Source organism: Schistosoma haematobium, chromosome ZW, assembly GCF_000699445.3.
Source record: "Schistosoma haematobium chromosome ZW, whole genome shotgun sequence".
Classification (NCBI taxonomy): Eukaryota; Metazoa; Platyhelminthes; class Trematoda; order Strigeidida; family Schistosomatidae; genus Schistosoma; species Schistosoma haematobium.
Genome location: NC_067195.1, coordinates 59,445,100 through 59,589,278, shown reverse-complemented (window position 1 = coordinate 59,589,278; position 144,179 = coordinate 59,445,100). Strand labels below are relative to the sequence as shown.

Here is a 144,179-nt window from a genome sequence, read left to right as displayed (position 1 = left end):
TCATAAGATTCTGGAAAAATAGTGACGAAAATCCCAAATGTTCTGGGAAAATTTCGGTCTTTCTCTAATATTTTCCCAGAATCTTATAAAATATTTAGGTTTTTCCCCAAGATAGTGATATTGGGGTGTGCTTCTTGAGTCGAAATGATCCTATTTGTTATTATGAAATTTTTGATCTCACAGCAGTAAAGACTACTTACTATGCATACTGTGGAGTTTTTTCATTTAGTTAAATAAAATAGTGCCTTGATATAATAATTCTGCGTCTCTGAGATATTGTTTCATGTCTGTAGTCACCCTGAATGGTCAAAGGATCCAAATCATATCTTTCTTAACATTTCAATGTGCAGATCTACATGAATTTTCGCCTTTACTCCTTTTTTTAACCTTGATGTGATATCATATCGAAATTGGAAAAGTTCTTTTGCTTGCCACTCTATAAGCCAGGCATTTCAACGATTGTCATCATTATATTAATAATCCCTCTAAAAGCCTTTTTATGATGGGTATTATACAGTCAACCTCGTCCCAGCTCTAAACACCTACTCAGTAGTTTAGGTTTTCCTTAGTTTAGTTTGCATTTAAGAAATGAAGTGAAAGATACTTGATATCAAGTTTTCTTCAAATTAACATCCCATGTTTAAGTAAAACATTTCTTGGCACAATTTCTAGTAACGAGTTACACTAGTTATATATATTCGTAAATCATTTCCATATTTCGGAATTTTTCGCCAAATATTATTTTTCACTTTGGTTTCTTTATATGTCGTCCGATTTTTTGTTTAATCTTTTACGTCTAACATTAATTTCTAGTGAGGTTTTGGCGAAAGGAAACAAAAACATTGAGTTGTTTAGTTTGAGTGGTGCGCTCTCTACTGTTGCCTGAATGGTCCGGGATTATTGGAGTTAGGCTAATTTTAAAAAAGTCCTTAGTGTGCAATCACAGATTTTCTCAAAGCTGTGTACACAAGTCTTGTCTAGCGTACATAGTCAGTTAAGAAAAATAAGCCAAGTAGTGTTTTGTACTAATTCGCCCTCTTTAAAATTTCATCTCATTTTTGTAATCTAGGCTAGACTCACTTATAGGTCTATAATTATTAGAACTACGTTACGAATAACATTTATTCTATGAATCCTCTTCATATCATCAAAAATCACTTTTTTACAAATAATAAAAATAAAGGCTGTGCAATATCAGTTTTATTTGTCTCTTGTCTTCCATATGGTCCATCTAGTCTTTTTCCATTCAATTTCATTTATTACAGGTGTCTCGTCTGCTATCTTTGTTGGTTAAAAATTAAACAGTGAACAATGGCTTTTTGTCACCTCCAAAAATCAAAAATTAGCTCCTTCCTTCGGGTCAGAAAAACTCGAGTAAGTCTCAAGTAAGATGGTGAAGGTAAAAGAAGATAGTGGTTACGTCTCCATAGGATCCTAATGATGTAGATAAGTAGGTCTTTGATGTTTCAGCACTTGAAAATAGTTTGATTTCAAAATAAACAACCACCGCTTAACGCTTCAGCGGTGAAAGACACCAAGCGAATGAAGAAAGTTATCGCTGTGTCTTACCACGACGCGCAACTCTGACTAGTGTTGGGGATAGTTGGAAAAACGTTAGGGGCGGCCGAACCAAAACGTGACATCAGTCTTTGGAGTCACTAACTTCTGGTCTGTGCCATGTTGGTAGATGCAGACTACTTGGTTGGCGTCCGAGCTACTATCGTAACCAATGGTTGGAGACCCTGGGTTACATGGCTCAGGATCGATCACAATGGCGTCGGTGTATACACTATTTGTCTGTCCTTAAGCGGTGAAATTAGAATTGCTTCATATATTTCTTTCTATGAACGGTTTTTTTTGTACTATATCCTTATATGAAATCTTTTATATATTACCATCATCGAATTAACTTATGTGAATTTATTTTTCATCTTGTTGTGCTGATGAGGTGTGGCAACTTGGACCGATTCATATATATGCCCGGTGCTACGTTGTAGCTGACTGACTGACTGTGTATTAAAACTATCGGTCGAATGTGACACTGTACTGTTAAAGTGTAGTGTATAGTGTGAAGGAATGGGATTATTTGTAAAGATATACATTCAGCGAAAAGAGAATATGGTCGTAAAATGTCACGGTTTTACGAAAACATACCTTTTACCACGTACAGTCCGTCGAAAGAACGGTCGAATCAAAGCTATATTGAAAATTATAGCTAGGAATATTGATTTAGAACTCATTGTGGTTGATTTATTATTTGTGTGGTCTGTTGGCCCTAGTTTTCGACACTGTTTCACTAGAAACATATTGGATGTTGAAGAAAATGCTCGTCTACAAATATCCATGCGATGTTTTATATTTTGACTTCCCAGTGGTCAAAACGCTGCTTTCAAGCACTCGGTCACCGGCTTGAACTCCCCTTCACCTAATTTAATTTAGGCGAATGGATAATATTACTGGTCCTTACAGAAGAAGTGTGATTAAAGCTAAGCACATATTTACTTTAACATCAGACTAGAGTCCGTGAAGAGCGAACTCGAAAAAACCAAGCTTATTTCAGACCTGAATGTGTATGTATGGACTACATATTCACTGTTTGACTGGTTCTGGAACATAGACATAATTTTCGACTTTTGAAAGTACGTGTACTCACTTGTTGACTGATAATACGCAGATGATTTAATTCTATTTGGTGGACGCTGAAAAATTCGGAGTCTTCTGACCTCCATAATCAACAATTCAAGCATGTTTGGGATACGGTTCTTTCCCTCCAAGTGCAAAGTGTCACTTCAAGATTTGCCTGTGTAATCGCCCGAATTAATGATAGGAAGTGAAGTAGTTGAGCGTGTTGACTGCTTCACTTAGCGTAGGAGTCTCATTGGTGCTGATAGTCCGGTATCTGACGAAATCTCGACACGAATTCCGAAGGCTCGATTGGCTTTTACCAAGTTGCTTCACTTGTAGCGTGGGCGATACATCTGTCTGCCAACTGAAGGACGAGTTTACTGTACAGCAGTTCACTCCGTCCTACTTTATCGATGTAAAGCATGGCCGATAAGAATAAAGGATATTCGCAAATTACTAGTCTTCGAAGCATAACTTGTGTATTTTGGTATTATTGAGTAAGTGAAGTCTGTATTAAGAATAGTGTACTAGGTAGTGGTGGTAAATCGATTGATGAGATTATAAATCTTCATAAACTGAGGTGGTTGGGACATGTGTTACGTATGTATAACCACGATGTGCTTGGACGGGCGATGTTGGATGGTGTGAGAGTAGGCTGAAGAAAAGCTGAGGACGACCAAACCGAAACATGCATTTAGTCGATGAAGGCACTGATGATTGTACTGAGTCATGTTAATAGGTATATTTCAGTGGTCCAACGTTTAGCTGTTGATTCACATTCGAACCATACTCCAGCTACCTTGGTTTAGATGTTCGTTTGTTATCACTAGCCCCCGTACTTAGAGTGCAGCCCAAATTCAAGCCCTTGAACCTGTTTTATAAGTTTATAATAATAGTTATAAAATATGTACAGCAGTCAGTCAGTGACAACGTAGAACTTCGTACGTACGTACATCAGTTCGAGTTGCCATACCACATCAGCACAGAGATGCAGTTGTCGATTCAAACACCGTAGTGGTAGTAAGAGTATAAGCAGTAATCGGGAAGATTAGGGTTTGGAGATGTTATTCAAAGAGTATAATCCAGTGAAATAAATTTGGGAAGAGAAAAAAGAGACAAGGAGGAATCAGGAGATTAAAATTTGGGAGAACACAAAGAGTGTATGCACCTGCGCCATTTCAAACGATATGTATAGCGTATTTGGGTTAATCAGGTTCGGTAGAAATTTAAAGTAAACAGTAACTATCATTATGTAATCTACTAATTTATTTTAGTATTTGATGTGTGGGAGTCAAAGTAAAAATGAATGGTCGTTTAGTATGGACAGACAGTCATAGCCTAATGACTATTAAATATGTGATTTCCTTTCCTCTCATTGATTTTTAATCCTGACTCATTGGAAGTGACTGCTTGTAATTGTGTTGAACAAAGTATTATGTAGTCGATCCTCTGGTTCTCTATTCTTGGTCGTGAATCCTGGATCTGATATAACGTGACTGGTCTCACCTTATTAACCTATTGTCGTAATATACTAGTGGAAAAAAAGTATTTTAACCATCCATTGTATTAATATTTCATCCTTACCACTATTAAGACCTGCGATTTACACGAAACTGGTTTGTACTCACCTGTTTTTTTATTTTTCCCAAGCTATTTATATCCAGTGATAATTCGTTGCTTGGAAACCTGCGTTTTTTATACGGATGATCCACCAAATGAGACGGAAGTCCGCAAGGAACTCCAACTCTTGAAGCGTTACAAATCACCTGGCCCAGATGACTTACCTCCGGCTCTTTTTAAAGATGGTGGTCACTTTCTGACTAAGGAATTGACGACGTTGTTTACAAATGTTTGGGAACTAGAGAGTGTACCAACGTCATGGAATGAGTCGATAGTTGTCTCTATCTTTAAAAAGGGTTCACGTCGTTCCTGTAACAACTATCGGGGGATAAGTCTACTTCCGATTGCGTCCAAGCTATTGGCTTCCGTCATTCTTCGTAGGTTGTTCAAAACCCGAGAAAGATTGACTCGCGAGGAGCAGGCTGGGTTTCGTTCTGGTCGAGGATGTATTGATCATATCTTCACCCTCCGTCAAATGTTAGAACACCGTCATACTTATCAAAGGCCAACAATCGTAGTGTTTCTTGACATCAGGGCTGCCTTCGATTCGTTAGACAGGACTGTTCTCTGTGATTGTCTATTGAAGAAGGGTGTGCTTGAGAAGTTTATTAACATCCTAAAAGCCCTATATACAAACACCTCAGGCAGAGTGAGGGCATACAACTACCTCTCTCCATTGTTCCATTCGAGCAGTGGGGTTAGGCAGGGTTGCCCAATCTCACCATTCCTCTTCAACTTTGCCATCGATGACATTCTGGAAACAGCTCTTATGAATGTAAGTAATGGTGGTGTGGATCTGTTGCTTGCAGAAAGACTTCTCGACCTTGAGTATGCGGATGATATTGTCTTACTGTGAGATGATGCCCAAGTCATGCAATCCGCACTTAATCAGTTGGCAATCAATGTCAGTAGGTACGGTATATGCTTTGCACCTTCGAAGTGCAAAGTACTTCTACAAGACTTGCAGGATCCTAATCGTGTACTCACCCTGGATGGTGAACAGATAGAAGTAGTCGAGAAGTTCGTGTATCTGGGTAGCTGCATAAGTACTGGTGGTGGTGTGAGTGATGAGATCACTGCACGTATAGTGAAAACCAGAGCGGCTTATGCCAATCTGGGCCATGTTTGAGGCCTTCGTGATGTTAGTCTGGCTGTAAAAGGTCGGATTTACAACGCGTCGGTGAGAACAGTTCTGCTCTATGCTTGTGAAACCTGGCCTCTCCGAGTTGAGGACGTTAGACGACTCTCTGTGTTCGATCATCGCTGTCTCCGAAGGATTGCTGACATTCAGTGTCAACACCATGTTAGTAATGCAGAGGTTCGGCATTGTGTGTTCGGGCACAGAGACGATAATGTAATTGGTGTCACTATCTTGAAACATCGACTTCGGTGGCTTGGACATGTTCTACGAATGTCGTCCCAGAGAATTCCACGTTGTGCATTATTTGCCGACTCTGGGACTGGTTGGAAGAAGTGGAGAGGTGGTCAGTATATGACATGGTGTCGTGGTATGAAAGAAAGCTGCAAAGGACTGGCCTGTGTCGGTCCTTCACGACTCCTTGGTTGGTGTCCGAGAGATGGTGCAACACAGTGGCTAGAGACGTTATCAGATATGGCTGAGAATAGAAGCCAGTGGCGATCCTGCTGTAACCTTCTTTTACTTTCTTCATAAAAGTGGTTGTATCTTCCTTAACTGAAAGATTTCTTGTGATTGTACCCTTCTGTTCCCCTACTATTACTATTATTATTACACTACCTTACAGCAATCTCTTCGTTATTGTTTCTTTTGTACGTTCCCCACTTTTTTTTCTTTTTCTTAAATTCTCATTGTTTTGTGTGGCGCATATATATTTGGCGCACTCCTGTACCAATATATATGTGTTCAAATAAAATAAAATAAAAATAAAAACTTAATATTCACTTATTAAATATACCTTAATAGTAATTGTTTCTTTGCTTTCGAATGCCTTAGTTCGATCAGAAGTATCCATCGTATATAATCTCCAAAGGTTTTGCAATAGTACCGTCATCTGGTCAGGATATACATTCTACTGGTCGTTGTACATTAGCTCCTGATCAGTCAGTCCCTCGACATGTTTCTCTTGCATCATCTATTCGTTTACGAAACTCTTCTGCTTCGGAACTTCGACGAGAATTTATTAATTTTTTCCGAAGTCATCAACATTCAGTGGTAGCACCGGCTTCTGTATTTCCGAAGCGTCACGAAGGAAGCTATTTCATCAATGCAGGTTTGTAAATTGTGTGTTAAAGTTATCCAGCTTCAATTTCCATCCATCTTTTTTTTAAATACAAGCACAATCATTACTAATAGTCTCTAAATAAATGTTATGAAATTTGTAGCTAATTTACTTAATCACTTCCAATTACTATTGATAACACACATGAGTCCCTACCTGTTACACGGGCAAAGTTCTCTGTGATTTGACTAGATGAAATTTTTTATTGTTGAAGTCGATGAATGGAATGGCAATCGCTGAATGAACCCAATAATATAGTGCGGGCGGATGATGGTTACCCACGAGATTGTATTATTGAGTTAGGCCCTCGAATAATTAGAAGTCTAAGGTAAAACGACTAACCAGATAAGTAGTTTTCTATGTAACAAAACAACGTGCTCGTATACAGAATAAGAACACAGAATAAACATTATAAAATGTCATAGATAACTTATAGGTCACTCATTCTTCAATCAGTTAAAATCTCACTGTTAAGCCTAATCTTTGGACATCCTATTACCGGCATTGTTTATCTTAGTATACTATATTTGTAAATACACAATACAAGAACATAGGATTCCATACTATTTTTAGCATTTCATTTTTAAATTACTTGAGGATACTGTCAAAGGATTCGCTAAGATGGGAATCATTGTTTAGTGAAAGTTTTCCAATTACTCTACTGAGTAAATTTTAATTTGTCACTTTTACTACATTAAGCATTAATGTATGTTAAATAAGCTTCATTTTTACTTAGAATGCTATGTTTTTATAGTTTTCATAGAATTATCATTTCTTCATTAGGATGTACTTCATTGTCACGTAAACAATTTTTTTAGTGTCCATCGTAGATATCAACTCATACATTAGGATTGATTTCCCAGACTCATTCTCACATACTCAAAAATCAGGTTATGTAGAAAGTACTTCAACTTTTTCATCAATAATATTTGTTAAGAAATGGTGTACTTTTATTTACAGATTGTTTGCTTATGAACATAACCTTATCTCATAATCCTATATGGTCTTTCAAAACTTTGCAATACTATCATATTATTTAATATTTTTTATCTTGGCTACAGTTTCAGATTACCTTACTGCATTTCATATGCAGCCTTACCTCGTAGGTTTAGGGGTCTGGTGTTTTGCTAATGGGTTGCAAGTTCTATATTTTGATTTGTCGAGGTTTTAACTATCGAGTAGTATCACCATGTTTTGCTCTGTAATTCATTACAGTAACAGTATAGGGTTGTAGAGATCACTAAGTTTTTGATTGAAATCATGAACCGATTGACGTTAGACCACCATTGAAAACCTGGAAGCACTGGACCGCCCTTTCGTCCTATTGTGGGACTCCTCAGCAATGCATCCCATCAATATAGTTTCATGAAATTAAATTTTTAAAAGTTACTTGTTGGTTTTCCTATACTTTTTTTCTATTCGGTCAGGATAGGTATGAACCAGTTTAAATCAATTTTTCTCAACCAGTCGGATAGTATTTGTTCAGAATTTAAGCAGTTACGTCGTGCTACGAACTCACAGCCATGTATTCGAATCGGCGGTCGTCATGATGATTTAAATGATGTGGGATATGATAGGCATCATCATACAATGTTTGAAATGTTGGGCAGTTGGTCGTTTGGGGACTACTATAAGGTTTGTCTCAGTTTGATGGGCAAAAATTTTGATTAGTATGGAACCAGTTAATCGTATGTTCATTTTCACCAAATTAGTTAACTCATGATGGTTGACGATTTTGTGTTGTGTCCTAAGCGTGGAAAATAAGAGTTATCATGGATATGTTTAGTTTAATCTATTCCGTCTTGATAAATTTCTTTGGACCAAATCATTAGTCCAGAAATTTGTATTGAATTTGCGTACACTGATATCTATTTCAAATACAATCGTGAATGCACTTAACTTATAGGCAACATCTAAATCACTGGATCACGGGTTTGAACCTCGTTTTACCGACCTCATTTTCAACAGTTGGAAGCCATTCTCTTTCTCACAAAAAACATGGCTCAAGGTTAAATAGATAAACCTTTTCTTGGTAAATGAGTTTCACTAAACATTCGTTTGATGTATTAGTTTCAATGACTATTAACTAGGAGGCCAACTGTCGCACCGTCATATTCAAAAACCGTCTTATTTATTTAGAGACAAAAGCCTAATACAACGAGAATAAAATAAAAAGATATGCATGCAATTATAACCGAGCTCAGGATTTAACAAAAGAAGGTTGAATTTCCCTGCACCATTGTAACCGATTTTAAGATATATCACCAACTATCCATACCTGTTTTATTCAGAGTTATTTAGTATACCTGATTTAAACCTTTTTCGTTCAAATAATTCTATGAAAATTGTTGCTGTCTCTGTTTTTTACTTTTTTTTACGTGACTGTGGTATGCCTTAGAAAGAGGCTTGCTCTCAGGTTTGGAAATTTCTTACTAAGGTGTTAAACCTGCCTACCAATGCAATTTACATAACATATTTCGGTGGTGATCAAAAACTTGGACTTCCTCCAGATGATGAGACACGTGATATCTGGCTGAACTTGGGGTAAGTTGATAATCCATTGTCTAGACTAATTTTCTGGATAGTTGAACAGTTAGTTGTGAGTAATAGAAAATATTTCCGACTATATTACTTCGATTTATATAGGTATTCATCAGTAGGCGACGAATAAATGTTCGTGCGATAGACTCATGCCGTTAAAGAGCGAAATCTGAATAATCGACTAGCGTCATTAACTTCCACACAATAAATATGAAACATGAGCATGAACTTAGCTACTGATTTTCATCTGTTTACATACTCATCACAATCACTTCAAAAACAGTGAAGTTTTTATATTCGTTTATTCGTTCACGCAGTAAAGTTTACGCGTATGATTGTGTATATTTTAAACAACGTCAATTTTTCCAAGGTGAAACTATTATAATTCAGTTTTATGCAAACTTTCTCTTACGATCATACATCGGACCCTTTTTCAAAGTGAAATAATATTTTAACTCTTAGCCCACCAAACAGTTGGTGGCACCTAGTCTGCTGCGTTAAAGTTTCATCTTTTTGTGTGTACAAATTAAAGGAATTTCGTATTTTTAAATTGTTGTGGTTGTTCAGTGCATTTTGAGATCTATTACTTATTATTCTTTCCCAATTTTTTTGTGGTGTGGATGTAACTAACTGATCTACCATACCGTTTTATTTTTTGCTGATCTTAGCTAAAATGTTTTTATATTAGCATGAAGCTAGGATTATCAATGTGAGGGAAGAAAAACCTACTGACGTACATTTGTTTAAATATGAATTGGAAAGTTTCCTAGTCCAGCTGGAGATAAACTTTGAGTTGTATAGATCCAGCCTAATATTCTTCTGTTATAATAAATTGTTATTTAGGTTGTCAAGAGAAATAATCTACCTTATTTATTCCACTCTTCTACCAAACACAGGTTAGCGCCCTTGAATTCGGGTGAGGGTTACAACGTACAACGTAGTGGCCGTAGTCACAGCTCCACGAGGCAATCACCTCCACTCTCTTCTGCTAGATACTTTTATTTACCAGAACACAAAGGACATTGAATACAACTCACGCATTATGTGGCACTTAACTCATTTACATCATACTATCATCTCGTCAATAATTGGGTTTTCTTCAGTACAACCCTTCGTATTACAATATTCGATAAGATATGAAAATATTTAATAATATGATTCACTGTTTCTGACCAATACTGAAATATTAAACATAATTTATCTTATTCCAGGGTGATGGATCAAAAATTAATGCCATTCGGTATCGAATCAAACTTTTGGCGTGCAAATCAGTTTAGTGGTGGAGGATTGTGTGGTCCGTCAACTGAAGTACACATAGATTTCAAAGCACTCTGCGGTGGAGACCAATTAGACTGTGCACGTTGTTTAGTGAATACTTCTAGCCCTCAAGTTTTGGAACTGTGGAATTGTGTTTTCATAACACATCGTATCATAGCTGATAACGATGTGACAGAGAAACATTTGAAACCTGACCTTCTTCAACCTTTAAATAAGTCATTTGTAGATACTGGAATGGGACTAGAACGACTAGCATGTGTGATGCAGGTTAGTTCATTAAAGTTTTTTGTACTTCTTAAGTTTTATTTTCTAGTTTAATATTGATAGTAAATACTTCCTGTTACCAAAGATTTTATTAGCATTTACGCTCTAAGGTGATATGTAGAATTATACATAACCAAAACTGTTCGGATGAATCGAACCATTTTTATGTTTTTAGGCAGATCACATAGTATTACTGTTATTGTCCTTTTAGGTTTCAGGATTTCAAACAAGCTAACTGAGATTAAACCATATCATTTGATTTTTCTTCTACCAGTCTGTTAGGTGTACTTCGATCTTATCTGTCAAATCACTGTTTACTGCCAGTTTGGGAAAATTACTCCCGTCATTTAGTAAAGCGTACATTTTTTTTGAATAATCTTTTCTGTCCATCCGAACTACTTTATAACCTTCGTCTGGTTTTGAGATTAACAAATTGCCACTCGTTCTAAGTTCATGTGAAACTCGTTTGCACTTCTTCATCAAAACGCCTTTCGAATTATATCTGCTGCTTAAGTGCTTAAAGCAGTAATTACCTAGTGTATATTTCAACTTTTCGATATCATTGTCGAAGGTACTAACTATACATTCCGTTTATGTATACATGTTTTCCATCTTACTAACCATTTTCGTAACATAAAAAAACTTAGGGTCGATTGATAATACTTCTAACTTTACCATAGTAAGATAAAAACTGGTGAAATTATCAACATCTTGACCTGGGCTTGGTGGAAACGTAATTTCAGAAACTATTTCTAGGTTTGTTAGTAGCTAGATACGTTTTTTATCTTTACTTTCTATAGCAACCATCATCACGTAGCCAATAACATTTTGTTTTGAGAATTTTGATAATTCATCGACTGCATAAAATTCGTCTCCAAATACTTCATTTATGAAGAAATTCAACAAACAAATTTTGTTTGACGTATAACTTTTCAGCGTCCACCCATTAAGTCGAACTCTTGAATAGCATAAGGATTCTCAGCATGATTTCAAATAGAGGTTTGTTTAAATGAGAATTTCCGCTTTATTGAAATCTTTTAAGAAAGGATTCACAATTTGTAACTGAACTACAGCGTATGGCTCAGCGAAGCAAATATAAACACTGGATTTACAAATTAAAGCACAAACGGAATGTATAGTTAGTACCTTCGACAATGATATCGAAAAGTTGAAATATACACTAGGTAATTACTGCTTTAAGCACTTAAGCAGCAGATATAATTCGAAAGGCGTTTTGATGAAGAAGTGCAAACGAGTTTCACATGAACTTAGAACGAGTGGCAATTTGTTAATCTCAAAACCAGACGAAGGTTATAAAGTAGTTCGGATGGACAGAAAAGATTATTCAAAAAAAATGTACGCTTTACTAAATGACGGGAGTAATTTTCCCAAACTGGCAGTAAACAGTGATTTGACAGATAAGATCGAAGTACACCTAACAGACTGGTAGAAGAAAAATCAAATGATATGGTTTAATCTCAGTTAGCTTGTTTGAAATCCTGAAACCTAAAAGGACAATAACAGTAATACTATGTGGTCTGCCTAAAAACATAAAAATGGCTTGACCCATCCATTTGGTTTGTATTATTTTACCAATTGTTTGATCTTGTTCGTTTTTCAATAATTATCTTACAGGGAATGACGTCGAATTATGATTCCTATGAAATAAATAGTTTAATGGAATTCATACACTCAAAGGCAAACTCATGTAATCCTTCTGTGCCTGTTTATCAAGGTTTATTTTTATCCAATCCTCTACAAGATGTTGAAACTAAAACAGACAAAGATCAATCAGAAATTACTCTATCTTCTCTGTGGAATAAAATATCTGGAAAATCTTCGTCTTCTGTAAGTATATCCTTAAAAGGTTTCCACTTAGATTTTTATACGTTGCTAGTTAGAGTATTGTGTACTTAATTTATAATTATTAGTTTCACTCAAATTAATCAAGCATTTTAACGTTAATTGCCACAGAAAATTGTAATTTTGTATTCAGTGTCAACTTTGGAAGGAAAATAAACTACATGCGACTGTTTGTTGACGAAAAAAGATTTAAACTGTTTTGAGAACGACAATGTTATCCTTACAAACTGGTAGTGTAAATATGTAAGCGGTGATCTTATACAACTAAGAATATAATTAATTAGTATCGATGATGCAAATTGTTAAGAATTGGCCATTAGAAATGAAGTATAAACACATATTGCTTTCGTGACTTAATGATTTATGGTGTTGTTAGTTCGTTTATCATCCTTATTTATAAAGAAGTTATCAAGTTATTGGTTTTAGGAAAGTTATTCGAATTAATTTGTTATAACAATAAACCACTATTAATAAACAAATTATTGTTATAATATTATATCTCTGGAGACAAAACTCTCATTTGTAGTCTTGTATAGTAAACCGAAGAGTCAAAGGAAACATTAATACTAGAAGTCTAAATAGCTGCGTTCCACTCTTAGTTATCACCGTGTTCTGTCGGTTGATAAGTAAGGTGAATATTATTTAAATTTCAGTGATAGTTTGCATTTTTATAAATCACCATAGACGACTGTCAAAAGTGCTTATATTACCAGTGAATTTTTGTTTCATTTATTGCGTTTTCATGTGCGCTTCGACTTACCTATATAGGCTCTCTGCTCAAAATCACATCTTGCCCTTGATCATTCTTGGAAAAATTTTAACATGGACAATGATCTTGTTGATATGTGGCATCGAGATACCGCCTATCGAGTATTGGTCGATCATAGTCGTGCTTTAGCATTCGCCTTATCAGATGGTTTATTACCAGGACGTCAAGGTTTACCTCTGAAAATTCGTCAGCTTATTCATCGAGCGTTTCGTGCATCTGTTTTAACTGGTCTTGATACAGAAATAACTACGTCGGGGAAATTAAAATCTCTCCTGGGAGCTTTGGTATCCGAAGTAGCCAAAAGAGATGTTCTCAGTCTTCAGTCGTTTTTTAACACAATGGCTACCATAAGAGGACCTAGCTGTAGAAAGTCTGATGCAATAACTCCGGAACAAGTGAGCTGATTATCATATTAATGTTTATAAATTTCTTGAACTCGTACAGACCACATAAATTATATCATATTTTCCTGTTGTATACTACTGTGATATCAGCGAATGCTTTTCCCAATTAGTTTAATGTTTTGATGTGTTTACGCTAGATGAGTGAAGTTTCACTCTCACTTTTGTAAGAGTTTATAAGATATTTTTCACATAATAATATTCTGTACGACTTGTTTAACATATAATGTGCTCATTGCTTTGCATTAAAATAGATTGTTTTATTTACTGGATCAATTTATTTTTATTTTCCTTTTTCTTTAAGGCACTAGTTTACTACACATCTTATAGTCAATCTTAATCAACAGTATTCTTTTATTCAAACAACCTATAGCGAACAGTTTAACTGTGAAAAGATTCAGAACTGACTCATTATGTAAGGATTTGTCAATTAACTACAATGTATTATTAAACATCATCTATTGGTTAGAATTCGATTAATTAGCTGAATATATATATATATATATATATATATATATATATATATATATATATTCCATCCTCGTCTGATGAGTATCTCCGTTTTCTACAACAGTGATCAGATAATTTAGTGTTCAACTTCAAAATCATCGAACTTTTTTTCTATCAAAGATGCAAAAATTGACATCAATGATATTTTTATTTTATTTTCATTTATATGGTACACAACATATATTTGTTATGTGGATGAATGTTAACTGAATGACATTGTAGATTGTGGTTCCAGTACTTCGTGAATTGATTTTATTTGAAGAAAGCTGGTCATCAGTTATCAAAATGATTAGGAACAAATTCTACTAAAGAGTCACAAAGTAGAACAGAATAACCTTCCAGTGGTCTCTGGAGTTAACTGGTCTCTTCAATTTCTATCATTCTGTGATAAAAAGCTACTTATGTTAAATTAAAATATTCGACTGGATATTTAAAATATTCATTTAAAGTACAGCTTTTAAACTCTAAAATCTTTATTGTGTGACTTTTAACTTGTTTTTTTTTAAATTGAATATCTATCTTTGTTAGACTTGGTTTGTTTATATCTTATTTGACAATAATCAACTCTTAATTACTACAGATGGAATCAATTATTAATGAAGAAGTGACTTCGTTTGCACCTCGTTTATTTCATATGGAAAATTCATTTAATCGATGTTTGGAAGAATGCGTCGATAGGAGACAACTGTCAGGTAATATATGAAGCAGTGATGTTTGTAGAATAATTGACTTGTTTAAACTTGCAACATAAACTTGATGAGGTGTAGGCACTGACGGATATACTTTACAAAATAATTATTATTACAGAGAAATAAGTCAATGAAAGTGATGGTTATGGCCAGAACAGTTCTTTAAATATATATCATGGTTTAAATAGCAAGGAAATCTTGACTTTTGTTCTATGTCTGAACTAGTAAACTCGAATCAGTGATTTGTTTAATCTCTGGGATCCTTTCCGGGAAAATAGGTACGTACGTGAATTGAAAATGCAAACCAGGTACTTTTAATAAAATATTTACTCTTCTGTGACATCTAGTATTGATTAATGCTCCGTTTTCCCATCATTACTATTTTGAAAAATACGTGGACCGTAATTTTGAGCTCAGACTAGTTTAAATGTAGGTATTCTCTACTAAATCAACAAGTCCATTTCAATCTAGTGTATGTATTCTCTTTAGTCATTTTGATAATGGGAGAAATCTATCATCTGATGATCAGTTAGTATCACATTTTTGATTAGGACTAATTTAGTGACTGATTTACTAAGTTTTACATGTATACGTGTCACTTCCAATTCTCGTTATCTGGTAAGTATAGTATTTAATTTTTAACCATTGGGTTTGAGCTTTGGCTCACGTAATTTGTGCCTTTTTTCTATATTTTGATTTGATTTTGTTTTAGATGTACACCTACTAAGTGAGCTTTTAAGGATTTATCTCCTAACTGAAGACTTTACTATCGACTCGGAGTACATAGATGACATACACTTGTATATCAAAGACACTGATACAATACAAAGTTGTCTGAACCTTTTGAGTGACAATTAAATACTATCGGGAGCTATCCCATCTCTCATAAAATGTGATTGGGATTGATCTGGATTGATGTGTAAAGTAGCCGTAGATAGTGTAACAGTTCTGCTCAATGACCACCACACCTTTCTCAAGAATATTATCAGTTCAGATAGGTTTTTGGCTGATAAAACCTCGGGATGAACACTAATGGGCTCCTTGGTTTTCGCTAACATGAGCTATCGTCGTATAGGTAATTCTGATATTAAAAGTAGCGTATTAACTATTCACGACAACTCATTTAAGGTGGAAATAAACCTTCCTCGGTTAAAGTGACTGAAATATGTTGCATGGATTGTTAACCCCTCTCTATTGCCATGTGGCAATATTGGTTGGCCTAGGAATTGCTTGAAAGGCGGGTTGAAAAGGCTAGAATAAAATACAGCCTCGGTTCATGAAGTGTAACAACTTGAGGCGATATATATTTGTGCTAAGTTCTATTTACTGTTTATTGCTAACAGATCAGTAAGGACTTTTACTCATATTAAATGTATTATATATCATTGTGTTTTTGTATTACACTGTTCGTGCGATGTCAGATTTATCGTGATATTTCAATAATTGTGTGAATCGAGAAATTTCTAACAAGATCAAATTAAGCATTATTGGACTACTTTTAAAATATGTATCAAACAATTAGACGTTTTTCCAATTTATCTCAGGGACACTCATTTACTACAACATTTACTCGAAAAATATCTATAACCGAAATACGTCTTTTTAAAATGATTTTAAGTTTCGAGCTAAAAAATTACGCGATTACATCGGCATATTAAGTTTGTTTGAAAATTGTTTTAGGTTTCAGATAATTGATGGAATAAATTTAAGAATAAAGGAATAGTTAACTAATGAACAGTTTAATATCAGCTATATAAGTTCTTTTAAGGAATTCAGTGAGGATACAAACATAAAAATTGCAGAATCTGGTACAAATTTGTATCGATCCAAGCTACTATCATCACAGTGGAAAGTAATCAAGAGGTAAAGTAAACCAGTGAAAATAATAGTAATAGTAATAACCCAGTATCTCTGGACTCTACCAGATCAATTACTTTTGAACCAGTACTATGTCTTTTTCTGGTTGTTTTTTATCGTTTATTCAACCTGTACTCTAATTCTAGCCACATCGGGATAAGCAGTGATAAGTTATGGATTACACATATTTCCATCACTTTAGTCAATGAGACTTCGCAACGCCATCAGTTTATGAACCATTTTTTCCGGTATTATACAAATAACACCAACATTTTGTACTGAAAATTCCTGGGGCAGGTGAAGTATCGTCCATTTAAAATCCTCCTATTTAGGAAGACAGAATCAGTGACGATTTTAGTAATCCATGGGAAAAATCTTACAGTCACGACACTGCGTCGCACATGATGATGTAACCACAACCCGTATATCGTTCACTATTTGCTTAGTAGATAAAGATAAGTAATCAGTGTTTTTATCAGTTAATATCATTACAGATATATCGAAGTATTTTCACCATCGGATTAATACTTCAATCCAATTGAAAGTATCTTCGGGCTTGCATCTGCTCACTTCTTAATAACTGGTTGAGATGTGTATTCACAATATCACCAACACAATCCTGTAATCTGTACTTAAAAATTCAGTCTTCTAGAAATGCCTATACAACTGCTCAAATGTTAACAACCTACCTCATACTTTATGAGAATTTTCGACACTTACCATTTTTCTTTATCAATATTACTACTTTCACTATTTAGCTGAACAAGTAACTAAATTAATGAACGGTGATTATGGACATCATGTAAGCTGGGATATGATATGTGCACAATCATGTTGGGCTGGTCTTTTACCACCCTTACCAATCGAAACTAACTCTCCATCGGACAAGAATAAACCACTACTGTTTAGAAATCAGAAATTAGATTCAAATGTAATTTCACGTCAGTTGCATAATTTATGTGTACCGTTTACGGATGATTCGTTTAAATATAATTGTTATCAAAAATCTGAACTGGATCCAAATGCAACTGGACAATACGGTGAGTTATAGACTGAATTACAGTATCACGACATGTCAGTTTTTTATTTAAAGCTTGATTTAGATTGAAACGACTGGTATGCCACATATTTCTTGAATCCACTAATTCTTAATTTCAAGTTCATAATTTAAGGTATTTTTCTACCAGCTTCTACTATCTGCGAAATCTGAAACGTGAATCTCCAAATGGTGGTATTAAATTTATATCTGTTAAAGAAATTTCTCCAAGTGACTAATAAGAATTGGTAGATAGCCCAAAACTGTTTTATTTCATTAACTCAATGAAGAAAACATGTTTTTCTTTTAAATTTAACCCTTGATCTACAGTAGAGAGATAGTAATCACTTATAATAAATGCTAAAGTATAGGCGACCAAGAAGTAAGTCATTGAGATTCTTCTAGGCTACCTGTGGTATGTATATATTTATGCTTCATTTATTTGCTATATCTTTCAAACTTCGTTGACTCTCACAGTTATTGATATTTAGGTCACCATATTATGAATAGGTTGATCACGCTCCATATCATGGATGGATTTCTGTTTGGTATAGATAATAGCACATGTTTAAGCTTTGAAATCCCTTCATTATGTCTATTAATCACTTGGTTAACACATAAACTTATTTAACTACAAGTGGTAGAGTAGTGTAGTACCGTAATCATCTTTGTTAATATGTCTATCCAAGTCTTGTAAATTACACGATATTCTTGTAGTAGGATATCTCAACACAATATTCATATTCAGATTAGTGAAATGAGTTTTTGATTGTCAAATCAGTTGTTTACATATCTGATGTTTGTTGGAAACAAGAGTGTATAGACACTTTTTTCGAAAACGTAGCTCTATACTTCTATATAATGTGTTTTGTTGTTGTCCTTGATCAAACTGCGATAAACTCACCTAATGAGAGTAATATAACCATAGGAGCTTTCAATTTAATATATATACATTCATCTACTCCGCACCATATATTTTTTCTTTGTTGTAGATTTCCCAGATTGTGAAACAAAATTACTAGGATTACTTGCCATTGGTTATAAAGATACAGATTATACGTTAATTACAAAACAATATTTATCGAATTCAAATGTCACTTCTGTCATTCAAAATCTATTCGATGCATCAAATAATGAAATTGCTAATAATTTACTCGGTTTTATTTTTGAAAAAACTAACTTTTTTACATCATATGGTGGTCAAGACACTGATATCGGTTTTATTCACTATCCTTCTAAGGTAATTTCTATGAAACTATACTCCAAAAAGAAATATTTTGTGTGAACGTAAATAAGTATTATTATTCCCATTATTATTATTGCTATTATTATTATTATCAATAGCTTTACTCAAAATTATATTTTTGGTACAACATAGAATTCTCAGCACAAAGTATTTCAATAAGTTTCGTCTTCTTATTTCTTGACCGGTCCTGACGACAAATATTGATTGATAGACAGTTAAATGTTATCACTCCAAGAGTCAATATCTGAATAATTTCTTTTAAATGAATATTGCCAGCCACCATGATGTCTCTCATTGTACTTTTTTGTAACTTGTATAGCGAAAGGTCGTAAACTTCAAATAAATGCGCCTGAATAGGTTATGCGACTAATATAAATAATGGTGTGTTAAAACAAACAAAAGCAAATAACTTGTTAAAATATCTAGATGACAGGAACAGATAGTTCAGATATTCAATCAGGCCGCCAGTTTATCTTCCTTCACGTAACTAAAGATCGCGTTTACTTTAAAATTATTAGTTTTTTTTGGCATAGCTGTAGTATGTTGCTTCACTTATTAGATTTAAATGATTAACTTACGTGTATAGTGAATGATGAAATGAAAATAAAATCAGAAACAAACTTTCATCAATTGATAAATGTAGGTTTTCCAGAGTTATTTATGTTTAAGCCTTTTTGTTTAATAGATCACTATCCAGTAACTAACTTTACATCTTGTTTAATAAATAAATTGTTATCATTTTTACTATGTTGTTAAACATTATGTATTAAAACAAATTCGGTTTAACATTCGTTACATTTTCTATCGAACAAATGCTTTTTGTTAATAGTCATCGGTCGACTTCACCTCTTCAGTGCATTTCAGTGAATAATAACAAAAATGTTTAACTTTTCTTAACCCACTAGTTTTATGTTAGCAAACGAATGCGTTTGTATACTTCACATAGATAAAGTTATAATATTGTAAAGAAATAAAGGAGTGACGGTTAGTAATTATATAAACTTTTCGAATTAGCTTTATGATATTTTTACGTGTTTTTTTTTCATTAGCTTCCATACCGTAACATTTTTATCCTTTGTAACACTTAATGTTTAAAAATACTATACCTGTCGTTATTTGTTTTTGATTGCTCACCTTCAGATTCTTCAATTTCAAGTTATTGAAACAACTTTTGTTTCTGATCCTATTTCGAATTCTTCAACGAATGGTTGGATTATACATTGGTGTCATAAACCAGATAATTTATTTCCTTCATTAAATAATCTAAATTTTGATCAATCTTTTGTTTTAAGTATTGATAAAGTGAGTACATTTTTTCTTGTATCATACAATATAATTTTAATGACTTAATTATAAATCCTCTGATAAATAATTCATACTTTATTTACGTGAGAATTTATCATCAGTTAACGGTCATCACAACATGATATTATCATGAACACTTTTATGATATTATAATCTACAGGATTACTGATTATATTTATAATTATTAAAGACATTTCAATTCTTCTTTTCTTATACTATCTCCGACCTGTAATGAGCGATAGTTGTCAACACTCCTACTTTACTTTATTTACTCCTGTTATCCCTCGTGGAGGAGCATAGACCGCCCACCAGCATTCTCCATCGATCTTTGTCCTGGACAGTCCCTTTTCATGTCTGCTCCCAATTGCCGGCCTAATGTGTTCCTCGGTCTTTTTTTCTTTTCCCTTCAGGATTCCAAATTCGCGCTTGCTTTGTGATGAAGCTTGATGATTTTCGTAATATATGTTCTATCCACTTCCAACATATTTTGCTAATTTCCTCTTCGGTGGAACCTGATTTGTTCTTCCCCACAGTAGACCGTCGCTGATGGTATCCAGCCAACTGACATTCAGTATATTGCGTAGACAACGATTTATAAATACTTGCACCTTTTGATGATGCTTGTAACAGTTCTCCAAGTGTCAGCTCCTTACAGTAGAACTGTCGTGACATTCGTATTGAAGATTCTTACTTTGATATTGGTTGATAGTTGTTTTGAATTCCATATGTTCTCCAGTTGTAGGAATGCTGCTTTTGATTTGTCAATTCTTGCATTTACGTTCACCTCTTGAAGAGCTTCTCCATCAGATGTGATTGGGTTGGTGTTCTCCGTGTTGTATTTGAGGATGTTGTTTTTCTCTTGTGTATGCTGATATCTACTGTTGCAAAGTCTGTTGATATGCTAGTTGTCTTCATTTACATTTGTTAGAGTGTATGGGATAGAAGGACTAGGTCATCTGCGAAGTCCAAATTGTCTAGCTTCTTCCATATCAACACGCATTTTACGTTGTGTATTTACAACCAACCACCATTTTAATTATACTTTCGTTCATTTGTGTTTGACAGTCATAGAAGTTGTAGTGTTATCACACTATCCGAAATCATGTATCGATCGTTGACTTTACTATTTTTCTTACTTGAGCTTATATCATTCTAATCTACTATCCTTTTGCAGTCATGTTTTTGTCATGAGATAACTTCCGTTGTTGTTTTCGTCGAATTTAGAGCGGATTCTTCTATTTTGTTCTTAGTTTTCATCTAAAATAAAGATACCAATAGAATCACGAAGTAATCTTAGCTAGACCACCAGTGAACACCTGGAAGCACTGGACGGCCGTTTCGTCCTAGTATGGACGCGGTGGAATTCAATCCGTGTGGAGTATGAGACCATTATCTGCGTCAAATGGTAAATGGAATTTCTATAATGTGGATTGATTGAAGTTGGACATTAGCACTAGTAGATGCTGGTTCAGTAGCTTAGAGTGTGCAAGTGTTCTCGCGCGGGACCGATTCCCGTATGTGGGGTTGTAGGTGCGCACTACTGAAGAGTCCCACACTTGGACAAATCGACCTCCCAATGCTCTCAGCTTTCAAATACAGTTTTAGCCAAGATTATGATCTAAAATTGAAAATCCTAAATCTTCGCAGATGCCTTATGCTAATTTTTATTGACCTACTAAGTTTCACATAGTTGTCAGCAGAGACGTTATTTTCTCGTAATGAAATTCATACATCCATCCTTACAACTTATAAAACAATTGAACAATATTAAAATGCACCCACTCAAATAACCATGCCATTAGTATAATTCTTTTGAACTCGACTTTCCATAAGGAAATATATATTTATTTTCTCCTTTTTCGACTTCAGGAACGTAGATTTAATCTCATGTGTTCACATACTGGTCAGCATTTATTTACATCAGCTCTAGAATCATCAGTGCTATCGCATTCTTCAGCATTCCAACATATTGGTGGTACTTCTCACCCCAATTATTTCACAGTAAAAGCTGCTATTATCGGTTCAGCGTCAGAACTAATGCAAGAAGATTTAGGTAATTTTACAAGACAATTAGAACAAAAGTGTCAAAAGTTAATTAATGAAAATGGATTTATTTCCATTTGGAATACAGAATTGGCACATGCTTTAAAAGTGAGTTGCGGATTTTTATTCGACATAGCGTGAACTTAGTTATAAGCGTTTAAATATATATTCATATTATCTACGTTAAAATGTAGTCACCTGGAGTGGAGATACGTATAAATTGTTTATAGAAAAGGAGGATTTATAAAACTAAATTAATATTTTTTTAAATAATTCTCAGAACTGTAATCTAGGAGTCTTCTTTTTATATTACAGTAATGGTTTCTGCTTACATTCTTATCAAATTTTTGTCACCTGTAAGTAGTGCCCCTGCAATACTTAGTTATCTGCTGCTCAATTTTCAGTTGTATTTCTGAAGAAACCCAGTTTATAATATGCTTATTTATGAGCAGCTTCTGCTCCTAGATCATTGGTTGTTTCTTAATTCGGATACCCATCTTCTGTGTAATGAGGCAATGAAACTGCCCTACTGGTCTTACACCATATCACTTAGTGTTCTAAAGTATCAATTTCATTTTGTTACTCTATATGTCACGCGAACTAATAGGCAACAACGTCAGATGAATGTCACATAATTTAATCATAAAAAGTAAATATCAGTACCTTGTACAGCCGTATAGCAGTTTGTTATATTTATTTCCCGTCATTGTATGATAGAAATGTTATTCAAATTATAATTATTCCTAAAGTAATCGATCGTTCGTTCATTCACTTTTTCCCATTTGTAAATTTAAATAAATCAAGAAAGACAATTGTAACATAATAATATGAATTTATTTATCTCACAACTTCTCTCCAGATACTTACAATCTAGAAATAAATAGTATTAATTATTTAGATTAAACAAAGCAGTGTACATTCTTTATATCATAATATCAGAAAAGTTTTCATCAGTGTATTTTGAAAGAAAGAGTAATAATTGTGGAGAAATCGTAAGAGATGGCGTTAAGTGGCTGAATATTTATTTATACGTTAGATAATCTGAACATTCCAGAAAAAAGACTTTAAGAAGCGTAGAAGCAAGTTACTAAAAAATAATATATGTTATAAGTTGTTTAATAACAATTATAAAAAAGGATTTTTTATAAGACAAAAATGTGTAAATGTCAGATAAGGTATAGAAAAGAGTAAAGAGAATAGATTTATAATTGAAAGTTCAAAATTACCTGTGATGCAACTAAATGTTGGTCATCAGCATAGTCCAAGACTGATTAGAACATTTTTCTAAATACATAAATTTACTTTAAGCCTTTTAATAGAAATCCCATCGGTCAAACTAAACAACTTTAAAATCATTTGCTTTTTGGTAATTTTGTATAGTTTTGAAATGTAAACCTTCTGCCACAATTAAGTAAATGATAAACGGTCGTACTATCAAAAGTATGTTGACCTCTTAATATTAATTTCTGAAGCATGTGCTCAGAGATGCTAATATTGACTTTAGTCTCTTCCCTTCCAATGTTTGTCCTTAGATACACACGTGTACATCCCTGAGACCTAATCCTAATTTTATAGTCGACTAATTTTTTGTAGTTGTTATTACGTAAGCGTCTAAAGGGTTCCTACTATATTGGTACAGCTGATTATTCCTTATTGGTCAGTTGTTGGACACTGGGTATCACGGCTCACAATGACGCAAATGCATTCACTCTTTACCTTTCTTTTGACGCTTAATCCCAATACATTTTTAAACCATATTCCCAAGTTTTCGTCATCCTACTATTGCTGCTACTTTGACCTCTTTTTCTTTTTTCATTTTGCCATGATAATATGGTATGGAGACTTGTGCAAACCGACGTCTGTGCCAGGGTCTATGTATATGATATCAGCCCGTCTTTATTGAATAAACTAAAAATCACTTTTCATACTATTTTTTCAAGGTGAAACAAATTCGATACTTCCCTTGGGAGGAGTATAGTGCAAAAGTACGTACTGTGTGTATAACAAAACAAAAACACTCAATCAATGATCATGAACTAACAGATTTTAATTCTGTCATCTCAGCTGAATTGTGCGGAGGGACACATCTTTTTGAGTTATCTGATTTACTGGATATAGCGGTGGTTGCAGTTAAAGGACGTCGAAAAACAGTCAAAGAAGTAAGCCAAATTTCACTATGTATTTATGATTGAGTGTATAAACTTTAGAAGTATCTCTTCCTTGTCACTATATACTTGTTTGTTTCGTGTGTTATTAGTTTCTCAAGTTAATATTTCACTATTCTTGTACTTTATCATATTATTGACAAATAACTATAGTTATTATCCTTAAACCATATCGAATTTCTGCTCGATAGCATCAAAATGAAAGTGTATGTATACTCTGTTACGTCAAAAAAAATTAAGTTTCTTATATTCAAATAAAAAATAAATATGTATTAACTTCTGAGTATATAGTTGTTCTATAATAACCTCACTAACTTACACTTACTCATTTACTAATCGTTTTCAATAGTTAACTGTGGCATAATGACTTTATCATTTATTCATGGATTAAGTGACAAATCGTGGTGGACGTGTGTTACATTTTTTTCCGATTTTCAACATTTTATCTGTTGATTTAAAGTTTGAAAACCCTTCAATCAAGTTTTACTTCATATATGTTTAAGAAAACGTATATGGCTACGAGCAAACAAACCATGAATAGATAAAATCTTAAGAACAATTAATCTCCCTACGAATCAGTTGATTACATGTTACTTTTATTAATTTCATTTAACGAATAGAATTATTTTAAGTTTGTTCGATTTCGAAATTCCTGTTGTAAATCATAAATAACCTGACTCCGTAATAAATCACATAGTGTACTCAAACATAGGGCTCTACTTTCGTGTAGAAAAAACAAGAAAAAATGTCAGTATTCGTAAAATGTTAACTTATTGTTCTGTACATAACCAATTCTCTTAGCATCAAGTAGTTTCATAAAAAATTTCAGTTAAATTTACGGTCATGATTTATCCGTCTGTCGATATTTTAATTACAACAACGGTACGAGGCTGTCTTTGACTAGTAAGAAAAGTGTCTTATTCCAAAGCCGACTACAAAATCGTTTACAATAATGATGCTATCTATCAGCTGCTTAATTCCTTCTACTAATTGTGTAAGAGTTTTGTATTGTGTATTTTTTTTTAATCACATAACATCATTATGTATTTTGATTACTTCATCTTAGTTCACTTGCATTTTTGGTCATTTGGCTAAATCTGCACATCAATGTGCTAATGAATTGATTCAAGAAGGTTTATCAAGAGAAAAAGAAGCTATTCATGATCCTAAAAAAGCAGCCATTCATATGGATTGGTATGAATCTGTTTTAAATGATCCACATTATACTGGATTTCTCCCATTATATGCTCGATTAGCGTTAGAAACCAATCTTTTCCGTATCAATCATAAAACAGATATCATTGATACTGACCATGTCCAATTATACATTGATAACATGAAAATAATGATTGGAAATAATAACTGTGAAACATCTCAAGCTGTAATTTCTCAACTTGATTTTCATAGATTAGATGATGTAAGTTTCTTTAATTTATAAATGATTTTGTTTAACTATTGTTTTAATCATTTCTTTACTTTCTATATATTTCTTGAAGTATAGAGTGGTACTTATCATATCTGGTATAATCCATGGCTTCGATGTTCTCTAGAATATCCATTCATTTGACAGACGTAAAAGCAAATATAAATTTGACATTTCCATCCGATTTTCTCTTAGTTTTCAATCAAAATGTATACATCTAACAGTAAAATTAATTGACATGACTTTTAAAAGAAATTGTTTTGACTATTTGATATTTCTTTACTGTCTGTTTTTTTTGTTATCTTACAGCTTATTTTTGCATTTATACAACTCAATACGACTCAACCGTTTGTTGTCTATAGTATGAATTTAGCTATTTGTTATTTTCCAAAATCACATGTAAGTCAGTGCAAAAACGTCTATTGTTTTACGTATAAAATTCAGTAAGCTTAATTAAATTAACCTATCATTTGGTTGATTAAAAGTGAATAAAATCCAACGAAGAAAATTTTCTTTTTGATGAAATCATTTAATTAAGCTGTACATTCGTATTCATAATTGTCTGTTAAATATAAATCTTATCAGAATGGGAGTTTGTGGAGATTGTAGTAATTTAATAGTTGAAATCATGAGCCGTTTAAAGCTAGACCACCATAGAAAACGTGAAAGCACTGAACGGGTTCGGGTCTCGCGTTCGGGATGTCGTGGACACACACTGCTGAGGCGTCCCATACTAGGACGAAACAGTCGTTCAGTGCTTCCAGGTTTTCCATGGTGGTCTAACTTTAATCAAATCATGAATTCAACTATTAACTACATGTCTGTAGAAAGATAGATGCTAAGGATAAACTTCCGCTGTGGACCACATCGATGTGCATTTATGAATTGACTAGCTCCTGTGGGACAGGTTACATTGGCTGCACAAATCGATCACTTTCAAAGCTCATTTCAGAGCATTACCCGGTATGGCTTTTGAAAGGTGAATCCAAAACAATCACTAGTTCAATACACCAGCACCTAATCAACTCTAGGAATGTCACTCCAAACAAGTTTTCCTTCAAAATAATCTAAAAAGTCAAAGGGACCCGATCGTAAAGAGGTCGAATCAAAAACTGCTAAGGCTTTGGAGATCCACATGTTCAAGCTCGAACTCTGTGTGCCAAATCGATACGTCCAACCTCTCACCCTTCCTTGGTCCTAATTTCCTTCTGCAATATGCTTTGGTCTTGTTTTGTCTTTATTATTGCGTTGTAATTTAAAACCATAATTAATTAGTATTACCCTCTATCAATTTTTTCATAACTATTATTCAGTTGTCATAATGACCTTTACGTTTTTCATTTTTCGTAATACCTGTCAAGTGGACAATTTACTTTCGTAATTTCGACTCGTAAATTATTTTCATCCACCTATTCTTCTCTAACCCTCTGTTTGTGGCGCAGCGTCATTTAATAAAATAAAACTTAAAATCAATTACTGTTCACTTGAAGTCATTCGTGTTTTCTGTAACCCGCTTATTATTCTATGATGTTTTCAAGTTCAATTTATCCTGTTCATTGTTTCTCCGTATATTATGCTAAATTGTGGCAGTAATTCGAACTAGTCATTACCCCGTCTTTTGTTTTTCAGCACTTATAATTCCCTACATCTTACTCGTTATCGTCTACCATCTTAACAAGCGTTTATTTCACGTTTAACTTTTATCTTGGTTATATGTGTCCAATTAGGAATTATTAAGAAACCCTCACCAACTGATGGAATTTTATAAATTTAAGGACGTGTTTAGTTGTGAACTTCATGCTAATGATAAAAAATCGTTGTAATTCTTATATTCTAAGTCTGCGAAGTTACAGAAATCAACAAAAGTCTTGCGGATATGTTTAATAAGAATTTCCAATGCGGTTTATTCATATTTGTTCACATCCACTCATTTTTTGATTTTTTTAAAGGCTAATCAAACAGCTTTGAATTTGGCACATATGATAGCCAAACTTTTATCTACTGAACTTGGAATAGTGCATTTAACAGTGAAAGGTCGACCTTTACGTTCTAATCATCTAAACAATGATGACCGGTATAAATATGCGTTCCTTCAACTTTCACCTACAGCGGATACTTTTACCACGATGACTAAGATGCAACAACCATTGGATTGGAATGACTATCATACGTTGTTGGCAAAGTGTGTAAACTCAATTTTACGGAGTCCAGTTTACGGTGAAGCATAAAATGTGTAGTTTATAAACTTTTGAATATATGATAACTTGTTCTCTTTTCTTTTGTAGATCTTTCATTCCCAAAATATTTACAATTCGCATATTTGTTTGTAAATTCCGTATTTATATTAAAACAATATACATTAAAACTTCTGAAAATGTTACTAACTTCTTTTTATTGCTGTTATAGCAACTTTTCACTTATGATCAAACATAAAGTGTCCTCTATCAGAATGAACGCTTCATTATAATGATGAAAAGGTTTTATTCTTTAAAAATAACGCTTAGTTAGCTGTTTATATTAGAAACAAATAATGTTCCTTGTAAAATAACTTTTTTCACAAATTTAAATGCAAAGTATTCGTCTGTATGATGATATTGCTTGTGAAATATGACCTTCCTAGTCAATAAATTCAATTGGCTGAGAAAATTACAAGTTAAATGTAGAACTATAGTAAATGGATTTTTCGAATAACGGAAGAAAAGTCAAACTGATGTATTAGAACCATTTACACTACTTTAATGTGCTTGTTAATACATACTCATAGTTGTTTATGCTGTCATCAGTTTCCTACCCATCAGCATATTAATATTTTTTTATCACTTCGAAATTCAAAGACATGCAGCAGTCATGAACTCTGGATGTTTAGCTATATGAATACTTTCTTACATAGTAAATAGATATGCACGAAGGAGAATTTAAGATTACTATTATCACCATATTCATATTTGTAACCAGTCGTTTTGTTGTTGCGTTTGAAGCGATAATAGGAGCGTTCCGTAATCGGAACACGAATCCAAATGGATTTTTTATAGATGACAAAGGCTGTTGTGGTGAAGGAGCCTTTAAAGTCTTTTTGGTGACAAGGATGTGGAAGATTTTGTAGTGCTTTAAAAGTATATGATAGTATCAAGAAGACGAGTATTGTTATCCATCCAACCAACAACAAAATTGCTATGATATATTTTAATAAAGACCAAGATCGAATTGTAAATAATCGAAAATCATTGACAAAACTTCTACGCGTGAACATGGAAAACTGTATAGCTTATTATGAAATAAAGCTAAGAGTTGTATGAAAGCTTTATTCTTAAGAATTCTTCCTATCATTCATGAAATCTGTTACGGTTTAAAGTGCGTTAAATTATTAAAGGGATATTTTTGTCACATTCAAGTTTCATTGTAATCGTGAAGCAAATCGTACAAATTCAAATATGATGGGAAATTAGTTTACTTATCTATGAAACGAATGTCATAAAATCTGAGTAAAAATGCTCACTATTTTTACATTTTGTGCAATAAATTGGCTTGCATTGTTTGACCAAAACTTTTCTATTTTTGAAGACATTAGAATGGTTCACTCATCTTTTTTCCTTAGGTATTTTTAACCGAAGAATAAATTATGTGAAAGTTGTTACCACAAAAAAAACGTGATTGTTATGCGTAAAAAATATGGCTTGGATGTATGAGTAATCGAAACCGATCATTTCCCCTGAAAAGTTCGGACCGGTTCATTGAACAGAACGTTGGAGTGACTTAAAGCTCAATCTTTGAGATTACTCAGGCATATTTTTTTTGTTTTATGTAATTGGATTAGAAAACTAGATTCGAGTTAGACTTCTTTCGTTTTAGTGGTTTAGATTTATCCATGTATGCCTTTACATACAATACGCTAAAAGTACGTAACACGGTCATAATGAATATTTAGAATGGCTTTCCGTATTCTGTTATGTTGTGCACATTTTTTGATAAATATGGGGTTAAGCATTAACTAACGGAAGAATGAAGTGTTGAGAATCATTCCAATTTGTCAGGTTTATTCTGCTTTCGATAGCTTTCAGGTATATTCGCTAGGGATTGTACCGTGCTAGATAATAAACACTTCCCATGATAGTTTTTTTAGAACGAAACAATACCCAGTCGAACATTTATACCATTTAAATAAGTGAATCCATAATAGGTAAAAGTCTTATAAGCGAAGAAAGTCAGTAAGTGATGATGTTCGGAGATCTTCGGGTGTATCCCAGATTGGGTGCATAGGCGGAGAGACGATGTTCAAAGCACAATCCATATGTTTTGTATTTTCTTGTTGATTGACATATTTTACATCAGACTTGTGTGGAGTTGTATGTTTCCTTTTTTTGTTACAAGTATCTGTTAACGCGGGTTGGCACAAACCACTCATTAAGTATGTATTTTCATCTAACCAGCGATGTATTTTCTGGCTTTCAGGTCCAACTTCATATTCATTTCTGCTTATGAGACCGAAATTTATGTCATCACACCTTATAATGTTTTGTTTCAAAACAGTGTCACGATTTTGTTTTTCAACCGTTGGGAGCTCATTAAGACATTTACTGCAATTAGATGAACTTCTTGGGTAACATGACCTTATTGGGTATTCATGATGATTGTTTTTAAGCACTGTCGGTCTGCCGTGTATGCCTATTTGGCTAAATCCTTTATTACTTACCAAACTTGGGGATTTGGAATTTGTTGAGCAATTTCCTTGTAGCCGATCAAATACTTCAAGAGATAATAAGTCCAAACTCGTATGGTGTATCTTGTCATTGGAGGTTGATAGTAATGGTGTATTTAGTTTATCTTGCAACGAAAACTGAGTCTTTTTGTCTTTGCTTTGTTTTTCTGAATCCGATGGACAAGATTTTGATTGATTTTCGATGGTGTTTGGACTTACCAATTGCCCCTTAAAATTGTAGGAAAAATAATATTAATGTATTACTTATTTGTTTTACTTTAAATGAAAAATTAGTAAATCGATAGTTATATATATAGGCAACAAATTGCATGCTTATACATACTGAAAGTAGTCCGGTTACCTTAAAACGTTAAGATTGGCGATTTGAGCAGGATAGCATGAATTCGCCTTAGTTTGTCATTTTTTTTCGGTTGTTTTAAGTTTGTGGTATTTCAGAATCGGAATCCCCACTAGACTTTCACGTACTTATAGAAATGAAATTAATGTGAATGTTTATGAGCTCGGTGTAGCAAAGATTCGAGTAAAATTCAAAAAACGAAATAAATTGTTCTGAATAGCATATATGACATTTTATTCAAACCTTTAGAGTCTTTTGTAGATATTGTTTTTGAATCGATCAACTAATACATGAATAACAACTAAACGACTATCATACGCTATATCGTAATTACGATTTCCGAAACTGTTTAGATTTCCAAGTGTCTCTCTTTTCTTCAGTGATGTAAAATGCTGTTTATCAGTATGATGTTGGGATTTCTTATTAGTCTGTTTCAAAACCACATGACAGGTTGTTAGAATATTTCGTATTCTTTTTTTATGTATTACCAAATCAACAGAAACATCCCCAACAAGATGAAAGTTTCACAAAGACCTCCTGAACCCATCATTATGACTAGCTATCAGCAGTAATTCTTGGTTTTATTTCGTTAAATTGATATTGTAATCTGTACACTACATGTAAACTGGATAAATGTTTACCTTATATGCTGAACACATGTTTAATGTCATTACGAAATGCAGACTGGGCACTTTCATTTGTGGGTCTGGTCTAACTATCGACATTCTACAATCGATAAGCTTCCTTCTCATTACCCTTTATATATAAACCAAGGTATATTACAGAATACAATAAATGAACAAGTTTTTAACACCTTGTGTTGTTGTATCACCATCTGTTGACTAGTTTTTTATTTAACGTCAATATCTCCCTATACGTTTTCTTATTATTTTGAAAATATATGAATAGTACCTGTTCTGAAGGTATTCTGAGAACTACTCTTTTCTAATGACTATAAGTAAATAACTTCAACTATATAATCCTGAATATAAAATCCAGTTATTCTAATTACAATCAAAGTATATGGAACTTTTTCCTTAACAATCCTAGCACTTTTTTCCGATTACCATGATTATTCTTTGTCTCGTTTTTTGGAAACCAGCAACATAAAATGTGAGTACATGTTTAGATTTTAGATTTTGGAAAATATGAAGTGTGCATAATATCAAATTACGTCTATGCTCTAATTTATGTGTGTATATCATCTCTTTGAATAGTGTATCAATTTATAACCCAAAATAATTAACTGTATGGGTGTCATTTAAGCATCTGTAATAAGATAGTGGTTAGAGGTAGTCAACAGGAAACTCTGGACCCGGGTTTCGTGCTACTTGACACTCGTCAGCAAGGTGTACCTGTAATCTTGAGGAAACTGGTGCACCCTGACGGATTCAATCCCGTGTCATCCAGCTTCACAGTCAGAGACGTTACCACTGGGCTATCCGGGCCGCGACCGACCTGTAGGACTGAGATGTAATCACAGTTGATTGATCACTGGGTGGTGATCAATGTCATGTGTGTCAAGTCCTTCTTAGTGCGGATCGAATGCTATCGAAAAAGTTGCAATGTGACCACTAGTCTAGATGACTCGACATTGCGTGTACTATGTTGAGATAATATGGTGGTTGGAGGTAGTCAACAGGAAGCCCTGGACCCGAGTTTCGTGCTACTTGGCACTCGTCAGCACCAGTTTCCCCAAGGTTACAGGTACACCTCATATTGCAACTTTTTCGATAGTATTCGATCCGCACTAAGAAGGACTTGACACACATGACATTGATCACCACCCAGTGATCAATCAACTGTGAAGCATTTGTAATGTTTTTAGATTATCTTACTTACAAAACTGAACTTCTGAATCAAGGGAAGCTTAATGCTTATAATTATTAAAATATCTAAATTTTCTATTTTACAGCTAACCGCTAACCTGTAAATGATCCTCTTCATATGATTCTTTCCTTAATCGTTTTTTCAATAGGCATTCATTCTGGTTTGAGTGGATTAAATTTGAAGTTATTTGTTTTGAACAACTACTAATGATATGTTGATCTTTGGATGAGTTTTCATTCACACTTTCATCATGGGCATTTTCGTACTCTTTTATCCATTGTTCTAAACCCAATTTCGAGAAGATTTCTTCGAGATTACCTGATATATTAGCTTTAGCACTTTTAAGTGACTTATGAACAACTTGAAATGTATTCGGTGGAGCGTTTCCATCCTCTTTGTTAGCATTATGGGGAGAACTGTCTGTTAATTTCGGAGGAGCTTCAAGAAAACAATTTTGTACAAACTTCAATGACTTCCGCAACCATATAGGTATGTGTCGAAGATCAGGTGATTTACTTTTGTCTGTACTTATTAGAAGGGACACTTCTGTCTGACTTGACAGTTTTTCACATTTTGAAACCTGATTGTGCTTTTCCTTGACATCACTTTTAACGGCAGTATTCCTTGGTTTTTTCCTTAAACATGAGAGTATGCGAAAACATTATTCCAGTCTGCCATCGATTTAAAATTACTTAATGCATACAAGTTTTCATGTCGAGGTTGGTTATACAAAATCATTTTGGAATGGTTCTCCAGTGAATATTCACCACAAAATATGACACTGGATTAACATAAGGTTCAGTATTCAAAATAAAGAATTCACATACGAGTGAATGAAATGGGTTTCTTCCGAAGGAAATCATGTAGTGAAGCCGCATCACCGGATGCTGCAGTCATATGTCATTTACGAGAGTACACTAACTGAAACATCGTTTCATAAAATGTTATTACTTCGATATTTGATATTAAAGAAACGTATATAACGCTAGCATACGATTCTGTGACTTCATAAAGGTTTACCTTGTAAACTCTAAGGTATGTATATTATCTACGTGTTACTGTTTCATGGATGTCCAGATCTATCTAGTTACAGTTACATTTATAACTCTGTTTGTATGAGTTTAGTGTTTTAATAATCAGACTGTTGTTGTCCCCAAAGATATACAGATCAATATAAAATAATCAGTAATCGAGTATAGTTTCACAAAATGTAGTTGACTGCTTCCAGAAGTCAGTTTAAGAACAACATTCCGAGTTATAATCTATGTATCTACAAGACTAAACTTGAAAGGTGAGAGTTCATTCAACACCTAGAATAAATTATTTTCTCAGAGAAGCTAAAAATATACTTTACATCCAATATTAACCTTTTATATCAATCATGATTAACTCATAAGAAATCAAATCTATGTAAGATGCTATAAGAATTTCACTTAACACTCACTAGTTGAAAACATGGGACAGAGTATATAATATATGATTTACCTCTGTATAAGTATTGAACTTTTATATCCCGTCGGTTTCACCGGTAGCGTAATTCGTGGTTCCTTTTTAGAGTGTAGACTGATTTGGTTCCAATGTTTCTCTGTTTTTATTGAAGAACTGACTAAATCAATATTATTGAAAATAGCTTTTAGAAGGGAAAATATTTGAGTTATCGTTAAGTAATTTCTGAATAGATAAATAAAAATAAATGCTGCCTGACGTAGCAAATACTTCAATGTCAAAAACAGTATAAGCAAAAAAGTAATCATTTGAGCATAAAACCATAGCAGACAGTTCCGAAATTCTAGCTTTAGTCACTTTTGACCCTTTAAGAATGAGTCCATGTTCCATAAATTTGATTCAGCGACATTTATTATAGTTTGATTGACCGAAATAATCTGAGTCGAGTACTATTATCTTTTTATTTTTTTCTTGACTTGTTGTCGGTATGTATTACAAACATATCCTTTGAAGCTACAAGACTTAAACTGCACATATATGTTTAACCTGTGCACAGTTCGCACAAGTCGACAAATGCTTTGTACATTTCTTCCTATCTTATTTACGTTCATTATAACTCATTCATCTGTGTTCACAGTCTTCTGTCTTTATATCCTGATCCACTTTCAATTACTGACGTACATACTTGATAACTTTAGGACTTTATCTCAGCATTTACAAACAATACTATTAGTAATTCTAACTGGACAACTGTTTCACCTGAAATGGATGAAAAAGGTTAATTAATCACTTTCACGAATTATGGTTTAGAATAACAGCCCATATCCGTAGACCACAAGGCACCAAATCCAGGCTTCCTAAGCGTTAACAATTCAAACTAGTCAAAACTTAACACGCTAATTGTAATCACACTAATATTCACTTTCTGTGCATTGGTAATTAAAATTCTTGGAGACCGAGATAGTTATGCAGCAACAACCTATGCAATTATTGTATAAACAATAAAGTTAAGTGAAATAGCAGCAAAAAACAACAGTTATTCACGTTCTGTTTTATTGAAATGTGTTTCTAAATAGACTAGTTATTAGAAAGTTCGTAGGTGAGTACTCTGTCATAGAAACGTCGACTGAGACATTGTCTTTTTATTTATTATTATTTATTTGAACACATAAATAATGGTACAAGAATGCGCCACACAAAACAATGAGAATTTAGGGGGAAGGAGAAAAAAAGAGAATAATAACGAAGAGATTGATGTAATGTGGTGTAATAATAATAATGGTAAAAATGGGGGAACGGAAAGATACAGTCAGAAGAAATCTTTCAGGTAAGGAAGATACAACCACTTTTATGAAGAAAGTAAAAAGAAGGTTACAGCAGGATCACCACTGGCTTCTATTCTCAGCCATATCTGATAACGTCTCTAGCCACTGGGTTGCACCATCTCTCGGACACCAACCAAGGAGTCGTGAAGGACCGACACAGTCCAGTCCTTTGCAGCTTTCTTTCATGCCACGACACTATGTCATATACTGACCACCTCTCCACTTCTTCCAACCAGTCCCAGAGTCGGCAAATAATGCACAACGTGGAATTCTCTGGGACGACATTCGTAGAACATGTCCAAGCCACCGAAGTCGATGTTTCAAGATAGTGACACCAATTACATTATCGTCTCTGTGCCCGAACACACAATGCCGAACCTCTGCATTACTAACATGGTGTTGACACTGGATTTCAGCAATCCTTCGGAGACAACGATGATCGAACACAGAGAGTCGTCTAACGTCCTCAACTCGGAGAGACCAGGTTTCACAGGCATAGAGCAGAACTGCTCTCACCGACGCGTTGTAAATCCAACCTCTTACTGCCAGACTAACATCACGAAGGCCTCAAACATGACCCAGATTGGCATAAGCCGTTCTGGCTTTCACTATACGTGCAGTGATCTCATCACTCACACCCCCACCAGTACTTATGCAGCTACCCAGATACACGAACTTCTCGACTACTTCTATCTGTTCACCATCCAGGGTGAGTACACGATTAGGATCCTACCAGTCTTGTAGAAGTACTTTGCACTTCGAAGGTGCAAAGCACATACCGTACCTACTGACATTGATTGCCAACTGATTAAGTGCGGATTGCATGACTTGGGCATCATCTCACAGTAAGACAATATCATCCGCATACTCAAGGTCGAGAAGTCTTTCTGCAAGCAACAGATCCACACCACCATTACTTACATTCATAAGAGCTGTTTCCAGAATGTCATCGATGGCAAAGTTGAAGAGGAATGGTGAGATTGTGCAACCCTGCCTAACCCCACTGCTCGAATGGAACAATGGAGAGAGGTAGTTGTATGCCTTCACTCTACCTGAGGTGTTTGTATATAGGGCCTTTAGGATGTTAATAAACTTCTCAAGCACACCCTTCTTCAATAGACAATCACAGAGAACAGTCCTGTCTAACGAATCGAAGGCAGCACTAATGTCAAGAAACACTACGATTGTTGGCCTGTGATAAGTATGACGGTGTTCTAACATTTGACGGAGGGTGAAGATATGATCAATACATCCTCGACCAGAACGAAACCCAGCCTGCTCCTCGCGAGTCAATCTTTCTCGGGTTTTGAACAACCTACGAAGAATGACGGAAGCCAATAGCTTGGACGCAATCGGAAGTAGACTTATCCCCCGATAGTTGTTACAGGAACGACGTGAACCCTTTTTAAAGATAGGGACAACTATCGACTCATTCCATGACGTTGGTACACTCTCTAGTTCCCAAACATTTGTAAACAACGTCGTCAATTCCTAAGTCAGAAAGTGACCACCATCTTTAAAAAGAGCCGGAGGTAAGTCATCTGGGCCAGGTGATTTGTAGCGTTTCAAGAGTTGGAGTTCCTTGCGGACTTCCGCCTCATTTGGTGGATCAGTCGTCACTTGCCATGGAGGGCAGAACAGTCTGACTGACGTTGCCGGAGCAGCAGGCGAGTTGAAGTGCCCCTTCGAAAAAATCTACCCATCGTCCAAGACGTCGATGGATGTTAGTGACTGGCATCCTATCATCCTCGCAGATTGTTTCGCTCACACCAGACTTCTTGCTGCCAGTGGCTCGGATGAGTTGGAAGAGCTTACGGTAATTACCAGATGCAGCTGCTGCTTCCAGCTCATTAGCACGCTCCGACCACCAGGCTTCTCGGTCCTTAAGCAAGCTTTGCCCAATTTCACTACGTAACATCCTTCGTTTGTGGTCAAACTCACGGTCACCCGGAGTAGACCGACGGGCTACAACAGAAGTTGCAACCAGCTTGCTAACATAAATTTGTTGGTGGCGGTCACTTCGTTGGCCACTGAAAAGTAAGGTAAGATTAGCGCAGACCAAGGCATGATCAGAGTCCAGATAGGTACTCCAAAAGAAGCGGCAGTCTTGTACACAACCACGCCAGCTGTAGCTGATCGCGATTCGATCAATCTGATTCCAGGCTTGAGATGCAGAGGGAGGACGCCAGGTGGCACATCGGCGATGACTGTGCGGAAAGTTAGTGCTAGCCAGAAACAGGTTGTGGTCTGTGCAAAGTTGCAGTAGACGGTCCCCGTTATCTGACCTGCGACCAACAAATCCCCATCGGCCACCTAAACGACTCTCTTCTGTGCCTAGACGCCTGACCTGAGCATTCAAGTCCCCGGTCAGTAATACAATATCTGTCGAACGCACCTTCTGGAGAAGAACAGTTAACTGGTGGTAGAATTTATCCTTGATTGCATCCGGGCTGCAATCTGTCGGAGCATAGGCGGAGATGACGAAGAGACATCGTTTCTCATGCCGATTTCTTCTCACTTTGATGGAACTTTCTAATCTAACACAGCACATAACCGACTGTTAATGAGAATCCAATCGATTAGTGCTGCCTCAGCTCTAGCGCTTAGTGCGACACCAACGCCAACAAGACCAGACGAAGATGCCACGGGGTCTCCGGATAAGCGCACGTAAAACAAGCTTTTGAAGTGACAGATGGAGAGCGAATTTGTAGTACTTCGCCAGAGTCTTGAATACGGGTCTCGGATAGACAGCAGACATCGATATGAAGACTTTCCAAAGACATAGCCAGCCCTATCTGTTGACCAACCTGCATAAGTGTGCGAACGTTGAAGGCAGCCAGTTTGAATGGTGCACGTGGTTTCAGAAAAACTGCTTCAGTTCTCGTATTCGGTGGTAACATACAATTTTCAACCGGACAGTGACTCGAGAACGTTTAGACACAGTCGAATTTCCACCAAAGACGAGCCACTGTATAAGTATAAAAGAGGGTGAATAATGTGGTTAATAATAATAATAATAATAATAATAATAATAATAATAATAATAATGAATCAATAATAATAATAGTATTAAGAATGACAATAATAGTAATGATAATAATTTGAATCAATTGATTGTTTTTCGAAGCGAGAAAAGTAGTTTCCATAGATATAGAGAGTTCATCATTTGCGTGTGGGCTGTGATACTGCCCGGGTGCCCAAACCGAAGCAGGTGGTTTTCTAAGGGAGCCACACCCCGAGCCTTTGACCTAAAGGTCTAACCCACAAGGCAGTGGAGCATCGTAAGGAGATGCAGTCCCATGGTAGCCGGTGACCAACGATTGGTTCATACGCCATTTTTTCCCACAGGATACTGTAGCCCATGTGCACCATTGGTTTTGGATCCGGTTAAAGCGCCGGACATTCGCTTTTCGTCCTCTCATTTTCGTAAACAACACCCGTGGTGCGAGAAGGCAGTGAGTAGGACTTCCCTGGCAGAGGCTGTATACGCGCGGCCGTGTGAGAGTATTTCGAGAAGGAGGGCGGACCCACCCCACTCTCGGCCATATCAGGGCATTATGTGGCCATTGTCTGCACTCAAACTTTAGTCAAAGAGTACGAGAATGATATCACCATATCAGCGTTGTAATAGGGACGGGATTGTCGAAACCTGTAACGGCAAATTAAAATAATCTACTACCCAGTTCAAGCAAAATTCAAAACGAGAAGTTTAGTTAGTCTTTTGAATTAAAATGAGCCTAGTACTTTTCATACATCCAGTCACTTCATCTGATAAATGATCCAAAATCTTTTTTAAAACTAGATGGGTATACTTTTCACGAAGCCATAAATTCTTAAATTCTTTCCATATCATAATTACGTCACGAAAGGTAGCAGTAGACAACTGTCCCGACTTATCAAGGAAAGGAGTATTAGAAATCTGGCTGTTAGCGAAACTGTCAAGGAAGTAGACAAAACCGATATTCACTCCTAATCCAGAAGAATGAACCGATGGACAGAATGCTTTGGAAAACAATTCAACTAGCTTTGGGCCACACTTTAGTTACTCAATATCTTCTAGAAACCTTAATGACAAATTGAGAGCAACAGGGTCTGATCGACTAAGCCTTGAGATTTTTAAGGATGGTGGTTTAGTTTTAGAAGTAATTTTCACTGAGATCTTAGCTTAAATCTGTGAACCAGATCTAATCAAATCTAAGTTGTCTCGATCGGTGATCGTCCTAGCTTATAAGAAAGGACTCAACTCCTCTTGTGATAATCACAGAAAAATCAGTTTAACTAATGTAGTTTCTAAAAATTCAGCCTCAGTAATACTTCAACGTCTACGTAGAGCTCCTGAAGAGCAAACCCGACAGAGCCATGCTAATTTCAGACCTGGATATGGATGTATGGATCAAATATCCATACCCTACGGCAGCTTCTAGAACTTAGAAATGCATTTCAACGTCCAGTTGTAGTTGTATTTCTGAACTACACGGCGGCGTTCCACTCCGTTGACGGTACGGTTATGTGGCAATATCCGCTATTAGAAGACCTACCAAAGAAATGTATTAATCTTGTACAGGCTCTACTTGAACATTATTGTTCGAGAGCCTACGCTAAACTGTCATCGAAAGCGATTCAACTAGTTTTCGTTAGGCTTGCCAGCTTTCCTCATTTTTACTTAATTTTGTCACTGACATAGTTTTAGGGATAACACATTCATCGCCTGACTTTTTGGGCAGTGATCTGTCAAGAGATTCGCCTGTTGTCTTAAAATACGCAGATAACATAGTTCTATTTGGTGGATGCTGAAAAATTCTGAGTCTTCTGACCTCCATAATCAACAATTCAAGCATGTTTGGGATACGGTTCTTTCCCTCCAAGTGCAAAGTGTCACTTCAAGATTTGCCTGTGTAATCGCCCGAATTAATGATAGGAAGTGAAGTAGTTGAGCGTGTTGACTGCTTCACTTAGCGTAGGAGTCTCATTGGTACTGATAGTCCGGTATCTGACGAAATCTCGACACGAATTCCGAAGGCTCGATTGGCTTTTACCAAGTTGCTTCACTTGTAGCGTGGGCGATACATCTGTCTGCCAACTGAAGGACGAGTTTACTGTACAGCAGTTCACTCCGTCCTACTTTATCGATGTAAAGCATGGCCGATAAGAATAAAGGATATTCGCAAATTACTAGTCTTCGAAGCATAACTTGTGTATTTTGGTATTATTGAGTAAGTGAAGTCTGTATTAAGAATAGTGTACTAGGTAGTGGTGGTAAATCGATTGATGAGATTATAAATCTTCATAAACTGAGGTGGTTGGGACATGTGTTACGTATCTATAACCACGATGTGCTTCGACGAGCGGTGTTGGGTGGTGTAAGAGTAGGCTGAAGAAAAGCTGAGGACGACCAAACCGAAACATACATTTAGTCGATGAAGGCACTGACGATTGTACTGTTAGTAGGTGCAAACTATGTGGTTGTAACCCGTGGGATTATCTCAACCGGTGGTTGAAGACTCTGGATGCCATGGCTTGAAATCGTTTTCGTCGTGCATTAGAGTCGGTCCTTTTTCTTCCTCTAAACTCTAAGCATCTAAATTCCTTGGATCGTAACTTCGAAGCCTAATCTTTTTGATTACCACGGAAACTGTTATTGCTACTGCTATTCTGGAATTTGCCTTGATAACTCCATATCTCCGTTCTATTGAAATATGGTAAGCGATGTACTTGTGCATCAGGTTGTACATTGTGACTTTCTGGTTCAAAATCGAATAGTTTCTAAAACCTGTGTACCTGGTACAAAATATAATACTCTCTAGGGTTTTTTAGTCCAACATTGATGAGCACATATAACTATATTAGCTTAAGACGGATGTAATTTAAGAATCAAAAAAACGAAAGAATAATAGAATAATGGAAAAATAATGAAATTATTTACAAAAATATTGAGGCCTACATTTTGGATTGAGCAGTGAACGACCATATTTTCTAAATGTATGATCCTTAGTGTTGAGACTCCGTTGATAGTAACCCTTTGGATTACGTCCACTAGATACAGACATTGTCAAACGCTCTTCGCGTAAACATACATAGTTTTTAAATAAAAAAGTAAGAACTAATAAATATTTAGTCGGCATAAGTCTAATTAATGCTCTTGAATGGATAATAATGAAGATAGGTACAAAATTCACAAGTCTGAGCAGCTTGACGCTGCAAACCAGTACCAGATGTGAGTCAGTGATCAAATAGTGATACCTTCAACCTTACGCAAATATTTGGATGATATGCGTGAAGTACATTCAGGAATAAAAAGAGGCATCCGTAGCTACAGTAATTTCCCTGAAGCCTGAGATGAGACTTGCTGTTGATTTTAACAATATGACTATGCATGCTGATCGAAACTGACCTGGCCGAATTGAGAACTTAGAACATGAAGTAAGTTACAGATCTTAGGACGACAGTAGTGAGACTATAATTTTTGGACAGCCTATAATCGAAGCTGAAGTGACTTTGAGAATGTCCACTCAGTAACTAGGACCAAATGAAGACTACCAAACATTGTGGGGGATTAGAATTATGATTTCCAGTTGATGGTTGAGGTTAGGAAATATATTTGGGGTTTCCAGCACGAAGTAACATCAGCTATAATTACAAGGCTCTATTTAGCCAAATGTACGAGTAAATTTCCCGCCAAAATCCGAGACCAGTTTCTTATACGTGATTGGTTCGTTTATAAATTATAGTTTCACCACGACAATTTATTTGCAAAATATATTTGTAGAGTCGTGAAGTTGAATTATCTTAAAATCACAAAAAGATCGAAATAACTTTGCAGGAAGGATTCAACCTTTAAAAAGAAGCAAATATGATAAATATTCGGTATAAACTAGTACGGGTTAGCAGTCCAAGTAATGTTGGATGATTATCAAATTAGCGTCACTTTCGTTCTCATGTTTTCAAGGGAAATAGAAGGCTCCAGGAACCCAGTAATTTGGAAGTGCGGCTCATTAATGTGAAGATCCATGCAAACTAATCGAATTCTCGATTCAGTCTGTATATTCCAATGAGACTAAATTTGACGACAATTGTATTTCGCTTTTGTGACCTAGATAGCAGAACCGAACGGTTAGTACGGGCTTACTGGGGACGTATACTTACTGAATGTGTCGTTAGTTTCGTACTTTAAATCAAGTCCGAATTTGAAGGCCTCTGAATGGTTAGTTGTCATTTCAAAGCTTATTAAATTTGGTATTTTGATTAACGAGCCTTCCCTATGCTTGCCAATATTATTACGCTTTGGGTGGGATCGCAATCTGTCGAAAACCGCTGAGCACATAACCAACGTCTTGAGAGATTTGAGCGACGTCCTCCGACTATAATAGAGTATTATATATTGCGTGGCATGAAATAAATTCATACATTATATCTAGCAAATGAAGTTTAGACGGAAGTAAGGTTGAATATATCGAGATATTTCCTTCGTAAACACTAACACAAAAATTAAAAACATTATTCCTATAGTTTTAGAAAAACAATGTTTACCGTTTTGCTAATAGACTAAAACCTCTCTCAAGAGCGATTATAAATAACGGCTTTGAAAGTTTGCCTGTTATATCGTTAAAACAAAGTACACTTTTGTTTTGTATGAGTTTGTGTTGTACTTTCATAATTAACTACTATTAAAGTAAACTTTATTTCTATCTAAAAATATAATTGTAAACACTTGAAAGGTTTCCATGATGTTATTTTATGTGTACTAGATCATATTGTCAATAGATTTGTTGAGTAATAACATGACTAATATTTGCAGCCAAGAATCAATAAGGCGACAAAATTCGTCCTTGAAATTAGGTTTGCATATAGGACGTATTAAGATAGATAAACTTTGGTTCACAGAATTAGTAAACTCTATATTATTTAAAATGTGGATCTGAGCATTAGGAAGACAATAGTCATCACATGGAAGTATAATCACCGAGATTCAAGAACAGAAGAACAGATGGGTAGAATAGTTTGAGGAACACTTGAATAGACCAGCTCAATTGAATCCACCGGTTATCGAAGTAGGACCTACAGACCTATCTATAGATATCACTCCATCAACAATCGTTAAGATCAGGATGGACATCAGGCAAATCGAGAGTGGGATATCAGAAAAACCTGCCAATATGCCAGCTGAGAAACTAAAGTCAGACAAAGAGGTAAATGCAAACATGCTCCATAAGTGTCTATTAACTGGAAAGAAGAATACCTCATCAAGATGCCGAAGAAAGGAGATCTAAGCAAATGTAAGTAAATATAAATGCGAAGACTGGCAACGCAATGGTCACGTTCCTGCAATTGAAGAACACTTAAAACTTAAAACAACTATCAACCAATATCAAAGGCGGAATCTTCAATACGAACATGAAGACTGTTGTATTATACAGAAATGAAACTTGGAGAACTACTGTAGATCACCAACGTAGATGATCTATGTCGAATGACTGGAGGCCTACTCGAGTTGGACGGGAATGGTGTGACGAAACGTCTAAGTTCGAATTCATACCTCACGGTCAGCACCTAACGTAGATTACCCCTTTGACGTATCAAAGTACTACGGCTGCTTTGTAGACCGTATAACACCGAGTTAGTTATTACGAAAATATATTTGTTAAGGCAGATACAAGCGAAAGTAAGACCACCGCCGCATCGGCCTGTCCATGGTGTACGATTGACTGATGAGCGTTGCTTGTCCTTGTCTTTAACGGGGATCGATGATCTGTTCGATATTCAGTGACCCAACTGTTGGATGATTTGGCTAGGGCTTAGTGACATTTCACTGACCCTACACTACCACAACCATCATCAAAGGGTTACAAGTATTTATGAACAGTTGTATACGCAATATACTCAGTACCCGTTGGTTGGATACCATCAGCAACAGACTGCTGTGACAAATCAGATTTCAGACGAAGAGAAAATTAGACAAAGACGTTGAAAGTGGATAGGATATACGTTGAGGAAATCATCAAACTGCATCAAGAAGCAAGCGATAACTTGGAATCCTGAGTCGACACGGAGAAACAGAAAGCCGAAGTACACATTACACTGGGAATCGGAAGCAGGCATGAATAGAATGAACATCAACCGGAAATAACTGAAAATGACTGCTCAGTACACAGTTTGAAGGAGAGTGCTGTTGAGCGCCCTATAATCCCCCATGAGAGGTAACTGGCGTAAGTATATATATATATATATATATATATATATATATATAATATGGTATGTAGAGGTTTGTTCAAAATGAACTTTGAATACCATTATAAGCAAAAATGGATTGAACTATTGTCTGTCTGGATTTGGGTTTATTAATCGTACATCTATGACAAGTTGTTTGATTCAAGAATATATAGAATTATGTCGGTATATATTTGCCTCTGAAATTCGGATAAAATAACAATACATTTCCGTATGTTTCTTTATATGATAATTGAGCTGATAACAATGTTCCGATTTCTTAGTCACAGAAAACTGACGTCTGTAAAACGTTTAAAATAAGTATTTCACTGAAATCTCTCTCTACACAAATTATGATAAGAAAATCAAAATTGTTCCAAAATATCATAACATTTTTCTGACCATCACGAGTAATTTCATTTTTTGGTTTATCTTGGTAGTTTATCGCCTTCGGAGTTGTTTTTATCAAAAAATTCCGATTGCTATTTATTTTATCTCCCGCTGCAACAATTCCTTTTTCTCCGAACTTCCTCCTCTTTAGTATTTTTTTTCCATGTGGATTACAAACGAATCATTCCGCAACTCAGACTGTTTAACTTTGTGAACTTAGTATTTACAATATAATAAATGCTGCATAATAAACGTTTACAAAAAACGCTAAAAAATCACCTTAGTGAGTGTTTTGTTTCAAAGAACGTTGTTCAGAAGTCTAGTGAAATTCTACACTGATGTTAAATATATGAGCCACCTGACCTCACTTTATTGATCGAAATGTATCGTCTTTATTTACTAGTCATAAGTAAACAATATCAAATAATACCGTAATATAATAACACACTCTTCTAGCTATGATTCTAAATAGTCTTTCCATATGACATCACATTTTGATGGAAATGACTTTCATAATAGGATAGCTGTTTAACAGTTGGACTACAGATGACTAAATAATTCTCATGCTCTAATTATTTCAGTTTAATCTGTTATTTATTGATTCGATTTCTTTTACATGTCATTAGTTATATTAAATAGTTTTAGATAAAACTGACGTCGTTTTATATCATTTGAATTTTCATCTCACGCATATACACGAATTATTTTATAGAATCACGTGTCCACTAAAACAGTTGATCTGACTCGAATATAAATTTGTGACTTGTATATTCATTGGTGTTAATAATATAGACTCTTTAACTTGTCATTATTAATATCAGTATTCATTTAGAAGATATATATATAGGGAGAAACAGAGAACCCGATCCGTAAAAAGAGATTTAGCAAAATTGACACTAGTCACTACATAGTAATCAATAAATTATAAATATCTGAATCTTACAGATGACTAGTTGTTGCGCAAATAGTTCAGTGGAAACGTCGCTGCCTGTGAGATTGAATGTTATAGGTTCAGACCCTCCAGAGAATATCAGTTCCCTCAATATTACAGGTACATCTTGTTGCCAACCTACGCGAAACATAGATCTAGAGTTTACTCCTGACTCCTTACAACTAACTTTACATTTCAGTTATAAGAACGTCTTAGTTTATTAGTGGTAATGCAACACCTATGAAAGTGACAGTCATCTATAACAATTCTAGCCATTATTTAATATGACAGTTTTGTAAGTCAGCTATTCATAAACAACTTGAGATTATAAGATATTTAAGAGGTGACAGGAAAATCACTTTTAATGTTCTGTTCTAGACACAAAATAGACTTTTCCAACTTACAAGCAATTATACTGGTATCATTAGTCTCTCTAGACTTCAAATATGTAACATCGGTAATTATAATCTAGCACGAAAATGCAGACTTGAGGGCCTGCTGACCATTGCCTCCAACCATTTAGCATCAAAATAAATTGAACCAAGATGATAAGACAGTTGGTTATACTACAACTTGATGATCTAAATTCGTTAAAGACTAAGGAATGAAAGACATGACATTGGCATTTACTTGGTGAATCAATGACTTGGTGGTTGAAACATTCAACTTTCAATCACTACGTTGCATGTTCGAATCTCGCTTTAGGTGTTTCTATCTGGGTAGCCACATAGTTTTGCTAACCTTCACATTTACGCTATGGTTCCAAGTATACGAGTCTACACCTAGTAAATGAGTTAGTAAAATAATTAATATAGACTAAAATTATTGAGATGACTTGTTGTGTACTTTGTCAATGTTTATGGGAACCCATATGAATTACTGTAAAAATCAATAGATGTCAAATCGCCAAAAATTATAAGTCACAATACTCATTAAAAATGTTTTTTGATAGAAATATGCTCGACAGCCGAAAAATTCCCATCTATTCTGGTTTCCATTCTTGCTTATGATACACTTCATTTTAAATGTTGATTCTAATAAATCAAGATTTAAGAAATGGATAGAAACATAAATGAAGAACTATTTGATTCTATATTCATCTCTATTTTTTTTGTTATTCAATGAATAATAATAATAATTTTAGGAGTTCCATAAATGTCAACATGATTACTTAACTAATAGGCTTTCCAATGATGATACTCAATTAATTTTGTACTAGTCTTTAGAATAAAAATATTAGTTAATTTTCATAATCGACTTTGAACCTAGTTAACATACCATAATAAGATGGTAAGCTTATCTTGAGATACTGATAAAAATAATACGATTAATATTTTGTGATTTAATGAAATAGATTTCTTAATCATCCTGTTCATTCTTTGAAAGAGCAATTCATTGAAAACTGTAAAATGGTTTATGCTAAAAGTACTAACTTCAGAATTCCAACTTGTGAAATCTGTCGTTCATGTTGACCAAATTACTAATCATTTTATGAATAAAATTCTTATGGTCAAAACACTTTCTAATTTTGTTAAACATTACAAGAGCCTGAGATGAAATTATTAATATTAGAAGTAATTGGCTGAAGTTAGACATTAACACCGTTGAATACGGGCCAGATCAGTGGTCTAGAGGTTAAGTGTTCACGCGCGAAACCGAAGGTACCGAGTTCGAATCCTGCATGTTCGAGCGTGGATGCGCACTGCTGAGGTGTCCCATACTAGGATGAAACGTCTGTTCAGTGCTTCCAAGTTCTCAATAATGGTCTGGCATTCATCGATTCATAGTTTCAATCAAAAAGAAATAAGTGAGTAGAAATAATTATCGGACAATAAAATACGACAAAACTCATATTGTTGTTAATTGTATTTCATAAAATTTTGATATTATCCATACTATGACTATTTCATTTTATTTATCTTAAACTGTTTATATTAAAAAAATTTCATTTAATTATGTATATACAATTCAGTGTTATTTATATTTTTATATATTAGTCAAAATCTTAGAAACGTTTTTGTACTAAATAATGTAATTCAGACAGTTACAAGAATAGATATATGAACAGATGTAAACATAGAATGATATTATCATTTTTACATAGTATACCGAGTATTAGCATTAATAATAATATTGTTATTATTACCAATACAAAATAAAACAAACTAGACGTTATTCGACTGCTTTACTTGTCGACAGTAAAATGACGCTTTTAGTGTATAACGACTACCTAGACACATAAAAACGCAGTATATATATATATATATATATATATATATATATATATATATATTCATGCAGGAAGTGAGATCATGATTCCAAAAAAAGAACCAAGGGAGGGGGTGAGAAAGTTTAAAATATTGGAACTGTTATCCGTCGCCCTAATTTACATTATGCTTCGAATATATATATATTAATAATGATGAGAATTTTATGTATAGTTACTGATAGTTAGTACACCATTAAGGAAGTGAATGATTACATGATTGTACGAGAGACAGAGGTCATGTAAGATATGCACAACAGTTAATAATATATACATTTTAATCAGTTTTCATGACTAATTTATAATAAATACAATGAACAAAATTTTTACCATCCAAATAAAATTACTCATACAATATTACAATCATAATAAATACACACATTTAAAAATATAAACCCCTTTTGATATATATATATATATATATCTGTGTTTATATTTCATAATCATTGAATGATTATGCATAATATACATGAATAAAATGATATTTTTAATGAAAAACTTTCAATTATTTATTTACTTATTTTGTTTATTTATATCAAAATCTAAGATAAACCAGGTCGAAATAACTTTTTTTTCAAAACCGATTAAAATATTTTCAGGAGTTGTCAGTCATTCGAATAAAATTTCTTTTGATTATGTAAACTTTACATTTGACAAGTTACCTTTCACCCTCCCCCTCTCTCTCTCTCTCTTTGTCTCTGCCTCTCTCTCGTATGCATACGTGTACCAACAATCATATATAAACACAAATACAATTTATTATTAAATGAAATAATGAAAAAATAAAAAAAACTTTTTTTGTTGTTGTTGCTTACATTGAATACAGAATATTTTACTTATTTACCGACAAGTTTTATATTGTTCACTAGACCATTTGTTCAATATATACGTGTCATGTATTGAATAATGTTTGTTTAATTAAATCAGAAAGTACTTTCTATTTTCTTTTGCTATTATTAGCATTGTTATTATCATTATTGAAATTTCACAGTTTAATCAACACATGGATATATATATATATATATATATATATATATATATATATATATATATATATATATATATATATATATATATATATATATATAACAATTGTAAATGTAGACAGGCAAATATGATTCTCATTTTGTTTATTTTTCACTTTAAATACAAACATGTCAGCTGTAAAAATCTTTATGGTAATCTGATTCTATATATATTTTTCATATGTATAATTTCTGTTATCATCTTGAAGGAAATAAGAACAAAGATTTCAGTAAAATATATGAATTCATTTTATTTTATTTGGTTCTTGTCAATTATTGTAATATTTAAAAATCATAATTACAAAACTCCATCAAAATCATCTACCTGAGCTACAAATCATCTCCACTATCACAAAATGAGGTTAAATTACTAAGTTTGACAGTTTAAGAATTCTCATAGAATATTCAAAAATAAAGAATATATTTGAGTAAACAATTGTTTTTAATAACTTCATTATCAGGCTCTACAGTAATAAGTCCATAATTATAATATTTTACAAAGATCAAAATAAGGCATAAAAGAGATTAGTAGGAAATTATTTTGAACACACAACAGTATAGAATAGCAAGGGTGTAGTATACTGAATAAAATATTGTAAATCTATGCCTTACATAAAAGAACATTCTATAATATTGACAGTAATAAAGATCTAAAAGGCTAGAAACAAGTGGTTACATAATCAGTAAGAGCTGATAATAAGTTAGGATGAAATGAGTAAAACTCAGTTAATTTAAAGACTACTAGTCTAGAAGACAGGCGAAATAAAAAGATGTAGTGATGTAATTAATTATAGTAAAGAGCTGAACAAAAGTTTCTAATAACGTACCAACGGAAAGAAAAATTATCAAAAGGGAATTTCGCGGAGATTTTAGTAATTTAACAGTTGAATTCGTGACCACTGGAGTTCAAACAGGTCTGTTGTGAGATAGTAACTCACTGAAGACAATGGTGAACGGTGGCTCAATTTCATGAATTGGTTGAAGTTAGACATTAACACCAATGAATGCCAGCCAGATCAGTGGTCTAGTGGTTAAGCGTTCACGCGCGAGACTGAAGGCCCTAGGTTCGAATCCCGCGAGTGTAATCGTAGATGTACGCTGCTGAAGAGTCCCACATTAGGACGAAATGACCATCCAGTGCTTCCAGGCTTCTTATGGCTGTCAAGCTTTAACTGACTGATAAACTCAACTTTCAAAAAAATTAACAATCAACTCTTGAACATATATGTCAGGTTCTTGGTACTCAATAGCAACGGCTGCAATAAACTTCAAAAGACTAGAGCTTGACAGTTCATTAATCACATTGATATATTGAAAAGTATCAATCTGATGTTCTGTATTTAAGGGATGTTTAGTAATTGCTTTGTTTAGATTAGTTTTCTCTCTTATTCGAAGGCTTTTTGAAACACGTTCAAAAAATCTTAGATATGCGCTCCTTTTTGTCTGGCCAACATAGCTGCTTTGACGGGTACATATAAATTTATAAATACATTTGGCAGCAACATGAAATGGGTACTTATCGACCTTTGATTAGGTTACTGAACATGTTATTTTTTACAGTATTAATAATTTGACTGCTGGGTACATCCCGGATATGCAGTTTTGCGTCTCCTTTTGATTGCGCTTGTGACACTAGCACCTTTGAAGTTGACATTTATAGATACTGGATTTCTTTTGAGTGTAGGTTTTTTATTTATCAACTGTGGAAATTAATAAATGTTATCGAGACAAAAATTATATCATCAATACACTCAGAGTATTATTAAAAATAAAACTTTCTTATCATAACAAAGTACATATTTAAGTCAAAGAACTGTTTTGGACTTGAAGTCGTTATTATGTACAATCAGTAATGTGGTATGTGCTACCGATGTCGATAGATATAAGTAGTATATATCATCAGTTGAAAGTGAAGTACCTGTCGGCAGAAGGTTAAGAAGATCGAAGAAAAGAGAACGAGAACAGAAAATGATTGGTGTAGAAATGAAGGAACAATGGAATCTGAGACGACTGATTAACAATTTGCAAATGAAGTATTTACTGTATGGTTCCCAAATTTTACTAAGAGATTCTATAGTTTTGCATCTGAACACACTCGATTATCGTCACTTGTGTTATCACTCACTGCATTAATATCAAGCAGATACAGTTGTGCATTTAATAATTTTCGCTGTATGAGTGCATACAAGTAACTCACTTTCCAAGTTCGAGTACGAGATTGTCCTCATTTCACACCTCTATAACTTGTAATCATTGTCATTTGGTCCAATGAATAGACATTAGTTTATTTTCTATGCTTAATGAGTTTTCATCCAATTCTTCCTTTTGTTCTCCTCTAGATTCTCGTATAACATTCCTCTGTACAATTCCCCTTCTCCTAAGTGAAAATACTTCATGTTAGATGCAACTCTAACAAAGTCTTGTCATTAAAATTAATAAAATAAAAAATAACGAGGTTCAATTTTATGTTATAGTAAAACAGTTAATTGGCAAACAACTATCATAAATCAGTATACATGGGATTGTACCAACAAAGAGACAGAATAAGAAGTCTTACAAATCATCTGAAATTTATTAAAAGCATTCATATCTCCACTTACTGACCGTTTTATAAGAGGGAAGATTCTAAAAAAAATTTTAAAGACTATCATTAATTATTTCATATATTTAATAATTTCTAAAAATTATTTGTTAATTTCAATAGTTAAGATCATGAGTCCATTGAAGCCAGACCACCGTGGAGACCGCAAGACCGATAGGTCCTGGATTCGAATCTCGCAAAGCGGGATAGTAGATGTGCACTGCCAAGGAGTCTCATACTAGGATGAAACGGTCGTCCAGTGCTCCCAGGTTTTTCATGGTGGTCTAGCTTCAACTGACTCATGATTTCAACCTGTGAAATTTCTAAAACTCTCCACAAAACCCATTCTGATAATAATCAACTGCTCACTAGTGACTGACTTCAGGAAAAACTCCTGGAGTTCTAGTGAGAAGCCGTCACCAGTGGAGTTCAACCGGTCTGTTGTGAGATAACAACTCACTGAAGGCAATGGTGTACGGTGGCGCAACTTCGTGGATTGGTTGAAGTTAGACATTAACACCGTTGGATGCCGGCTCAGTGGTCTAGTGGTTAAGTGCTCGCGCGCGAAGCCAGTAGGTCCTGGGTTCGAGCCCCGCGTGGTGCGGGATCGTGGATGCGCACTGCTGAGGAGTCCCATACCAGGACGAAACTGCCGTCCAGTGCTTCCAGGTTTCCAACGGTGGTCTAACATCAGTTGATTCATGATCTCAACCAAAAAAAATAATATAATACTCATCGAGTAGATATGTTACGTAATAATTACATAATGACATTTAAATTATTTATTTATTTTATTTATTTGAACACATGAATATTGGTACAAGAGAGCACAAATTTATATGCGCCACACAAAACAATGAGAATTCGAAGATAAATAGAAAAAAAACTAAGGAGCGCAAAAGAAAAAGAGAACAAGAACGAAGAGATGGGTGTAAGGTAGTGTGGTAGTAACGAGGGAACGGAAAGGTACAATCAGAAGAAATCTTTCAGGTAAGGGACATACAACCACTTTTTACGAAGAAAGTAAAAGAAGGTTGCAGCAGGATCGCCACTGGCTTCTATTCTCAGCCATGTTTGATAACGTCTCTAGCCACTGTGTTGCACCATCTCTCGGACACCAACCAAGGAGTCGTGAAGGACCGACACAGGCCAGTCCTTTGCAGCTTTCTTTCATACCACGACACCATGTCATATACTGACCACCTCTCCACTTCTTCCAACCAGTCCCAGAGTCGGCAAATAATGCACAGCATGGAATTCTCTGGGACGACATTCGTAGAACATGTCCAAGCCACCGAAGTCGATGTTTCAAGACAGTGACACCAATTACATTATCGTCTCTGTGCCCGAACACACAATGCCGAACCTCTGCATTACTAACATGGTGTTGACACTGGATTTCAGCAATCCTTCGGAGACAACAATGATCGAACACAGAGAGTCGTCTAACGTCCTCAACTCGGAGAGACCAGGTTTCACAGGCATAGAGCAGAACTGCTCTCACCGACGCGTTGTAAATCCAACCTCTTACTGCCAGACTAACATCACGAAGGCCTCAAACATGACCCAGATTGGCATAAGCCGCTCTGGCTTTCACTATACGTGCAGTGATCTCATCACTCACACCCCCACCAGTACTTATGCAGCTACCCAGATACACGAACTTCTCGACTACTTCTATCTGTTCACCATCCAGGGTGAGTACACGATTAGGATCCTACCAGTCTTGTAGAAGTACTTTGCACTTCGAAGGTGCAAAGCACATACCGTACCTACTGACATTGATTGCCAACTGATTAAGTGCGGATTGCATGACTTGGGCATCATCTCACAGTAAGACAATATCATCCGCATACTCAAGGTCGAGAAGTCTTTCTGCAAGCAACAGATCCACACCACCATTACTTACATTCATAAGAGCTGTTTCCAGAATGTCATCGATGGCAAAGTTGAAGAGGAATGGTGAGATTGTGCAACCCTGCCTAACCCCACTGCTCGAATGGAACAATGGAGAGAGGTAGTTGTATGCCTTCACTCTACCTGAGGTGTTCGTATATAGAGCTTTTAGGATGTTAATAAACTTCTCAAGCACACCCTTCTTCAATAGACAATCACAGAGAACAGTCCTGTCTAACGAATCGAAGGCAGCACTAATGTCAAGAAACACTACGATTGTTGGCCTGTGATAAGTATGACGGTGTTCTAACATTTGACGGAGGGTGAAGATATGATCAATACATCCTCGACCAGAACGAAACCCAGCCTGCTCCTCGCGAGTCAATCTTTCTCGGGTTTTGAACAACCTACGAAGAATGACGGAAGCCAATAGCTTGGACGCAATCGGAAGTAGACTTATCCCCCGATAGTTGTTACAGGAACGACGTGAACCCTTTTTAAAGATAGGGACAACTATCGACTCATTCCATGACGTTAGTACACTCTCTAGTTCCCACACCTTTGTAAACAACGTCGTCAATTCCTAAGTCAGAAAGTGACCACCATCTTTAAAAAGAGCCGGAGGTAAGTCATCTGGGCCAGGTGATTTGTAGCGTTTCAAGAGTTGGAGTTCCTTGCGGACTTCCGCCTCATTTGGTGGATCAGTCGTCACCGGCCATGGAGGGCAGAACAGTCTGACTGACGTTGCCGGAGCAGCAGGCCAGTTGAAGTGCCCCTTCGAAAAAATCTACCCATCGTCCAAGACGTCGATGGATGTTAGTGACTGGCATCCTATCATCCTCGCAGATTGTTTCGCTCACACCAGACTTCTTGCTGCCAGTGGCTCGGATGAGTTGGAAGAGCTTACGGTAATTACCAGATGCAGCTGCTGCTTCCAGCTCATTAGCACGCTCCGACCACCAGGCTTCTCGGTCCTTAAGCAAGCTTTGCCCAATTTCACTACGTAACATCCTTCGTTTGTGGTCAAACTCACGGTCACCCGGAGTAGACCGACGGGCTACAACAGAAGTTGCAACCAGCTTGTTAACATAAATTTGTTGGTGGCGGTCACTTCGTTGGCCACTGAAAAGTAAGGTAAGATTAGCGCAGACCAAGGCATGATCAGAGTCCAGATAGGTACTCCAAAAGAAGCGGCAGTCTTGTACACAACCACTCCAGCTGTAGCTGATCGCGATTCGATCAATCTGATTCCAGGCTTGAGATGCAGAGGGAGGACGCCAGGTGGCACATCGGCGATGACTGTGCGGAAAGTTAGTGCTAGCCAGAAACAGGTTGTGGTCTGTGCAAAGTTGCAGTAGACGGTCCCCGTTATCTGTCCTGCGACCAACAAATCCCCATCGGCCACCTAAACGACTCTCTTCTGTGCCTAGACGCCTGACCTGAGCATTCAAGTCCCCGGTCAGTAATACAATATCTGTCGAACGCACCTTCTGGAGAAGAACAGTTAACTGGTGGTAGAATTTATCCTTGATTGCATCCGGGCTGCAATCTGTCGGAGCATAGGCGGAGATGACGAAGAGACATCGTTTCTCATGCCGATTTCTTCTCACTTTGATGGAACTTTCTAATCTAACACAGCACATAACCGACTGTTAATGAGAATCCAATCGATTAGTGCTGCCTCAGCTCTAGCGCTTAGTGCGACACCAACGCCAACAAGACCAGACGAAGATGCCACGGGGTCTCCGGATAAGCGCACGTAAAACAAGCTTTTTGAAGTGACAGATGGAGAGCGAATTTGTAGTACTTCGCCAGAGTCTTGAATACGGGTCTCGGATAGACAGCAGACATCGATATGAAGACTTTCCAAAGACATAGCCAGCCCTATCTGTTGACCAACCTGCATAAGTGTGCGAACGTTGAAGGCAGCCAGTTTGAATGGTGCACGTGGTTTCAGAAAAACTGCTTCAGTTCTCGTATTCGGTGGTAACATGCAATTTTCAACCGGACAGTGACTCGAGAACGTTTAGACACAGTCGAATTTCCACCAAAGACGAGCCACTGTATAAGTATAAAAGAGGGTGAATAATGTGGTTAATAATAATAATAATAATAATAATAATAATAATGACAATAATAATAATAGTATTAAGAATGACAATAATAGTAATGATAATAATTTGAATCAATTGATTGTTTTTCGAAGCGAGAAAAGTAGTTTCCATAGATATAGAGAGTTCATCATTTGCGTGTGGGCTGTGATACTGCCCGGGTGCCCAAACCAAAGCAGGTGGTTTTCTAAGGGAGCCACACCCCGAGCCTTTGACCTAAAGGTCTAACCCACAAGGCAGTGGAGCATCGTAAGGAGATGCAGTCCCATGGTAGCCGGTGACCAACGATTGGTTCATACGCCATTTTTTCCCACAGGATACTGTAGCCCATGTGCACCATTGGTTTTGGATCCGGTTAAAGCGCCGGACATTCGCTTTTCGTCCTCTCATTTTCGTAAACAACACCCGTGGTGCGAGAAGGCAGTGAGTAGGACTTCCCTGGCAGAGGCTGTATACGCGCGGCCGTGTGAGAGTATTTCGAGAAGGAGAGCGGACTCTCCCCACTCTCGACCGTACCAGGGCATTCGGGGGGCGACATTTAAATTAATACTGAATGATTGGAAGAAAGAGGATTATTAATATTCAAAGTGATCAAGAAGTTGCTACGTTGCGTAATGTAAGAACAAAGAAGGAACAGAATTTTAACGGATGGTCAATAGGATGGTAGTTACGTAAGAATCAAGAGGTGAATGTTGAGAAGTTATTGAGTTCAAAAGCAACAGAAACAAAATTACAACAGTTAAAAAAAACAAGTGGAAGAAGTATGAAAATAGTTCTTCTACTTGTGTTTTTCTTTATTTACCAAAATCAATTCTTTTTGATAGTTTTGTTCTTTGAGCTGGATGGTTTCGTCGTTGAGCTTTGATCTTTCTTTTAAACGACATCATCAGCACAAACTTCATATAGAAGTGAAGTGTTAGAATTTTTCACATGTGGTTCACAGCTTGTCGTGTAGACATCGATATTGGTTGGTTCTTGTTGACCTTAAACCTGTCATTGTTTACTTCTTTGTTTTGGTTCTACCTCCCATTGGTCTGATTTTTGGTCTACCTGAAGTTTGTGCTGATGATGTCGTTCAAAAAGTCGATGAAAGCTCCACAACCAAATCATCTAGCTCAGAGAACAAAACTTCATTCAAATCATCCACCTGAGCTACAAATCGTCTCCACCATCTCAGAAAATCAATTTGTTTCGCTCAAATAGAATTTTACTTTTTAAGATGATTAAACTGGATTGTGATTAAAATATAAAACATTTTGAAAAACCGAAAACACTGACTCAAATATATTTACATATCAAGTATATCACTAAAAGAAAAGGCTTCCATATAGTGCATTAATGAGTGTAGAAAAAAGCTGAATATAGACAATCGGAAGTGATACATTTACGGGATGAGTGCCAAGTAGGACGAACTAGTCATCCTGGATTCCACTGCTAGCTATCATTCATAAAAACAATAAGTTCGTAATCCTTCTTATTGGTATAGTGTGTAATCCTTAATTCATTATATGTATATATATATATATATATATATTCCATCTCTTAATTAAAACTAATTTATGATGTCAACAGTAGTAAATTGCGAATTTGTTTCTTTTTCTCTTAACTGTATATAATTAAATGTGTTTATTGAAATAACCTGCAACTTGCTAAACAACAGTAATAAATATTACGAAACAGGTGGTCAACTATTCTTTCATTCATTCATTCATTCATTCATTCATGATTAACTCTTATCCTTTTCTTTAAAAAAAAATGTCAATAATTTTTATAGGATGTAATTTGTTCTATTTTTTTTTCAAGATTTCTCATTTTTCATATTGTTATTCTTGTTGTCAATATTGAACAGATGTTCTAACCAATTTTTACATTTTATTTTATCAACCTTATTATAGAGATACATATATATATATATATATGTGTTTTTAAAACAGAAATCAACCAGTTTACTTATGGAGAAAAAAAAAACCCGATGAAAAACAAATAAAGCAGTTAGTAGTAGTTGGTTAAGCCTTTGTGATGATGTAATCGAAATTTATAAAGTTCAATTGACATTACTTTTTACATGTAAGTTCACCTTGTATATATATTAAAGAGGTTGTGCTTGTTTATGACCTTGATGTGTGTTTATATGTTTAATTTATCTAATGAATATTAATCGTCACATTTAAATATATGGAAAGCGATTTGAGGATATGTACAGTCTTTATTTGAATGTGTGTCAATGCACATCACAAAGGATGGTTGAGAAAGATAAAGTTTTTTTTTGTTTTATTATAATAATAATTATTATTATAGTAATAATATAATCCTTTTTAAATAGAATTGTAGTCACCATGATCGAATGAGGGTTTGGTATAACCAATAGAAAAAAAAATTGCGTAATAAGGAAAGAATAATATAAAAACCATAAAATTACTGAAAACAGATGGTTATATTTATTATATTACTTACTAAATTTACTCGGTGATTTATTTCAATAATGAAGAAAAGAAATTATTGTAATGGGTCATATTTCTTAATATAGTGAAATTAATCACAATTGATTGATCACTGGGTGATGACTAATGTCATGCGTGTCTAGTCTTTATTAGTGCCGATCGAATACTATCGATTATGTCGATCCTGTCGACTCACATCCAACCACCATCTAAATAGTGAAATTAAATCATTCAGTAAATACAACATTTACAACTGAATGAAATTTTTAAACTCATTTTTGTACTTTTCAACTATTTATTTTTAAGTTTTTGATTGAGATCAGCAAAGAGTTCTATTTTGATAACATTCACAAATGTCAAAAGGGTTTTTGTGGAGATTTTAGAAAATTGACTGATTGAAATCATGAGTCAATTGAAGCTAGACTACTATGGGAAACCTGGAAGCACTGGACAGCCGTTTCATTCTAGTATGGAACTCCTCAGCAGTGCACATCTACGATCCCGCTTTGCGAAATTCGAACCCAGGACCTATCAGTCTCGTGCCAGGCGCTTAACCGATTCAATGATAGAATGAATTTCAGAATATGACTCAATGTTCAACCCCATATACAACTGAATTTATGTCACCCCTCTCATTTTTCTTTTTTACAATTTTTCCATTTAAAAAAAATTTTTTTAATATTAAATTTTCTATCTAGAAAACTTAATTCACTTGATTGAAAAACTTTTTGAATTAGAAAATTTCAATTGGTTCATTCGAATCACCACCCGCTATGTATGTACAACGAATAATATTTTTAATTTTTCTCTCCATTTACATAATAACATAAAAATGGTAATACTTTTCTTTGTTTGTATGAATAAAAACAATAAATTATTTAACATTTTTCATAGATGAAAAATAATACTGACATGATTTGTGTTTATTAACATGGTCACATGTATCCATGTATGTATGTATGTATGTATCTATGCTAGTATATAGTGTATATGTGTACATAAAATGAATATCATTTCTATATTTGCCCCCCTCACCCTATCCATTATGAAAGAGACACAAATGATAAAAATTGAAAGAGAAAAAAAAACAATAACAATGAAATAAAACAAATCACATAAGAATTATTATTAACATTTATGGTACCATGTGAATATATGTGAACCAATGAAAAATTAGTTACGCTCTACATAATAAAAATTAACAAATGAAAGGGAAACAGACTTCTAAAGTTTCAAAAAAAAATAAAGGTTGATGATAATGAGAGAGAAAAAACAACAACAAAATAAACTGATTATAATATACAAACATGTTAATTATTTGTTATATTAAAATGCATGTATGTATATTTCTAATCTTTACAAATGATAAACAATAGTGTTTTAATAGGAAATTCTTTTGGATTATAATAAAGTTACTTCTTATATATATCAACAATAGTAAATATCACATTATCTAATTTGGATTAAATATGAAATAATCAAAATCATTAAACTTAAGAACATAGTACATTTTTGTTTTAAAGAAAAAAAAATAATTGGGACATTCAAATTGAATTGAATAATAACAGATGATAGAAACCATGGGAGATTTTTCAAGGTAGGTTAATTCGTTGTAAAAAGTAATTTATTATTCAATGAGATATATATATTGTCCAACTTCATTTCATTGTAAACATGTCATCTTATTAAAACATACTATTATTGAACTGTAAATTTTTAAAACTTAAAGTTCATCCAAGAGAAATAATATATAATTGTAAAATCTCAGCGAATGAATTTTAAGTAAATCCAATGTTTCGTCTGGCAATCTGGTCCGAGCTTTTTCAAGGAAAATATAATCGAACAACAAAATTATCGAATATTATTCGATAATTACCAAGTGAAACGCTGGATTTACTTCAAATTCTTTCGCTAAGATTTTACAAATACATTCTTTCTCTTTAATGTCTCATATTAACTCGGCGCCCAAATATTGTGAAACTATTTAATCAAATTTAGACGAAAGTTCTTATTTAAAGTTCATTCGCTGACTTATATTCACTTGACAACTATCCACGATGAAACTAACCGTTCACATTTAGACGATCGTTCTTATATACATAAATATAATTTTTTATTCAACATTCCCCTTTTATTTATGAGAATTCTTTACTATATTGTACAAAAAGTATTTAATAAAATGATCATTATTACCACAATCCCTTTTATTAATAATATTAAGAACAATAATAAAAAGTATTAGATTCTTCTAATTCTATGGTTTATCATATTATAAAAGATAATGAGAATATCTTGACCAATCAATGAAATATTAGTGAAATCATCTGCCTAAATTAGCTTCATCTAAAACACGTTATTCATTCTGTAATCTACTATAGATATTCCTGTAGAATAAATATGTAGGTGAATGAGATTATTACACATTAATCGCAGAAAAACCACCAAGCATTTAACCAATCTTGTCATTTTCATAAGAATAGCCATAATCTCATTAGACTGGTAATTCTTATGTTAAATTACAGGAACTAATGACTGATGACTGAAACTAAACTGTGAATAAACGCAACATATATATGTACATATAATGTTGACAAGTAATTCTGTCTAGAATTTTATTGATAGACTTAGAAAAACAGTTGTGTATCAAGTTTAAAGTTATTTGTGTTGAATATAATGGAGGTAACAAAGTGATCAGAAAAAAGTTTTAAATGACAGTGACATTTAGTAAAGCTAAGTTGTACAGAAAAATCTATGTTGATGCTGCAACCAGCTGACATGGCCAAGTTAGGCTATCACTATCATGTTCTGAATATAAATCGTAACAACGTTTGTAAATAAACTGACTTTAAAACATACGACCAGTATTACTGTTACGTCAAATAAGATGTCATTAATGAGTACTGTACTTTAAATGGTGATCATCATCCATTTTCCTTCATACCAATATTCACTGTAAATAATAGTCCACTTTGATCTCAACTGATTTTCTGTTGAGCTGTAGAAATACACATTACCAATTACATTATATATTTAAATATTTATGTTTCCACTACTTCGGTACAATATTAACATTATTAGCACATTAAAAACAAGAATATATTTGTAAAATCTCAGCGAATGAATTTTAAGTAAATCCAATGTTTCGTCTGGCAATCTGGTCCAAGCTTTTTCAAGGAAAATATAATCGAACAACAAAATTATCGAATATTATTCGATAATTGCCAGGTGAAACGCGGGATTTACTTCAAATTCATTCGCTGATATTTTACAAATACATTCTTCCTCTTTAATGTCTCAAATTAACTCGGCGCCCAAATATTGTGAAACTATTCAATCAAATTTAGACGAAAGTTCTTATTTATTATTAGTACATGTTTCCCTCTGAACAACAACTTCCACATACTAATAACAAGCACTGGTGTGAGATTACTCGTTTTTTATAGTCTTTAATAGGTCTACTTTATATTATGATTAGTTGAGAGCTTCTGAAGCGTTAAATCACACTCATTATTTAATTCTTCCAAAATTTCAAGAACTTTTTGTTACTGAACTCAAATCTGTACGAAAATGAGTATTATTCCTATTTATATAAATCTTTAGTTTAAAAGGTTTGGTAGGGAGTGGTTTGGTTTGTAGGTTGTACTATTGAAGAATAAATGTGTTTGAGCAGCTATTTATTTCTAGTATGGAACTCCTCTAGAATTTGTTCCTCAATAAGATCAATATGTAATGAATATAAGCTACATAATAAAAGTTTCCCTTAAGCAAATGTAGTCACAATCTTAATTTACATTACAGTGATTACCTATTTCAAATTTATTCACAAGATTCCGTCTTATTCACTTAATTTTCAGTTTGATTCAATCCACGATATCTCGGTGGGAATGAAAAAGCGGGATTTTTCTAGCTAATATCACATATAACTTGCACGGTTTAGTATCTATATTAAACCCAAGTATTACTATTAGTATTATCACTTGTAATCCTATAAATATATAATTGAAATTCTCAGGCTTAGATACAATGTATTATTAAATCAAAATAGTGGGGTGAAATAATCGACCTCCTATTGAGAGAATGATTACAAATGAACCATAATAAGTATATATATATATATATATATATATATATATATATATATTAATACATACATACAATTAATATCCTTTACGTTATAAATACAAGTTGTTTTCTTTTCACTCATATTTCTAAGATGATATTCTTTTTTGTCTCGATGGGTATATTTCGCTTACTTAAATAAATAAATAAATAATACCCAGTTACAATAAATCATAGAATTTTAAACGTTTTCAATATCATCCATCTGTAGTTGTTTTGTAATCAGAGAATCGATTCTTGAAAATTCTGCATACTATATACAACTGTATGAAGATATGCATTTTTAAGGTCGTACTAAATTGTACTATAATTAGTTGTGATTATACTTTAATAGTTGAGTTCATGAGTCAATTAAAGCTAGACCACCATGTACATATATATATATATATATATATATATATATATATTTGGCGCACTCCTGTACCAATATATATGTGTTCAAATAAATAAATAAATAGACCACCATGGAAAACATGTAAGCACTGAACGGCCGTTTCGTCCTAGTATGGGACTCCTCAGCAGTGTGCATTTTTTATCCAGTCTAGGGATTCAGTGTTCGCGCGCGAGACCGAAGGTTTCGGGTTCGAATCCTGCGAGCGGGATCGTAGGTGCGCATTGCTGAGAAATTGCATACTAGGACGAAATGACCGTCCAGTGCTCCCATGTTTTCCATGGTGGTCTAGCTTCAATTAACTCATGATGTCAACTATTAAACAAAATAAATCATTTAAAAATCATAGTGTGTTAATTTAACATTGTAAACATCTGAACGATTCAACATAATTTCACATCTATCTCAACACTGGAACAATGTCTAGACTAATATAGAAAGTAGTTCTTTTAATTTTACTTAACGCTAATGAAACATTTTAAATACAGAAGTTTAATACAAATAAAAGCTACTCAATTATCTAACACGTATAAAGTGATTCTTATATGTTATAAGTTGAAAATAATTAAAGGATAAGCCAAATGTAAAATATTTGCACTCTAAACACTTTTATCTCGGAAAAAAGTAAACCATTCATAAGTATTAAAATACTTCATTAAAATTATTATTAAGTCAAGCACTAAATTGACCAAACTAACATCTCATAAACTTATTGTAAAAAAAAAAGATTTTGATTTTGATATAGTAGAGAAGATTTCTAGCTAAGGTAAATGATCTTCGTTCTCTAAACTGGATGATTTCTTTATGTAACTTTCATTGTTTGTTTTTTTTTTTTTGAATAAAAGTTATATTGAAATAATAACCTAATTAAAGCTGAATGTTATGTAGTGAGATAATGAGCATACACTGAGTAAGTCAGTAACAGCGTAGAACTTCATATGTACATACATCAGTTCGAGTTGCCATACCACATTAGTACAGAGATACAGTTATCAATTCAAATCCCATAGTTGTAGAGATAGTAAGAATATAAGCAGTAATCAGAAAGACTAAGGTTTGAAGATCATATTTAACGAGTATAATTCAGTAAAATAAATTTGGAGTTTTTTTTTCACAAACTTAATTATTTTTTAAATATTCATTTTCCACAATAACAACAAAAAAAAGAGAGAAGATTATAAAAATCTTAACCTGAATAGGAGTTCAGTTAATTGTTCACTTCCGAATTAAAGACGATTAGCTATTACAATGAATAATAAACTTTTTATACAATTTTATAAGAGTTTTTTTTGAATAAAAATAATTTTTGCTTTTATATAAATATACTTTTTCATTTTAAAAATACTTCCGGAATATTTAATAATTACTTAATTATTACTAATATATATATATAATCACTATATGGTTATTGTCTGTCTATTCAAACCTACCGATACATACATATTAACTGGGACATAATATTAATTATAATAAAAAAACAAAACAACAACAACCAGGTTAATTATCGAAATCATAAGTATTATCAACATTATTTTATCATAAAGTACCAATGGTCAACGAAATCAATCAATACTAGTTGCTTTAGCCAAGTTTTCTTATTATTAAGTTAGTCAGTCAGTTAGTAATAAATAACACAGAATATGATGCAAATGTTCAATGATTTGATTTGCTATACTATATTATCATACAATGAAAAATAGTTAAGATATATACTACTAGGGTAGTAGAAGTAGTGACAATATCATTGGGAATAAAAATTATTAAGTATATGCAATATAATTCGATGGCACAAGTCCATAAAGTCACTGACAAGTGGACTGAGTGATGTTGGTGGGTATAGACTATCTGGTTGGGGACTGTGAGATAATAGCAACCGACGGTTAGAGACTCTGAATGATATGGCTCAAAATCGTTTGCAATGGCACAGGTGCATACACTCTTTATATTCTCCCAAATTCTAATCTTCTGAATTCTTCATGTCCCTTTTCTTTCTCTTTCCAAATTTATTTCACTGGATTATACTCCTTGAATAACACCTTCAAACCCTAATCTTTCCGATTGCTGCTTATACTCTTACTACCTCTACCACTACGGGATTTGAATCGACAACTGCATCTCTATGCTACTGTGGTGTGGCAACTCGAACTGATGTACGTACGTACGAAGTTCTACGTTGTTACTGACTGACTGACTGAATTCGATAAAGAATGAATTTGGAAATATAAAAAAAGATATCCAAGATTTTACGGAAAACAAAGAATGAATGAAAATGAACCGGTTCCATCGATTTTTTTTACAAATTCATTCATTATCTCTAAAAGTTCGTTACGAAAATCGTACGTACCTCAACTAAGTAGTTTGCACCTATCAAGATCATCTAGCCCAACTACCAGTGACTTTTTCAACTAATGTCATATGTTAGTTTAGTCACTACTAGCTTTCTTCCTGTTTACAACACCAGCAAACGTCTCTCACCTAATTAGGTAGTGACCAGACAATGTAACACATACCCCAGTCACTTCAATCTATGATGATTTACTACCTTACCAAACGATTTGTCATTTTTAACTAATATCCTATGTCTAACCTTAGTATTGCAGTCCCGATATACTCGAATGATACATTGAAGGCATCTTTAATAAAACACTAATGATCTGCGAATTTCCCCTATTTTAAAGATCCTCTATTATATTTCTTACTGAAACGAACTGCATTTAAAATTGTAGGTGATAGGTTCATCTATTAGTAAGTTTAATATGACATATTGATATCATACAAAGAACTACTGGACTATTTTACACAGACGATATAATTAGTTGGTGAACTTCATAGCAATATATACTATAAACACACCACGTTGTTATGAAACACTGACAGATTCCGTAATAACTTCAATACCTTGGATATTTCTAGTATACACTGATTATCTAGGTTATTTCACTACATAAAGCAATTTAATTCCTAAGTAATCAGAAATTTCGTAAATTATGTAAATACATTATTTGTTGATTTGATTATTCAGAATAGCTTAGTGAACACACAGATTTCGACATGATCAGTTTATGTACAGAATCAGCCCATAAATATGAAGTTATCTCATGCAGTCTATTAATACTAATCAATATTGGTAACTTAAAATTCTATCTCTTATTTTTATCCTTTCAGTATTGATAGATCAGAATTAACTGAATCTTCAAATATGTATTTAGAAGTCAACAATGAACCACAATTTCATCCATTATGGTGCATTTTACCATCAAAAAATGGTACTAACAATCATATACCATATTCCACACCATGTAAAGAGAATCATCGAAATAATTCAGAATCAACTGATAACAGGAGTTATGAAAATAATTCTGTTCCACGAATCTCTGATGTAAATACTTTGAATAATTGTGAACAAACAGTTCAATCAATCAGTATAAATTTATCTCTTGCACAAAATAAGTCTTTTTCATTGTGTACTTCAAATGACGGAAATATTCCCAATACGAGAGTGCACAAGCTGGATGACACAAAACTGCATCAGGATAACGGAGTATCAGAAATGACTACAAAACAAACAGTCAATTGTTCCGAAATTCCTGTTATACAAAACATAATATCACCACAATTTCCAACAAACGAATTTTCCACAACACCTATTGAATCACAACAATATGATACAAATAATTGTCAGATCAGTTCTTTGAATCGAATGAATGGTCAGACAAAAGCAACTACAACTGACCAATCAGACAGACAGCAGAATATGAGGTAATACATTTTGAAGAAATTGAGTAAATAAATAATTTTTTTGAATTGCTGACTACAAGGTATTTATGTTTTTCGCCGGCATTTAGTGATGATGATCTTCATTAACCGCCAGTCCAATTCAAGTTAATCTGTAAATAAACGGATGTAACTTCTTAATATAAATCGAAGTCTTTTAGTGTTTAGATGATGGAATAAATCTTCATTTCTCAATGCCGTTTGTTTTTAACGTTGTCCGGAGTCAAAATTTTTTCATTCTCAGTCCTAGTTCTCTTTAAAAACAGTTAGCTACTAAATAATATTAATTGTTATTGGTAAAATAAACTATGAAGGGTTAGGTGACTGAAGGTAGTCTGCAAAAATTCTGGATATAGGTTTCGTGATAGCTGACACTCATCAACAGTTTGTGTTCGTAATCTTAAGGAAACTTTTAGAGTCACAATAAAGATAAAAAAATTTGCACAACAAGTGATTTTAAAATCTTTAATAAATATGGTTCTGAACGGGTTTTGTGGATATTATAGTTATTTCAATAGATGAGAGATCATGAGTCAGTTGAAGCTAGACCACCATGGGAAACCATTACTTCCAGGTTTTCCTTAGTGGTCCAGCTTCAACTGACTTATGATCTCAACTATTAAAAATAACTATACGTCTATTGAGCAAGATAAATGATATGTAACCATTATCCATGAGTTTATGGTAGCTTCGATAAATAGCCAGGGAATGGAGGAGTGAAGTGATGTGATTCCATTTGATAATCTACTTAGACTCAAAATGAAATATGAAATAGTAGTTTTAAATGTCTAAAATATTAACATTCTAAATTTCAAAAAAAACTCGTACAGCTCAATGGTTTAGCGGTTAGATGCTAGCACTCAAAGTTAAAAGATTTGAGCTCGATCCCTTTGAGGGTCCTGTCTACCTCGTACATCTGAGCATTAATTTCTATCTCTAAGTGATTGTCTAACCTAGACTACTCCGTAACGTAAACTATAAAATCAAATATTTCTTATCAATAAATAAGAGATCTAGCAAATATTTATAAGTTACTCTATAAATGGAATTACCTCTGATATGTTATATTGATTTTAGACTGTATCAGAAAATTTTACTATGCATGATACATTATATTGGTATTTAAATATCCACTTTAATATTGAATGAAATAACTATGTTTCAGAAGTAAATTATTAGAATGAAACCTATTGTCCCGAATATTTATGTATTCTAGTGAACTGCTTCAAGTTATCAAAGTTTAAATAAACAATTAGTATCTTCCTACTTAATACGTTACTTAGTTTCTTTCCATAATGAAGTAGTTTTTTCCAAAAAAACAATTTGAATATTTCATTGCAACATAACCTTTTAAAATTTAGTTTCTGTTATCATTTATTTATTTATTTATTTGAACACGTAGACAGTGATACAAAGAGGCAACAAATACGTGTACGCCACACAGTAACGATGAGGCCGGTAGCAGTTATCATTGATTTGTGTGAAAGCTGTGATACTGCCTGGGTGTCCAGACCGAAGCAGGTGGTTTTCTTAAAGGGCCACACCCGAAGACTTTGGCCTGAAGAGCTAACCCATAAGGCAGTCGAGTAACGTTAGGAGATACAATCCCATGCTAGCTGGTGACCAACAATAGATTCATACGCCGTTTGTTCCCTCAGGACCCTGGAACCCATGTGCATCATTGGTTTGGAATCAGGGTTTTCCAACTCCTCTAGGTGGATACCCCGTATCTACCAATCCGGTTAAATCGCCGGACATTCACTTTTTGTCTTCTTGAGAAGACACTGAGTAGGGCTTTCCTAACAGTTCACTCTCATTTTAAACCATAAAAAATTGCTTTATAATATAAAATGGCATCCTTTTTAATTTGTAATGAAAATACATGGAAAACAAATTGTTTAATGTATGTGACTTATTTAATAGTCAGATCACTGAATGAACAAATTTTAAGTAATAATAATCTTTAACATGTATAATTTTCAAACAACATACAATTATAATTTATATAATATTTAATAGTTGAATACATGAATCAATCAAAGCTAGATCACCATGGAAAACTTGAAGGCACTCAACGGAGGTTTCGTCCTAGTATGGGACTCCTCAGTAGTGTTCATCCACCATCCTATTCGCGGGATTTGAACCCAGGACCTATAATATAACATTTATCATCAATGCATCTCCTTAATTCATAACTTTCCATCAATGAATTATTCATTCATAAAAATAAATAATTGATAATAACACAAAACGTAAGTGGATAGTATAAAATTATACAGGATCATAAAATTCATTCCATTTACAAACTTACAAATTAAATAGTAATTGAAATATATTTACCTGATTTTTACGAATATTGTCTATGAATTTAATGTTAAATGGTTAGAGAAAATAATTAAGAAACCCTGTATCTAGTATTTCATACAATTTAAAACTTGCTAGATTTGTATTTATGCTAGTTACAAGGAATCAATTCATACTTCAATGTTAAATTCAAAGAAAAATTTTACTTAACTACTCAGATTTCAATTGATTTAATGCAGAATAGAAATGTCTGATATAATTTAATTGATTAATGAAGTATAATTAATCAGTTAGTATAATTTTCTTTGTTTCCTTAAGCTTGGAAATGTTCTGGCAAGTTTTGATAGCACATTGTCAAATATTATAATCATCTGTTGTCATAGCTTCCATCCACTTTATTAAATTCTAGGTCTTATTCACTAAACTTATAACATTCTACAGACAAACATACATTCTGTTTATCTTATTAACAAAAAAAGATCATGAATCAGTTGAAGCTAGACCACCATGGAAAACCTGGAAGCACGGCACTTTTCGTCCTAGTTTGGGACTCCTCAGCAATGCGCAGTAGTCTAGTGATTAAGTAGGTCCTGGGTTCGAATCTCGTAGGGGGCGAGGTCGTGGATGCACACTGTTGATGAGTCCCACAATAGAACGAAATGGCCTTCCAGTGCTTCCAGGTTTTCCATGGTGGTCTAGCTTCAACTGACTCATGATCTTAACCATTGAAATTACTATAATATCCACAAAACCCATCTGAGGAAAAAAAGAATTAGGAAAAATCGAAAGTTTTTCCTCTTTCTTAACATAGTTCAATTTCTTTTTGAATATTATAATTCTTAAAAGTGATACACACATATATCTATGCACAATCAAGGAAACAAAGATATGAATGCCTTAGAAACTGGCTGAAGAAAAAAATTGGTCCCCTTGACACACAAAAAACAAAACAAAACAACAATTCTTGTTCATCACGTACAACATAAGAGATTAGTTGCATATTAAGTCTTTAAAAAAAACAAAGTTGTTATTAGTAAAATGGTGTATTTGTAATTGATTTTGTTTATTTCATAAAAACAATGATCAGAGAAAAAAACTATGATTAACTGAATGGGATAACAATGATAATAGTAATAATCATTCTGTATAAATTAAACTGTCTATCCTTTAGAATTAAGGGAAGGGGAAAGAGACAAACAATGTTCGTGTGTTACCTTCCATACTTGAGTTTTTTTTAATTTTGTAGTTATTTAAGTGACCAAGATAAATAACTTTTTTTAACGATCTCTCCCAAGAGATTTTTTTCATAATACAATTAATATACAAGAAGGATAAGCCGGTATTCTTTATCTGCATATGTATATATAACATTTTCTTGGTATTTTTTTCTTCATCATAATTAGAAAAAACGGTTTATAAGTCTAACTAAGTTTATCGAGTATGAAAAACCTTTTAATTTATACATAATGATTGAGTGTCAGTCATTTGAGACATAGGTTAATGTATATGTTCATTCCCTTGTGCTTTTGTAGTATTCATTACGCAATACGTAGATACGAGTTTTTATTTACTATCACTTGCACTTACCTACACTCTTAACATATCCATTTCCTTTTCAGCAATTTAAATAATATAGAAATAACAAGTCTATAATGAATGAATAACGAATGAGATAAGGAAGTATGTTTTTTTTGTCATTCAGTTTTAGCGTAAAAACGAAATGCATGGATCACTGAATCTATGAAAATTGAAAATTAATAGGAAACATTTTTTTGTTTAAAAGCATACTGGAAAATGGTTTGATTCTTCTTTCGCCCCTGTTCTTCTCATTCTCCTCACTATTTTTTTTATCTTAATTTGACATTGGAAAAGATATGGTAAATAGGGTTTCTTTTTGTTTTTTTCTCTCTACATTTCAAAGTTGTTTTTGTTTACCTGAACATTCAAATAAAAAAAATTTCATAATTGTGAAATGAAATCGTTTAGCTAATTTTTTCCTCATTTTCAACTCATCTTCATTTGTCTTGTAGCTATGATCCCTAGGAATTTGTTGGTTGCTGAACATCCTCATTTGTTATATAACGAGAAAACTATATTATTTAGTCACCTTTACATGATCTGAGAACGAAATACCAACAAAATTATGTTGATAATCACAAAAAATATCTTATTTATCATATTATTTTCTTAACTACAAAATAACTAATTTACTAGGGACTTGATTAACTTAGTTGAATGGGTTTCATGAAAATCTGTTTAGTTTGTAAGTTGTGGGTGTGCACTACTGAAGAGTCTTACACCAGGATAACCAAGATGTTCTCTACTTTACAGTGGTGTTTCAACTGAAATCAATGTTTACTGAATATAAGTAGACAATTTTTTTTGTTTCCTGGGTTGTGGAATAGTTCGCGAACCAAAGTCAATTTCTGATTACAAATGCTTTTGACTAATCCATGTTCAATAAACTGACATTTTTAATGGAATAACTATACTGCTTTCTTTATACGAGAATATTAATCTATATAGATAACAAAAATAAAATAACGTTTAACATCATTATCAATCTAACAGTGTTGTTCATTTTCCAAGTCAGTTCAATAGATCGACCAAGCTGAGTATTTTAAGTAGTTTTGATTTCAAAAAGTATGAAAATTTAATTTTCATTTCAAATAGTTTCAATAACGTTGAACATTAACCATCTATTGGACCAATATCATGTGTTTCATGCCAGTTTGAGACTCATTAGATTGATGTATCCTCACTCCAATATTGATGTTGACCGTAGCACTTGAACCTGGTAAATTTCACTTTAGACTCCAAATACGTTATCAAGACAGCTTGTTCAGGTTGTATATATACTTACTTACTTGCGCCTATTACCCCTCATGTAGGAGCATAGGCTTTTCACCAGCAGTCTCCATCCAACTTTGTCCTGGGCAATTTTTTCCAGTTGCTATTCTCTCTTTCCATGTCCACTTCCAATTCCCGACGTGGTGTGTTCTTTGATCTTCCTCTTTTTCGTTTCCCTTCAGAATTCCAAGTTAGCACTTGCCTCGTGACGCAGTTTGGTGATTTAATTTAAATTGATAATTCTGGTTAGCGCTTTTTTTTAGCAACCTCATGTTCAACCCTTCTCCTTTACCCGAGCTTTGGACCGGCAGTAGCCGTAGAAGGGCTATAGGCGGAGTTAGGTTGTACATATGTTGAAAGATATTGATCGGTCGCAGTTCTTAACATCATCAACGATAAAATACAAACTTTTACAAATGTAAATACATACTAAATAAACGTTCAGAAATGATCTTTTTCTACTAACATTTCATATTCGAATACTATCAAGTTGAAATGATGTAAAAATATCTTTTTCTCTAGTATACCAGTTTATGTCTAATGATAAATGGAATAGGTAAAGTTCATTTTATAAAGTTATTGAAGCGGTAAAGAAATCTCCAAAATAAATAGCTCTTTAAGTTTTCATCATTGGATGCTGACCACATGTTTTAATGGACTCACCTAGCTGAATGCGCTCGGTCATGAATCCTCACCAGATCACGAGTGGGAACGCCGTGCTCAACAACCTCTGCAATCGCTAGCCAGATTAGATCAGACGATTCTCGATATATTGATAGCATATCAAATATATCTTCGAACTTCCTCGCTTCTGTCTTTTGATTTCACTTGGTAGGTACGCTTCATATAGAAGGTGTTACTGGTTAAAGTGTTGTCAAACTCTGAATACCTGTGGTATCTTCAATATACAGATCTCACTGCAATCAACATATTTTCATCATCAATAAATAAGCTTTATTCAAATTGTTAATACTGATAATGATTCATTTACTTACTAATTATCTCTTGAGAATTCAATCGTTTATGATAAATAAGATAAAAAGAGAATTTATCTTTCGACTTAAGACTGTACATAATCTTCATCATATAATTATAAGTAGTAGCTATAACATTCATAGTAGTATTATTAATATTAATAATTATAATACAAGCTTTTCATTAATAATAATTTAAATGTTATGCATTATTTATTTATGTTAAATACTATTCATTATGATCTTGCGGCATTTCTTTAACAGGTATCAAAGCAAAATAACGTTCATAGATTTTTATATCTACTAAATACTACTGATAGTAGTAGTTTAGATAATTATTTCTAAAATCATTTATTGAATATTTCTTAATTAAATTCATACTTAATTTATAATTATTATTTATTGGTGACATTTATTTTTTCTATAAAGGAGACTTTAAATGAAAGTAATTTTCCATTGGGATTATTTATTGTCGTTTAAAATATTTTCTTCACAAAAATATATAAACATTAATTCACTTGGTGTTGTTTAACTTGTATCTTCTCAATCCGCAATCCTCACATGATGCACATATGCCAACATGAGATTGATCAATTGCAGTCCTAAATAATAATGAGAAGATACAAGAAAAACAACATCAAGTGAATTTAAATTTCGCCCCATTGCACAAGCAAGTGGTTATCAGGACTCAGTAATTAAGCAGATAACACGATAGCGTTTGAAACTAACGGTAATGGGTTTGAGTCTCGGAGTGAATATCAACTCTGAGATGCAGGTATATCCAGCTGATGAGTTCCAAATAGGGCGAAGCACGCGTCCTGGAATCCACTGCTAGCCACTATCCATATATACAAATATTTTGTGATTTTTCATTGATGTTGTGACATTTCCAACCGATTTAAGTTAGGAATAGTTATATTATTCAGCATATAACTAGTAGTTTTATACATCTTTCAAATACTTTTATTACATTTATTGTTGAAAGCTACAGCCCTCTTTATTTTTTAAAATCCGATTGGGCTCCCGGTCTGGATTTGATACATTTATTGCAATTAGTTCATTTGATAAATTTGGATAGTGTAATAAGACAAACTATAGTTCTGTTAATCTTCGTCTTCTTATTACACATTTATTGTGGATTAATACAGCTAATTAGTAGTGTTAGTAATAACAAAGAATGTTGCTTAGTCATCTCAACGTAGTTATCAAACCATGTTTTCTAATAACTTGATCAATAATCTAAAAAGTGAGTTTTCAATGACGTTGACCTCTCAAGGTTGAAGTAAACTGTCTGTGAAATCTATTTATATAATCATTTTACAATATATAATGTGCTATGTAGTACCGTGTGGTTTTTTGAGCATGATTTTATTAAATTTGATCTGATAAACTTAACACGGTTTAACAATGATTACTTTCATTTCTTTATCATTTTATTAAGCTTATAAAGAATGTTTTGACATTCTAAACGTAACTTTTTGGGAAATATATTTTGGGGTTGATTTCACATACATCGCTATGGTTATTAGTAATGATTTGTGTATACATTAATCAGTTAACAATTGATCTATCTATATTGCAGGCATTTCACTTAACAAATGTAACTTTCATACAGAGCATTTAGCTTCACAAATCTATATTTTTTACCTTCTATATATATTCACTGATAAATCTTGCATTTTCCACTCTATTCCCCCATGACATTTGAATTGAAATAAATGTTTTGTTAGTTTCTTGTCTCAACTAATAGGCTATGCTTAGAAATTTTATTCATTTGCTTATCTTTAAATAATAATCTCTCAAAGAATTGAACATTGTTCTTTGTTCTCCTACATCTAACAAAAACATTAACATGACTAAAAATTTTTATCTTCATAAGCTTAGTAACTAAATTAACCTATTTTCTAGATCATGAATCGTTCATTCCATTATAATATTTTTATGACAAGATTTTTTTAATGTAATTTTATGATTAAAAATTCATTCAACTAAACAGTTTGATTGATTGCGTCATTATTCAAGGTGTATGCATATGGGAGAGATGAATGTGTATATATGAATGTTGTATGTGTTCTTTAGATGATTTATGTATAGAAATGCCTACAAATGTTACCCTTATATATATAGTAAGATTAGTTGTTTGTGTTTGTTTAGTAAAGTAGATCTCACAAAAATGGCAGATGATATCATCGACACTACTAGTCACTATCTGAAAAAGTGAAATAAACAAAGTGGTTCAACCTTATCAACCATTTTTCATGTGAATTAAGAATACGGAAAAAATTGAATAATAAAGATTCCCATTGAGAATTGAATCATATCAGATGTAAAAATTCTCAATGTTTGTAAGATCTTTGGTTCTATTCTGTCTGGAATCATGAACCTACATTGTTCAAAATTCTCAAAGTAGAATGAACCAAATTCGTTGAATGATATTCCAGTTACTATCTTTATAGAGCCAGCTAAATAATGAATTTTTTTACATAGTACAAATGGATTTGTTATCAGGGAACTATAAAAAAGCTGAGTGTGAATAAGTGTTACAGAAAAGTATTTTCCAAAAATTGTCAACTTTAAAAAATTGTTTTAAAGCCTACTTGTTCAATGTGAACAAAGTGAACTGAAAGGTGCTCGAACCAAAAGACCGAAAATTGAAGGCTAAGTAAATTTGTCACTAATCCTTTAACTACATTCACATAAAGGCTTACTTGATTTCTATTGGTTCAGGAACGGCATAACTAGATTTCATTCTTGTCAATGAAATTAACGATTACGCAACAAAGACTTTTAACATCACATCGGTGACAAAATATACTGAATTAATAAAATTCTTCTCCTAAACTTCCAAAAGTATTGAATTTCTTAAGAAAAATTAATGAATACTTGGTTATGTAAACTGATACTATTTACATATGTTAAATGGATAGATCATGTTGTATAGAAAAAAAACAACCCCAAAACTTGAACAGACAGTTATTTGACATATCGTTGCTAACATTACATGATCTTATTTGTCTATCGAACTTTAACCTCCATCATCAACCCACATTCACACAAATGACCAAACCATTATTTATTTGTCTGTTCAACCATGAAATTGTATGTTAACCCTTATTTTTGGATTAGCAACTGAAATTTGCGTAAGGCTTATTAATCTTTGAACCACACCTTGTTTCATTTGTAAATATAATGAATGTAAAGTGATTCATAATTTTTGCTATCCACATAAAAAAAGAATAATAATACAGCCAATAAGAGGTAGAAATAAATAAGACCTAAATAAACAGTTGAATATGGTTCATATCAGATGTAATCATAGATGCTTGAATGTGTTAGCACACCTAGCCAAGCCTTATTTACAATTTTGAGAGAACGGTTATTTCCATACGTATCACTCCCGCTAAGCTGTTAGGTATTTGACTGACCTTTGAGGAAAGTGATAATCGGTTGGTAAGTACTAACAAATGTTAAATTTTCTTGATCAAGTTTACAATACTTTTGCTAAACATCTCAGTCCAGCAGATTATGAACGAATCAAATAACACAACGCTAGCATTTCTGACTGTGACATTGGATGACAAATGTTAAACCTATGACGTCAGGTAGCGTCACTAGGTTTCAAGTTAAAGAGTGGTTTAAAGCCAATACATGAATATACACTGAATTACGGAATCGAATAATTCAGTCAGATTTCATATAGACATGAGGTGATTTCAGTGGTTAGAAATTAATTTAAGTACCTGGGTTTCACCCCAATTTTTACTCAGCAGATGAATATTACTCATTTAAGGCCAATCAATCAGTTAGTTATTGTCAGCGCACAACCTGACATGAATCTGTAATACTCAAAGTTATCACACGTTAGAACAGGTAGGTGAAAGTGATGAAATCAGTAGTAAGGTTATCAAATAATAGTATTAGCAGTGTGAACAGTGAAGACTAAACCAACATAGTCCAGTTCGAAAAGACGAAATGAGGCACTAAGACGAGCATTGTGAAATAGTGTAAAAAGTCAAGATTTAATTGAGGATAAGGAATGAATGCGATTGTTCTAAGGAGATCGATTTTGAGCCATATCAAACAAAGTCTCCAACCATTTCACTAATAATGAGCAAGTTAGATAGTCTGTATGGAATAACATGGACAGGGAATAACTTTGTTGATTGATTTCATGTACTTACTTGAGCGTTCCTGAGCCAGTTACCATCGTTAGATGAAATAGTCTATGACTGGACACGTTTAGTAAGTGCCTAGCCTTTAAAGTGGATGAGAAATAATAATATGATCAAACACTTCGATTTAAATATTTTACTGTACATCTTCTACTATCCTCTGCTTTCCTGTATACCCCTCCCTTTGTTTGTTATAAGAATATTTTACCTATACCTCAAGTGACACAAAATCTAAGCCAGCTTACTGAAACCTCCACGATAATTACCATGATCAACCACTAAACTCTTAACGATTAGTTTGCGTGTTGATGTCCAAAACAACGTTCGTATTTAGTGAAGAGTAAGCAGATCATAGATATTCTTGTGTTGTTACTCAAAATATTAGAAAGACGTTGAACGTTTTTAGTCTTTTTGTCAGACTCTCGAATGTTCAGGTGAAGAAATTATCTCTAAAAAATCCGTTAAAAAATTATCTAAGAGCGGAGAAAGTAGGCAGCTCTAATAAACACTATTTAACGTAGCCAGTTCAGATGCCTATTTGTATTCAGCTCTAGCTTGACTTGTAGAGTCCGAGTAGAGTCCCCTGAAGGCGTTGGTTTACTTTTTGAGCATAATTTCTCATTCTTTTCTTCCATTTTACTTTTGATGCTAATAACTTGTTAGAATAACCGCATAGATGTTTCATCAGCCTACGTCGCTCTTGCTTTTTATAGTGTTTTGAGCTTGCGGGGACGAGTTTCCTAGCATCCGCAAAAATGCACTGGTTTTTCCTAATGTTTCTAATTTAGTTACTGACAGTTATCACTTCTGTTCTCACAGTAGTCTAAATATGATGTCAAGCTGCTTCAAAAGGAACATTTCTTTAATGGTTGACCAAGATGCTAGCTAACAACTTCGTAAGTACATTCTTGATCTTTTTGTCTTTGAGGTCAGATAAACAAATGTTTTCTCTCTTTAAATGATGATAATAGCTCAAATAAGAGGATTGAAGATACTTGTGTTCATTGTTTAGTCAATGTTCCGGGTTGAAAGATGTAATAGTATCGACTCTTACTCCGAAAATCAAGGTTGGTAAAAACAAGTAATTGGAAGCCAGAAAATTTTCTGTAAAATTTATCAATAACATCATCCAGACCATATTAAGTGTCAGTATAGGTATAGGCTACGAAGGAGCAACTATAGTTCTGTTTGTCCTATTTAAATGGGCGAAATTTATAAAACTGTTCGTTAGAACTAAATCTAGGAATGGCTGTTTAAACTCAATCCCTTATCAGAATCAGAATAACCAAAAGAAGTTTCAACTGTATATTGAATTACGCTAATCGTAAATCATGAGTAGCTGAGGTTAAGCAATTAGTAACGTTTGTATCATTTATGGAGGTGTCGGACATGAGATTCAAATATTTGGTGGAAGTCTGTCGATTGATTTGGTATTAGGTTTAAACCTTGACAGTTCAAACCTGTGTTGAGCAATGGTACAGGCAATTCAGAGTAATATTTCATAAACCGAGGTCATTAACAATGGTAAAACTTACTGAAATGATTAAACTAGTTAAGAAGGATTGATTGAAAAGGTAGAAGTTTTGTCTTGATAGTAAAAATACTTTACCACTAAAGGTACCTTCTACATATGTTTAATAAACAAAGGAGATTTGGTGGGGCATTCGTCGTTTGATTTGATTCTAACCATGATTATTTCGTGACTTACGAGTGTTATTTTGTCTGCAAGTGGATAAATAATGGAAGTATAATTTATAAAACTGATGTTTTCAGTATAGGATTTTGTGAGAATTACAGAATCTTCATAGATTTTAATTTATGAGCTGATTTTAATTAGACCTCAATTTAAAATGTTAGAATTTTGAACGATCGTTTAGTTGTTTTGAGAGACTCTTCAAAATTGCACATCCGTGACCTCATATCATATACTCACTAGTGATTAACTTCCAGATGCAATTTCCGTAGTTTTACTGAGAAGCCGAGGTGAATGGAATTCATTCATGTTGGGTGTGAGACCGTTATCTACCACAAGCAACAGAAGACAGTCATAAAATATAGAAATTCAATGTTTACCAAAACTCAAGGTATTTTTCGACAACCCATAAAACTGATCATGACGACTTGAATACTCCCTCAAAAGTATGAAGTAATCTACCCTACATTACTTAATAAAAATTTTCCCATTTATTTTATATCAGTCCAAATATTTGTCTTCATGAAATTTTAAATTTTGAAGCGATAATCTTCAATGAAATATAAGGATGAAATTTCTAATAAAAATCCACCCATCATTTGAGATAAATTTAATGAATAAATATTATGAAGTCAGATGGCATTTAAGGGGTTCTGAAGACCATCTTTATCACAATCTATTATTAGTTGAAGAAGTACTGGATACAAAAATTCCAATTCAGTGACCTATCAGCTTCTAAGACCTTTGAGTCTTAGATTCAATGCTGTTTGTGGTTGTGGGTAAGAAGCCATGAACTATGATAGAAAATGTATTTAATTCCCCCCCCCTAATCCAAATATATTTTATGTGACAATAATTATAACAATTATATTGAACTTAAGTTAAACACTAATGCCTCTGAATACGATATTGTTCCGATTGCGAAGGTAATTATTCCTAATAACTTAGAATTCTCTTGAAAACAAATTAAAAAATGTTTTTGTAAGCAATGATGGATAGTGGCTAGCAGTGGATTCCAGAACGCGTGCTTCGCCCTATTTGGAACTCATCAGCTGGATATACCTGCATCTCAGAGTTGATGTTCACTCCGGGACTTGAACCCATTACCGTTCGCTTCAAACGCCATCACGTTATCTACTTAATTACTGAGTCCTGATAACCACTTGCTTGTGCAATGGGGCGAAATTTAAATTCACTTGATGTTGTTTTTCTTGTATCTTCTCATTATTATTTAGGACTGCAATTGATCACTCAAAATACTGATTTTTTGAATTCCAATTCAATGTTCAGTGTTCTCTTCGAACTTTAAGGTAGCTCGTTCATCGAGGGCTTGGTTTTAGGACATATTTTCTCTGTGTGTATGTGTGTGTGTACTAGTAACATGACACTCTAAATTTAATATATGAAGTAACATGTCTATCTAGATCTACGAACTCGAACCAATTATCTACCATTCTTTGTTTATCGAATACTAAACTTTCATTGTCTCTATTAGTTTTATTCATCTAATTGAATACATGGTGTTGTCCAGATTTTTTTTTCTTTATTAAATATAATATTTTATCTGAATTGAAAATTTCTTTAAAACTGTTTAAACACTAATTATTATGAACAATGATTTCGGCATATAAACACAAGGTATATGTATATATTTTTTCAATAATAAACCTTTACGATAGATTGTTTATTTCAAATGACTTTTTTTAAAACATGCAAATACAAATCATTTCATGGTGAATTTTTTTCTTATTATCAGTTAAAATGATTCGAGATTGTTAATACTACTTATTTATATGTTATTTTGCTACTCTATGTATCTATGGTTATATAGATAGATAGATATGGATAGATACAATATGAATCTATTTCGTCATTAGCATGTTTATCATTAACTGGATAGAGTGAATTATGGAATACATTTTTTATAATAATAATAATATTATTATCATTAAAAAAGTTAAATTTTTCGTTTAATTTTGTTTCAAGGTTAGTTAATGAGTTATTAAAACACTGTTGATTAATATAAACAATTGAATGTATGTCTACCGTATATTTTTTCATCTGAATTATAAAATAGACATATTATTTTGCTATACATATACATATATAAATATAGATATGTATTTTTACAGATGATTTACAGGTTTTTGGAGAAAAAATAATAATAATGATAGTTAATAAAGGAGTCGAATAAAAATAAAACGGATGTATACAAAAAGTGTTTGTATGTTACCATGTATGTAAATAAACCTTCGATTATTAGAGATTCAAATTGAGGTATTGACATCATATTTATATATATTAGAAAAAATATATAACATTTTTAGTCAATGTTTTGAATAGTTTAAGAGCTTAACACTATAGTGATAATATATTTCTAGTTGACTATATATAGTCGTTTAGATAAATCTAAATAGATAAATGAATAACAGCTTCCTGTTATTTATATCAGTTTATATATATATTATTTAAGATAAGGTTAAAACTATTAGTATTTTAATCACTTACTAGACACTCAATGAACTCAACTGATAATGTTCTTCCTTACCCCTTGATTAGTACGTTAACCTCATTTGTAATTTATTATCGAATCCATTTTTGTGATACAATCCATTCTATCCTTCTATAGACATACATTTTCCATATAACTATATATACGAATGTACAACTTAAGTAAATGATTTCGTCGAAAAGAAAATTTTCTTCGATGAATTCTTCTTTTTCTTATTCAATGACACTATGGGTTATTTTAATTATCTGATAATGTAATATCTTCATATTAGGACATTGAAAAGGAACGAATAAAATACAAATGAAAGACTTGACATAAAAAAAAATTTGTTCAAGAATAACTAGTGAAATCAATAATAAATGAAAAGTATAGATGAAAGTGTTAAAGTAAAATAAATAATGACTAGACATTTATTTTATTATAATCGTTTTTTAGTAACTATCAGGTAAATAATAACTAGAACGTTTTGATCCTGCGAGATTGTTTAGGCCTAACTTTATTGATTATATCATCTAGAGTTGTATCTTGGTCTGGTTGACTATAATCTTGTTTCAACCTACTTTTGAACTGACCATTACTACCATGTCACACGTGTTGTTAACACTTAAAAAAGAACTGATAATCAATACAGTTTTAAGTAATAAAAAAAATAAAGAGAAAATCTGAATAACAGCTTGAAGCAATAAATGATCAGCATTATAAGTTACTGACGAAGTATACATAACTTGTGTTCATGTATATATTAATTCATTATTAGACAAACATGAAGCCCACACATTGTACTCATGTTGTTGTTTTTTTTCTAAATGTAACTTATTTACAAAATCACTTTCATTGATTTTTAACTATTAGTGATGATATCTGGTGAAAAGGCAACTTCTGAACAGTGAAAAATAAAAAACAACCTACATAATTTACATATGTTGAATAGAGTCAACAATGTCAGCGTTGATTATTACAATCATCATTTGATGTTGACCTCAGTTAAGCAATCTTTTTAAACAGTGATGTTTTTAAATAAATAATAAGATTGTTATTATTATTATTATTATTATTATTATTATTGTTATACTGTTTTCATCATTAATTGTTGACAAAACAGACACAACGACGACTTAGTCAACTGATTTTAAAAGTAAATTAAATCGGAATATTGTTTTAAAAAATGTGACAAAAGCATGTTTTAATTTTAACTTAGTGAATCGTTCCAACTTAATGTAGATATCATTAGATGTTTTGAATGTTTAAAAGTGAGTGTTTTAGCGCTATGGAGTTTGAACTCACACTTTAGATCTGATGTAAAACTTTAAGATTTTGAATCCTACTCATGGTGAGGTTGTAAGTTCAAATAGATTACAAAGAATTTAAACTAAGAGAAAGAACTTTTATTATTATTATCATTATTATTATCAGCTTTATTCAATATTATATTTTTGGTACAATATAGAATTCTCAGCGTAAAGTATTTCAACAAGTTTCCGTTTCTTTCTTCTTGGTCGGTCCTGGCGATAAATATTGAATGATCGCCAGTTAGATGTTAGCAGTTCAGTGAATGAACATCTGAATAATGTGCATTCTTTTCGTTGTATATTGCCAGCAACCACATTGTCTCTTGTTGAGTTTTTTGTAACTTTGACAACGAAAGGTTGTATACTTTTCAGAAACGCAGCAGGATAGGTTATGCGATTATTAAACATAATGATATATTAAAACAAACAAAAATAGATAACTTGTTGAAATATCTAGATGGCAGGAACAGGTAGCCCAGATGCTCAAGCAGGCCGCCCTTTACAATAATACTTTTTGATTAATACTGGCATTACAGGTGATATCTTTCTATGGGGAATATTAGTTTTCAATCACTTATATGGACTTAACCTATAAATCATTGAGCTGGCCATCATCCAACCGTGTTAATATCTAACCAATTCACGATATTGCGCAACCGTTCAATGGTTTATAGGTTAAACGTTCGCGCACGGAATCGAAGATCCTGAGTTCGAGTGCTGCGTGAGGGATCGTGGATGTGCACTGTTGAGGAGTTCCATACTAGGACGAGGTGGCCGTTCAGTGATTCGAGGTTTTCAATGATGTTCTAGCTGTAATCCACTCATAAGTTCAACTATTGAAAATTACTACAATAAACACAAAACCCTATTCTGATAAATAAAAAAATATATGTACATATTCGCAAAGTTACTTTGAACACACAAACAAACATTTTTTTCTAATATTTCTTTTTTGAAACGATCTAACCACCAGAAAATAACATTTATGAAATTAAATTCACCGTGAAAAAAGATTCAGTTAAATTACTGTTATTTTCAATGCACGCAATCTATACAAATTAGGCAGAATAACTATTTTTTTTTGTGGTTAATAATCATAAAGATGCAGAGGAAAATTACCCTTAATACTTTCATGATGGTAAAGTTATAACATATATTTTTACCCTCAGGCTGACAATGAATAAACTCCAACATTTATAATTTTCTCTGTAATCCTACCCCTCCCATATCTTGTCTCTACTGTATGGAAATAGGTAAAAGGTCATGATCAAAATAGAAAAACCCAAGTCATGCTGGATATGATTGGGTCCAGATAATAAACTAAGAATTTATCTTATTTATTGTGTATTTTAACTATTCTGACCTGATCATAAATTCTCTCGTCCTGTAAGTTTATGATGATCAATGACGCAATCATTCGTGTAAAAGCCTGTACACATGTCATATGTATATTTAGGGTAGAAAAAAGGATGTACTGTGTTGTTTTATTTTGAGAAATTCTTTTTGTACATGGGTGGTTTTAAAAGAAGTTTTAAAAAAAGACCACGTGTTGTAAAATTATTCTGTCTCTTCCCCTACAGAGTTGAACATCTGCCATAGTTGTTCGGTCAAATGAAACATTGTCTTGGAACTTAAAGCTGACTATTCACTAAAAACTGATTGAATTATTAGTTTTTTATTAAAACAAGGGAACAAAAAAGAAAATACACAAATTACTTCATTATACCAGCAGGAAACTAAGTAAACATACAAAAATAGGTTTTGAAGTTTTTCACTTATTACTTTTTTAAAATGTTAAAGCAAGTGATAGTTAAGTGTGTACTTACTCGAAGAAGCAAACATGAGAATCCGTTCTAAGCATACTGTACTTATGTAAGGACAATTATTAAGATAATAATTGAATCAGTATTCACCCCATTACACAACTTCATAACAGTACTCACTTATTAATCAATGGTATCCAAACCTATCAGTGACTAATTTAAATTTCAAACTATTAGTTTTGATCACAGTGGTCAACATTTCAAGTAATTCATAATATAGAGTGAGTTAGCATCTGATCTTTCATGAGTAGATTTATTTACAACATTTAAAAAGATGAGACAAATCATACCTCCACTTATCCTAAGTCGAATGTCATAACAAATTATATCTAAAATATTTCTTATTTGCATAGTAACAATATACTTTAGAGTATGATTCATGACTAGTTCTATACGATTATTGTAATACTGAAAATGTATATGTACAGAATAATGTTGAAACATTATGGTAAATTCAGTATACTTGTCAAAATGGGAAATCAGTTATCAGTTTAGTTACAACTAAGTAAGATTTTGGTGATTATAGCCGCGAATAGATACTTTTCACTTATCGTCTTAATTAAGCTGTAAAATAACGGACGTTTTGGATTTCAGTAATTCGACTAATTTGGTGGTAAACAGTTATGAAATATATGAATAACTCATGGAGATTTGAGTCAAATATGAAATTATTGACTCCCTGAACCTTTGTATAGCTTTGATACCTTGTCAAATTATTTTGTCTTATTTCATTTGTGTGTTCCAGTGGGATTGACTTCAGTTTAGTCTGTTTTTTTCTGAAGAAAACCAGATCAGAAAATACTCAGCGCAGTGTGATGTTGAACAGAATTTAAATATGAACATTAATTTTTAGTTTTACTATTTAGAAAAAAATGAAGATCTTAGATTTAAACCGTTCACCTATAATTCATTCAAATCTTTCAGCTGAATTATGAGTCTACCACTTAAATATATGCTGATTTATTCAATATAGAATAACTTTATTTTTACAAACTTATTTATTTCCAAAGTTGAGATACGCTTTGAAAAACCAAATCACTTTTTATTGATTATTTTTACATAGTACTGAAGAAGTATTCCCAGAACGACACCCTTCTGCTCAAGGTTCCTACCAGGAGGAACCATTTATAAATACAGATTACTGTTCAAGATTTGATGTATCTGGTGTAGATCTTAAACAAGCATCAGCTATTGTAAATACGGTACACACAGTGAACGGAGTACAACAATACACAGAAACAAACAGCGACAACTGCTTATTAAAGCATAATCATTCATACGGCACCAGCGATTACAAAGGTAATCCAAATCAATATTCATGTCCTCAATCAGAATTAAATATAAGCGCCGGCTATCCGATTACGTCTATTCATAATACTATAGAAGAACATGCTTCACTTGAGATTAGCTCTGAAACACAAAGAGCATTGGAATCATCGAATAGTACACCTCCATCAACTGAAAAAACCGATAATCATTGTCAAGAAAAATCTAATTTATTGCTTACTCCATCTCACCATTCTCCCTTAACCAAAACTACATTAAATAATCAAATGATTACTTCTAACTGGACAAAAAGCGGTCAGTGGAATACCGACTGTTCAGTATCTAATCACCAAGCAAATGAGCGCCAAAATTCCTATTGTTTTAAAAAAGATACAAATGAACATGTATTTTTAGACTATAATGATGCAAATTCAACTGTTATACAATCCCCTGATGCTTTTACAGATGATCAAACAGGTAATAAAATTTACTGTTTGTATTTTAGAATATTTTAATCAAAGAAGCTATATTCCATTCAACTATCATACTGACAAAGAAATCTTAGATAATTTCATAATCAAATGTTTGTAGTTTAAATAAGGAAAAGTTTTTGGGTGACTAGTGTTTTTCACTTATCTATCAAATACGTATCTAATAAAGTATACCTAGATAGGTAAGTAGACTAAAGAGTTCTTGTCATACAATTGAACAAGTCGTTAAATAAATATTTCTAGAGGATTATTACTTGTGAATGTATTACCGTAATCAAACACTATGAACCATGAACCATGAAGTTGTTTTCCATTAATCTTCAATTTTAGAATGACCATAAAATTTTTTATATCAGACTGAGCACCACAAAAACTCACTGAGTTTTGAATTGTGTCAGGATAAATTTTATATCAATACATCAATTATAACTCATCATTTTGAATGTTTGTTTCAACAGTTGATGATGTATAATTGTAAGTCAGTAACTCATATATTTGTATTATGTAAGCAGTGATGTAGTATTCTGTCAGTCAATGATAATAATAATAAGAAAAAAAACGCTTTCAAGTGGATTAATCATACTTTCTTCTTTCCTTCCTCATAGGTCATTCCATAGTTAGTAGTGATGCACAATCATCTGGTGATGAGTCGGATGAAGGAATGAGTTTAGTTAATTTCGAACACTTCACAAATTCAATGCAACCAAATCATGCTGGTTTATATTTCTGTCATTTATGTGATTTTGCAGGTAAGTTATACCATTGTCTATTGATAATGAATCCAAACTAAGCATTTTTACATTCTGATGGCGTTATAGAATCTTGTATTGATTAGGAGGCTCCAGTCTCAGTGTGAAATATACTTGTAGTCAGCGAGTCGCAAAAAAAACAAAATGGATGTTTCGGATTCTATTGCTATATACAAGCTTTATTGAGTTAACTATCAATTGCATCTTTGATTGTAAATAAGTAGAACGTATACATTTTATTGTAGTTTAATGCATATGAAGAATATCAGTTCAAGAAAACTCGATTTACGAAATTTTGTAAAAAAATTAATGGCTGAAATAATATTTTAAACCCTTCAAGTATGCTAGCTTAGAATATGAGTTGTACTTGATGAGCTTAGATCTATTTATATTATGATCACATAATTTGCTATCATTCAGTCATTAGATAGTTGTTTCCTAACTCACAGAAAAGTTAAGTTTTTAATCCTTTCTTCATGTACTTAATTGGAATCAAAATCCTGATATAAATAAAAGATAGTTAAATGACGATAATGAGCAAATAAAGTAGTAAAAACGAATGCGAGTTCTGATGCTTGTCTTTTACCATCTAACAGTGAGATACAATAAGACATTATACTGACCTAAAACTATATCACCTATCATCTTTAGATGATTCATTCTCTCACTAAAGTCGATGATGTAGTTTTGTGTTATTTTTTAAAATAGTACAAACCTTTCAAAAGATTTTCATTTTGAAGTAGTATTCCATAAAATCTTAATACAGGACGTTGTGAACAAAATCTGTTCTGTAATGATTAAAACACTCTTTGAATAGTCTAAGTGTAATTTGCCCATCCATCATGTTAAGTTCCCTGCATTGAGATAAGTGTAAACTGTTGATGAGTTTTATCCAAAGTAAAAACACTCACCTGATATCTTCAGGGATTTTCCAACTAATGCTATACCGTAATAAAGATTATCTAGATAATATAAACTATCTAACAGAAACATTTTATATTCTATCAAAATACAATCCTTCTATCTGTTAAAAGTATTGTAATATTTAAACGAATTCTATCCAAATTGTATATTATGAAAACATTATCTCTTCATGATATTTCACATAAATTAATTTTTATAAAATTATTTAATTAATAATAATTATTATTATTGTTCCCACTTCAGTAATAATCTTGAATGAAAGGACATCAGTATTTTTTTTTCTTCTTCTTCTTCTTCTTCAAGTTTTAGGTCAAATATATAATTCTACAGTATCTATGTATATAGATATATATATATATATATTTCAATTAAGATATATTTATAGTATTTTATTAAAATGTATTATTCTAATAAGAACTTTCATACATACAATAATATGCGGGTTTAATGTAAACAGAACATTTCACCTGAAATCTATTTTAACTATATACAACCAATTAAAGTTACCTTAAACATTGAGAAATTTTTTTAGAAAACAGAATTAACTTTTGTCTTTTTGTTTGTAAATAGTTTTGCAAAAAAAAACAAACAAATAAAAACCAACCTCTTCATGATTAATTTATTAAAAAATTTGGTGATAATTAAAACTTGATAGTTTGAATGTTAGATTTAAGATATCAGAAGGGGTTTTGTGGGAATTTTAGAAACTTCAACAGTTGAAATCATGAGACAATTGAAGCTAGACCACTATGGAAAACATGGTAGCATTGGACGACCGTTTCGTCCTAGTACGGGACTCCTCAGCAGCGCACATTCACGATCCTACCTCACGAGATTCCAACCCAGGACCTATCAGTGTCGCGCGAGAGTGCTTAATCACTAGACCACTGAGCCGGCCGGCATCCAGAGATGTTAATGTCTAACTTCAACCAATCTGCGAAACCGTGCCGCCATACACCGTTGTCTTCAGTGAGCTGTTATCTCACAACAGACCTGGTTGAACTCCACTGGTCACGGCTGGTTGAAGTTAGACATTAACACCTTTGTATGCCGGTTCAGTGGTCTAATGGTTAAGCGCTTACGCGCGACATTGATAGGTCCTGAGTCCGAGTCTCGCGTGGGGTGGGGTCGTGGATGCGCACTACTGAGGAGTCCCATATTAGGATGAAACGGCCGTCCAATGCTTCCAGATTTTCTATGGTGGTCTAGCTTCAATTGACTCACAATTTCAACTATTGAGATTTGAGATAGTAAATATTGTAGCTGATCAAAATTACTATTCAAGTTTATATAGTTGAGGCTTATAATCCCCAATGCATAAAATCTTCTAATTCATGACAGTATTCTGACATTACTGATTAATATTGTTACTTAGTTATTTATATAAGCTTCAAATATTTAATGGTAAGTGAAATTTCAAATAACTTATAAAATAAAAATAATAAAACTAATAATAAACGAATTAGTTTTAATGACCTAAAGAACCTATACAATGTTTCTTCTTTTTTTAAGAATTCTGAGTTAATAGTTGAATTCATTTGTCTATCTAAGCTGAATCAGTATTGAAAACCTGGAAGCAGTGGATTGCCGTCTCGTCCTAGTATGGACTAACTCAGTAGTGGGCATCCACAATTTCTCACGCGAACACTTAACCTCTAGACTACAGGTCTATCCAGCATTCAATAGTGTTAATATCTAACTTTAATCGATCTATGACATTGCACAACCCTTCATCCATTGTCTAAGGTGAATAACTATCTCCATTCGACACGAATTGAACTCCGCTGTTCACAACTTCTCACTAGAATTCCAAGAAATGCATCTTGAAGTTAGCTTAGATAGACTCATGAATTCATATGTCGAAATTACTACAATCTCCACAAATCCTTATTCTGATAATTCTGAGTTAAGCAGTCTTAAATAAAAGAGCAGTGTTTGTTTAGTATACTACTTTGAATAACATAAATTTTCGTTGTAAATATTATTATTGAAAGTAATAGTAGTAAAATCATTTTTAAAAAAATGAATATATAAACTGTTAAATAAAATAATGTTCAGCAAAATAATAAAAAAATGAAAGGAAGATGAATATTACACTTTAATTTGATCTAGGCAATTAGAAAAGTAAACATCATTTAATTACATTTGAAAAGAATAACAGTCTCTGACAGTGTATTAAACTTTCTTCAAGTTTTAGTCTTTGTGAACACTTTTTTAACTTTGTGATCTTTAAATCCTGTATCATTTATTCAAAAAATCGTTGAATTCTAACAGAACATGATTTTTGCTAAGAAATAATGACAAGGTTGTACTATATGGAGTGCTACTTTATATAGTTGAGTTCTTTCATTCAAGTACACTAATTTGAATCATCAATATTGTTGAATAACACTGACTACTCTTTACAATTCATATAAAGTTAACTCTTGCCTCCAAGTTTGTTTTTATAAAATTTGATAATGAATTGAAATCATTTTGTCTTCGAAAGTGAATAATATACATTTTATTCGGTTGACAACAATAAAGTGAGCAGTGATATATTAGAACTACAAATAGTTATTTTTAGAAATGAGTTCACGAATTTTGATGAAAACATTCACTTTGAAAATTCTATAAATTCTATGAACTAATTTCTTGTTCGTTAATTAATAGACATACAAATCATATACTGTAAGTCAACTGGAATAATATTACTGACACTTTATCATTTCCATGGGGAAAATAATTTACTTACCTGATGTAAACAACCCTTCTGTTGTAATTCCCATTTATTTATAACTACTAGTTAAATTACAGTTGAATCTCTAACAGAATAACACCCATTATAACTACTCAATAGTCATTTTCATAACTGCAACAATAAAACTAGGTAAATTGATTGTAATACAAGTGATAACAACAACAAGAAGTACTAGAAATTAGTCTACGAATAAAATTCTTGATAAGAAATTCATTCAATTAATCTTAGATAACTTGGTTCTTTCATGGTTAACTTAATTGAAATACTACTGATTAAGAGATACTGTTATTGTACACAGATCATCAATGAAGTTGACATCAAACTTAAATTACAAATACCTACATCAAAAAAAGAATGTAATATACAGTGAAATAAAAAAGTTTCATTCAATGTCTTAAATGACATGATTCATTGAAATACACGTTTTATTGTCCTCTTTCATTATTCCATTTAAACAAACTTTTTATCCTTATTCAATCTTATATAACAGAATAATTAATCTGTTTGTAATTTATAAATAAATAGTATATTTGTCATATCCCAAATGAGTAGAAAAATTAGATTTTCTGACATTTCGTAACTTAGTGTAAGTCACTTCTTCAGAGGAGAATACTATTTATTTATAACAACTTACCTAATGCTCAATTTATTCGAAATGATCAAATCAAACCTTGATAATGATGCCTACAAGTTTGTGTTTGTAATTTAGTTTGTTTGTTAATTTCTGTTGTAGATCAACTATTTAATTCATCATAAAGTAAATCCATTATCAATTCATATAGTTTATCTTTTTATTTTTTTTTTTGAAAAAAAAACACAACAAACTAAAACTTCTTTTAACTGTTTAATTAACTTTTTAAAAAAGTCCCCTTTTTTCTTTTGTTTTTCATATTTAGCCATTTTATTTTTTCTATTTACCAAAAGAGAGAGGGGAGAAAAAGTTAAATCTTTTACTTATTACTTTAATCGAAATAGAATCCCAATGAAAAACTTATTTCTTTTTCTAGAAGAAAAAAAATTATGCACAAAAATATTTTTATCTTTTTTTTTACAAAAAAACTCACTTAAAATTATAAATTCAATGTTATGTTTAAACAACAGTGCTCGCAAGAGAGAAAGGAAAGAAAACATTCCCCCCCTACACACACACCGTCACGCACACACACACACACACACTCTCACATACATACATACACAAAACTGAAACTAAAAACGATAACGATATATTTTTTATAGAAGAAAAAACTGACTAAAAATATCATTTGCTTATTTCCTGAAACTTCGATTTCTTTTACATCCCTTGTTTATTTTTACTTTTATATTTTTTTGTTGTTGTTGTTGGAGAGAAAAAAAGTTCCTGAAAAAATCGAATCAATGTTTTCATTCATCCGTTCATGATGGTTCTAAAGTTGAATAGAATATTGAACATTTGAATTTAAAAAAAAGATAACGAAATAATTAAAACAAAATTTATTGAAGATTGATATTTTATATATATTGAATTAGATTAACTTAAAAAGCATATTTCCTAAATAAATAATTAATTATCTAAGAAATGAATAAACCACACTATTTAGATGTTTACATTCATATGAATGATAAATGTTAACTATTTCACTTTAGATTAATCTGTATTTTCTATGGGATGAACTAATAAACACTCGAAATTTGTAATTTATACCTATTTATATCTATTTGACTTATTTGTAAAATTTCAGCGAATGAGTTTGAAGTAAATCCAACGTTTTGCCCGGCAATATGGTTCAAGCTTTTTCAAGGAAATATAATGAAACATCAAAATGATCGAACTGGATTTACTTCAAATTCATTCGTTGAGATTTTACAGATACATATTCTTCCTCTTTAATGTTTCATATTAACTCGGCACCCAAATACTGTGAAACTATTCAATCAAATTTAGACGAAAGTTCTTATCTATTTGAGTTAGTTAAATAAATATAGAAAGATAGTGACTGATTGTATGATGACTGAATGAATTATTTAAAGCAATTAGACATTGTATGTTTATTTTTCAACATTAAACTTGTAATTTGTAGCTATGTATTTCTTGATAGTAGAGAATGAGTTGCCTTGAAGATCATTAACTGCCAAAATTGCCGCTGTGATCATATTGATTACTGATGGATAACTGGTTGGCGTTTTAGGTTTCGACGACTTAGGCTTCTTTACTGGGACAGCCATTGAAGCGTTCATGACTAATTCTTCAGTCCAAAATGACACACGGAAACTTATGTCTGACTCTATTTTTTTGTACTGAGGAAATTTTAGATAGTTTTAACTAAAATATAGAGGTGGTATTGTAATAAACATTCTTTATAATGTTAACAGCAAATCATTAATCAGTTCAAAAATTCTTTCATAGTTTTGATCGCTTTTCAGATTTAATGCAAAGATCAAGATTTTCAAGGCACTATTTATGACTCTTAGCTACTAGTAAGATGAAAGGTCTGCATTTAATTTCAACAGAATTCTTAAAGTTGTCAGTTTGTTTCTTACTTTCATTGATTCTAGAATTAACATTTAAGAGAGTAAGCAGAGTAATTAAAGTCGGAATAAATTATTCGTACTCATAAACTAATTGCCAGTGAAAACGATGATCAGTGAAATTAAACTTATTAATATTACTTATTTACTTACGTCTGTTACCCTCAATGAAGCATAGGTCGCCGACTAGCACTATCCAACCCACTCTGTCCTGAACCTTCCTTTCTAGTTCTATCCAATTGTTCTTCATTCTTCTCATGTCTGTCTCCACTTCTCAAAGTAATGTGTTTTTTGGTCTCCCTCTTCTCCCTTGGACTTGAGAATTCCATGTGAGGGCTTGCCTTATGACGCAGTTGGGTGCTTTCCTCAATGTGTTTCTTATCTACTTCCAGCGCTTCTTGCTGATTTCTTCCTCCGCCTAGTAATATTAAAATTATCTAGTTATCTAGGAGTTAAACAATGATAAATTTTATTCCAAGAAAGTTTTTTAATGATTTTAATCTGATAATCTATCATATTAGTTAGACTAACATTTACAATATTTAATAATTCTCTTACAAACTAGAAAGAGAAACTTTTTTTATGACGGTCTTCTAAGGTGTAGAAATATTTTATCCATATGAATGTTTAGTTTGACTTTTCGAATTGATGAATTCACTGATGGTCCATCAAGAACCAATCATAAAACACCATCAAATAATTGAATATCAAAAATTAAACAGTCGCATAATTAAAGAAGATAAAATGACAAACTTAAGAAAGAACCATTGTAGTGAATGAGAACTTAGGTGAGGAAAACCGATGGATTGTTTAATGCGAAAGTAAAGTATGAAAGTCATACATTAATTGCATCATTTGCAAACTTTTTCTGAGTTGTCCTTTACCTACTCCATCATTTCTCTAATTCTGTTGCTATTTTGACTGCTCTCCAATTTCTTTTTTGTTCGCTTCAGTTTAATCTTCTGCTGACAAGTATTCTATTACTACTTATATCTGTCAGCATAAGCAGCATACAATCGTAAAAATCAAGATAAGTACAAGTTCATTTAAAGAAATAAGTGATTTAAAAATATGAACAGTGTAGGTCACTTACCGGACAATCTTCCCGTTTGATTTATTTTTTACACACCATATTGCAGAACTCAGTGAATAGTGAACCAAATCATTAACTCACATTGAAACATGACTGACAACTGACTCTAACATGTGTTCCTTTATTTTTTATAAATATATTGCTTTAAACAATAGGTTAACTAGAATTAATTGAATATTTTACCCTGTATTTCTTATCAATACGTAAATATTCTTTGTTATGTTTGCTGGAAATAACTCAATGTCGTCGATACAATCATACAAAAATGTATAACAGTATGAAGTTTAGCAGGAACTAATCACATAAGTCACATTAAAAAAAGGATTCTAGTTATTTTCATCATTATTCAAGTTAGTTTTCGTCATGGACTAGTTTTATTTAGTTAATCAATTAAAACTATGCTACAGTAGACAACTGTTTCATCATAGTTTATGACTTTTCACGTTATATGCTGAACATGACTTCTTTAGTCTGATTGTTCACATTTTCAACTTCAGTTAATTAGTGATATGTATATACCTCATTGTATAGTCTCCACAAAATTTACAATGAAATAACTTTATCGTTATTTTACTTCAGTGATCTGTCACGGTCATCAAGTTGTTCTATGATAAAAGAATAAAAGTACTTCTCATGAAGTAAAATACTATTAAACCACAATAATAAAAAATATTATCATTTCTAAAAAGTTATCATTTTGACTGTTTATTAAATCTGAAAAAACACATTCTTTTTGGTATCCCATTAAACATCACTCCTAATCTGTTCTAAACTTTTCATCATACATTTTTCATAAAATAACAGTATCCAACTCAATAATAGTGATTATTATTTATATATTTTTTCAAGTAGTTAATTACAGGTTAACCAACATTTCCCACTGAGTTTTCAATCAATAGCTGATTAGTTTCTTAGCCTATTTTAGACCCTATAACGTTGGTTTTCAACGTATTTACGAATTAAAGTTTATATTGTTTAGTTAATTCACACTGATACTGGTCAGTCATGGAATACAGTGACCCTGAGTGTTGTTAGAGGTATGAAGGCGGTTATCACTTCTCGGTTGTCCACACAATGAAAGGGTTCTTCTAGAGGTATCTGAAAAATAAATTGGGTTAGAGGTGGTCTTAGTGACCTGATAGCATGATCTCAGTGCCCATGGGACTATTGCTTGAGGCTGGACACACAGGAACTTTTCGTGAGTAATTTTCGTGTTAGCTCCGTAATTGTTGGAACCTGACTGCCGGAGACGGAAATCTGTGGGATAAGGCAAGCTGTGCATTTTTAGAGTTAACCTTTTCTAACCCCACCTTTCCTTTGTGGGAAGACAGCATCACTAATATGCTTGTTGTCCGAAAGAAACACCTTACTGCAGTCACACCTCTCTACAATTAACAGTACAACTTCATCCTCGGATCTTTAGTTTTTTTTCTTTTAGTCTTACCGCTCTTCAATCGACCTGTATGGCATGGTAAAACCTTGAGGAACGATTGTTCCAGTCAGTATAGCTCGATTATTTCCTTACGATAGTCAAGCCCGATCACCGCATCAAGTTAACAGCAACAATTGTGATTGATACTGACACAACTGTGAATCACAATAAGTATACACCACTCAACTAACGATGAATAGAAATAAGTGAACAAAACTCGTCTATAGTAACTGATACAATTCAGTAAAAGAAAAAGGTACAGTCAGGAGGGTTTAGTTCAGTTAAAAAAAAGGGATATTGAAGAGAAGAAACTAAACTAACGTTTTGATTAATTAAATTGTAAAACAGTTTCATCCATAAGTTTGATAAAGAAAAAAATTTTTTGTTTTTCAATTTTTAATTTATCTAAAATTATCTTTCTCAAAAATACCAATAATTAAACATTATTATTATTATTACTATTATTACTAGTATTATTACTATTATTAATATTACTGCTATACCTAGATTCCTTTGTGGAATTATTATTATTATTATGATGATGATTATGATTAGTCAAAAAAAATATGATTTTAGCATATTACATTGGAATAACAGAATAAAGATGAGTAGGAATAGAAGAAGAAAACAAAAAAAACTTCGTTTTACTCAGAATGTAAATAAGTAGTCATATACATGTTTGTATGTTAATGTATAGGGGTTTGATAGTCGTACATATATATATATATATATATAAACATAGAATGTGATTGCATGCATAAAATGTCTTTCAAAAGCATCAGGTGTCCAGGTGATAAAACAATCTCTTTTTGTATAAGATAAAATAACACGAAAAATAAAAGGAATATTCATGTATTCTAATGTTTAAACTAATGAAAATAAGGTTAAAAAATAACAATGAAATAAAAAAGGAAGGAGAAGAAACTCCCGAGAAAATCATGAAAAAAATAAATAGTTTTATTAACAATCATAAGAATAATATGCGACAAAGAAAAAGCATGAAATTGTTTATACACATATATGTGTATAAGAAGAAAAAAAAGAAGGATGAATGGATGATAATGATGATGATGGTGATGAGCATGTGGTGGAATAACTGAATAGGAGCAAAAAAAAGGTTTGTATACAAACAGTAGATAACTAAAATGGATAAATTCACTAAAAACATGATATACAAATAAGTAAATAAATAAATAGGTAGGTTTATCATTGTGTTACTTTTGATTGGTTTATTTAAAGGGAAAACTATAGAGAAAAAACATTGAATAAATAAAATAAATTTTTATAAATAATGAAAAATCTAATATGAAAATTATGCTTTTGTTTGTTCATAATATGTTGACATGATAAACTTGCATTTTTATTTATTTTAAAAGAAATCAATTTTAGCTCCTTTTTTTCCCCATTGAAACAATGATAATTTAAACAGTTGAAATCATGAGTCAGTTGAAGTTAGACCACCTTGGAAAACCTTGAAGAACTGGACGGCCGTTTTGTCCTATTAAGGGACTCTTCAGCAGTGCACATACAAGGCTCCGCCTCGCGGGACTCCAACCCAGGACCTATAAGTCTCGCGCCAAGCTCTTAACCAACTAGACCACTGAGCTGGCCGGCATCCAACGGTGTTATTGTCTAACTTCAACTAATCCATGAAATTGAGCGACACATCCACCATTGTCATCAGTGAGTTCCTACCTCACAACTAACCTGGTTGAACTCCACTGGTAATTAATAAAATTTAATAAATAAGTGTACTCATAGATGCCTATAGCATAAAAATGTGTGATAGTGTAGTGAATGAGAACACAAATGAGGACAATCAAATGTAGTTGAACATAAAATTTTAGTGAAGTCTGAGAATCATATAGTAAATACTTTATTTGCAAAATGTTAACCGATCGTCTCAGATTACGTTGTTCTTTCGTTTCCACACTATTCTCTGTTCTTGTTCTCTTTTCACCTTATGCCGCTAGATATTTTACTTTCAATTAATGATACATGCTACTTATTTCTATCGACATCAGTAGCACAACGCAATAGTATTGGGTTGTAAAGTCATAATAAATAAAACTCATTTGATATTGTGATTTACAAGTTTCAAGCTTATTGTTACAATTCTTACGGACGTCTTAACATAATCATTGGTATTTAGTTTGTTTTTTTTTTGTATTTGATAATTATCTTTTCCCTTATAAGATTACTATGTATTTTAGCTCAAAAGTCACATTTGAACTTTAAGTTTACTGCAGTTTTAAACTACATGAACTTGTAATGTCGAAATATAAATTACAAGGCATTTTGTTAATTATACTCGCTATTAAGTTAATATTATCCACAAACCAGGGTCTTTGGTGAAAACAGCTTGTATGCTCATGTAACAATGAGGATGATATCATTGATCCTAACTCTTAAGTTAGCAAAATAATACAGATGCATTTAAACAGTACAGACTTTAAAAACATATTATTATAAAAGAAATTACTAAGGCCTCTTTAGAATAGAAGAAATATGGGTGTACACCATTTATCTGATTTTTTTGTCGTTGAAAATACATCTAAATTTAGTGAGATATCATTAGTTAATTTGCTACACAAACAGTAAAGAAAAATATTCCATGATACTTTTTGAATTGATATTTTTCAAGATTCAAAGAAAATCACTTTGATTTAAAATTAAGTTTGAAATTTATACAAAACCGTGCAAAATATAGGATGATTAATTTTATAGAATTGTATAAAGTTGATACTAGGTATTAGATGATTTTAGATTGATATCATGAATAGATCAATGTTAGACCATCATCAAAAACCTGAAAGCACTTGATGGCCATTTCGTCTTAGTATGGAACTTCTGAGCACTGCACACCCTTTCGAATCCAGGACGTTCAGTCTCATGTGAGAACACTTAACTTCTAGATGATTTCAACTGATTTTACTCGATGAAGCTTAAAATATTTTGACAGGTCCAAATTTAAGACTATTTACTATTTCACTGATTGAAATCATGAGTCAATTGAAGCTAGACCACCATGGAAAACGCAGAAGCACTGGACGGCCGTTACCCGTGGAGTTCAACCAGGTCGGTTGTGAGATATTTCCTCACTGAGGACAATGGTGTACGGTGGCGCAACGTTGTGGATTGGTTGAAGTTAGACATTAACACAGCTGGATACCGGCTCGGTGGTCTAGTGGCTAAGTACTCACACGCGAAACCTGTAGGTCCTGGGTTCGAGTCCCTCAGGAGGCGAGGTCGTGGATGCGCACTGGTGAGGAGTCCCACACTAGGACGAAACGGCCGTCCAGTTCTTTCAGGTTTTCCATGGTGGTGTAGCTTCAATTGACTCATTATTCCAACCAGTGAAATTTCTAAAATCTCCACAAAACCCCTTTTGATATTTACTACTTGTAGATCGAACATTACATAAAAATATACAAAAATGATATTGAAGTATTCATCATCCATGTGTCACAGTTTCTCTAATTCAAGTCGATTACGTAATCTAAACGGAAAAGAACATATTTAAGCATAAATCAGATAAACAAATAAATAAATAAATGTTTTTATTGTATGTTTATTTTTACAACTGTATACCAGTAACTTTAATATAAACAATTGAATGAACTGTTAGACATGACTTATCAGTTGATCAAATTTCCTAAAATGTTATAATGAACAGAGCAGAATAAAAAGTCAAATGAACTATTACAGTAACCAAGTTTTTCTGTTATTACAATCGAGTTGAATGTCAGCCACTAGGATATGAAGAAGTCCATTATATATAATTGGTCATATGGAAGCAGGTCCTTGAAATTTACTAACTAGGTACATTACTAGTCATTAAGCTTTGTACAATTATCCAACTCAGCGTGGAAATGTAGCACAAGTACATATGTAGAAAAAGTATGATTAAATTATCTTAAAGGAATAAAAATGACCATTGTTGATATTTATGCTAGAAACGTAGGAACTATGTTTGAGCTTGCTATTAAATCTTCATTGAATTTATTGATTGAATGTTTTAGAACAGTTTAGAATCCGTAAAATGTATTATCTTAATTCAAGGAGATACACACAAAACACAACACAACATGAAATAACTGACCAAAATGTTTCAAATCAAGTAATAATCATATGGCCAAAAGAATGAAAGATTGTGTAAGACTCTGTCAACTCAAATTTCAATCACCCTATCAAGGTCTATAATTTATTTTATCGTTCAAGTAACTAGTTGAATTACTTTACCATATGATATAAAGTGTTTTTTAAATATCAGCTTAGTTTATCAACGTCTTTCATGCAGTCAAATGACCTCTGTGAACAAACGATTTGTATTTAACTCCCAAATAATTGGTATAATAAACAACATATATATGTAGCCAGACATGAATTTTACATGTATTAGAACGTATTAGGACCTTGCCAGTTGAACAACTGGTTGCCAAGGTACACTAAAAACAAATAAACTCAAAGAGTCGTCAATAACAAAACAAAATTTCAGAATTCTTTCACCGTGGCTACAATCTTAGTAGAACCAGATATGTAAGAGATTTATGTAGCAATAACTGTTCCCAAAAAATCCAAGAATAAAAGAACAGGCATTATAATATTTAATACTATCACTTACCTCGTTTTAATCAATCTACACTCATAATGAAATCATTCTTCTAATTAATTAAATTACTAGTTATATTATCAAATTTCTGACGATAGTTTTTGTTTCCTTTATCACTTTACATTTTAGGAAGTGGTAGACAAGAATTTCAAGACCATTTATTATCACATTATGATTATAAATGTTTAAAATGTGATTATACATCACGTACAGAAGGTCGTTTAAAACGTCATATGAAAGATTTTCATTCCGATGTACCACCGGAAAATTTCTCTGGTAAAACAATCAGATCTATACGTTCAAAATTGCAACGATGCAAACAATGTGATTTTGTCACCGATACAAAGGTAAATTTTATGTGAAATTTTACAAATAATTATTTTCATTGTTAAGATCATGATTCAGTTGAGACTAGACCACCATGGAAAACCTGGAAGAACTGGACAGCCGTTTCGTCCTATTATGGGACTCCTCAGCAGTGCGCATCCACGACCTCGCCCTCAGCGAGATTCGAACCCAGGACCTACTGGATTCGCGCGCGAGCACTTAACCGCAAGATCACTGAACCGGCATCCAACGGTGTTAATGTCTAACTTCAACCAATCCACGAAATTGAGCAACACATCCACCATTGTCTTCAGTGAGTAAATATCTCACAACAGACCTAGTTGAACTCCACTGGTCACTACTTCTCACTAGAACTCCAGGATATACCTCTTAAAGCCAGTCACTAGTGAGCATATGTTGATTAATATCAGATGGGTTTTGTAGATGTTATAGTAATTTCAATGGTTAAGATCATGAGTCAGTGTGCAATTGTTTATAATATAAAATATTCTAAAGTCACAATATCCTTAATTAGATTTTGTATTACTTTACTGAAGATAATGATTTGAAGTTACTATAAATTAATTTTACCTAGAAGTATTCACATACTGTTGCAAACTGATAACATATGTTATGTGTAGATGGAAGAATTTTAAATGTAAAAGATTATTTATCTATGAAACGATGATCAATTTGTTCTGTCTTCGAATAGGTTATGTAGATTATGTTTATTTAATTAGTTTGAAGGAACAGGTAAACTCGAGTCAACAAATGGTTAGTCCATTTGATAATTTTAGATAATACAATGAGAAGACGAATTTTATGGTTCATATAAACTTCATTTTCTCATTGCGCTATCTAAACTTAACAAATTTTTACTTTCTTTTTAAGCTTAAATCTCATATGTTATTGTGTTTTTAAATTTCATCCCTGTCATTTTGTTTTACTGTGAAGTCCTATAACTGAAATACTTCTTATTGTATGCTTTTTTTTACTATGGTCTCTTTCACTTATATGATTATTAAAGATAACTTACATAAAGATGATAACTAAATTTTGTTTAAACCCGTTAGATGTTCAAATCTATCTTCAGTTTTATTTTTCATTTATTAATATACATATCCATCGAATTATTTTGTTCCTGGCATGCATCAATCACTGAACAAAGTGATTTAATTATCAAAAGCTCTATTATTTCATATGAATACTATAGTTTTTCTGGCATGTTATAATGTTTCCTTTCTTTTAATTCAGATCAATTTGAAACGGTATATTCTTCGGGTTTTTTTATTGTAATTTCCCAGTTGACGTTAGTTTGTGATGAGAATAGGATTAGATAGATTCGTATTTATGTCGATGATGAAAACATGGTCGTAAATAAGATTTAAGAAATTAATGATGATCAATACAGTTTGAGATTTTTGTCAGTGAAGATTCAGATACAAACAGCTCAGTGATAGATACTCCTTAGCTCTAAAATGATTCTACACAATGAGTTAATTCGTGTCTTAAATACTCATTTGAATGTTGAAACGATAACTATCTTAGGTTTAAAATTTATCATCTAGTTCTTACTTGTAACGGATGTCGGTCCAAACAAAATGCAAACTCCACCCTCTCACTTGATCGTGATTATTAAATGAATATTAGTTATGTTTGAGGATTTTAAACTGATGAGTAACCTGAATTCTCAAGTCCAAAAATAAAATATGTTTGATCAATGAAATACTAGACAGGTTATAGGTAAGCCGTAACAAAGAAAAATAAAGTACACAAAAACAATGTAATAACCACTCTGGATAATAAATCAGTATTACCAGGGTAGATTAAGGGTAAGAACAAATTGTTTCTGAACACATAAAAGAGGTTTCAGTTTTCATATAGTCAAGGTTTCAATAAACCTTAGTAAACGTCCTTGAAGGCTTTCGTACACCACTACAAACGCTGACTTCATATCAACCTTAAGACCGGTTTCAACCAAATGTTTCGTAATGTAGGAAAATGTTTGTATATCCTATGATTTTATTTGACCATTGGAATTCATACTATGATTTCCCTGACAATAAATTTTAAAAAGCTCATAATCTAAGAAAAACAGATTTTCCAAGACAATTCTATATCGGTAGTTCTTCAAGAAATCAGTATAGTATTCAGCTGTTTTATGTAGATTTAAATGAAATTATCTCAAACTGACGAAATGTAAAGAAAAAACAATTAGAAAATAATTTATGTTACTTATCTATAATAAACTGAAAGACAAGTCACTAAAAAGATAGGAAAAGAAAAAAGTTTTCAACATAAGTGCATAGCTACTAATATTAATCAAATAGTAGTCGAAATTGTTGTTTTCATGAACGACAATTCTTAAATCAAAAGGGGTTTTGTGGAGATTTTAGAAATTTCACTGATTGAAATGATGAGTCAATTGAAGCTACACCACCATGGTAAACCTGGAAGAACTGGACGGCCGTTTCATCCTAGTATGGGACTCCTCAGCAAGGCGCATCCACGACCCCGCACCCCGCGAGATTCGGACCCAGGACCTATCAGTCTCGCTCCAGGCGCTTAAGCAACTAGACCACTGGGCCGGTCGGCATCCAACAGTATTAATGTCTAACTTCAACTACTCTAAAATCTCCATAAAACCCCTTCTGATAATAATCATCTGCTCACTAATGACTGACTTCAAGAGATACTCCTGGAGTTCTAGTGAGAAGTAGTGACCAGTGGAGTTCAACTAGGTCTGTTGTGAGATATCAACTCACTGAAGACAATGACGTACGGTGGCGCACTTCCGTGGATTGGTTGAAGTTGGACATTAACACCATTGGATGCCGACCGGCTCAGTGGTCTAGTTGGTTAAGCGCCTGGAGCGAAAATGATAGGTCCTGGGTCTGAATCTCGAGGGGTGCGGGATCGTGGATGCGCACTGCTGAGGAGTCCCATACTAGGACGATACGGTTTTCCAGTGCTTCCAGGTTTTCCATAATGGTCTAGCTTCAATTGACTCACAATTTCAATCAGTGAAATTCTTGAAATTTTTATTTGTCACATACTACCTGGTTTTTAATAAATAAAAACAGTTTGTTTCAAATTAACTAACTGAATAATTTAAACAAATCCAATCATTTTAACACTGTAAATGTTGATTTCAGATTGCAAACTTTTCGAGAATAAACACTTGTGTAATTAATAGTCAATATACACTACCAATTTTTCAATTAAAATTTTAGTTACACTAGTAATCGTTTTCATTTATGTTAGCTGAAATACCGAGCAATCAAACTACTTAAGTTGATTTTCATTTATAGTCTCTAATTATATACGAAGATAATTACATAAGCTGAGAGATCTACGCGAAATCAGCATATTTATATTAGTAACCTCTGAACCAGATTAATAATGCTTTATCAATTGAAGTACGAGATCAAAATGAAAATAGTGTACACGTTCCCTCTAAACTGTCGTATAATCTGATAGAATGTTATCATAATAGTGTACAAATTTATTGGAAATTGATAAAAGTTTTGCCAACTGAATTTACACCAATACAATCTAGATAGGTAGGCAAGCATATAAATAATAGTCAGATAAACTGGACTATAGAAAAACAAATGAATTGTTAAATAGATAAACTAATATCAAACAAATGGTAATTACATTACATGAATATCCTTTCTGTGATGCAAAATCATTATAAACACATATGAATGATAAAATAAAATGAAGTTAAAGATATTTACTGATGGAACTTTATCTTGAACATTGTGACCTATTGGTAGGTCTTTTAGCATAGTCTACAACAACAAATGCCTTAGAACTATTTTTAGAAACTATCGTTGAATCGTAGGTATTCGTATATCAAATATATTTTTCAATACTTTGATAATGAGTTTATGAAATTTTATCGATTCTCGTTCAGGAACATTTTTTTATTCTCTTGGCTTTATAGGATGAATTTTGGCGTCATTTACGTATCCATATTAAAGAAGATAAACGGTTAGAATGTCATTTATGCTGTTTTATAACAGAATATAAACATCATTTAGAATATCATATGCGTAATCATATGGGATCTAAACCCTATAAATGTCCAAAGTGTAATTATGAATGTGTCAATAAGTCAATGTTAAATAGTCATATGAAATCTCATTCAAACGTTTATCCATATCGTTGTGCAAATTGTAATTATGCTACAAAATATTGTCATAGTTTAAAATTACACCTTACAAAGCATGAACATAAGCCAGCTGTAGTTTTAAATTCTGATGGAAGTCTACCACCCTATGATAATACAGTAGAATTAATGAATGTGAAACGTGGACCGAATATTCGACATGGTAATTCAAAATCACACTGCAAACGCCGTAATTCATCAGAATCAACAAAAAATAGAATGAAAGGGTCGTCAGCATTAAAATGTATCAATGAAAAAGCTACACATGTTAGTACAACATCTAAATGTTCAACAAGCGAAAATACAACTCCAAATAAAGAATATCAAAATCAAACTATGGGAAATGCAAATTCCATGAATATACCCATGAATGTAAATTGTAATTCCTCATTTAATACAAGCCAGTCAGTGTCTGGGTTCAAAACATTCGTAACGACAGAATCAAATAACATTTCATTTTCAAATTCAACTTTAAGTACACCTATACTATTTCCAACCTTTACTAGTGCAAATAATATTCCGGTGAAGTTCATGGAAACAGTTAATTCCATAACATCAGACTCAATACCAATTATTAATTCTATTAGTGATTCATCAATTACTAGTAGTAATACAATTATGAATTCCTATTCAAATCCAACAGGTTGTAATTCAAATGAAATTGAAGGACAATGTGTAACTGTAACTTCTGATCCATTTTTAAATTATTCCGTTTCTGCATATTCATCAATGGTAGCTTTTATGGCTGCAATGCAATGTGGTGATTTTAGTCGAGCTCATTTAATTTCATCTAATTCAACAAATTTAACCGAATTCACTGATTTAAATTTTACACCATCTAATTCTCATTGTACAACAGATAGTTCTAATACAATATCATCCGTTGAATGTTGTAATAATCAAGTATTAACTTCTATAACATCATCCAATTGTGATAAATATATACAAGCAAATGAATTGAATAATACTATTTCAAACGTTTCTGAAATAAATTATCCAATAATTAATTCATCTAATTTAAATACAAATACCAAAATTACTCATTCAATAAATGAATTAAATCATTCATCAATTTGTTCATCATCTACTACTTCTAATATGTTTACTACATCCAATAAAGATCAATTTCTTCAAGAAAAAGAAAGTCTACTACAAGAATCAATGGAAATCATTGAAACCAGTGAAACATCATGTAGGAACTTAGAAAAAACAAAAATGATCATATCAAATAAACCTGTATGTAATGATTTTGAATCAGCTTTAGATTTATCCTCTGCATCATGTATTAAACAAATTATAAGCTGTGATAAATTTCATAGACCAAACACTTCTGAAGATAATGAGCAAAATTTTCAAATTATTAAACATGAAAAAAATAATGAAAAATCTCATATAAAAGAGTCACAAACTGTTAAGTCGTCAATCATATCCTCATCATCATCAGCAGCAACAACAACCTTAATGGATGATAGTTTGAATAATAATAATAATAATAATAATAATAACAAAGATTTATCAGACTTCACTCATGAATGTCGATTTTGTGAAATACGCTTTCGTCAACGTACTCTATATGATATACATATGGGATTTCATAGTCATTCTGATCCTTATTTATGCAATCGTTGTGGTCATCAAAGTAATGATTCTGTTGAATTCTTTACTCATCTTGGACAAGAAGCACATTATTCATAAAAATATTTTTTACAAATAGATCATTCATTACAAATAAATACATATACATACAGTTTACTTCTTTTTTTTATATAACTAATTTGGCTTCATTGTATTATTGAAAAGTATGTTTTTGTTTTTCTTCTCAAAACTATGTACAGTTCTTGATTATGCTAGCACTTTGTTCGAATGTCATCAATACATCAGTGCACATTGTTTCTTTCTGTTTTTTATTAGTTCATTCAGTTATCTATTGACACTTATAAATAAGCGAATAGAAACATCTAACCTTCAATTTATGAATCAAAAGAATGCAAGACAATTAATTATTATTATTATTATCTATGAACAGTGATAGAATAAAACAACAGTTGAAAATGAACAAGAAAAAAAGAACAAGTAGAACAGTTTTATGCTGGTTAATTGTTCATCTTATTTCTTTCTTTCAATGCGTAATGTCTTTTTTAAAAAAATAATAATTTTGTTCTCATTTCACCTATCAACATTTGATTAAGGTCGTCGTAAACAAACCATTCAACAAAGGAAAAATTTATCAATTCTGTATAATGGTTAAACAAATCTAATATCTTCTGGATATATATATAGTATATTGTATAGATTTTTGCAGAATTGAAAATAAACATCGCTATTAATCAAAAGTCTTTTCTACTAAGAATCATTGTTTAAGTTAGTTAAAACAATAAGAAGAACATTTCATATATATATATATATGAGGTATTATGATACTTTTAAGCTACAAAGTATTTTTGCACCGATGAATCAATATTGTAAGATTTGAAGTTTAAAGAGAAAATCAGTGTCAAATAGGGTGAATTACAATCTGCAGGGATATCTTGCAATTTTTCAAAGTTTTAGTAGTTTTAGAAGTAAAGAATTCAATAACAAATTTTGTGAAATATATTACTTTCAATATGGTTGTTAATATGGACTTAGATTAAAGAACCATTATGAAGCAAAAAATTCATTTAAAATCTATCCAAACATTTTCTTTTTAACTTGATAATTTGAAATGTTTGTAACCACTCCTTTTGAAATTCAAATCTTAATAGCTGATTTACAAGGCATGAAACATAAAAAAATACTCATTCATTCTATTTTATTTCATCATTTGAAAAAGCGACAGATATACTTCTTGGTTATATGTGTAAAATATTGAGTTTTCTTATTCATATTAAAGACTATAATTTCTCAGTTTCTAACGAAATATAATTCGATACAAAGATGTTCTATCTTTCTATGAGACAGCTCTTGAGACATTTTATATACAAGAAACACTAAATGAATAATGATCAGAATGGATAGGAGTGTTAGTAAAAATCGATAGAGTGTTTTTGAAACTTCTGAATCATTTAATATTCCATTCAATTGATTTAAGCGTGTTCATGATCATCCTTAACTATATTTTCAAGGATGAAACTAATTCTTTTCTATATTAGTCGTGAATGGCAGACTAATTCGAGATAGTTTGTCTATTCTACCAAATTTTTTTTTAAAATCTTATTTATTTATCTTTACTCTCATCTTTGAACACTAGAGAATTCATGTTCTATAGATAAGAGTTTTAAATCTATAAAAATAAATGTTTCTGTGGTAGGAAATCAAGTTCGGTAAAATAATTCACATTTTTAATTCTCATTAGGATTAAAAACTTATTTGTGATATTGCATTGTCACTGATTAAACAATCGGAATAATGCAGTTCCGAACTAGTGTAGTGGAAGTACTAACTTCTGAGTGATAAATTACAGTCTCTATATTTTAATAATTCACTGTAAAGCTACAGACTACTTTATTGATAGTGTTGAATGACTTAAGTAGGGAATTTCAAAACGATATTCACTGACTCATAATCAGAGTATATAATGAACAACTAAGTTATTTGCAGTAAAGTTTAAACTTTCACTAATGTTCGCTTCTACACATTTATGAAACATACAACTGACTAAATGAGATTGACCGATTAAGTATTTTCACTACGTTACTGATCAATCTTAACCTTTAAAAATCTTTAAGACCAAGAAATATACACTTATTTAATTACTGTAAAATAGTTAAAATGGCTGTTGATTAAGAGTAGAATTTATTTTGAAAAACACTACAGACTCAGTTAAAAACCACAGACTATTGTAGGGCACAAATAACACCGAAGTTCAGATGATTTAAACACTTGTTTCACATATTATAACGCTTGGATAAAATGTTCTCATTAAAAATTAGTTTTTTGTTAGATAGAATTTTCAGTTCAGTCATTAACTACAAGGTCTTAAACACATATCATACATCTGCATGGTGACATTAATAATGAGTTATCAATTTACTGATGTATTCTCGTAAATTCACCCAATCAGGCTCTGAACACGAAGAAGAGCAAAAACAAATCAGATCCAAGTTATATAAAAGTCTAAGAAACGATCGTGAGCAGTGGTGGGCAACGGAAGCAAAACAGATGGAAAAGGAGGTGACTGTAGGTAACACAAGACAGCTCTAAAGGCAGGCTCTAGACCTGTTCGTGGCTGCATCGACCCCATATTCACCATTCGTCAGGTTCTAGAACATAGGCATACTTATCGGCGTCCGACAATGGTGGTCTTTCTCGACTTAAAAGCAGCATTTGACTACGTAGACCGTGACATCCTGTGGCAGTGTCTGTCATTGAAAAGTGTACCTCAGAAGTACATAAACCTTATGAAGGCTCTTTACTCGAACACTACAAGTCGAGTCAGAGCTTATGGCGAACCGTCACCTGCTATTGCAACCTCAAGTGGTGTCCGTCATGGCTGTCCACTTTCTCCATTTTTGTTTAACTTCATCATAGACCTACTGATGGAAATAATGCTAACCGGTGTTGGAGATGGTTGGAAGAATGTTATGAGTGGCCAAACCAAAACGTGGCGTCAGTGCTTGAAGTCACTGACTTCTGGTCTGAGCCATGTTGGTAGATGCAGTCTACTTGGTTGGGGTCCGCGTGACTATCGTAACCAATGGTTGGAGACTTGATGACATGGCTCAGAAACGATCACAATGATGTCGATGTGCGCACTCTATGTCTTCCCTTAAATTGTGAGATTAAAATTGCCTGATATTTTCCTTTCTATGAACTAATTCTTTCTCCCTTTAGTATATCCTTATATGCAACCTTTCTTTTATATATTACCACCTCTGAATTAACTACTTTATGAACCCGGTGTCCATCTTGTTGTGTTAATGAGGGATGGCAACTTGGATCGATGCATATATGTACCTGGTCCTACGTTATAGCTGACTGTCTGATTCTTGATTTCGAACATTTTGATATCTCTTTTTATCTTTGTTTTGGTATTTGTACGTTCGTGCTCCGGGAACTTAAAAAATTGAATTTGTTTTGCAATTCTTACGATTATTGTTGGGATGATATTTGGGTCAGTTATTTTTAACGTGCGAATAAACTTTGGTTCCTGAAATGTATTTTTGTTCTGTTATTACTTTGGGTTCGTAAGTTACAAGTAGATCGATATACCGCGCTTTCATAACGGAGTAGAGCAAAAATTTGGATCTTCCGCTCTTAATAGATGCTTGGTGAGCACTCCGATCTGTACCAAACGCAGACAAAATTACCATGCGTGATCAGAAATGTTACTACATCAAGACTACGGGATCAGCTGTCTCCCTAAAAGCGCACCGACCGGTTCCCGAAGAGTTGAAGTTGGGCAAAAAACGAATTCTACCACATGATAGACATATGAATTATTCCGCTATCAACCAGCTCATGATCATCTTCTTTGTATATGGCTTCTAAAAAGGACGGCGATGATTGACGTCCAACTGGCAACTACCCGCGACTTAATACGAAAACAACAACCGATAACTACTAGTTGCCTCACATTCACGCTTTGACAGCCACCTTAAAATGTATGAATATTTTTTTCGAAAATTGATTTGGTTAAAGCGTATTATCAAATTCCCACGGTTGCATACGACATTACTTAAACCGTTATCGTTGCTCCTTCCGGTCTCTACTGGTTTTTGAGCATGTCTTTCGGCTAAAGAAATCATGCAAGAACTTCGTAGTGGCTCAGAGACGAAGCCTTTCCGGGCCTCAACTTTGTACACGCACATAACTGCTTGATCGTAGGTCCGGACAGAGGATTTCACCTCCAGCACCTAAACACTGTCTTTCAACGACTGTAAAACACGGTAGATTGGGACAAACCGCCCACCATCCACATACAAACGGGTTGCTAGGACGATTTCGTTGACGGTTGAAATTTTCACAGTGTACTGTCGCTGTTCCATTCATTTCACTTGCTATCTGCAATGCAGTGAATGCTGAAATTATATACGCTACAGCACAACTCTTTTGTGGAAGAACACTCTGACTTCCAGGAGAGTTCATGGAACTTTCATCTTCCTTGATAAATGCGGATCTAAAGTCTTACTCGAGTAAGCTGACAAACGCCATGAGTTCAGTTGAATCTGTTTTCGCTCGTTCAACCTGCCTCATGACATAGTACACACATTTTGTGCGTCGAGACTCGTTACGATGACCTATCGAAGTGGCATATGGAGGACCTTTCAAAGTCCTTCAGCGAAAACCTAAGTACTAGATCATCTATGAAAACGGAACTAATCATAACATCAGCATTGATCGGCTTAAAGCCGCGTACTTGGAAGGAGACCCGCATAATGCTGATTTTCCTTCGGTACAATCAAACGATACAAACCCCAAAATTACGATGCCACACCCAATAACCAAGTCACGAAAATACTTCAGTGGTATCTGATAATCGGCCTATAGCAACGCGTCCTGGAAGGAGAGCAAGGTTCCCAGAACATTTGAATATTTACTGCACTTAGGACATAACATAACGTTTTGTTTCGTCTCGACTTATTTTGTATTTTTATGTCAAAAACCTAAAACCAAACATTTTCTTACTAATATGCTCATGTATGTGTATGTATTTGTTTCTCCAAAAAACCCAAAAAACGGTGCGAAAATTGTTTCTGTGCGATTGAATTTTATCAGTATGTGTGTATGCAGTTTTATTTTTTTAAATACTATATTTTGTGTTCTTACGTACGTACGAGTGTATTTCGACATGCGTTTGCAATTTGTTTTTTCTTTTTCAGGATGGCTGTAAACGATATAAACTGACGAAAAATGCGATGGATAGAAAGTTTCATCGTGCCTTTTTTCATCGCTTTTGTGTACCAAATGGCCCCTTATATTAGGGAAAGACGACCAGGTGCTGCTGAGAATAGCAGGCTAACAGAAAGGTGTTTACCAACGGCTAGTTCGTTTGGTTCAAACTTCTATCTAGTCTCGTCTTAGGGTCCTCAATACCCCACTAGAGGAGGATGAGTTGTAGCGGCAAATAAATCCCCGGGATAAATAGTTCAACAAATCCTCGACGATTGGTGTTGGCGTCATTAATTTTACTGGAGACAACTATCTGAAAGCTCTCGGTCACGCACCAGACCACAAGTGGGTACGTCGTGCTACGCATCTTTTACAGCCGTAAACCATTTTAGATTAAACGCTTCCCGATATATCGATATTTTTTCAAATATACCTTCCAACCTCTTCGTTTCTGATTCCTGACTTGACTGGGCTGGTATACATCAATTATAAAGGTGTTACTGAAGAAAGCATTGTCAAACTCCGAATACTTGTAGCATCATCACCACCTACGACAAAATATGTTACTTTGCGTTCACGAAATTTGTAGAACGGAGCGCAATATGTTTAGCGGGATTACAACACTGCATTATACAGACCAGAAGACATAGGCATTGTTTGCACGCTGAATATACTCTCTATAATCCCATAGTTATGTATGACTTGGTTTGCATTGAGTGAAGGTATCGAAAGTCCGATAGCTTAGTACAGAGATACACATAAACACCAAAGCTTCGAAATCGGAGGAAATAGAGTAGGTTATAGGGTTTATCCGGTTGAATTTACAACAGATAAACGATAAATATATGTAAACATACGATAAAAATGGTTTTCACTTACGTGAATAGTCGATACAGATTCTCTGACGACGTTTGTGAGTAGTTTGCGACAAAATTCGATACGAAACGCTACCAAAAAGGTCACGGATCGTAGATAATAGTCATGAAAATCCTCCAGGAACTTGGGCCTTTAGAATCTAATGCTTTTCAGAGATGATGAAATTTCTAAATATCGGACATAACTACACTCAGAAGCCTGAACCACATTTGTTTTTGTGTGGTGAGAAATGAGCAAATATAAACGACCTATAAGAAGTGTGTTTACTTGAAACGGACTGGACTAGAATGGTCTCCTACCTTACATCGAAGTCACATCGCGCGTTAGTACAAATGCCTAGGATAGTTGACCTAAAAATAGTGACCAGAAGTGTCCATTAAAACCGAAATGATTGGCGAAAATATCCGATACCTACGAGAATATCTCCCCAAAAAATTATTTGTCGCCATAGTATACTGCCTTTCAACAAGAAAAGTGGGGTGATATAATTGAACGGGTAAAGTGATAACTTGGAAGCTTCATGACAAACACAGATTTGTTTCCTCTCTTCAGTCCATATAAAACGCCATTTGTAAATCCTTTAAAAACCATCTAGTTTAAGACATTGTTCTGCACGTTTACCGAGGTTATACGGAATACCGAAGGTACACAAGCCGAATATCCCAAAGAGACCAATTTTTGGCATACATAACTCTCCTGATCATACTCCAGCAAAGTGGTTCGTGACCATTTAAAACCCCCTCTATAGACACCTGGTGAAGCATAGCATTAAGGATATACTCCAGTTCGCCGATAACCTCAAGATCGTAAACAACAAATGACAAGTAATGATGTCTTAGACGCAATACCATTGTCTACAAATGTCAAACTCAGGGAAACTATCAGATATATCTGTGAAAAAATTAGAGAAAAGAAATAGAGACTACAAATCCTGTGGACACCACGGAGGAATTGTTACTAGTGTGCATCATGGACGTGAACATCAAATTCAGTTTTGAAATATGTAGACAAATAGGTGGTGTCGTGATTGATTTACCACTAGCTGACATTCTCCCCACTTAGCTGGAAAAAGGACTACTGGACAGGATGTTGGAAGGTTTTTCTCATACTGTCGATAAAATGAAGATAAGCTCATCATTTTTAACTACGGATAGAGACATTCAAACGATTTAGTGACATTCAACCGTCTATTAAATTCTGATGTCGATAAGAAAATAGAGGTAGAAAAACGTTTCTAGATGTTTCACCTACATGAAGAGTAGGTGGGTGAGTAACAAAAACCTTAAACGAGAAAAATACTTGCACTGGCCAATATACAATTGTACTTAGTTTTGTTCCCCGACAATATAAAAACCTGATTAAGACACTTCATTATAGAATCAAGACCATAGTTTTACTAGATGTGGTTAATAAAAACAAAGGCGTTTTGTGCCACTCTGAAAGAAAACGAATATCCTGAAAAATTTATAGATGAGCATTTAGCTGCGAAAAGTGAGCATATGGAAGGCCAGATCGTGAGCAAAACGTCTTACAATTTAGAGGCGATGCACCCAGCGAAATGCTAATGTTAAAGTTGCACAGAGCAATCCAAGGAACTCGTAATGCAAGTAAACTACAGCTTATCTTTCTCACACGTCCGATGGTTACTCCGAGATTGAGAGATAACATTCTCATCACTGTGAACAGTTGAACCGTGTCATTTAAACTTGAACGATCATATCATATTAGACTTCTGAGCTCCCCCACGACGTTCGATACAGGAGATTATGAACTGTTATATTTGTGACGGTAATAATTGGAACTCGGAATTGGTTTAGGTTTCTTAAGAATGTTTAACTGTCATAGTTTGTTTGTTTTGTAAGACCGATGAGCATAGTTTTCCAAACCTCTTTCTCTTCCTTATTCAGTATTATTATCAACGGTCACTGTTTATCAACGACTTGCCAAATGTTCAGTCCTCTCAATCTTTCAGATGGTTCGAAGGCACAGGTCCGACAGATACCTCTATCACAGAAAACGACTTGAACACAAAGTATGGTCAGTTTACTAGTAATGTGATTCCCACAAATACTAATGTGTGTAACGTTAATGGCATAAAGCAGTGATGCCTACCGCGCCATAGGTCACTGTTCACAACTAATATCTGATCACTTTATTTCCGAGGGGACCACTACATTCAACTTATCAGGTTGTATCGCCCCCCATAACTCAGACGCAGAACCGAACGGGGGCGGCATTTTATTATTCTTCCCAACAAACCTGGAACACACAAACTATCGGAGGAGAATAGTCTAACGATGAATAACGGCAATTACATTAGATCCTTTTACTTAAAGGAGAGATCGTCATCTAGCAACGAATTCAAAGAAGAACAACGACCACAAATTTACTTGTAATTAAGTGGAGACCCTACTTAGTTACTTTGGCATCATCAGGCCTGCAACAGATGCAGTAGTAAATATGTTGAATCATATCTTGTGCTTTTTTCGTCGCCTTAACAAGCAGCTTATATGACTTAGCACGAAATTATACTAAGAAGATAGTTCTTTAGAGAAGACATAAGACAGCTATCACGACGATGCATGTCAACGTCTCCATCATTAGAATCTGTAAATTGTAAAATTTCCGATCGAGAGCGATAGTCACAGCATCTCTCTCCGAACATATATAAAGAAGGCTCAGCTTTTACTCCAGTTCCTCAAGTACTGCGAGAATTTATTTCAGATGCTGTTTCTCAACATATCATTATTTACCATTGGTTTTACCATTTAGGTTCGAAAGGAATAAAACAAGAACAATACTCCTACACAATAAGGTAATCCATCTTACCGCTCACAGTCGAATACTGAAGAACAAACTGTTAGCTATTTGTTTCCACCAAAATTTTAAGGTTTTGAAGTACAACCAAATTATTTTCAGTAATGGTCTAAAAACAGAACAATGCTATAAAAAGAATACGAAAGTACATTTGAAAATAGTAAAATGTTGCTGCTTAGTAAAAATTGCAGTTCAAACATTACTATTTTGTTAAGGTGTACTTCGAATGAACCATTTGTACACGTATTCTGTCAAACGTCACGTCAATATTTTAAAATGTCTTCTGAGACTTCGAAAGAGGTGACAGTCAACAAGTGGGATGTTGGTGCGCTAAAAATAGCACTTGATGATGCAGCTAAAGAGGTAACACAGTTTTTAAGCAATATTTCGTAGTTATTCATGAAAAAGCATGGTTTACTCGAGACACACAAGCTTTTCGATGGACGACTAATATTATGTACGATATCTGTCCTAATAGCTGGTTTCGGAGTCTTATTCGATTACTTGTACCCACATCCTCATTCCCGAGCAGTACTTATAGTTTGTGTTACACTTTACTTCCTCCTGTCTGCTATAATTACACTGTATGTAATGTATATAGAGAAGAATGTCTTCTTTACTGGACTCAAAGAAGATAAGACGGGATTAGATCCAGCCGACTCATGGACAGTATGCTCATATATGAACAAGTAATATCATTCTAAATTCTCAATTTTGCCCATAGATATGATCCCATATATCATTTAAGCTTAACGGTATGTGACGGCATTACTAAAAAGGTCAAAACGCTTTCCGTCAAAAAGTCCGCTGCGGAGTTCTTCAACATAAAAGGCGAACTACAGAGAAGTATATATGATGGGTTTTTGCAGAACTTGGTATCTGACTTGTATAGTGATAAGAAAAGTAATTAATCAATAGAATCTCTGTTAACTATTTGTATAATTTCATTTTCTCACTGTTGTATGTTGTGTTCAAAGTCAGATTTATGTGCTGTAAAAACCATACGTTCATACTCTTACAGTTTTGTGTATTCTAACATAATTTAACACGAGCATTCATAGTACTTCGTTTCAACTTTAGGCACTTTTTATGTTAATGAATATGTAAACTTAGTCTATGAATCGATCACAATGGCGTCGGTGTATACACTCTCTGTCTTCCCTTAAACTAAGAGATGAAAATCACTACATATCTTTCTTCCTGTACTATATCCTTATATGCAATCTTTCTTTGATATATTACCACCTCTGAATTAACTACTTTTATGAATCCGGTGTCCATTTTGTTGTGTTAATGAGGTATGGCAACTTGGATCGATGCATATATGTGCCTGGTCCTACGTTGTAGCTGACTGACTATTGAATTAACAGGTGTTGGTTTGAGTCGTGTAAGAGAAAGGTAGATGGCTTTTGTTCGTGACTCTTTACAGGTCAGCAATTGGAGGCTGCAAAATATTGAGCAGTGGTCTATACACCCACTCTTCATGTTGTTCCGGACCTATTTGCCTTTCTTAGTCTATGTCAATTGTGTATCTTTCGGATTGTATTTTTATGTTGAGATATGTAGCAGCTTAAACTGATGCATTTCCCGCAGTCTACTACAATACATTTCTTCTTTCCATTATTGTAATAGTTCAGTTCTCAGTACTTCTATAGATAGTCCCTTGAAAACGATGTGACCTAAGATGTTTTATGACAGCATCACTAAACTGACCTACTAGACGTCTGTAGTATTCCTAGAATAAATCCTCAGATCTCTATCAGTAACTATGTAGCAGTTCTTGAGCCAACTATGCGTAAAGCGAGAGGTCTTGTTTGTGTGTTTAAGACCTTTAAAACTCAACGAATTGGTTAAACATGCCGTGACTAAAACTGGGCAAGCGTATCCTGTCCTGTCTTAGTAGGATGTACCTTTTGGTCGGACGGGGACTATCTAGCGGTTGGTTGAACTGTATTTTATGCTACTTGTTATTTTCAACTTAATTTCCTAGTCATACCGTTGTGACAGTCAGCTACAACGTGGGACCAGGCACAGGTATGCATCGGTCCAAGTTGCCATACCTCGATAATTATTAGACGCCTAACTAATACTCGTGAACTGCAAACACGAGAAAATCAAGCCGGCTTCAGACCTTTTCGTGGCTGCATCGACCCCATATTCACCATTCGTCAGGTTCTAGAACATAGGCATACTTATCGGCGTCCGACAATGGTGGTCTTTCTCGACTTAAAAGCAGCATTTGACTACGTAGACCGTGACATCCTGTGGCAGTGTCTGTCATTGAAAAGTGTACCTCAGAAGTACATAAACCTTATGAAGGCTCTTTACTCGAACATTACAAGTCGAGTCAGAGCTTATGGCGAACCGTCATCTGCTATTGCAACCTCAAGTGGTGTCCGTCATGGCTGTCCACTTTCTCCATTTTTGTTTAACTTCATCATAGACCTACTGATGGAAATAATGCTAACCAGTGTTGGAGATGGTTGGAAGAATGTTATGAGTGGCCAAACCAAAACGTGGCGTCAGTGCTTGAAGTCACTGACTTCTGGTCTGAGCCATGTTGGTAGATGCAGTCTACTTGGTTGGGGTCCGCGTGACTATCGTAACCAATGGTTGGAGACTTGATGACATGGCTCAGGATCGATCACAATGATGTCGGTGTGTGCACTCTATGTCTTCCCTTAAATTGTGAGATTAAAATTGCCTGATATTTTCCTTTCTATGAACTAATTCTTTCTCCCTTTAGTATATCCTTATATGCAACCTTTCTTTTATATATTACCACCTCTGAATTAACTACTTTATGAACCCGGTGTCCATCTTGTTGTGTTAATGAGGGATGGCAACTTGGATCGATGCATATATGTGCCTGGTCCTACGTCGTAGCTGACTGACTGAACAAGATGAACACCAAATTTATAGCAGTCACTTCAATGGTAGTAATATGTAAAAGAAAGGTTGCATATAAGGATATACTAAAGGGAGAAAGAATTAGTTCATAGAAAGGAAAATATCAGGCAATTTTAATCTCACAATTTAAGGGAAGACATAGAGTGCACACACCGACATCATTGTGATCGATCCTGAGCCATGTCATCAAGTCTCCAACCATTGGTTACGATAGTCACGCGGACCCCAACCAAGTAGACTGCATCTACCAACATGGCTCAGACCAGAAGTCAGTGACTTCAAGCACTGATGCCACGTTTTAGTTTGGCCACTCATAACATTCTTCCAACCATCTCCAACACCGGTTAGCATTGCACGTCGTGGTAATCGGTGTTCAGGCATACGTAACACGTGGCCCAACCATCTCAGTCGATGAAGATTCACAACCTCATCAACTGATTTACCATCATTCCCTAATACCCTGCACCTAACCTCACTATTACTTACCCGGTGATCCCAGCAGACGCTAGCAATATTTCTAAGGTATCTGTGGTCAAATATTAGTAGCTCACGAGTGTCTTCTACTCTTAATGGCCATGTTTCACTGCCGTAAATTAAAACAAAACGAACTGCCTCGCAGTATACTCGTCCCTCAATTGATAGACGGATATCTCGCCTTCGCCATAGGTGACGTAAGTTGGCAAAAGCTAAGCGAGCTTTTCGAATCCGTGCTGAGGTTTCGTCAGACACTAACCCATTAGGGCTGATCAGACTTCCAAGATAAGTGAAGTTGTCAACGCGTCCGACCACTTCATTCCCTATCCTTATTTCAGGTGTTGACGCAGACCAGTCCTGGAGCAGCAGCTTGCATTTAGAGGGAGAGAAACGCATCCCAAACATCCTGGCATTGTTGTTTAGTGCTACCAAAAGACTGCATTTTATCAGTGTCTTCACCAAACAGGACTATGCAATCTGCGTATTCTAAATCGATAAGTGGACCTCCTGGAAGATCAATACCATTGTGACATCGGTCCGACGATTGTTATAAGGGATTTTGAGTTATAATTAAAAATATGCAAACTTCTGCCGGAAAGCTATATTTTGTTAGACTGTTTTAAACTTAACAAATATGGGTTCGAAGCTAAACTACCGAAGCTGTGTTCTATCCAAAATACGCATATATTTCGGAAGAGTTAAGCAAGAATTAAAGGGTGCATTAATTAGCTCACCCTCGTTATCAAGTTAGCCTAATTACTATCATTTATCTTAATTGAATTATGAATCAATATGGATGATTTATGAAATATGAGGTTCATCAAACCAAACATTATCTATAGTGTTATAACGGAGGAAATGTGTGGTCGTTAAATATTCCAACGATCGGTTGGACTGATTCGAATAATGTGAAGTAATGATAGTTATTCACAGAACCTTAGTTACTAATACAATGCCCCAATTAACGAAAGTAAGCAAAATAACAAACATGATTAAAATTTATTTACAACGTCAATGACTTCTTGTAGGTCAATAACAAACCCATGAAATTAAAGTCTGACTATTAGACTTCGTTATTATCCGTTATGTCGAACAGCCATGAATTAACAGTGAATCTCCGTTTTAGAAGCACTGTGTACCATATAGTGCAAGAAAAAGGATTCGACCCATTTCCTCTACACTGCCGATAAATGATAAAATCAATGCTAATCATTGAATCAAAATTAACTTGTTTAAGCACGTGTATGCATTGGGAACAACGAAACAGTATACGAAAATATCAGCGCTTTGATAAAGCATACTGCTGTTTTAAAACCACAACAAACAAAACATTGTGTTTTGACGGAATAAACTTTATTAGTCCTTTTCACCAGGATCAAAAGTACACTTTGGCAAGAAATATGTATCAAAATACCAATATCTTTGAGAAACATCTTTCCACATCTCTTGGTCTGCAACGTCGACAGCAACTGGGTCAAATATACAACTTATTCCCAACCTAGATAAGAAAAATATATGTATTGTATTAAAATTCCAGCAAACACGAACCAGAAGTGTTCGGATTTACATATAATGGACGTGTAATAAACAGAGATAGAACCATTACGTCATAGTTTACAATAAAAGAGCAAGGAAAAACCGAAAACAACCAATAATAGTGGACGATAAATAGGAAAAAGCGACAACAGGGAAAGATATAGTATGTGCAGTTGTCTGAGGAAGATTGAAAATTCGTGGATCCATGGTATTTCCAATTTAGTATGGTTATTATAAGTAATTATCCAACGTTTCGTAAATAAGATGGGAAGTCAGATTGATTTTTAAACATAATTCTTCATCTGACCCATAGAAACATTATCTTAGGTTTTCGCAAGCGCTTAACAACAGTTAATGGAACTTAGTGACTACAAAACATTTTGTACAGTCTTTAAAAGCCACTGATTTTTGGCAACCCACAGACCTAAGTTACTTACACGCAATGTCATATGACGTACGTATGTCAAATTGCATTTTTGAAGATATCAACCCTCATTTCTGAACATTTTACTCCTATATCTCAAGGACTGATCAAAACTATTCAATCTATTTGAATCGTACGCAATAAAGTCATTTGTGTATTGCAGAAACTTCTGTAATTTTACTTTCAACATAGATCTAAATGCTATATTAAGGAAAACTATCGATCCTCATTTTGATATTAAGAAAATCAACTGATTAAATACTTCTACCATGACTAATGGACGAATCAGGAGTAGATAGGTCATCTGAACTGCTCCAGTCTTTCAACTCAACTTAGCTTATCTATTAGGGAGTTAATATTACTAGCTAAAGTTACCAAACCTGAGAAAATCAGAGACGGTCTTTATTTACGCTGTCATCGATAGAAGTAGACACAGGCAACGGGACGTATCTATATATTCCTATAACAGCTTGCTACTGGTCATTACACTTCAAAAGACTATCAAACACCTCTAGAGTGTGAGAACGAACAGTAATCAGGAAAGTGGCTGTATTGTACTTGATGTGTAGTAGTGAGAGTAAATGTGTTTGGTCACTGAGTGTGGACAAACAGAAAAGCAGTTTACTATTAAACATGTGATTCTCTTATTGGCTTCTACTCTGGGTCCACAGAGTGACTTATTGTAACCATCAGGAATGAAGTATTGTTTCCCGTTACTCTGGTTCTTTATTTTTGGTCATGAGCCATATATCTGATAAAACGTGGTCTAGTCTGTGTATAGCCGATCTTCCGAATATCCAATCTAGCGGCAATATAAACTCGATCATACGGTCACCAGTCTTATTACCGTGCTACTTCAGTAGCGTAGCATACTGCGGAAAGATACTTAAGTTCATCCGGTATATCAATTGTGTAGCTAATCTGTAAGTACCTCGCTTCACTTCATTAGGGAAATGCTGCAAATTAATGATAGTAATTCCATTAAGCTTTGTAATCTGGACAATAATTCCATTACTAAATTTGCATTAAGTAACCTTAAAACCATTCACTGAGTCTTTATACAAAGGGTTTTAAAAGAGCTCGACCAATTTTTCCTTTGTTTACTGCCATAGGGGATTTGCCAATTAAAAAGGAGTATTTTTCATACACATAGTTCCCTTTATTATCTTAAAGAGAGCAAGAACAAAGATTGGTGCAGAATAATATGAATTCATTGTATTTCGTTAGGTTCTCATCAGCTGCTTACAACCTAAAATATTTAAAATTCAACATTATTACAGATATTGACATAGTTATACATCAGAGGGTGATGAAGGATGAATATATGTAACATGATGTAGCAAAGATTTCGTTAGAGTTAATGAGGTCATAAAATTTTGTCTCGAATAAATAGAGTTTGAGAGGGAAAGTTCCGGAACATTGAAATAGTGATTACAACTCATGAAAATAGATTAATGGTAATAAAGAAAATATGAATTGAAATCAGTCAGTTATATATGATGTAATTTAAACTTCAGATTCAAAGAACATATTCCGAAAAGTTTAGCATCAAATGGATTGAAAGCATTCAACAGTGCCATCGCAAAGCATTTCCTTGACACAGGAAACGAAGTCGATACACGGAAGTCCTTCAACGTAATTAATAAGCAATCAAGCTACAACCTTCTGAAGCATTAGCAATCAAACGTCTAAAACCGGACCTATGTATACTTATTTATTTATTGCGTTATTATTCCAACTCTTTCTGAAGTTTAAATTACATCATATATAACTGACTGATTTCAATTCATATTTTCTTTATTACCATTAATCTATTTTCATGAGTTGTAATCACTATTTCAATGTTCCGGAACTTTCCCTCTCAAACTCTATTTATTCGAGACAAAATTTTATGACCTCATTAACTCTAACGAAATCTTTGCTACATCATGTTACATATATTCATCCTTCATCACCCTCTGATGTATAACTATGTCAATATCTGTAATAATGTTGAATTTTAAATATTTTAGGTTGTAAGCAGCTGATGAGAACCTAACGAAATACAATGAATTCATATTATTCTGCACCAATCTTTGTCCTTGCTCTCTTTAAAAAGGAGTATGTCTAGAAATTAATAAACTGAATTCATGCTATCCAATTAAAAATCGAGAATGCAAATTACCTTTTTAAATGCAACCTCATTGTTTCGCATGCGACTCCGTGAAAAAATACATTGTCAGGACACAAACCGTTATAATAAGAGTACCTTCCTGAGAAAGATGGATCTCCCACACTTTTTTGATTAGGTATAGAAAGAAGTTTGGGTAACCACGTATGAAATTCTCTCAAATCATTATCGTCCTCTGCATATGTGTCAAAAAATATTCCACTAAACCTTGGAATTGCCCCGTCATCAATTTCTTTGGCTAGTAAGACGACCGCATCTTGCCATTTACTTGGAATTATCTTGACGCCTGGCTTAGCAAACCATTCTTCGGACTTCATTTTCTTCAACACCTACAATCAGTGCTACGTTAGTAGAGGCATTTATAAAATTTAGTTAACCGAGCATAAGCTCTACACCGAAACAATATTGAGTGAGCAGTAAGAAACGCCGTTTTCAAACAGTCACCACCCCATGAACGTTCTAAGAGTCACGTGTAATCCCAATTATTCATTATTTGAGGCACGGCTGAAAGCCTCAATCAACAAGCAAAAATAATGTTTTGAATTTAAAACAGACAGTGTCAATCTTCTTATAACAATGAATAAAGGGATAAGAAAATAAATCAGTGATATTGGTTTTCCGTTAATTCGTAAAACAAAGCTGCACACAAAAACCTCGTAACACTTTTGGTTACCAGGATTATAAAATTACCCTATTAACATTGAAGGTTTCATAATGAACGATAGCACTTTTTTATTTGTTTATACTCACGGTTGTAAAATAGTTTGAAATAAACTTGCATTAGAACCAATATGTTTAGTGGTGCTCATGATTTTTCATCTTAGTGCTCTGGTAGCACTGAGCAACAATGCCAGGATGTTTGGGATGCGTTTCTCTCCCTCTAAATGCAAGCTGCTGCTCCAGGACTGGTCTGCGTCAACACCTGAAATAAGGATAGGGAATGAAGTGGTCGGACGCGTTGACAACTTCACTTATCTTGGAAGTCTGATCAGCCCTAATGGGTTAGTGTCTGACGAAACCTCAGCACGGATTCGAAAAGCTCGCTTAGCTTTTGCCGACTTACGTCACCTATGGCGAAGGCGAGATATCCGTCTATCAATTGAGGGACGAGTATACTGCGAGGCAGTTCGTTTTGTTTTAATTTACGGCAGTGAAACATGGCCATTAAGAGTAGAAGACACTCGTGAGCTACTAATATTTGACCACAGATACCTTAGAAATATTGCTAGCGTCTGCTGGGATCACCGGGTAAGTAATAGTGAGGTTAGGTGCAGGGTATTAGGGAATGATGGTAAATCAGTTGATGAGGTTGTGAATCTTCATCGACTGAGATGGTTGGGCCACGTGTTACGTATGCCTGAACACCGATTACCACGACGTGCAATGCTAACCGGTGTTGGAGATGGTTGGAAGAATGTTATGAGTGGCCAAACTAAAACGTGGCGTCAGTGCTTGAAGTCACTGACTTCTGGTCTGAGCCATGTTGGTAGATGCAGTCTACTTGGTTGGGGTCCGCGTGACTATCGTAACCAATGGTTGGAGACTTGATGACATGGCTCAGGATCGATCACAATGATGTCGGTGTGTGCACTCTATGTCTTCCCTTAAATTGTGAGATTAAAATTGCCTGATATTTTCCTTTCTATGAACTAATTCTTTCTCCCTTTAGTATATCCTTATATGCAACCTTTCTTTTACATATTACTACCATTGAAGTGACTGCTATAAATTTGGTGTTCATCTTATTGTGCTAGTGATGCATGACAACTTGGATCGATGCATATATGTGCCTGGTCCTACGTTGTAGCTGATTGACCAAACACAAATCCAATCTTTCTGATGAGGGTACTTAGCATGGAAAAGCAGGTGCTACGTTTTCACTAAGTATTGATACTGTATATGATGTCCCATTAATGTACTTGAAGTGGTATATCTCGATCGTTAGGATGTTTTATGCATCTTAAAACAAGGAAAATATTACGGCCAGTTATGTATATTTTAAGAGTAGGGGATTTGGAAATACCATCTCTTTCTAACGACTTTTTACACACAAACATGCGCTGGTAACCGGTAATTAATTTAAAGACTTTTGGGAGACATTCTTTACGTTATGAACAGGTTTAGTTTTGGTACAGATAAGTTAGTAAATAAAGTGCCCAGCATAAACGATTGTTATTAAAATACTCAATGTAGTTTGACTAGCTGTTTACCCCAACTAGCAATGTGATCAAGTCATAGGAAAACTGTTGGTACTGAATATGGTTAGACAAAATTCCATAAAAATTCATGAGTTACTGTAAACCCAAAAATTATGGGGGATGATAATTTATCAGGGGACAGACAATAGTACTGTCTGCCCCATGGAAGTTGACTATTTGTTATAAACACTATTTTTCGTTTACTTAAATTATTCTATTATTTGGAAAAATTGGTAGCTTGAACCACTGCATATTCATACTAGATTTTTAGTTAAAGATGACAACAGAGACTCGGTTACAAAATGCTTTGAGAGAAATTGGACCGTGTGAAATTCACGAGACTGACTCGGGAGGAACAGGCTGATTTTCGATCACATCATGGATGTATCGACCATATTTTCACTCTTCATCAAATTTTAGAGCATTGCTATACTTATTGGAGGCCGACAATCGTTGTGTTTCTTGATATTAGGGCTGCGTTTAATCCGTTGGACAGGAATGTACTCTGAGATTGTCTGGAGTAGAAGGGTGTGCCTGGGAAGTTAATTAATACCTTCAAGGTCCAATATACAAATACTACAGGCAGTAACGGCAGTCGACCACCTTTATGCTCGCTTTTGATTCAGCAGTGAGGTTTGACAGGGTTGGCAAATCTCGGTATTGTTTTTTAACTCTACCATCGATGACATTCTGGAAGCAGTCCCGATGGTAGTGATGTAGGTTTACTACCAGGAAAAAGACTCTTCGATCTGGAGTATACGGATAAAATTGTCTTGCTTTGTGATGATACACAATCTATGCAAATCGTACTTCATCAGTTGGGTATTTGCGTCCGTAAGAATGGTATGAACATTTCATCTTTTAAAGGAAAGTATTTAACCGAGGTTGGTGAGAGCATTTGCTAGCATTCACTCTTTGCGGTAAGCAGTCCGAAGTAGTTGAAAAGTTCACGAATCTGGGTGATCATGTGAGTGCCGAGAGTGGCATGACGGGTAAAATCTGTTCACATATAATGAAAGTCATAGGGACCTGACAATTGTGTACATCCTTGGGACAGTCACAATATCAATCTAGCTGTAAAAGGTCCGGTTTGCAACACGTCGTTGAGAGCAGTTTTGCTCTTTATTAATGAAACCTGGTCTCTGAGTTGGGGATAAGCAGCAAGTCTGTTTTTGATCATCATTGTTTCCGAAGGACTGTTGGCATTCAATGACTTTAGTGACTTGATCATGCGTTACGAATATCATTGCAGGGGATTTCAAACGGGGTATTAGATGTCGACACTGGGTAGAAAATGAGGTGGTCATGACGACGTCGGTTTATCTAAACATCTGGTTGGTGTTCTAAAGATTGCGCAACTCAGCAGCTTGAGATGTTATCAGACGTAGACCAGATTGGAAGTCGATGATTGTTGAATCTACGTTTAGTTACAAGCGATTTTTGTCTTCAAATCTTAAGCAATTGTACCTAAGCTCACAAGTAACTTGAAGAATATAGTAGTTCATGATCAAAGAAGCACATAAAATGTTATCAAAATACCAAGTGATATACCTGAATAACAAAGATGAATATCATGTTTGCGCCAAAAGGAACCTAACTTTATAGACTACAAGGATTGTTGCTCCTTTGACGTGAAATCCAATAGTCTCATAAAGAGCATGATAACATTCAGTAAATAAATCAGAACTTAAAGGTTAACATTTTGAACTTTAGTTCATTTGCGGAACGACACTGTTTAGAGCTTTCTGGTTTTGTAAGATACTCTATCTGATGTTAGCGGGCAATGAAGACTATCGTTTATATAAACTAATATCCAAAAAATATTACTTACGCCTGTTACTCCCAATGGAGCAAAGGCGACCGAACAGCATTCTCCAACCCATTTCGTCCTGGGCTTTCCTTTCTAGTTCTTAATTCTTCTCATGTCTGTCTCCATTCTCAGCATAATGTGTTCTTTGGTCTTCCCCTCCTCGTTTGGCCTTGAGGATTCCATGTGAGGGCTTGCCTAGTGACACATTCGGGTGCTTTCTTCAACGTGTGTCCTATCCACTTCTAGCGCTTCTTCCTGATTTCTTTGTCCACTGGGATCTGGTTTGTTCTCTCCCACAGTAGGTTGTTGCTGATAGTGTCTGGTCAAGGGATCCGAAGTATTTTGCGTAGACAACTGTTAATAAACACTTGTATCTTCTGGATGATGGCTTTCGTAGTTCTCCAGGTTTTAGCCCCAGTAAACAGTAGAACTGTCTTGACATTTGTATTGAAAATTCTGACGTTGATGTTGGTTGAAAAATGTTTTGAGTTCCAGATTTTCTTCAGTTGTATATATGCTGTTCTTGTTTTGCCAATCCGCGCCTTCACATCTGTATCAGATTCATCGTGTTCATCAATGATGCTGCCCAGATATGTAAAGGTTTTTACATCTTCCAAAGCTTCTCCGTTAAGTGTGATTCCATTGTTGCATGCCGTGTTGTATCGAAGTTTCTTGCTTTTCCCTTTTCGAAAAAAATATTAGGCTAAGTGATAATCCAGAGCCCATCAGTGATTAGTTTCAAGAATGATTCATATTCTAATAGAAAGTTATGACATGAAATTAACTGAGTAGGAATTGAGTAGATACTCTTACATGAAAGAAAACAGTGATCACGCTATATTGTGAATTTACTGAAATTGGAGAATACAAGGTGTTGGATTTCACCGACTTAATGAATGGCGTTAAACTTACTTCAAAACTTCAGGTTTATGGGTTTCATCCCATGCCTGTACAGTTATAAACAACCCCGAAAGTATGGTACGAATCTAGCCAACGTCACTCAAGCATTTATAAATCTAAGAGGCTAACCTGTTAAAGGTTCGAAAAATTGAGAATGTCTTATTATGAAACAGTTTAAGAATACATGTTTATTAGTAGTTGTCAATTTCAGTTGGAAACGAAGTATTCTAATGGTTGACTTGAGATATGAGAAAAATATCTAATATTATCTTACACAATAATGAATATTTTCACAGATTGAAATCATGAGTCAGTTGAAGCTAGACCACCATTGAAAACCTGGAATCACTGGACGGCCGTTTCGTCCTAGTATGGGACTCATGATTTCAATCTGTGAAAATTTCTAAAAAATCTCCACAAACCCCTTCTGACAATAATGAATAATTAAACCGTCCGAAGGATATATTTCACTCAACTGTTTTCAGCAATTATGTCTGGAAATATATTGAACTTATCGTTTTTAGATTATGCTGTAGATATCTACCAGACATCTCACTCAAGAGAGATTATTTGTTGTACTTTAGTAAAGTTTCGAAGTACAACTGAATTAGTCATAATTAAATGAACTAGGAGATTTGCAGCTGAAATAAGGACAGAAGTTAAGATAGGAATAAGGAACAGCAGTAAAGATGTTGCTCACTGATGTTTATGTCTAGAGGAATACCTTTTGAATTAAAACTTACCTCCGGATGAGCTTCTATTATATAATGTGAGTCAGGTGAATACTTTTGTATAGCCGTGTCAACAATCCCCAAACCAAATCCAATATTTAAAACTCGAATAGGTAAACTGATAGTACTATCTATTTCGTCTGCATGACAAATCCACGCTGCATGTTTCTCCATTATTGGAGTTTCCCAATCCATCATTACAGCTAGATGAGTATTAGTGTCAATGAGACATTTTCTGTCATCAGAATACTCCAGTCGACTAGAAAGGTAAGAAGCGTTAAGGGCTTCTGAAGAGTTATTTGCACGTGTGTTCACAGTAGTAGTGAGATCCATAGAATCAACATTTTTCAAAGACTCTCCTGCATCTGACTTGTTTACTGCAATACACAAAAGTAACTCAGACATAACTGCATGATTCATCAGGATATCAATACAATCTTGCTGTTTATTTCTAGCGGCATAATCCCCGGCGCACAAATAGCTTCGATCAACTGCATTCCAGGGGGCACCTTCTGATAATAAATAGTTTACAATATCTGTGTGTCCAGCTCCTGCCGCAACCATTAAAACGCTCATTCCAGTTTTAAAATCCTGTGTAGAAAACGAAGGAAAAGCAAATATTACAGTAATACAAGATTGCGCATACACCTAATGCTAAATGTGTATATTTAACTGGGATTATTAAGTACCTTGTCGAAACGAGTTCTAAGTAATCTTGCCTGTAATTTTCGAAGTGTATATTTTCAAGTACTCAGGTCTGAACACACAAATTTTTAGTATTCTGATGGTGTTCTATAAAATCCGAAACTTTTAGTAAAGATATAAGTGTAGTACAAAGTCTTTAGGGATATTTGTTTTTAGTTCGATCTCAGTACCATGATTTGTTGTAATTATTATCACACCTTGGTACCTGAATGCTTTTTAAAAGCATCAAATCGTTATGAAACAGTCATGTCTTTTCCGCTGATCCCGTCGTCTCCATAGTCTTTTAACATCATATAGCTGAAAGTGATTTTGGGCATAAGAATTGTAAAATATAGACTATTCAAACTTGTGCTAATTTATTTCGGTTTCTTATTTACTCTGAAAATGTGGCTTACATCAAGTCACGAAACGTCAGGATACAAATGTTCTACTCATTGAAATACAACAAAAATACGTTTATCACTAACTTTCTACCTAAAGCTCAATTTATTTGAAACTGTCAAGTCCGACCTTGACATTGATGCCTGGGAAATATAGACTATTTGAAACCATAACATGACTCCATAACACCACTTCTAACCTTACTAGTTAGCCTTGGTTGATCATATAGTAAAAGTGACTCAACAACTTCACTAAATTTAACTCCACAATGAAGTCAAAGGTCACAATATTTTATGAGCGTTCGTTAAGACATTTTTAAAACCTCACTGTTTATTTCCTACAGTTACAAGACAATTTTCTAGTCATGTACTTCGTGTTTAATCGTACTAGTGACATTACAATCTTAGATATTTTAAATTACTTGGAGTTCGGAAGCACTGAGCATTTCCTATGGCGAATAAAGTAATTAAACGACTTTCGTGTAAAACAAGTTAAAAGAAGACCAAAATTAAAACCGTTACGATCGCCCATACAGCTGAATATCGATCAGGAATATTTACGACAGTACATCAATAAATGTTGTGTCGTGACTTAGTGGTAAAAACATTCAGCTTTTAATACTACGTTTGTGTGTATAAAAGTTTCTCCACTTATAACGGTTTGGGCAACCAAGTGTAATGAACTCCATGGCATCATACTGATAGTTCGTGACAGAATCCATAGACATATTTTGACACTGGTTATCGTACACTTAACTTATATAGTGTATGAATCATCGTCTACAACATAATTTTCCCCTATTTTTTGATGGAAACAATCTCAACTTGTAACACTTATCAACACAAAGTTAAATGAACTTAGATTTTTCACTTAGTTTTGAATAATAAAATTCAGCTAATAAATAGCCAAAGTACATATTTTTCCAGTTTTACTTAGCTTTAAACTACGATTATCAATCACTAGCCAGTTTTAAATGCACTAATAAGAGTAAGACTTAAAAAGAAACGTTCGCAGACCAAACGCGACGTTACCACAAGAAAAATAACGAAGATATCGATGTAAGCAAAATTTAATGAGGGTGATACTCATAGGAAAAGGACTGTAACAAACCTGGTAACATATATCTGCATCTTCATCCTCTACCAATCGCTTGACTTCTTCAAAATTGCCGTCGTGGCATGCGATAACAAGCGCAATATCTACTTGCCGCGGTTGGACCTCGTACATTTTTTTGAACAAATATGTGAGTATATGGGAAAAAACTGAAGTTTTGCTATTTCTTAAAACGGAAATAGATTAAAGAAGTCTGTAAGGAAAATAAACCAAAATATCGTAGAATATACCTTGGAAATCAAAACTTTTTTATTAGATAGTAACAAAAAAGAATACAATAAGCTAAATCTTAAATTACATTTGCAAAGAACTAAACGAGTGAAATCAAAGTTTGGATGTTGTGACTAACATCTCCATGATAATCAAACCAGATTGAGGGATGAATACTGAAACCACTTGATTCCAATCGCTAAGCTTTTTATAAATAGAATTTCAAATCTATTTTCAATAAATTAGATGTTCAGTTTTTTTTTTAAAACCACCGGTCCAAACCATATACGAAGTCCAAATAGAACAATCTAGTATGCAACAATACTCGTCAGAGGAAAAATCTTACAAAGCAGGTAAAAAAAACTGTTGGGAATAATGTAGGGTCTAGCACAATTAGATAACAACAAAGAATGTAAGCAGTTTCATTTAAGAGTACTTACCGTAGTCGATTCGCATTCAGCCTAAATACCGATCGAACTTAGTGTTTTAGTAATGAATCCTCAAAAGCTATAGCTTGAATTTTTTTCTGACAGACGAAGGTTAATTATAGTTCCTTACCATTTGACAGCTTACTGCTGATCATTAAGTTTTTATTTTACATCTAGTACGTATGTTTTTGTTTTGTACTGTCTTGAAATGTAGTATTTTAAGCAGATGCAAGTTGGTGGGCTTGTTTGTTTCGCCTTGATTAACTATATTGGAAAAGGAGGCAAATGGGTGTACTCACTAAGACAGCAGAATGTGTTCTACTGAGGTATACACCACGTAATAAATGTATGTTGACGCATCTAAAAACTGATTGCGCAGTAAAATAAATTTGACCATAAGTGTTTACGTTAGTTTTTGCTCAGCATATGCGTTTGAGAATACCAAAAATATCTTTAAAGAGCTTGATTAAGTTTAGTACACAAATTTCAAAAATAATACGAAAACTTATTTGACACTGAATTTAATGAGAAAATGAAAAAGTGGACTGGACATTCAGAAACCAACAAAGCTACTTAGCAAACCAACAGCTCGCAGGATGTTAATCGATTAGGACTTTGATCCTAAAACGTGCACTCGCCAGATTAGAAAAACAATCCTTACAATTCAAATAAAATCCCACATGACCAAATACCCAGTGGGCCATGTATAACCCTTCCATATATAGTATATTAATTAAATGCAGTCATATCAATTGGCTGAAAACGTCAACAAATGTTTAGAATTTATACCTCAATATAATTTATTATTATCTAAACACATAAACATGTATATACGCTACACAAGTCGTTCGATTTGTGTGAGGACTCGAATACTGGCAGCGCCGCCAAACCAAATCAAGTGGTTTTATCAGGAGGCCACACCATGAGCAATACTCAAGGCTATATTCAGAAGTTTAATCATGTTAATGGTATAGTAAAACGCACCTTGCTTTTGTAACAGCTTAACAGACACTCTTCATGACTAATATTTTTTACCTCATTTTATGAAATACTATTCATGCGCCTAGTAGCAAATCAGACGAAACCACTTTACATAACTCGAGAAGAGAGCACAAGTATTCAGATAACTACTATTTTCAAAATATTTGAAGGTATTGAGATACATCCAGTCAACCTCTAAATGTGTTAACATCAGCCTAATGCTCTGTAAAATGACAAAATATTGTCGTGAGCATTCAAGTACTTGCTTTTCATGACCTTAACGGGCAATTATAATTCACTACTTGTACCGGTAATCAGAGAAACATTACGCCATATACCCTTAGATTAGAAAAAAAGTGGTCAAATGGTATACAGCTGCTGTTGGATGAAAAAAGCCAACTGACTGGTTCTCCCACGACGGTGAAGTTCGTTTTAATAAAAGGTTTAGCCAGTTTAAAAAACTAATTTCTCAAATTCGAATTACTCGTACCGCCTCCAAAATTCAAAAAATACTAATCCTTTCAAGTTTTTGACTAAACCTTAAAATCACTATGTTATTTTGAACATATCGACTATAAACAGGAAGGGTTTAAATATATTTCTGGTTGTACATAAACACTCGGAGTATGTAGCGAGACCCTTGAAAGTCCCAGCCACGAGTAGACTCAAAAGGTGCGCCCCACGAGGTTATTTGGCTAGGTCAGCTTCAATACTTCAACCAACACATCGCCAATTTTTGAAAGGACAACGACCCAAATGCATTGTGTTGGTCGTAACAGTGATTGTCTCTCGATCGTTCTAACGTCTTTTTAATGGGCTGAGAGACAGAGTGTCAATTTTAGTGGCCCGTTTGATCTGACTTCTATTTAGATCGTACGAATGTTTGCTATCACCTATTCTCGTATATAATCGTCGACTTAATCGCGTTAGCCAATAACGGAATTAAATAAGTCGAATAACGAGAATTGATTTGTGAATACATATATTTTGTATATGAAGTGAATGAAACAGAGCCAAGCAAAATGACGCACAGGGAGGATGGCTGGGAAGCCAACTCCATTTTAATTAAGCGTTACTCAATATTTATATGCAGACAAAATAAACTACAGACATGTGATGAATCATGGGACATGAAGTGTACACACATATACGTTCATATAAAAAACAATCTAGATTGATAAGCGAATAATTAACAAGGTCAAAATATGACTCAAGTAGAATGAATAGAATGGTTCGTCCAAAAACTAGAATAAGGTATATGGGCTTAAAATAATGACTGACACTACACAATCACGTATCGAGTTAATAAATTTCATTCGTTTGTCATTCTATGGGAAAGTTCATAAATGGTTTCAAATGTTTCTGAACGGAATAGAAGGAGCTTTCGCCCAACGGACTTTTGTATCTAGTGGCAGTGTATCACTGATGCCTCCAAGTAATAACCTAGGTATATTTAGCGATAAAAGACAAAAAATATTAATTTGTATGGACTTACTGTTGTAGCGGTAAATAAATCCCCAAAATAAATAGCTCTGTAAGTTTCCGACATTGGATGCTGATCACATTAGTTTTAATGGACTCACCTAGCTGGGGGCTCTTGGTCATACATCCATACCAGATCACGAGTGGGAACACCGTGCTCAACATCCCCTGCAATCGCTAGTCATTCTGGATCAGTCGATTCTCGATATATTGATAGCCTATCAAATATATCTTCCAACATCCTCGCTTCTGTCTTTTGATTTTACTTGGTGGGTACGATTTATGTAAGGTTTTGCTGGTTGAAGCGTTGTCAAACTCCGAATACCTGTGGCAACTTCACTGTCCTCAGTCTTCAACAACATGTCACTTGGACTAGATAACCTGGCAGCAATCTCCAATATTTGGCTACTTCTAGAGAGTAGAAGGTGCGTCTACTATCCCATCTACTATGTTGTGTCGATAGTTTCAGGGTTTTACCGTCAAGTTTTGTGTTGAGACTGGGCTTAGGTAGGTGTTTTTTGGGGATTTTTAGAAGTGTTTAGGATTCTACAAGTCGTTTTAGGGTAACCTCAGATACTCTTACACTTTGATGAATGAAGATCCAGAGATTTAAAGGGTTCGTCAACTTGAGACACCCCCATAAAGGAGTCACCGAAGTCTGCAGCATGTCTTAGATGGACTAGTTTACATTCTGAAGTGTTAATGGTAAGTTCTCTGTTGTCTGAACAACAACAGATCCACCTGAATTTCCGATTACCCTCTCGGCTGCAAACGACTCTCCGGGGTTTCACATCATCAGAGAAAAGTAATAACTCTGACGATGCCTGTTGTGTAAGATCGTCTATATGAATTAAGAAAGGAAGAGATCCTAGTACTGAACCCTGGGGGACCTCACTAAAACACTCCATAGCCCGGGAAAAATTGAAGTTAACCTTGCCTTAAAGTGTAGATTTTTTGGATGTGAAGTGAGTTAATCAATTAGTGGAGACTTGATACATAATTGTTTCAGTTTGGTGACAGGACATTCATAATTGGCTCTATCAAAACTTTCAAGAAGTAAAGGCATATGACGTTAACCTTCCCCCTTGCGATCAAGGATGGTTGTCCATCTGTCCACCACGGTAAGCAAGTTAGTTATGCAAAGCTGAGAAACTCTGGATTTGGCTTGTCGAAGAGAGGATGAATGACAGAATAGGCTTTTTGAATTGGGGATAAATTTGTCGATGAGCTTTATCTGGTACTGAAGCCTGTCTTCTCTCATTGCCTCCGTGAGTTGATTCATTGCTTGTTTGAATTGCCTGTATGGGTTTTTGTTGCCAGCTTGTTCATATTCCGCCCAGTAGTGCCTTTGACACTTGGTAAATGAAGGGTGCCATTCTTCATGACTGTAGGTTGCTCTTGATATTTGATGACCGTTTTCAGGACGGACTGCTTTGAAGCACATAGGATCATGTGCAGTAAAAAAATCCTAATGAGCATCCACATCAAGTTGATGGGGAGCTTCCCAGTCAACCTGCTGTATATTTTCCTACAAAGATGACACACACAGCCATCTGAAATTCCAGTTATTATTGCTGGTAGGATGTCTTAGTTCAGTTTTGTTGATGAAATTAGAGACTATGACCGCATGACCACTTTTACCCAGGGGAACCAAGGGCGAGAGGTTGTCAACTGGGAATTCTTCGTTTGCATATACTCATTCTAAGCACGACGGCGTTTGTCTATTTCTCCGACGAGTTGTTGACTTGACATTTACGACTAATCCCATATTTTCAGTGAGGTTGGAGAACCGAGATTCAGCACACTTGTCACCTCCAATATACGTATGTTCAGCGAAGTTGACTTTAGGAAGGCTAAAGTCTCCTAGTATCAGGATTTGAGTGTATCCGAGTCGAGTAGAACGGGACAATCCTTCCAGTATACGATTGTCGAACTCGGTGTCAGCAATGGGCTTCCTATAGATAACCCCAACTGAAAACCACGAGGTGTTATACAATCTTACTGAACACCATAAAGATTCATCAAGGTTGACAAATTGGGTGTACGCTTGATGTACTGTCAAGAGAAATCACAGACACATAGCTACTCAGCACCCCATTTCTGTTTTCCTGTCTTTGCAAAATAAAGACTATACTAGTATTATACAGATAGTAATAATGCACATCAAGCATTGTTAGCCCTTGTTCCCCAATTTGTGAAGATATTTATGTTTCAGATATTCTTGTCACATTATGATTGTTAGCATTATCTAGTTCACGCTACTCATTTATTTTATTCGGTTAGCTCACGGGGTTCATATACAGGCAGTTTATGCTTTCAATTCGAAACGCGTGAGCCTCCTCGTCCAGATTGTCCAAACGAGCTGTGTGTGAATGCATAGGTAACCTACCTACACAGCGTTTTCCGAGTTGGTATATCCTACCCCCCTTCTACCTTTTCCATGATCTTGACAGTCCACAAAAGAATTGCTCAGATCCAACTTACTTTTGGGCTTTATCCTTGCATTATGTTACCCGCCCGGACGCGTATGCAGTCGACATCCATTGACACAAAATGCTTGATGAGTGGCGGACACCGTGTAAGAGGATGGAAAGGTTATTTTCATCACTCGGGGCATAGAATCCCCGTCCTTCATGGTTATTCGCACCACTTATCGAGTCACTGTTCTTGCGCCCCAAGGACTGCTCTATGAATTTCCACTCTAGAACATTAGAGTCCGCTTATTCGGGAACTGTGTCTTATGGAACACCTTGCACAATAATACTTCTTCCGCGAAAGAACTGATGGGATGTTCCTGATGATGTTACGCTCGAAATATGGTATGTCAAGCAGTATTCTTTTGTCCCTTCTGATTTCAACAAGGAGCTGGCTAGCAGAATATCCTGTACGTCAGAAGTGTTAGCTAATGTTATACGAAGGAGTCTTGGGTAATTTTAGTGCTTGGAGTCAGCTAACATACAATTTTTTCTGGGCTTATGAATTTTTACATAGTGTCTTTTTGAAGTCTCCGTTCTAGAAGGCAGGAAAAATTAAACCATATCAGATGAAAATTCATCAACTATTAATTAAAACTGTGACCAAGTCACTTCCTGTCTTTCCATCTGACATAGGAAATACGTCTAGTTTATTTAGCCCGTCTTCATAAAGAAGAATTACGACTTCGGGAATCGTCTTACTCTCGGCTCTTCGAGCATTTTCAAAAAGTACAATGTCGTGTTTTAGACAGGAGTCAGTTGCTTGTGAGCAATGCATGAGTTTAGAACGAACAAACAATGTACACGAAATCAAAAAGGTTTTGCATAGACATGACTTAAGTTTCTACTTATCGAGCACAAGGTTCTAAATCCTTCGCTAGTTGCTGTATGACAGTGTACAGTAGTTTTTAAGTCTTGCCTAACGATGGCTCGTGGTTCATTGCGTGTTCGAACAACAGGTACCTCACTGTTACTCACTGCTCATGTATCTGTAACTTGACTACCATTGTGCATTATAATGCACTGGAAGGAATTTATCGGCAGTTGTCATGACCTGGTAGATGCCATGGGATCTGGACGTCTCACTAGTAAAGCTTGCACTAACGAACAGTCTGAAGTATTAACAGGTCTATCTTGTACTGATTGTCGAGAAGTGCAGTCAGTGTGTTGAATTTGTTTGGCACTTCTCTGATGAACCGTATAGTCATATGCACTCAAGGATATACTCCATTGTTGAACCATAGCTGCTGAGGAACGTGCTAAGGATTTTTCAGGATGATAAATAAACTTTAAAGCTTCATGATCAGTAACAATGGTGAGTTTCTTTCCGAACAAATATTTATGAAGTCTTTTAACAGCCTGAAACACAGCAAATACTTTTCTCTGAGTTTGTGAATAACCTTGTTCAGTAACAGTAAGTTTACGTGAAACACAAATAACTGGTCTATCTTCCTGCTCCAAAACTGCGCCAGTACCCAAAAGGGATGCATCAGTAATAAGCACAGAATATACACTGAGGGAGAAAGTTCGAAGAACAGCATCACTTTGAAGGAACTTTAGTAGACTTCGTAAGCACGACTCCTGTTCTTCACCCCAACTGAATGAATTGGATGTCAAAATCTTAAATAAATAGTTGGCACGACAAGAAAAATTAGGAATAAGACGGGAATAGTATTGAAGAGCACCCACTAATGAAAGTAGTTCTGTAAGATTTTTTGGAGATGATTGTGATGATCTTGTAGGTTTGTGTGCCACCCTATTCCGAAGGTTTTCATCAGCCTCGTTGCGGTTTCTGATATGCTTTTTATGTATGATGGAATGATCCATTTGTTGATTGCCGCGCTTGACTTAGATTCTGATGATGCGTGCGGCTAGCATCTTTTGATGAAGTTGATTGGGTAGCCCTTTTTCAAATACGTCTTTCACATATTTCTCTTCATTTTTCCGTGCTGCCAGTGTGTTTTTGCAGACATAAACGGACAAAATCACCACAATCAATTCTATGCAAACCGAAGGATGAAATGACAAAAGAAGACAAATCAAACATCATCTACAAAATAAATTGTGCCAACTACGAAAATCACTACATTGGACAAGGCGGACGCCCTCTTCATCTTCGCCTGCATGAACATCAATTAGCAGCCAAATATCATGACATTTCCCCGCTTATATCAATACACGTGGACAGCTGCGGACACTCATTTGACTGGGAAAATGTGGAAATCTTGGATAGAGGAAATTCCAAAAACATCAGAGGATTTCTAGAAGCTCGGCACTCAGGTCAACCAGCAATCAGAAAACACATTGAATCGATCCAATTTATCAACCAGTCACGAAAATTACGCATAAACATAGGTGTAAGATCCATTTTGAATGTTTTGTGTGTTGGTGAAAATCCCTCCATGTATATACTTGTGCTTTGTTCTCATTGATCCCCTTAGTTGTACATTGTTGTCTTTTGATCACATTTGAATTGTTAATACTTGTATTTTTATTATAGTTTTTGTTTTTGTTACGCATTCACTAAGTTTGTGTTTCTTCCCGAACTGCATCTGTGTTGTTTTACATGACACTTGTTCTTGGCGGTAGCCATATTGATTTGCTCCCCCTTTTGTGCGTGTGTTCTATCCAGTCAGAATAGAATAACGTTCACTTTTTGTGACTGATTTATTGATTGAATAATTATTGGTTGAATAGCCGGGTGGTAATATTTGTTTAGAATCGCTATTTACCCGATTACCTGTTTTGATTTCGACGGGCAAGGGCGCGTGTCTAACGTACTTGGACGGTTATTCTTCAACATCCAAACCGTGGTTTGGATTCTACAATAGGGACGACAGCCAAACCAATGGGAGATACAACCAAATAAAGAAGTAAACAATGACAAGTTTAAGGTCAACAAGAACCAATCAACATCTAGGTCTACAGGACAAGCTGTGAACCACATATGGCAAAATTCAGACGCTCCACTTCTGTCTAAAGTTTGTGCTGATGATGTCGTTCAGAAGAACGATGAAAGCTCCACGATCAAAACAATCCAGCTCAGGGAACAAAACTCCATCAAAAACCATCCACCTGAACTACAAATCTTCTCTACCATCTCAATATATATATATATATATATATATATATACATATATATTCGCATTTTGTTTATCATGAGCTTTCAGTTGACATACCGGCTACTGTTATTTGATTTACCGTTCTTAGCTTATTCCCAAGTTTCTGGTTAGAGCCCCTCACACACAGCCACTTTTGGCTTGATTTTCTGTGATCATTATTTTTCATTTTGTAATGTGATGCAGTCTGGTCAGCTTGTATATGAACTACGTATGTCTGAAATATACAATTCATAAAATAAAGGTTGAGATTGTGTTTTGGACTGAGCAGGCAGGGCTAGGCGAAAAGTCACTATTTTGAGGACCATTAAGGACTCAGAGTTGACTCAGGGCCGATCGTGCTGGTCAAGGCAGCATTAGTTTAGCACAGGAACAAGGTCATATAATTTAGTAATCTGATTTGCGATTTTGTTACGTGATATGTGATGGGCCATAAGACATTACATCATACCATGAGGACTCTGAGAATTTAGTTTCTTATAAACAGTGAAAGTTATGCTCGCCATCATGTTTTATATCATGAACTTCTGACTTGTCGATGTCATTTCAGATGTAGGTGGTACGACTGGACATATGTTAATAGAAAATGTGTGTCTGCAAAATCTTCTCGCAACGTCCTGTTTACTGCCAGGAGGCGTAATTCCTCATGAACTTAAGTAGCCGATGATTTGAACACGATTAAATGGGGCTATTGACAGAACGAGCATGAGTGGTCCAACCAAAATCTAACCGTAAACCTAAACGTATAACATTTACCATATCCTCTCTCTCAATGATGCTGGTCAAATTGTCCCCTATGGTTAGCCCATTTGATATTCAGGGATAGTCTCTCCACCTACTTTGTATAGTATTTACCCGCTTGATACCATACCTTCACAAAAGAAACGTCATAACCATACACTAAGTGGTTTTGTCGTAAACTGCGCCCCTTCTTTAAGAAAAGTGGAACGAAGCTTGTTCGCACTGGCAAATATGCAGATTTTAAACGTTGCAGTTTATGACAAATGATTTCAACAATTCAGTCGGTCTCTAAGACTTCTGACCGTTTGTTCCTAGGTTACCCATAGAGTAAGATGTTTGGTGAAACCCGAATGCTTACAAATACCGGTATCCAGAAGCTTTACTTCATTGAGCATTAAAATAGCCACCAAAGAGACTGTATAGCAGTGCTGTTTCTTCAGGTTTAAGTAAAATTTGATCATAAAACTAGTTCAAAATCAGGCACACATAGAGTACAAAAGAATCATTGATTCATACAAACACCACAGCTCAGTAGTTCCTTTTCTGGCCAAGTCTTCTGAAACTGTGGTCGTCTAAACCTTTTGAAATTTTTGATGCTTCTAGAATTGTTTTTGACTCTGTTAAATTATTAGCATACAAAATTATTAAGAGCAAGTACTCTCAGAGAATATACTTAAGAGTAAGTGTTTCTTAACAAAATATGATTCATCTATTACCATCACCTGATATTAGGACGATAAAATCTACCATGAAGTGCGTCAAAGTAATAAATTCCCCCTCGCTTTTCTGAACCATTGTATTTTATTGTTTCGGCGTAAAACGCACTTCAAAGGACCAACAGGAATTATTGTCTAATGTATCTTCAAAGTAATTGATAATTTAACTTTATCATGAATATATTTACGAAACCCAATTGGCGAGGCGACGCGTCTGTTAAACGGAAAGGATAGTATAGAGACAAGCTTGAAATAATATCAATCAATTTTCAATCAGTTCCTAGTCCGTTAGAAAGCACGCTTTATAAATGGATAGTTGGAAGGGAAGAAAACAATAATACTACAAAGTGAAAACAGATTTTCCATGTTTAACGAATTTATTGAAGTTTTTTATATCGGACAAACTGCAATATATAGATTCGTCCCCATGGATATACCTTATCCATTTACCTAATCCCTTATAAGAACAGGAGTACATCTTCAAGAGTTCTAACATATTCTTCTCAATAATGTGGGTTAGTTATGATTTTATTCATCTATTCTTTAAGCTGTATACCTCTATCCAATAGTTCTTGTTTCTTTTTGTCTTTAAAATTATTTGTTATTGTTAAATGAGGTCGTCAACTCACATTTCTAATGGACTTCCACTCTTAAACATTTATCTATCTTTTTATAATTGTGGCACATCACCTTGAACAAGTTTACTTTTAGTTCCATCTCTTTATTTAGCTACCAATCAATGAAAGTTGCAATTCTCTTATTTATTTAACAAATTTAAAAACTTAGTTACAAAGTTTATTGCTTATGATTGCCCATAATTTTCAACCACAAGATTTTACTAACTTCTTTCTATACGAGACTAAGATACCTGTAATTGTTTTTGTTCCTGCAATATAAAATCGTCATATGGAAGCTACATTTCAAAGACCTAGAAATAGTGAAACGAGGAACGATTGTAGCGTGGAGTCGAGTCGAGATTGACTATGAACACCACTACAAAGGAACGCGTGCCAGAATATCCCTAAAATCCCCCGGAAGCAAAATATCAGAAGGCAGTTAATGGATCAAGTCGAGATATATTTGCTGGCGATCTCGTGGCATCGCAAGGATACCGAGATCGTGCCAGGATACAAGCTTGGTTACAGAGCGTAACCGAATTCGCGCGAGGTCACAATCAAAGTGAGTATAATGGATGTTTTTAGCACAGTTAAACAAAGAGCACATTAAACAGTCACTGGTACAATTGATTATAATAATACTTGTTTTCATTAAACCAATCGTGTTCTCGTGATAAAAATAAGTCACTACACGATGATGTCCAAGGAAAACGGTACAGGTGTACTGCAATGGACCAGGAATACATCAATTACAAAAATAATGATAAAGTTATTACATCCAAAAATTAATGTATCAATATATTAAATACAATCTATACGCACAAGAAAAATATACTGGATGTTACATGAACTGCCAGGAAATGGAGTGTTCGAGTTTCCTTTGGTCTAATAATCCATAAATATAAGTAGTTAATAATTCTAATCACAATTATTATAGGTCGAGCTGTATATCCAGATGAAGCATATAATGGGAATATCAATGTGGTCTTTAAACGTAGACAGTAAATACATTAGAGTTCTGTTATCATAATAACAGATTGTGGTGGTCGTTATTCACTATAATCCTTCGTATACAGTTCGTCTTGATAACCGTCACTAGATAACGTCCCAACAGTGTATTAATCAAAAGGTGAATGCGAAGTGTTGATTACGTTTATTATTAGACTATACACAGATATCTAAATTTACAGGTACTTTAAAACAAGAATGAAAGAGTAGTTCCGAAAAGCTAACAGGCAAGAGAGTGAGCGTGCGAGTCGAATGAACGAGTGGGCGAGCGAGTCAGCGACACAATGAACATGATTAAAATGTACATATATATACATAGTGAAATGAATGAATCATCAAATCAATCAAGCGAATAATAGTAAGACTAGCAGAGTGAATATATATGTGGGCAGTAAGCAATGCTCAAGCATACATATTCATACAAGTGTAACAATAATAAAGGTACAATGATATAGATAAGTTGTTATTTTACTAATGACTGTGTCCGTTAAATAAGTTAACAAAAGGGTTTAACTAAATTAAATGTGAACAAGCTCAATTGCATATGAGCTGCTATAAGGTAATTGAGATCAAGAGACATATATATGCAGCAATGTATTTGTAAGCAACAATCAGTGTATCTTGCTATGGTGCGATTCAAAACGAAAACGGAAAATTCAAAACCATGCGTTTTTAAATAACTATTTTACGATCACTCATACTAAATATACCAATTATGAGAATTGATGAAAGTAATGCAAATAGTTACTTACTTACTTATTTGCGCCTGTTACTCCCAATGGAGCATAGGCCGCTGACCAGCATTCTCCAACCCACTCTGTCCTGGGCCTTCTTTTCTAGTTCCCTCCGCCTGGAGTCCCTCCGGGGGCTACTGCCGGTCCCAAGCCCGGATAAAGGAGGAGGGTTGGGCATGGGGTTAGCGTCCCCATCCCATAGAAAACTAACTCGCTAAAAAAACGCTAACCAGAAAAAATGCAAATAGTAGCAAAAACTAATTACAAAATAAGTCTATCCTATCTTCACAATACTGTCTGTTATATCCCGATAAGAATAATGAATGGTAATTTTTGGGATCCATTTATGGACCAATACTATGAGCGTATTTTTATCGTATAATTGTTATGTAACTAAACTGTTCATATTCACCTTTAATTTGACTCATAGACTATTACTATATGATTTACCATTCTTGAGTTATGGCCTGTCTATTAACTACTATCTCCCTCATTCACAGCCACATTTGGCTAATTCTTGTACAAATGTTGTTTCATATTTTATGGTACGTTGTGGTCTGTCTGGTTGATATATAAACAGAGTATGTTTGAAATAAATGATTCATATTGCAGAGGCTGAGGTTGGTGTTCTGGACTCAACTGGCTGGGCTAGGCAAGAAGCGAGACCAATCGAGACTCTAGACTGCTCGCACATGTTTTATGCGTCACTGGTTCGATCGATAAGTCACTGCTCTCTTATTGGCGGTATCGTTGCGTTATCCAATATACAGTCCACACAGGTTCACAAGTTATAACACTATCACAGGTAGAAATTAAAGAGGATAGGATAAATGTGTCTGTGATTGTTTTTTTCCGAAACAAAGTATCCTAAATAGATTCCACATATTTATTGAACGACTTAATATATAGTACGAATTAGTAGAAGTGTAAAATTATTATCCATCATAATGTTTCATACTTGTTTAACTATTTATATCACTAATTTAAAATCGATCAATTATGGAAAAACAAAAAGAATATTACTTTTAATACTTTCACTATTTTAAACGTTAGTTAAAATTAGATTTGGTATTCCAATTTCATAATATACAGTTAAATTGAATGTATTGAAATGTTAATATTATAAGTGTCATTCATTTAAATAGAATAATGATGTTTTTTATTACATAATAAAATCTATAATTAATAAGTAGATCGAATTATA

The 144,179-nt window shown here is 33.9% G+C and overlaps 5 protein-coding genes across 8 annotated transcripts in view; 3 read left to right on the top strand and 2 right to left on the bottom strand.

The window, feature by feature from the left end:
- Positions 1 to 28,637, top strand: part of AARS2_1 (alanyl-tRNA synthetase) — a 28,786-nt gene extending 149 nt beyond the window's left edge. The window contains exons 1-16 of one of the 2 annotated variants that reach the window (XM_051211911.1): positions 1 to 1,374; positions 6,218 to 6,494; positions 7,936 to 8,138; positions 8,902 to 9,047; positions 10,256 to 10,589; positions 12,222 to 12,434; positions 13,218 to 13,613; positions 14,710 to 14,821; positions 17,434 to 17,715; positions 18,704 to 18,951; positions 20,098 to 20,259; positions 22,132 to 22,413; positions 24,246 to 24,464; positions 25,537 to 25,887; positions 26,203 to 26,292; positions 27,843 to 28,637. The exon at positions 1 to 1,374 is cut by the window's left edge and continues 149 nt beyond it. In XM_051211911.1, coding sequence (XP_051072034.1) covers positions 1,312 to 1,374; positions 6,218 to 6,494; positions 7,936 to 8,138; positions 8,902 to 9,047; positions 10,256 to 10,589; positions 12,222 to 12,434; positions 13,218 to 13,613; positions 14,710 to 14,821; positions 17,434 to 17,715; positions 18,704 to 18,951; positions 20,098 to 20,259; positions 22,132 to 22,413; positions 24,246 to 24,464; positions 25,537 to 25,887; positions 26,203 to 26,292; positions 27,843 to 28,121 — 3,657 coding nt within the window. In that variant the 5' untranslated portion in view covers positions 1 to 1,311 and the 3' untranslated portion in view covers positions 28,122 to 28,637. Of the gene's footprint in view, positions 10,590 to 12,221; positions 12,435 to 13,217; positions 13,614 to 14,709; positions 18,952 to 20,097; positions 20,260 to 22,131; positions 22,414 to 24,245; positions 24,465 to 25,536; positions 25,888 to 26,202; positions 26,293 to 27,842 lie in introns of both variants that reach the window. The other variant, XM_051211912.1, reaches the window with a different exon arrangement.
- Positions 28,638 to 30,022: 1,385 nt separating this feature from the next.
- On the bottom strand, positions 30,023 to 43,130 carry MS3_00004028 (uncharacterized protein). The gene is made up of 5 exons (XM_051211910.1): positions 43,076 to 43,130; positions 41,490 to 41,606; positions 34,263 to 34,383; positions 32,875 to 33,412; positions 30,023 to 30,817 (listed from the first exon to the last, which is right to left on the bottom strand). The coding sequence occupies exons 2-5, from the start codon at positions 41,593 to 41,595 to the stop codon at positions 30,080 to 30,082; spliced, it is 1,503 nt and encodes a 500-aa protein (XP_051072033.1). The 5' UTR covers positions 41,596 to 41,606; positions 43,076 to 43,130; the 3' UTR covers positions 30,023 to 30,079.
- Positions 43,131 to 59,630: 16,500 nt separating this feature from the next.
- Positions 59,631 to 107,287, top strand: IKZF5_1 (Zinc finger protein Pegasus; the record flags this gene model as incomplete). Of its 2 annotated transcripts, none has more annotated exons than XM_051211909.1 (6): positions 59,631 to 59,990; positions 66,069 to 66,662; positions 85,358 to 86,037; positions 86,657 to 86,800; positions 100,236 to 100,453; positions 104,386 to 107,287. In XM_051211909.1, 6 exons carry the CDS (start codon positions 59,962 to 59,964, stop codon positions 106,303 to 106,305), a joined length of 3,585 nt encoding a protein of 1,194 aa, XP_051072032.1. The 2 variants fall into 2 exon arrangements, with proteins under 2 accessions (XP_051072032.1, XP_035589757.2); XM_035731791.2 differs by lacking the exon at positions 59,631 to 59,990 and adding an exon at positions 66,002 to 66,030 and having other exon boundaries at positions 104,386 to 106,305.
- A 7,838-nt stretch (positions 107,288 to 115,125) lies between these two features.
- SPCS2 (Signal peptidase complex subunit 2) lies at positions 115,126 to 117,529 on the top strand. Its single transcript, XM_051211908.1, has 4 exons — positions 115,126 to 115,194; positions 115,233 to 115,476; positions 115,507 to 115,802; positions 115,838 to 117,529. Exons 2-4 carry the CDS (start codon positions 115,279 to 115,281, stop codon positions 116,022 to 116,024), a joined length of 681 nt encoding a protein of 226 aa, XP_051072031.1. The 5' UTR covers positions 115,126 to 115,194; positions 115,233 to 115,278; the 3' UTR covers positions 116,025 to 117,529.
- A 100-nt stretch (positions 117,530 to 117,629) lies between these two features.
- Positions 117,630 to 132,759, bottom strand: RMT2_1 (Arginine N-methyltransferase 2). Of its 2 annotated transcripts, XM_051211907.1 has the most exons (4): positions 130,463 to 132,759; positions 128,279 to 128,857; positions 122,622 to 122,956; positions 117,630 to 119,995 (listed from the first exon to the last, which is right to left on the bottom strand). In XM_051211907.1, the coding sequence occupies exons 1-4, from the start codon at positions 130,577 to 130,579 to the stop codon at positions 119,854 to 119,856; spliced, it is 1,173 nt and encodes a 390-aa protein (XP_051072030.1). In that variant the 5' UTR covers positions 130,580 to 132,759; the 3' UTR covers positions 117,630 to 119,853. The 2 variants fall into 2 exon arrangements, with proteins under 2 accessions (XP_051072030.1, XP_051072029.1); XM_051211906.1 differs by having other exon boundaries at positions 117,630 to 128,857; positions 130,463 to 130,631; positions 132,569 to 132,759.
- Between the last annotated feature and the right edge of the window lie 11,420 nt (positions 132,760 to 144,179).

Bases quoted from the DNA above. Each gene is read 5' to 3' on its own strand.
- RMT2_1 (XM_051211907.1), bottom strand. From the start codon at position 130,579: ATGTACGAGGTCCAACCGCGGCAAGTAGATATTGCGCTTGTTATCGCA. The intron at 128,858-130,462 runs GTTTGTTACAGT...TTTTCTACACAG, and splicing joins ATGCAGATATATGTTACCAG to GATTTTAAAACTGGAATGAG. The intron at 119,996-122,621 runs GTAATTTGCATT...TTTCTTATCTAG, and splicing joins ATGAGGTTGCATTTAAAAAG to GTTGGGAATAAGTTGTATAT.
- SPCS2 (XM_051211908.1), top strand. From the start codon at position 115,279: ATGTTGCTGCTTAGTAAAAATTGCAGTTCAAACATTACTATTTTGTTA. The intron at 115,477-115,506 runs GTAACACAGTTT...AATATTTCGTAG, and splicing joins TTGATGATGCAGCTAAAGAG to TTATTCATGAAAAAGCATGG. The intron at 115,803-115,837 runs GTAATATCATTC...TTTTGCCCATAG, and splicing joins GTATGCTCATATATGAACAA to ATATGATCCCATATATCATT.
- MS3_00004028 (XM_051211910.1), bottom strand. From the start codon at position 41,595: ATGTCTGTATCTAGTGGACGTAATCCAAAGGGTTACTATCAACGGAGT. The intron at 33,413-34,262 runs GTAAATCATATA...CTCATGTTTAAG, and splicing joins AGTTCAATACTTATACAGAG to GAAAAAACCAAGGAATACTG. The intron at 30,818-32,874 runs GTTAGCGGTTAG...TACAATTTTAAG, and splicing joins ATGAAGAGGATCATTTACAG to GGGCAATTGGTAAGTCCAAA.